Here is a 144,179-nt window from a genome sequence, read left to right on the forward strand (position 1 = left end):
AGACACGGAGGCAGAGCTGAAAAGACATGGTACCAGCTGGGGAGAGACGGAGAAGATAGCCCAAAGCCGTGCTGGATGGAGAAGAGTCGTCAATGGCCTATGCTCCACTGGGAGTTAAGGGCCTAAGAAGAAGAAGACTTGGGACAGGACTCAGCATGAAGATAAATGTGAGCCAGTGGCCTTATCTGTCTAGGATCAGGAAATAGGTAGAGTCATTCAGCACCACAGTGTGTTGCAGGCCACAGGCCAGTTAGCCCCTGTCACCCCAGAGACAAACTGGGTGTGCCTACCTGCCTGCCACACAACCCCTCGCTTGACACTGCTTAACCCTGTACACATGGGACCCATTATTCCAGACTTCCCAAACTTTCCACCGCCCGGTAACTGCCTGACAATACTGGTGGCCTACATGAACAAGAAAGGCTTGAATGGAGGATGTAGATGTAATCCTGGTTTAGGCTTAATCCAGGCATAGTAAATCCAGGCTTAAACTAGGTTTAAACTTAATCAGAGACGCGTTGCACATCATCATTTAAACCTAGTTTAAACCAGGATTAAAGTTGGATTAATTGATTTTCAGTGTTCGCCTTCCCGGCAGCAAAGGGAACTGCCCCTTGCTACATGCAAGCAATGATCAGCCTTCATACACCTGCTAGTTCACTCCTCTCCTCCACCTCCATATACCTGCCTGTTCCTCCACCTCTGCTGGCCGACTGGCACCACCGCTTCTGCGGGGCTGCAGTGGTCGTGCTGCCCGGTCACCATTGGCTTTTCACCGTCCACCGACGGTGCTAGCGGAGTTTTTAACGAGTGATTGCCGGGTGGTAGCTTGTGAGATGCGGTAGATGGAGTGGTATAGTATATTATACCTTTGACACTGCTGACAATTCTGCACACTGTGGACTTGTGAATTCCAAAAAGATACTTGTATAATGGGATGTAACAATAAACTTGATTGATTCTGTGACCATGGCTCAATGTCATGCATTGAGTCTAAAATAAAACAGGGGGCAGTGTTGTTACCACTCTACCCTGTACCATTAGCGCTATTCAACACAACTGACAATGTTCCATTTACAAGGGTACACAAAATATAACTGTACCCTTGTCTATGTTTATTTTTTTCTTTCTCTTTCCTCTTCCAAGAGGTGTAATATGAATATATAAAGGCCATTGCACACGGCGTGGGATTTTGTCGCACGACAATATTCGATTCTCAATTCACTCATTCATTCAATTGAGAATCGAATGTTGTCGTGCGACAATAATCGCATCACACGCCGTGTGCATTGTCTCATTCAAAACAATGGAATCAAATTTCTCGGTGTGACAAAATCGCACGCCGTGTGCATTAAGTCTCAGGTTCAGTGCAGTGTTACTTTTGAGAGAAACAAAATACTGAGAATGTGTAAAAGGACAGGACACCTGAAATAGACCCTGCTCTGTTCATTCTGGCTAGATTATTATTATTAGCCATCTATCCCTGATATCGAACCAAAGTAAACTACTACCAGATTATTATTATTTCTGTTTAACCACCACAAACTTGTCACTGTTCCCAAAAACTGATAACAAAGTCAAATGAGATAAGTCACAAAAGGCTTGTTTGATCTACCAAAACAATTCCAAGCACAGTGTACTATATAAGTATGCAAAGAAGATACTGGGCTTGCCGGTACCACACAATGAGACTTGTCATGTACAACGAGAGGTGACAGGGAGGTAGCCTTTTGTTATCGTCTGTGGTATCGTCTTTCCAATAGGGTTGGACGGTTTTGCGGTTTAACCGAAAAAACATGCTAAACATGGCCGCTGAGGGCAGGTGTGGTGGTTTGCTAAGCTCCACAACTATCCCTTTATTTATGTATTAAAGCGTTATTGTGATTTGTTGATATGTATTTGCACTCAATATGCAACATGGCCTGTATTTTTGGGCTATAGCTAGTACCATATTTTCTGATTCATTTGCTATTATTAGTACTAGGGTTATGTTTGCATGTAGATGTTTTATGTTTCCAGGTAATACATGTATGATAAATACATATAAAACAGAGGTATGATATATAATTAATTTAATTAATTTTGCCATTTAGCAGACGCTTTTAATCCAAAGCGATTTACAATTACGAATTACAGGGACATTCCCCCTGAGTAACTGAGGGCTAAGTGCCTTACGCTGCGTGCACACCGCGGACCGTGACCCACCGTTCTGGCGCAACCTGGTGGGATGGGCTTGACGTACTTCAACGTGCGATGCAGATGCAAAGCTCTACTCGTGTTGCTAGCGAAGTTTCCCACAGAAGTGGGGAAAAATCATCAGATAAGATATATAAACGCGTTATTTTGATAAACTGGACACATTTTGTGAATATATATGGTTACTTTCTCGCCTGAAAACATATAAAAACGTCATAAAATGACATATTAACACTTGTAGAGCCAAATTACAGATTGTAGCCAATGGCGGCCAAAATTGAGGATTTAAAATCTGAGGCGAGAGCTCTGGGCAAGAAACTACTTCCGGTTTACTTCCGGTTGTTTTGACGGATCCAACGCAACGCAAAAAGCTGAAATTTGTTGACTGATTGCCGCACCCTGCCGGTCAAGAAACGCAATGCAGAGCAACGCAACTGATCAACGCAACGGCCCCATTGAGATGAATGACTTCCGGTGCAACGCAATGGCCCTGTGTGCACGCAGCTTTACTCAAGGGCACACATGGCAGACATATGATAGCTCATATGCAGCGCGCTCTCACGCGCCTGTCACGTCTCCAGTACATTAGAACTTTGCATCCTTTGAAACATAAGGCGGGATGTAAGGATCTTGTAACTTCGCAAACAATAGGAGAATTGAAATAGTTTAGTTTATGTTCAACTGGAAAAGGTAGTGAGCTAGATGTTTGTGTTTTGATTTCGCTGGGACTGACCAGGCAATCTTCAGGCATCTATTCAAACTTACCGCGACACGGTACTTTCCATGGAATTATAGCCTACATGGTCTCGACCAGGGTAATTGCCCGGGCGGCCCGGGCGGACAATGCATTTGAGAACACTTTCCTTGGTATAATCTGATGCAAAAACAAATGTGCAAGTGAACTGCAGAAGCTAACCGCAGTAACTACACAAACAGTGAAATTGAGAAAAATGGCTAGTTCTTTAATGACTATCCAGCCAAATGCAATACTGCAATTCTTTATAACATACAAGATAAACTTGTCACAAGATAAAACTGATATTGAGATGTTCAATTATAACTTAATTACGAAACTCCACAAACAAGTTATGATTGAGAAAAGCTTGTATAGGCTTGTATATAAATCTATGTAAGTAAGCATGTAAGCACACTTGCATTATGTAGTCTGAGGTTTGCAAGCATGATCATGACATGTTATTGCCAATATTGTTTTGCTCATGTCTGACGACAGGGAGGATGGAGGCACCAAAGTCTGCCAGAGCAGAGGTTCGGGCACAAGAGACAAACACTTACCAACATGTATGATTCCTGACAAGAAAAAAAGAACTTTGTTGCAGTTGTAGATTCACCAAAGAGCCCTATCAACGATCTCCTCCCTTCTCAATAACGAGACAGACGTTACATGTGACATTTCTCATTTCTCATGTGACATGTTCAACATTTTGGACAGATAACATATTTATCCAACATTTTCTGCCTTTCAAGTTGACATGCACCAAGGCATGAATAAGTTAACCTAACACAAAACACCAGCTGAAACGGTAAATGAATGGAAAATGATAGTGCAATCATCATGAGGACACGATTGGAAGTAAACTTGCAACTTACCGCGGGAATGGAAGTTTTTAAAACGTCACTGAGAACTCCAGGTGAGGCACAGATGTGGCATTTACATTCGCAATTATTGTTAGACAACTGTCCAGTCCTTCGAAATGTTCCAAACTAGAAATCCGTCTAGTGTTTTCTTTTGACTGCGACTTCCCAAGTTGAGGTCGTGGTCGGGGACGTGTCCTATTTCGATGTAGGATTTCACCGACTGTAGCAGAACACCGCCCACTTTGAGCCTGCCTTCTTGCAAAGAATTGTGAAGTTTCTACAAACCATAACACCCAAAAAAACTCCGGCGCAAACAAGTGAATATGGTTTTACCTGCAGTGAAAAATCATTGTGTTATTGAGAAGTGTGTCTTTAATTACAATGCACTACTATAGGCTTATTTCCTCAGATGAAATGCAATACAGCAGTCAGCAGGAAGTCTCATGCGCGATGCGGCATTTTTCAAAACCTACATTTCATTATACATAGGGCCGCCTACTACTGTGTATCTCAGTCTACCAAAAAATAAAGAAAGAAATAAAGTGGCCCCATACCAATTTGTGTTCTTCAGTTATTAGGACAGTTCGTGAGCTTAGAATGATAAGGTTATATCTCCGTTTAGGGTAGTTCAGAGATATTGAGCGTCAAAGTTTTTACATTCCATTATGTTTTGTGAGATGGAATCTTTGTATTTTATGAATTACTAACTCAAAAATGTCAACATTTTAAAAATAACATCAGATTTTGTAAAAAACACAATTTTGACAAAAATTGAGATAGACCCTTATAATTCTAAGCTCACGAGTTGTCGAACTCACGTAGACTAATGTAGACTACGAACAAGTGAGGTGATATGCATAATGCATTGATTTATCACAACCACTACCAAACGGGTGTTTGCCCTAATATTGCTTGTCTTTCAAATGTGCAACAACAACAACACCTCGAAAAGACACTATCCCCTGCACCACCAATGTACATGAAATGCCTTGTAAGAAAATGTGCGTGGATGTGGGCAAAACTCGTCAATTGCACACAGGCTATTGGTAAACCAGCAGGTAGAAACAATTAATTTGTGAATACCGTTGACCTCATTTTAATAGGTGTGAATATTGCGTCTACGTACGGAGGGGCACGCCCTGTTTCGTAACAAAACACCAAGCAAGACACCATGCTTGTACAGACAGCACCTGCAGCCACCCAGACCTCACCACTATGCTTCCCAGGACTGGGAAGGAGAATGTGTTTCCCTTGACTGCTCTGCGAGAGTGATGCATAACATGATGAGATGAATAACACTGTCAAATGACCTTCTATTGACTTCTAGCAGTACCCTTGACAACACACAGGGAATAGGGACTCATCATGGGGACTCTGATCCAGTACCAAACCATGCACTCCATAGGCCTATGACCTAAAGTAATATATGTTTGACGCTTCCTGGAGGGAGGCTCTTGGTAGAGGTTGTCATTGGAAACAGATCTATGATCAGCCTAAATCTCTTCTCTCGTTATTTTGGGGAAAAGAGGAAATCTTACCTCAGATCAGTATCCAGGGGAAACGTTATCCCACTCTGACCTGAATGGAGTGAATATGGCTGAAACTACCTACTACTACCATACTATCTTATGAACTGGCAATGTTGAGCTATTCCCTTGGTTGTTACCCACTCCTTGCAGATGTTTAAAGTGGAATTAATATACATTGAATGATAATTCATAAAAACTATTAGTATGGGATTTATTTTAATGAGAATTGACTCCCCCTCCTGGTGAAGATAATAGAATCTCTGGTGAAGATAATAGAATCTTTGGTGAAGATAATAGAATCTCTCGTGAAGATAATAGAATCTCTCGTGAAGATAATAGAATCTCCTATGCTTCTTACTAGACAAGCAAATATATTTAGTTTAATAAAAAAGAGGAATCTCTTGTAATACATAGATAATGATAATGATAATAATAATAATAATAATAGTAATAATAATAATAATAATCGTTTAAACCTTCTTGCTGGTGAACAGGGAAAGCATATAGTGAAAAGGTACATGTGTGATTGCAGCAAAAGTCAAATCCAGTTATTCTCATGGTCTTCACCCTCCTTGGAGCAAATATAAACGCCTGCTGGCTGCAAATAAACCATCTGTCAACTACACATCTACTGATTGGTTGACTAAAGTATGGACAAATCTGAAAACCATTTTGATTAGGGCTGTCCATAGCAATACATTAATCAGATTAATCAACACATGCTTTAGTTAACAACTCTATAGAAAAAACTATATATCAGACTAAGGACAAGAAGACAAGTGTTGTACCAAGCATTACCAGCCATTTGTCATAATCTATGGGAGTGGGAATGGTAATTCACACCCTTCACATTTTCATTGGTCATTTGTAAAGTGCCATATTACTGGTTTTGACAACACTGTAACACAAAATAAATCAAAATAAACAATGTATTATTTTCTTCCTTGGTTAAACTGCAGAGCAACAACCAACTCTTTTGTGTAGGAACTCAAGTGGATTGCATGAAGCTGAGTTATGTAGAGTAGACTCTAGCTTTAACTTGTCTAATTGGTGAAACTTTATTGGAAGCTTAAGCTATACTGTAACCCAACACTTCCATTTCAAACCAAGCTGCTTGTGTAATGCATTGTTACCGCTGACACAGCCCCAGTTGCATTGCCAAGCATGGAAGCATTGCATTACAAAATGGTAACATCAAGAGATTGCCCAATTCCTGTTCATGTAAACAATGTGACCTTAGTTAGTACCTATCAAGGAGCTTCACCTTGCTCATAAACAGTATTTAGTTGTGTGGAGGAGGTCATTGAGGACACATTATTAATCTTCCTATAACTATGAAATATGTCAAGGATGCCTAAACCTGTATGTAGAGGTTGTGAATATTATTATTATTATTATTCACATTATTATTATTAATAATAAATTATTATTATAATTATTTTAATGCAAATTCTTATTTTTAAACCATGATAATAGAGAGCATGTAATCAATGCATGTGTGAGGCCCACTGAAAATGTGTACAATATCACCATCTAGAGGAGAACTGTGAGAATCATAACAATGGTGTGTCCCTTGTCACTCCCTAACCAACCTTGGTAAGCCTAGAGAGCTGCCCCTAGCTAGCCTAACCCTGGCCCTAGCCAGGCTAACCCATTCACAGATCCAATAATGCCACACCAGCATAATTAAACTAAGTGTTTATTGAGGCTTGAACAAGCATAAAACAAAGATATTTAGCAACAAATTAAAATGACATTTGTTTATGACTTGAATATTTCAGGGACATTAAAAGAAATAAAGTAAAAGTGTAAAAAGCAAGAACAGTTTATATTTACAGTCACACAGTTTAAATATTAGAAACAGAATAGTTACTTTAAAAAAAAAAGTTAAGTAAAATATAAAACGTATACATTATGAAATAGATAGTTTCAGTGCATACAGTACCTTTACATTGGTTTTCCCCTACCAATTTTTGTGAAAAACATCAACATCTCAATGCAAATCTTGACACAGCCCTACCCACAAACCAATCACATTTCATTAACACATAAATTATTAAAATACAAAATGCAACATTTAACAGTGATTAGCTTTCCACAAGAACAAAAAAACACACATTTCTGGTATTTGGTTTTGTGCCTACATACTATACATGTCAAGCATTCTAACGAAAATGTTCCAACTTGTTAATGTAACATCAGCCAAAGCAAAAACCTGTTTGTCAAGGGAAGAACCCAAGCAAGAGACACAGCACTGTCTCATCACTAAAATGACACTAAAACTGCTTGCTTATGGATCTCTGTGTCTGTGTGTGTGTGTGTGTGTGTGTACTGTACACATGTACATACTGTAGAGTAAAGGTCTTCAGCAGCCAGACTGGCGCTTATTGGTTTAGACAGGCTTGGTGGTGCTGTTGTAGACCAGAGTGTCTCCGTCCTCGAAGGGGACGTGGGGAACGTTGGTGGCCACCGGCTGGTGCGTTGACCTGTCCTTCCTGTTCTTCAGGAAGCAGTAGCCCAGGACAGCTAGCGCGGCCAAAATGGCTACTGCCAACACTATTGCTACAGCGATGGAACCTAGAGGAATAGACACACAAGGACCATACTTAAAGTGATGCTATAGTTCACTCTAAACTGAGGTCTGAATGTCTGATTACGTTGTGTTCAGATTAGATTAGTGTTCAGATTCTTCTACAGGAACGAATGCTGTGAGTGCAAAAATAAAATAAAGGACACACAATCCATCAGCATGCTTTTCCCCTCAAACCACCCCTCAAACCAAAAGATGACAGTGAAGAGTAGGGAGGCATCGGTTCTTACCTGATTCACTCTCCTCTTCCTCAAAGCGTTCAAACATCCCCCTGGCGAACACATGCTTGTCTGTACAGAGAAACACACAGACATATAGAACATGGTCTAATAGTGTTCTGAAGGTAATAGAAAGAGGAGTACTTTCACTCTTGTTATTGACATATTATTATTATTAGTAGTAGTAGTAGTAGTAGTACTCTCTGTCCACTTTCAAATCCAGTCTTAAAACACACCTTTTCACAATGGCTTATTTGGTTTGATCTGCTGTATTTTGTTTGTTGTTATATCTGACTTTGCTGTTTTTATCTCACTTTGCTTTGTTGATTTTATAATGTTTTGATATGTGATTTTAACTATGTCTTATAAGGTGTCCTTGAGAGCCTTGAAAGGCGCCCATAAATAAAATGTATTAGTAGCAGCAGTAGTAGTGGTAGTAGTAGTAGTAGTAGTAGTAGTAGTAGTAGTAGTAGTAGTAGTAGTAGTAGTAGTAGTAGTAGTAGTAGTAGTAGTAGTAGTAGTAGTAGTAGTAGTAGTAGTAGTAGTAGTAGTAGTAGTAGTAGTAGTAGTAGTAGTAGTAGTAGTAGTAGTAGTAGTAGTAGTAGTAGTAGTAGTAGTAGTAGTAGTAGTAGTAGTAGTAGTAGTAGTAGTAGTAGTAGTAGTAGTAGTAGTAGTAGTAGTAGTAGTAGTAGTAGTAGTAGTAGTAGTAGTAGTAGTAGTAGTAGTAGTAGTAGTAGTAGTAGTAGTAGTAGTAGTAGTAGTAGTAGTAGTAGTAGTAGTAGTAGTAGTAGTAGTAGTAGTAGTAGTAGTAGTAGTAGTAGTAGTAGTAGTAGTAGTAGTAGTAGTAGTAGTAGTAGTAGTAGTAGTAGTAGTAGTAGTAGTAGTAGTAGTAGTAGTAGTAGTAGTAGTAGTAGTAGTAGTAGTAGTAGTAGTAGTAGTAGTAGTAGTAGTAGTAGTAGTAGTAGTAGTAGTAGTAGTAGTAGTAGTAGTAGTAGTAGTAGTAGTAGTAGTAGTAGTAGTAGTAGTAGTAGTAGTAGTAGTAGTAGTAGTAGTAGTAGTAGTAGTAGTAGTAGTAGTAGTAGTAGTAGTAGTAGTAGTAGTAGTAGTAGTAGTAGTAGTAGTAGTAGTAGTAGTAGTAGTAGTAGTAGTAGTAGTAGTAGTAGTAGTAGTAGTAGTAGTAGTAGTAGTAGTAGTAGTAGTAGTAGTAGTAGTAGTAGTAGTAGTAGTAGTAGTAGTAGTAGTAGTAGTAGTAGTAGTAGTAGTAGTAGTAGTAGTAGTAGTAGTAGTAGTAGTAGTAGTAGTAGTAGTAGTAGTAGTAGTACCGGTAGTAGTAGTACCGGTAGTAGTAGTAGTAGTAGTACCGGTAGTAGTAGTAGTAGTAGTAGTAGTAGTAGCAGTACCGGTAGTAGTAGTACCGGTAGTAGTAGTAGTACCGATAGTACCGGTAGTAGTAGTAGTAGTAGTAGTAGTAGTAGTAGTAGTAGTAGTAGTAGTAGTAGTAGTAGTAGTAGTAGTAGTAGTATTATTAACATATGCTTTCCATACCAGTCACTCCTTGGCAGGTCGTAGTGCAGGTATCCTCGCGCTCAAAGTTGTTGTCGTTGCCGTCGCAGCCCCCATAGGTGAATCGCTGGCATTTCCTGTCTAGCGGGTCGTAGTACCAGCGGGTGTGGCTGGCGCGGCACGGACCCGTCCTAGGGGTCTCTGTGCAGCGAGCTGAGAGGGAAGAGGAAGTGAGGTCTTGGGCTATAATAAGGGTATAGACAGTTATGCTGCGTCTTCTCCACCCTTCTACTGAAGTATACACTTGTGCACTTCCCCTGCATGGAACCAAAAGCATAGGATTGGTCTAGGCTCTTACATCAGTCCATTTCCATCTGAATCCATTGGAGAAATGGGACGCAGCAAAAGGCACTAGGGCTATGATAAGGACACTAGGGCTGAAACCACAATATAGGAGTAGTAGGAGTGTACAAGAGTATGCTAAGGGCCCCACAGTGTGGGTTGCATCATTATGAAAAAGGAAATCAGCTCACCCCTCTTTTCATTGACATCAATGCTGAGAAGACGGGTGAAGGTCCGATTCACTGTCAAAACAGACACCATGTCATGTACACCTTTGATGCACACAAACAGCAAGATGAAATTGTTCATGTGTTTTGTTGAACACTAGCTGGGAATCTAGCTGGGAAGTTTTTTCAATTAATGAGAGTTTGGAAAATCTAGCATTAGCAGACACACTACTCTGTGTGTGTGTGTGTGTGTGTGTGTGTGTGTGTGTGTGTGTGTGTGTGTGTGTGTGTGTGTGCGCTCGTGTTGTTGTCTCACGCTTGCTGCAGCCCGCCTCATCAGAGCCGTCGCTGCATTGTGTGATTGTGTCACACTCCAGGCCTTTGTCCAGACAGCAGCCGTTGGCACAGGTAAAGTGACCTCGCCTACAGGGGGCGCCACACTCCTCTCCTGCTCAACACACACAGAGGCAAATACATACAGACAGACGAACAGACGGACAGACAAAGATAAACACAGAGACAAAAATAAACATTCATACGTGAATTAGTAATGTGCGAAAACATGTTGTCTGACAACTAGACACAAGCCAGACAGTGTGAGACAATCACGTCCAAATTGTTTGGTTGTGATTCCTTGATACTCATGCAGTTTAAGAGGTGCTAGTAATAGATGAAATAGTGAACTGGAAGAATGGTAATCCAGGATGTTTTTGGCCAGCCCCATTCCTGCCGTTGTCCTGGCAATGAACAAACATTGATGGTTAGGGTGAGAGGGGGCTTGGTCACATCGCCTAGTGTGAGAGCTACCATCGGGTCTGCTTGTGCAGAGTACATTGCATCCAAGACAGTGTGACCTGGAGAATTTACCGTGCAGTATGAAACACTCATTAGTTGGCATCGTTATACTTGATTTAGTCTGGAGTTTTTACTTTTGGGACTATTCTATGGATTATTTCAAATTATACATGATGAGTTCTACGCCATTGAAAAAAAAAAAAAAATCTTGAAAAACCTTCACTTGCTTTAGATATGTTAGGGTTAGGGTTGTTTTTTAAATTGAAATGTAATGTCCTGTATGTTGGTAATATTTGGATTTTCAACTGCTGCCATCTTGAATAACTCTCTCTCACAATATGATTTTATCTGACAGCCTAACCTGCATAAAACAAATTGAAATTGAAATCTTCATCACGCCCCAACATGTTCCTAAACCATCTCTAAATAAGAGGGACAGTTAAACTTACCTTTATCAGGCGTATCAACACTTCTTGCCGAAGAAACTGTGAGAGAAAATAAGAACCAATTGTTAAAGAGTACTGAACCATTTAGCAGGTCAAAAGACAAGTCAGTGTTATGATACACAAGTCCATACCTGACACACCGTCACAGGCATTGGAGCACTCCTGCAGGGAGAGGTAGTTGTTGTGGTTCCCCTTACAGCCTCCGAAGGTGAAGTTCTCACACCTCTCTGATGCAGCGTTGTAGTGCCAGCGGAGGAAGGCGCCCCGGCAAGGACCAACCTTTTTGGGGATCAGGCAGTGTCCTGGGTACAGGCAGATCGTGACGTTAGAATTATAAGGTTCTATCTCCATTTTGTCCAAATGTTTGTGTTTTTTACATAATCTGATCCATTAGGTGTTTATTAATGCCTGTGTGGTGTTATTTTTTTAAATGTTGACATTTTTGAGTTAGTAATTCATAAAATACAATGGTTCCATCTCACAAAACATAATGGAATGTAAAAACGTTGACGCTCAACTACCCTAAACGGAGATAGAACCTTATAATTCTAAGCTCACGAGATGGAGATACAGGGTTCAAATTACGGGGGGGGGGGGGTCTGATCTATCCTCGCTGTACCCCAAAGAGTCAATGTGTAATTTCAACCATGGGGCGATGCAGATAATAAGAGGTGATAGACATTTCGGGGAAAAAGGGTGTATTTCTTGCTTAATAACAAGATAATGCAGTTTTTCCCCCTTGAGAAATGAGAATAGGGAGATGAGATAAGTATGTCATCTGTACCTCATCAAACATGACTATAAATCAAGGATGGGGAATCGGTCAGACTAGAAACTACTCAATTAATGGGTTGTCTTCATTTTAGATCACTGTCAGTTGAATGGGGTAAGTTAGTACTAGGCAACATTGCAGACCTCCAGTATTGACTTAAGCCCACCCAGTGATCCAATTAAATGCAGTCAACTGTAGTCAAATGTCCCCTATTCACATGAGTGAGGTGTGTCCCTTTATGTAAATCAACTTGCCAACAATGTCGTTTGCCAATAGGGCCATAAACTTGGGCAGCTGGATAGACAGCATGCATTCGCACACCTTTGGGCAAAACCCTGAACCCGCAACCATAAAGAATAATAAAATAAAATAAACTCAGAACCATAAAATGTTCTTATATCATGTTTTTATATCACTATTTGCACTTCTGGTTAGATGCTAAACTGCATTTCGTTTTCTGGTACTTGTACTCTGCAATGACAATAAAGTTGAATCTAATCTAAAATGTGATAGGACATCAGTCCCACCGTCTGAGGAAGTACACATATCCATACAGTTTTAGCCCATGCCTTTGAGGCTCATGGTAAGATATTAACGGGAGGAGGAGTGAGGTAACAACAATGCGCTGGAGGGAAGTGTGTGTGTCAGTCTGAGACAGCATAATCATGTGAGGTTATAGAAGTCAGGTACAACCTTAGATAAACTACTCAAGGGTTGCATTCATGTACTGTACACAACTCAAAGCTGATACAGAACACGAGCATAGAGATAAGGCAATATGGCCCGTTGATCTGTGTGCACAAAGATAACACGCTGCTTCCCTAAACTGAAACTGAAAATAACTACTGCAGATCCCAGACCACTTTTGTAAGGTTTTTCTGCCACCATTGCCACCTTTGGGATGTGTACAGTACCAATACACAGAGAACCCATTTGGCCATCACCTCAACTTCCGTGTTTGGATTTACTTGCGGGTCCTGCATGCTCGCAAACACAAACCAATATAAAAGGCTGGTAGAGGTAGGATTGTTTGTGGCATGAACCTCTTTTCCTTTATCTATTGGGTTTTGAAGACATCCACAGAACATCCTTTCAATGCAATGGTCTCTTCTTTCTGCAGCGTCAAAGCATCTTGAGAGTGCAGTCTTGCAGACTATTACCTTGTTAGCCCCCTATTAACCAACATAAACCACTGGTTGAAGTTACTGTACATCCCAGAGGTCTCACAGAGCCTACTACCAGATCTGTACTCGGTATCGGACGATTCTCAAAGTTAAGTACTCAGAAACGGCAATGAAAAAGTGGTATCGGTACATCCAGTTTACATTAGGGATGCAACCTCAGCAAATATGTTCAAGTCAAGACTAAAAACTAATCTTTTTAATATTGCCTTTAAATTACTAAATAATACAATTGAGCACTTTGAGCTGCAACGTTTGCAGGAAAAGCGCTATAAAAATAAAAGTTATTATTATTTTTATTATCCATATTTAATTCCCTTTATTCCCTTTAATTCCATCTGCGTCCCAGGGCCACTTCCACCAGGGCAAGCCGTTACTCTCTATTTAAATAGAGTGTCTGACTTAGTGAGATGAAACTCCATTTAAATTCTTGTTAAGCATGTCTTTGCTTTTTCAACAGAGCCGTTTGGGCCAGCTTTACTGTCGGTGTCACAACGAATGCACCACCTCTGCTGAACAATCCTTTACTGGACAGCTTGATTTCCTTCCCACCTTTCCTAACCCAGGGTTCTCCCCAGGATTTTTGATTTTTAGCAGCTGCTGGATGGCATTATCAAAACCCGACTCACGTTTATTCACTAATAAAATACTATTTACTAAATACCATGATGTCTTTGGTGATCACATATTATTTATGTTATTGTATCATTTCTAAATATAGTGTAATTTGCCTTGAAATGTTTGCATAGTGGCGCTGCCATGCTTACATTCTTTGGAGAGAACCCTGCTAACTTTTATACCATTCTATCCAACCATAACACAAAAGGGTGCATCATCGTTCATTACCTAATGTTAGAAAATGTCACAATTTGATGTTGGAAAATGACCCTGAACATCTCTCCTTCTCTCACTCTCTACGTCTGTGACATTCACTTAATTTGCAATCACAATACCTGACCGAAACATTCCTTGGAGGGCCCTCCTGTTCCCCACTCCTTTCCTATTGGTAGTACAGCATTGTGTAAAGTCCAGTTCATACTTCATCTGGGGACTGCGTAGGTTCGCGAAGGTCGCGCAACTGTTGCAGAGGAGGTTGCACAGGGGGTCGCGCACCTCTCTCGATTTCTCATTAAACGACCAGACGAGTAGATTGAGTGGTTCCACAGTCAGACATATCTTGATTGGTCACCATTGATTGGTTGGTTTGGTTAGTGAATCGAGGCGGATAATCAATGCGGCTGAGAATCAAACGAAGCCCACCTTCTTCATTATGCTCTCCTAGGCTGGGAGTATTCATATAGCACCAGGAGCACAAACTATCCTGAGGTTAATACAGGCAGCCTTTGTTTACTAGCTAGCTAGTTAGCTTTGTTTTTAACTAGCCACTAGCCACTAGTACAGTCTGACTTCTGCTACCATATTTTAACCGCAGCTGTTCTCAACCATTAATTACAGTGTTGCACAGGTAGAGGCCTTTAGGCCATCATAGCCAACCTGCGGGTGTTTAGTCTCACGCCTGTGAAACTAAGTGACTCAACTCTGAATCACGTCAGACCTGTTCTTATAGTTCAGCAGGGGAGTGGTCACGGTTACTTCCTGACGTCAGACCTGTTCTTATAGTTCAGCAGGGGAGTGGTCACGGTTACTTCCTGTTGTTTGAGTAAGCAGCACTCACATGGTGGCCTAACAAACCCCAGCACACATTTTAAAACGTGTCATCTAGATTTGGTTTTAATGAACTGTTGAAAAGTCAGTCTGTTTTGTTGAGACCATCTCCTGGTGCTGCTCACTACAATTGCTGTATGTAGTCTCTCAGGGCACTCTGAACTAAATCCTGACCCTACTTCAGCAGTAAAACAAATAAGGCCATGCCTTCTGAAGCCTTAGTTTACAATTTGACCAATTCTAAACGTTGTGTGTGTGCATGCAGCTATGAAGCAGTGAGGCTTTCATTTGCATGTTAGGGCAGGGCAAATACTTTGTTAAACTGACTGATTAAATGAAAAAAAGATGGAGTTGTTTCCTACAATTTCCTACATGAAGGAGCCACTGTCTGAAAAGTGGCATTGAAACTTCTGGTTATCTTCTTCATTAAAACTACATACACCTTGTGAAAATGTATACCTTTAAAACACATACTTTAGGGCCGCCCATAAGGGGTTGACTATGCTCAACTTCCCCTAACTCAGTACTCACTCTCTGACTGGTCTGGGCTGAGGACGAGGACTGTGACCTGAGATGTGTCCGATTGGTCACTGGAGTCTGTGACCTTCAGCTGGAAAACATAGACACCTGGCTGCAGGTTGGACAATATCACCTGATCAACCAGTTCAGTTTTCTGTAAAAAGAAAACACACAAAACCCCTCACACAATTATTTATTTATTTCATTCAATAAAATGGGAACATCTGCAAAAACAACTGTCAGCTGTCCATATTTTGAGGCATACAAGATGGTAGGTAAACATGTCTTAATCATGTACTCAATGCACAATTAACGCATGGGTAGTGGATGATGATGATGATGATTGCAATAAGTGATGACGGTAGGTAAAGATACAAGTGATGATTGTATATGTGTTACGGTACATGTGGGAAAACTAGGGTTGGGGTTAGGTGCTAGGGTGCTAGGGTTAGGGTTAGGGTTAGGGTTAGGGTTAGGGTTAGACATGCCAGCATGTACCAAGTCGACGTAGCACCTAACCCTAACCCTAGTTTTCCCACATGTACCGTAACATATGTACTGATGGTAGATAAGTATATCAGTGATGATCATGATGGTAGATAATGATGGTTGGTCCATGCTCTTACCTCCAAGACCACTGTGGCGTCCCCCTTCAGAAGGCTCCACTCAAAACTGATGATTTCCTTGTCACCTTTGACCTCGCTCTCAATGCCGTTCAGGGTCACCATTTCATTGGGCTGGACCACAGTGTCCCTGCCCGCGTTGGCAGTGGGGGGGTCTGCATCGCCTAGGATACAATAATATCAGTCTTCAGTCAAGACTTAACAAAATCACTGAGAAACAAAGCAGGAGTGGATATTGTTCAACGTGGGGATTTCATGTCATTAGACTACATTACCTATATAGCCTATATATATATATATATATTTTTTTTTTTATAACAAATAATAAACGAATATCTGCACAGCGCAGGCTCGTCTAGGTCCATCCAAAGTAAAAACAGTGAGTAGCCTACATATACATTTTCAGATATGAAAGTGGATGTGTGTTGTTGCCTACATAACACTATTGACATGGATGTGAATGTGTTTGAGTCTAGAACCTACCCGCGATTGCTCCAGGTCCTCCCAGGTAATGCTCATACACAGAGTCCAAAATGTAATTCTTGAATCCCACTTTATTCACAAATCTGCAGACGTACCTTTTCTTGTACAGACAGTTGAACAGAAAGCAAGTCCTAACTGACCCTTCTTCTGCCCCGTTTTCAATTAAAGCCAAATTACAGTTGGGGTCTTGGCAGCATGAGCTGATACAGTCCTCGTCTTTGCTCCCAGTTGGGGATGAGATAAAACTGGCCCCCTCTTTGACAGCGTCTTCAGTGTCTAGTACAAAGTTTTCTTTGCCCATCTTGAAGTTGCCAGTGCAATCTGCTCCATTTGTGATGGCTTGCGCGTTGACTTGGCAGACTGCTTGAAGCAACAGTGCGGAAATCAAGCCAACACACATGACAGTCATCGTAAACGCTAAACCGCCCCAGCACGGCAAAATAAGTCACCGTCAATCTAATTTCTTAGCGGTTTCCGTGCGCAATTAATCTATTAAAAGACGACCAATCTACAACGAATACAATATACAATACAATACACACGAACGAATACAATTTGACCTCACATGACGTGTTACTGGAAATATGTTCATAAATCGGTTGACACCTGTGATAGACGGCTCATGAATTTATGAAAGTTGTTTGATGATTTGTATCACTCAATCATAACAAAAAATATATCCTCACTGTTGCTTTAGTTTAGTTTAAAATCCAAGTGGGAAAAATCCAGCTGTGTTCCTACGGCCACCGACTCTCTCAGCTGTGTTGGGTGTTTCCATTCCTGGGAGGTAAGCCCTTAACCTCTTGTGCAACACTCAGGTGTGTCACCTGGCAGACCCAGGAAATGAGACGGCATCAGCCTACCCGAGCGCGAATTTGCGGAACCTAGGATGGTAGGGGAATGTATGAGGGGGCTCTTCATGAGTGCTTCGCCAACCAATCAGGTAGCGGTATTGCCCTACCTTCCCCTACCATCCTAGGTTCCGCAAATTCGCTACCCGAGCAGAGTACTGACGTCGTATCGTTTGACGGTAGTTTCGGTTATTGCTCTGTATGTCAATGGCTTGTTGTGGCTTGTCTCAATTATTAATGGACTCTTTGTTTAACAATTCGTGACGTTAGAATTATAAGGTTCTATCTCCATTTTTGTCAAAATTGAGTTTTTCTTTACATAATCTGATCCATTAGGTGTTTATTAATGCCTGTGTGGTGTTATTTTTAAAATGTTGACATTTGAGTTAGTAATTCATAAAATACAAAGGTTCCATCTCACAAAACATAATGGAATGTAAAAACTTTGACGCTCAATATCTCTGAACTACCCTAAACGGAGATGGAACCTTATCATTCTAAGCTCACGAATTTCAGACTCATAAACCAAAACACAGAAGATAATCAACTCCGCTTCTGGAAGAACATCAGTTGAAGATAAATTGCATCCACCCGTAGCATAGGGCTATCAATTATACTGTTTGTTTATAGTCATTATAGTAATATATTATGTCTTCTTAATGATATAATGATCTTTTACCCATAATGTATGGGTAGAAGAGGGCAAGACATTATACCCCTCTCTACTTATTCTCCTGTTTCTCATTGTCATACTGTGTGTAAAATATGCCAGATCCTTCCACCTGATTGCCACACATGACAACTCAATTCTTTGTTAATTGTTCTTTTTACATATTTTCGTCTGGAAATTGTTTCATTGTGGATTGTGTGGTTATAGTTGGTGGTATCCAGTGTCTGTCAGAGCTGTACCAGTTCTGTAATGAAAGGCTTCCTCAGACCATCCAGGTCTTTGATTCCATAGTCAGACATGTACGTCTTGTAAGACAGACAATGACATAGTGTGTGGTGTTTCTTTTGCACCTTATTTGTATGGGCTTTTAAAGCAAAGTCTTGAAGCATAATAAAACAAATGGAATGTCCCATAAAAATTAGATGAGAGCCTTTTATTTATTAAAATGTGTGAGGAGGTAAAGTATGCAGGTAAATCTTACAGGTGTTACATATTCCAAAGGTTCTGCTGTACATTTACACCTGATCAAATGCTGTGTGTGCTTGATCTATCTTCAAATGTTTTTCTGAAATCTTTGATTTTGATTTTGAACCATGCCCTATTACGGCTATCTTTGGGATTCTACCAGTGGGTTGTCCATTATCACGTGCCCAATCTGATACAGTAGCATATGCCACTCTTTTGGCCAGACGGGTCATTCTGCTCAATTGGAAACTTACCTTTTTGCCCTCTTACAATCATTGGGTTAGAGACTTATTATGCTGCCTTAGACTAGAGAAGCTTAAATTCAGCTCCTGAGGGAAACCTGAATGTTTCTATACAACCTGGCTTCCATTTTTTACTTATTTTGAACGTCCCACCCTGTAAAGCCTTTTTTATTTTTATTTTTTCCCATCCTGCAACTTCCCATTTCTGCCACCCTGTGCCTATAGTCATATGTCTCTAGAGGTGATGTGAGATTATTCTGATGTGATGTGAGATTTTTATTTGATTCTTTTTATTTTTTATTATTTTATGTTTGTGATTTGCAATTCAAATGTTGTATAATACGTGTGTCTTGCTGATCGGTGTGCTTTTGTTGATTGTTCTAAAATAAGAAAATGCCAACAAATATAATTTAAAAAAAATATATATATGCTGTGTGTGTGTGTCTATATCTCACCCGTGTGGGATAGAAATGTGTCCCTGTCTATCCACTCATAGTACTGCCTGTCCCTCAATTTAATCTCCTAGGGCTTCTCAAAAGGTGGCCACTGAGGCAGAACAGAATGATGTGTGTGTGTGTGTGTGTGTGTGTGTGTGTGTGTGTGTGTGTGTGTGTGTGTGTCCGTGTGTGTGTGTGTGTGTGTGTGTGTGTGTGTGTGTGTGTGTGTGTGTGTGTGTGTGTTGGGGAACCAAATTAGTTTGTTCACCAAGAAAGGGGAGCCACAAACAACATGAATTATTAATTGTATCTAACAGACAGCACATCACTGGCGAGGGTATGCACTTAAACACCAACTGTCAAAATTGTAAAAAGCACTGGCATCTTGGAAATGTGTCTTTGGGTGCTTTCCTCCTAAAAGAGATGTGTCATTTTCCACCTCTGTGAACACATCTCACCCATATTTAAGTGTTTATTTCAATTGTATTTAAGTGTGTAACTGAGCATGCCTATTAGGCCTCAACGTATCAAAACAGCTCCAGATAGCTGCTACTGAAAAGGACCAGGCAAAGACCTGTGGAGAAAGATGAGGCTGCTATTGTCCTTTATTAACCAAACCCCTACTATGTGGCTCAAAATAATATTTTCATTTCCATACTATGATTTCTACTAATGCTTATTTTTGAAGGTTTTACTGGTGATTATGTTTTCACCTAACTTTTCTGAATGTTCTTAAGCGTTTGCTAAATGACTAACATGTCAAGCTTTCCTGTCCTGGCTGCCTTATCTCTGTAAAACTCTAATATAAGCTCAAACTATATGAATAAGCGAATATCTGTCAACTCAAGGACTGGTTGTTGTTTCCACTGTCGTCATGAATAACTTGTCACAGCTTGTAATGCCTTGACCTTTGTTGTCAACCACTGTGGAGTGTCATGTTTGCATCAGGATGGTTATACCATACCAGACTGTATGTATGTACAGGCATCGTCTTACCTCTGTAACTAAGGTCACAAACAAACAAACAAAGACAGTAAAAACAAAGCAAGAGTGATGTATGAGGGGGTTTATTGCATGTGTAGATTCATTAGGTTGGATGTAGGAAAACTAGAGACTGAAGAACATCACGATTTGCAGTATGGCTGAAAATTCGACATTTCCACCAGAAGACAGAGGACATACAGGATGAAACCGTACACAGTAAAAAGTATGAAACCATATACAGTTCAAAGCCACAAGTCATATACAGTACACTGTCCAATGTCAGACCAGGAGCTACACATACACTTGGCTCAGTTTTTGTCAGAGGTTCATGGGTGAAATGTTATACGGCTCTTTTTTGCTCTCCGGCAAAATAAAGTCTGTGCTGAGCAAAGTCTTACAACGGAAGTAATTTGGCCAAGGGACTACCATACTAACATTTTAGAATGCAGGCAACATGTTTCTGAAAGTGCTCCTGAAAGTGTTCCTGGAAGTGCTTTTAATGACCACAGACCACAGTGCATTCATATTCACATTAGTGGATAAATGAAACTTTACGAAGGATGCTGGATGTAGTCAACTGGCAACCATAACAGCTTTCGCTGCAGATGGTCTCTCCCTATCCCTTTCATTCATTTCACTGTGGGGGTGTGGTGGGTTTCATCTCAGTTAGGCGACTGTTAATATTCACAGGCATGAGTTCATGGGTCCCGAGTAACACTATTCCCTATAGGTGCCTGAGCTCTTCCACCATTTTTGATTGAGATCTTGACTACAATTTTATCTCTTTGTATTTTTCTTTCCTTTTTTTGTGTCTGTTGCTTTTGCACCTGGAGTCTGAGAAAGGCACTTTTAAATTGAATCTATTATGATTATTATTATCTATTATTATTATTATTATTATTAATAATATTAATAATACATATTAATGTAATAATAATATTACATATTATTATTATTTTGTTATTATTATTCACTACAATGGACTCCTCTCTCAAGCAACAGTCTATAAATGTATGAGAGTTCACAGAAAAACAAATATATTTCACTTTTGTTTTCCAAATGTATTTTCCATCTAGAGCCATAAGAGACACTTATGCTGAAGCTCACCATGTTGTGGATTTTGCTAGCGAGTATTTCCAGAGGGAGCTGAAGTCACAGTCTGTGACACAGACTCTCACTCATTGATGACTAACCAGTGGCATTTCTTAATAATAATAATAATAATAATAATAATAATAATAATAATAATAATAATACATTAATACATTAGACTTATATAGCGCTTTTCTAGACACTCAAAGACGCTTTACAAACTGAAAAGATCGGGTAGTAATAATAAATACAAACAAAAAATAAATAAAAGAAAGTATAGGGGTCTAATTAATGAACAAGCTGTCACTATGGCACTATGGTTCTTGTTGTTGTATGCGACTTATTGCCCATGAATTAGGCAGATACCATTGTCAATAAAATTCTGAAAACAAGCAGACAACATTCCCAGGAATGTTTTGTTGGCTACTATAGAGCCTTTATTCTCTTTGCAAATTGAATTGCTATCTCTCTGCTATCTCTTTGATACACGTCACAAGTGACACTGACTCGTTGCTATTAGAGAATATCTGCCTTATAAATTAGTTGCCGTAATTATTATCTGCACATCTGTTATATTAACATATCAGCAGGTTTGATTATTTACTATCATACTACGCTTATTTATAAGTGCCTTCAAATCTTGTATGCTGCTAGAATGATAACCATTAATTTTACAATTACATTCTTACATGTGAAATTGAATTGCATGAACTATTGGTTTTGCTTGGGATGTTATGTTGTGATTCTGCAGTTGGCGTGGACTTAATTGACTGAGCTGTTGCCAATCTCTATCACCTTCTCCCTCCTCAAACTAATTGCCAAATACTACGGAGCCCCCCTGGGGTCACATGGTAGAAACAAATATTTGATGTGTGAATCCGTTCCCTCGATTTAGTAAATCTGTTCCCTCGGTTTAGTAATTCGTTCCCTCGGTTTAGTAATTCGTTAGGGTTCTGTAAAATACACCTCAGAATTGGAGATAAAAAGGAAAGGGGGGCGATCCGACTCGGGGAAATTTCGACCGAACAACATCTGCCTTGTTGCTGAAAGCGACAGATGTTGCTGCATCTACCTCATTCTGGACGTCATTTCGACTATGAATCTCTCAACCGAAGGAGGTCCATTCCTCGTTGCTGCTCTTCGACTGCTGCCAGACTACAGCCTCGAGGGACCTGCTACCCTGAGGTCTACAGCCAGCCTACCTGACCCAACAGAGAACCTACCCTGAGGTCTACAGCCAGCCTACCAGACCCAACAGAGAACCTACCCTGAGGTCTACTGGCAGCCTACCTGAGCCAGCAGAGAAGCTACCGGGAGGTCTACAGCCAGCCTACCAGACCCAGCAGAGAAGCTACCCTGAGGTCTATAGCAGCAGAAGTCTCAGTGATAACGTGACCGGAGAGTTTGCATTTTATATTTTGGAATGTACTCTGCTATTTAATAAATAACCTTTTCTTGCTTGTACTACCTGTTTCTGTGGTTGTTTGTCGTAGAACCTGTAGAGTCAAGTTGTGTTAGCATACTCTACTTACCTGATTACCTACCTCTCAACACACACACACACACACACACACACACACACACACACACACACACACACACACACACACACACACACACACACACACACACACACACACAAGCACACACACGCACACACACGCACACACACACACACACACACACACACACACACACACACACACACACACACACACACACACACACACACACACACACACACACACACAGTGCAAAGTGATAGACAAAATAACAGCAATAACAACAGAGGAGAGAAAGCAAAAGGTAGGGCATGCGAGGGAAAGAGGGGGAGGAGACCGAGGGGGGAGGGGGGCAAGAGAACGGAGGAGGAGAGAGGCAGAGAGACAGAGAGGGAGCCCAGGAGAGAAGAGGAGGCAGTAAAGGGAGGGAGAGGAGAAAACACTAGGCTCGCAGAGAGAGATTGAGTGAAACAGGGAGAGAGTGAGTGAAACAGGGGAAACGAGAGAGTGCAAAAGAGGAGAGCAGTGCAGACAGATCAAGCTAGACATCGAAATACGGGAAGAGAGAGGGAGTTTCTCTGAAAGGGACACCAGCTCTGAGCTGTTTCCCCCGGTGGCCAGCAGCCAGCCAGCCAGGCAAGCAGGCATGGCGACACAGCCAGGTCCTCAGACTAGGGTCCTGTTCCAAACCCCGGAGGAGAGAGAGGAGGAAGAGCCACCCCAGCAGCGCAGACTGGGCAAACTCACCGTCAAGTACAACCGCAAAGACCTGCAGCGAAGGCTGGACATCGAGGAGTGGATCGACGGGCAGCTGCATCACCTGTTTGACTGCGAGGTGAGCTCCAGTTACTTTCTGATCTCAGGATCAAGGTCCTTTGGCTCCGGTCCTGATCTTAACCATTGTGATCTCAGTAACAATAAAACGATCTCTGGAGCAGTAGCTAAATGCACAATGCACTATAATGAATGAATGAATGAATGAATGAATGAATGAATGAATGAATGAATGAATGAATGAATGAATGGACTTTATTGTCATTAATATAGTACAGGTACCATACAACGACATTTGTGAGGGGGGGCTCCCCTGGTGCTAGGAAAAGAAAATACTAAAAACAAGAGGGAAAGAGCTGGTTTACATAAATAAAGGCTATATACACTATCCACTATACATAAAGGTACAGTAAGCAAAGCTTAGTTTAGTGTAGGCAAGGGGAGCTCTCATAGCGACAGTGTCCAGGGAGAAGGGGGAGAGGCAGTGTTAGAGAGGCGAGTAGTGCTCACTTGCTTCTGTCGTGAATTATTCACACTGAGAGAAAGAATAGGTCATAAAGAAAGAGATAGCCAGAGACTAGAAAAAGAGGGGGAAAGAGATAGACTTGAGAGATGGGAGAAATGTCAAGAGAGTTGAGTCGGGTAGCAAATACAGAATGGGGTGCACTTTGTCAATGATGTTTACTCTGTGTTCACCCTGGTACTGCCCGCCTCCAGGGAAGTAAAATAGTGGACCGCCTCAAAGCAAAGAGCTCAGCACAGCTATCCTAATGTGATCTGTTGTTTAGTGAAACTTTCTGGGAAGGCTACCTCCTTAGCAGTTGATTTTCTCTTAATTCATTCAGCATGCTTGTATTCTTTTGCTATCAAAACTGATTGTAAATTTCAGATTGTGATGATCGAAATCCACCAAAACATACCCACATGAATACCCTTGCTTGAGATCTGAGAATTGGTGTGAGCTCCCTGGTTTTTAGCCACACAGATTACCTTGATTCATTTAAATTCACTACCTAGCCAATAACCTCAAACAACGACATACCGCAAATTAACATAATGTACTCTATCCCAATAATTGTGAAAATATGAATGAATGAATCTTTATTTCGAACATGATTTAAAAAATAATAATAATACTAAGAACTAAGAACAAAATAGATTAGTTTGATTGAGAAATTATTGTGAGCTTTTAAGCAATTCAGTTGAATTGGTATTGCCACATTACTATAGTTGGTCTTGTCTAACACTGGCTTTGAATGACCTTTATATGGTTATTATTCTCGTTTTATTATATACCACACACTCTCACATACTACCATACTACTCTTGTGGTTGTTTGAATCAAAGCCTCTGCATGTAGCCAGGGACATTTGCTCCATGCTTTACCTTAATCTCTGCTGGACGCATTCGCCCTATGGAAATTGTATTCTAATTCTATGCTTAGTGTCACCCATACGTCCACTGATTAGTTTTTTTTTATCGATTGCATGCTGTGGCAGGATCCACAGGAGCTATCTTAAGACTCTGTGGGTTGCCTGACAGAGAAAGTATTGCTGTGTGGGCTTTATTGATTCAAATTATTTGACTGAGCTCTGTCCAATTAGATCCTCAGCTGTGGCAATTTGATTACAATCCCTAGGAAACACCATGGCAACCAAATCTGGGTTCCACTTTGTTCTTTCTGCTCAGGGTAGACTGGCTCATCTGCACTGAGAGGCTCTGGGTATATGATGCCTGTAGGCAATGTTTCCAGATAAGCTTACCCTCATCCAATCCAAAATGTATCCATTAAGCAGAAAAATGTGAATCAGAATTTAGATCAATGTCTAGCAAAAAATGTAATCCATCTTCTAGGTTAGTGTAAAGTTCTCAATGGCTGCTTCCGGCACTGTAAATAATTGTCCATGACAGGTACAGTATCTTAATTAAGAATCTAGGGCTTTAGGTTCAGTAATTACTAAACTATTTAACATACTGTGAGCTTAGAATGATAAGGTTCTATCTCCATTTAGGGTAGTTCAGAGATATTGAGCGTCAAAGTTTTTACATTCCATTATGTTTTGTGAGATGAATCCTTTGTATTTTATGAATTACTAACTCAAAAATGTAAACATTTAAAAAAGAACACCACACAGGCATTAATAAACACCTAATGGATCAGATTATGTAAAAAACTCAATTTTGACAAAAATGGAGATAGAACCTTATAATTCTAATGTAATTGACTAGTTTCTTTACCCCTCTTCCATATTATAATTTTAATAATTTTAATTAATAATAATAATTTAATTTTAATAATAATTAAATAATATTGTCCTTGAAAAAACTAATATTGTCCTTGAAAAAACTAAATAATATTGTCCTTGAAAAAACCAGAACAGTGTTTATTGTCAGAAAAGCAAAAGTCTTTCTCCAGATGAACCTACAGACACAGTTGGCCTTTTGCCAATGCAGGTCCTAGGGAAGTGCATAACTATTGGCCAAAGACCCCAGTGTTTGAGGGAGAAAAGGGCACAGTCAGGGTTCAGGGCCTCATGTCACATGCCATAATGGCCTCATGCCACAAGCAGCGTGGGTGACAATGAACTTGGCCTGATTATGTTTATGACCCCTTTGTCCCTATTGTAAATGGTCCTTATGCAGTGCTACACCAATGCATAACCATGTACATAAGTGGCCAACCCAGAAAGATAAAAACGAATTAAAAGACCAAATATCCTGACATGGTGGAAGCAGTGAGGTATTAAGAGTAGCTATGAAGGAGATATAAAGTGCTATGCCTTGTGTGATTTAGTGCAGGGGCGAAGTGGTGGGGAACACAGTCACCTACGAAAAGTGTATCAGAAAGTAAGTAAGTATCACACAGTATGAGGCGTGAACATCTTCACGCTTCCACAAACACTAATACTTTGAGTTAGGTAAGGATTTAGGCATTATTAGGCATTCACTAAGGGTAATGGTTAGAGGAGGTGAAAATGCTCAAAGTACTTTGGTCAAACTGCTCCAAAGTCGACTTGAACTGTGATGTTTGTGTTCCAAGTCTCTGTTTTACACCCTCCTCCACCCCCAACTTACCTCCTAGAAAAGCTTATCTTTTGTAGCTTTCTGGCCTTGGATATTGCTTGACACATGAACACACGAAACGAGTAACAACTACTACTATCGTGTGCAGAAGTGACAGACTGAGGGTACTGTAGTACCAGTAGCCGTGGTTGGAAGTGGAATATTAATCATTGCTCATGACTCACTCACTATAAAGATGCAGCTGAGCATGCTTGAGGTGAATGTAGTCCTGACAATACTGTACTTTTCTTCACACTACTTCACAATACTGTACTGTACTTCACACCTCACGTTCATATTTGTGAAGAAAGAGAGTGAATTTGCCTGAGAATTGGCCTCTCCCCCGAGAGAATATAGTTCATTTCTAGTGCCTGGTAGGCACTTATTGTTGTCTGTGAATAGTTCTTTGTTTGTTTCTGTATGAACGGAAATACCAGGGTAGTGTACAACTGACTGTGTGTGGGTTAAGATCAGGACAAAGCTCTAAAACACCCCCAATGACATGGACCCTCATGGAAGAATCAGTTTTGAGATTGTGAATTCTGACTTTCTTGGAGGAACTGGCAAGTAGCTGTAAGGGCATGCACACTGGTGTTTCATTTGGATTTAACTATACTCACAACTTAAATTGCCTGAGATCAGTGCTTCAAGTATTAGCAAGCTAAAGAGATCTTAACATGGATTAACAATGGCGATGGGGGGTGGGATTGGACTGGGCTGGCTGGTCTGGGCTGTGGGTGGCTGCCCCTTGCCCGGCCCTTGGGCGGGACGGCTGGGGCTCTGGTGGGGGCGGGTGAGGGCCGGGGGTGGAATCCCTCCTAAAACAGGCTTGGGGGTTGCCAAGGCAGGAGAGGGCACAGAATGTGCAGTGGGCCAGCCCAGCAGCCTAAATCATTGAGAGCTCTGCGCCTGGTCGCGGCTTGGGACGAGATCTCCCTGGAATGCATGTGCCCATGTCACTGCACCAGCACCTCCTCTGGTCGTTTCGGGCGTGAGAGGAGCTAGGGGGAATAGCGTGGTCGTCTCCACGCTACGTTTCCCTGGTGATGCTCCTCAACGGCAGGTGGCGCAGGAGGTAGAGCAGGCGTCTAATGATCGGAAGGTTGGCAGAACGGTGGTTCGAGCCCCAGGTGGCCACATGTCGAAGTGTCCTTGGGCAAGACACTGAACCCCAAAATTGCTCCCAGTGAGCGGGCCGGCGCCTTGCATGGTAGCTTGCCGACATTGGTGTGTGAATGTGTGTGTGAATGGGTGAATGAGAGGCCGTTGTAAAGCGCTTTGGATAAAGGCGCTATATAAGTTAGTCCATTTACCATTAGGTGGCTAGTGACCGTTCATGCTTCCTGGTTCGGCTGAGGGGGTGGAACAACGAGCAGGGCAGCTCTCCATGGCAGACTCAGCCCCAAAAAATAAAATAAAAAATAAATAAAAAAGGAACAAGGATGGCTCGCTCTGCCTGTCTCCTGCTGGGGCTCTGGTTTTGTTGCTGTGGGGCCGGGTGGGGGGGGCTTCTCACTCGTCTCTCTGGTGCCCCGGTCTTGCCTCACTCATTCCATGCAATTTCCAGGGTCGAAGTAAGTGTGAATGGGACTGACCAGGGAAATCCGCTCGGGCAATTACCCTGGTCAAGACCATGTATGTCACTATTTGTCTTTTATAATGCATTTTCACTAATACCGGTAATACAAAAAATACATGTAGAATTCAAGAGCATATGGGCCTCTTCCCATAGCACAGTAGAGGTTCTAATAGGCTAATTTGGCATCCTTTGCTAACGGTTACAGAGTGGGGTATTCTAATGCGGACAGCCACGTGGATTCATTTCAAGTGAATCCCTAGGGTTGTGTGGTGAATTATTGAGAGTTATTCCTAATATATAAGTATGGTTTCCTGGTGGTAGACCCCCATTGTATATCTTCTGGGATACTTAATAATGACACTTGTCTCATGACTTCTCCAAGTAAAACAAAGTACTAGTTGTTGAGGCTAGTGCAGTGAGTTATGGGAGTGTCTGTATAGCTTTTGGAAAGAAGCTGGCTTTCTTAAAGTCTGCTTCAAATGTTTCTCGTTTGAGTGTGGTGTTTCAGACATCATGGTTGCCTTGTTAGGTTGGGTTGAAATGTGGGTTTCACACACTTCTGCCCAATATTTCAAAAGGGTTCATAACACAAAATTAGACACATTATAATCAGAGTACAGCAAAAATATTATTATTTTGATACAATTTCAGAATTGGTATTGGAATTGGAATGTTATACATTAATGTTATTATTATTAACATAACAGTTGACTGTTGACCGCCCCAATATGGCGACCAGCAGACACATGCCGTATCCCGAACGAGGTATCTACTGTATATAATATCTATGCCATAGACCCTCACAGAGTGACGTTCCATAGTGGCCACACCCCTCTACTGGTGCACGGACGTCCAGTTTCCAATGCATTTTCCAGTAGAGTACTTGTCTTTTAACAATAATGCAGGTGATTGATGGTGATGACAGCTTACTATAATGACATCCCGGTGTATAGTTGCAGCCATAACATTCTAGTCCCCATGGGAAACAGAACTTCCCACTTCCTGATTTGCATGCTTGGAGCATGGGTTACTGGGGATTAAGAGCTGATTTGAACACAAATAGTTTAGAAATTAAGTTGATCCCCAGTATATTAATCATTAAACATTTTTGAAAGGGAAACATTCTGCATGTTTACCTAAGCTGCTATTATGTTGGTGTTCACATTGGTAGAGGTAATTGCGATTTTCTCTGCAGGGATTAAGTCAATAAATCAGAAATGTTTTTTCTTGAAATGAGCCCCACAGTAAAAAGAATGTGATCTTCGACCTATGTGTTATTGGACATTTAAACCACTGTTGTGGCATGAAAGAGGCTTTTTAAAATTTCACATCAACTATTGCAAACCACTTTAAACTTTCCCAACCGAAGGTCATATCATACAATCAGTAGTCAGTAGGTTATGGCTGTTTTTTGGTTTTCTAGCAGAACTGCACAGTAGGGGAGACATTTCAAAAGCGCCTTCTACATTTAAATTAATTGTTAATTTATTCATACACCCGTTGATGACATTACCACTTTGTTGACATGAAAACACTAATACAGTAGGGGTAAAAATGATGTGGGTTATGTGGTTTACCTGGTAATCTGAACCTTTCAGGTTAGAACTCCAATGAATATGCAACACAGTGGGCGGCAACGACCCCCGGCAACGACCCCCCATCTGTGGTTAGTCAGTGGAACAATAGCCAACAGTGACAGAGCAGCTCCGACACTAACAGCAATGATGTAGACTTGAATTAACAAAACTTCCCCCCTCTGTATATATATCCCTTTACTTACATTATTTACATAATGTCCTAAAAATATATATTGCGCCAAACAAGGCAGAAAAGTAAAGTGGGAAGGTTTGTTTTATGCCTGCCTAGTTTGGAAGTGTCTTACTAATAGGCTACTATTTAGGTGGACATGATAAGGCCACCATCCCCTTTATATCCATTCTCCATTATATCCATTATCAATAGAGATACGATATCCTGAGGGCTAACAAGGCAATGCAAAAGATCCCACAAAAGTCATTCTTACCGATTAATAGTTTGTCAAGCACTTTGCCATGATATGAGCAGGAAATGCATCTGTGTCTACAGAGTATGTAGCTACAGCGTGCACGACTCATTTGCATAACATAGAAGGTAAACTATTAAAGCTGTAGCTCCCAGAACTCCCAAATAATAAGGATTACACATTATCATGATTGCTGTGGGTTAGGATATGCCTATAGGCCTTTTGTCAAATAAATGTTACATTTTTACTACTGTTACATTTATTTATTCATTTATCCAAACCACTTACTATTGTTTGGACGACTTAGATTTTTTTTTCTGATGAGACAGTAAGTCGTCCAAATGCCATAATAAGTGGTCCAAACAAAATAGTAAAACTTCAAGTATTTGTTTGCTTTACGCTTTAGGGAATCAGGACACTACGAACTCTAAGGTCATGTGATAACAACAAATAGGTAATGTACTGCTTTACCCACTAACTACCCATCCATCCTGCAAAGCCAGCCACATCACTTAAGCTGATAATAATAATAATGATAATAATAACTTGGATTTATATAGCGCCTTTCATAAAACCCAAGGACACTTTACAATTCTGATCAGTTCAGAAGAGCTGTTTCCCATGATATTTAAATAGGATGATTGGAATCTTCCTTGCCCTAGTTTTATGGTCATTATTTAAAAGTGTCCAACGCTGCTGTCAAGCTTATTCTAACATTAGACAGTTGTGGAGCTAAAGACTGCAGTGTTGGCTGTCTTGTAGAGTTAGAAGAGTGGGCCAGAGTCTGAGGGTGTACAGGAAGATCACTGAAGACATTCTCATTAAATAATAATTTAAGCATTCCTGCCTTCCTGTTGAGCAAGCCTGGGTTTCCCGAAAGCTTCATTGTTTATTAATTTCTCCGGACAATCCAGCCACAAAGCTGAGAGAGGGTAATCATAAATCACACGTTCTGTGCAGAAAATAAATTCTACCAAATATACTATATATTCAATCATTTATCTTTAATCTAGGAATAGAGAGTGTAACCCTACTTTATAAAACCTCAAGTCAAGTCAAGTCAGGTTTATTTATATAGCACATTTACAACGACAAACAGCCAACCAAAGTGCTTAACAGATAAACTAGTTAAAAGTGCTTAACAGATAAACTAGATAAACTAACACTAGTAAAAAGAAACAACAAATAAAAATACACTAAAACAAAAACAAGGTGCAATACAGAATACAATAGGTGCAGAAATAAAAGTGCAGAAAAGTGCAGTTGTCGGGATGCAGGCTCAACTCAGGTACCAGTAGAGTAGAGATGCCCGACAGCATACACAGAGACAGAGAGTGACAGCTAACAGTATGCAGAGCAGATGAGGCGGACGGCTTGCCAACACAGGTGCCATCTTGGTAACGAGAGTTACCTAACAAAGAGAGAGAGCTTTACAAACTCTGGAGTATTCTTGAGTGTCTTATCAATCTCATATCAAGGAAGTCAGAAAATGGCAAGAAGAAGTCACATACATACACTGTCACACCAGTTATTTATAAAGAAGGATGTTCTTTCTTTCAAAATAGTAGCAGAGAGCATATCATCGTAACTTTTCTCAGACAAGCTAAGTGCTATGAAGTGTTTTTGGCAGAGTATGATCAGTGAGAAAAATGTGGTTCACCAAAGCCTAGAGCATGCTGGGGGATGTTGGGCCTGATGGCTGTCAATACAAAAGGTTCAGTGTCTGAATAAATGTCTGTGCGTGACCATGTGGGTCACAAAAATGCTATCACTTCAAATTAACATGGACTGCTGTTGGCAAGAATATCAAAACCCTCCTGACTAATGAAGCCTTCTTTTTTATTTCAGATTTACATGGAAATGATTCAGCAATATTGCAATGATTATGTTTGAATACATATTCTGTATGAACATACAATATATTGATGTTGTTGGTGTTATTCATCATAGTGAATTGGGAATGAATTTTCCGATGCTTGTTGTTTTTGCTATTTTCAGGAGGAGGAGGACATTCCTGAGCTAGAAATTGACATTGATGAGCTTCTGGACCTATCAGACACAGAACAGAGATGCAAGCTACATGTGAGCACCAACTATTGTATACTACCAAATCACTGACAACTACAGCCAATATGTCTTTTAAACATAGTGTGATGTCCGGACTGGACTTGTAAGTAATAATAGTCGATAGAGAACGTGGTCCATCAAACGCAGCTTTATTCTTTTCAGCATGAGTATAGCAGCAAACTACTCAACATAACTTCTCAGCATGAATGAGTATGGCAGCCAACTACCCAGCATACACTTCAACTTCCTCCCTAGTCTAACACGTGATTCCGTCTTAAAGGGCAGGACACAACATTTCCCCCTTTCTGGAAAAGAGTTACTTGTACTAACAACAAGGCAAGCAAAAAAAATGAAATGGTAGATTCAGCATGTATAAACAAAACAATATCACATTACCCAATCAATATCACATAAGGAAACTTAAATATTATTAATCTAGGTAATGACAGTCTAATACAATAACAATAGACCAAAGTAGTGCAAACAGTATAAGTGCAACAATCCCCATACAACAGGAATACAATTCAACAACTGTCAGTGACCCATTATTAGGCTATTCAAGAGACATAGTCCTTTAGCCATCCAGACCTCTGGATATTACGTCTAGGCCTGGGTGAATGATCAACCACAGGCTCTACAGTGTCTCCGTCTGTGGTTGCGGCAGTGTCTGGGAAAGCAGTGAGATGAGAGGCATTCCAAGTCTTTCCATCACTCAGAATGTATGTGCTGTCCCCCACCTTCTTGCTTATGGTGAGAGGATCACTGTACCTTCTGTGACCTTTCATCACATGCAGAGGATTCTTAATCCGCACTTTGTCCCCTTTTTGAAAAGCAGGAGGACGTGCACCACGTTTGGCATCAGTGTAGGCCTTCATCTTGCGCTGTCGTTCACTGACTCTGTGGCGAATGTTCATCGTCGCCGGAGTACACTCAGGAGCAGGAGGTAACAGAGTCAGCTTGGTTCGCATGGGCCGACCGTGGAGCAGTTCAAAAGGAGATGAACCAGTAGTGGCATGAGGAGTGGCACGGTAGACCTGGAGAAAGTCTACCACAGCTGGTTTCCAAGGCTGATGTTGCTGAATGGCCAGCTGGATGGTTTGTTTCAGCACCCGATTGAACCTTTCTATGGCCCCATTAGCAGCAGGGTAGTAGAGAGAAGATCGGCTGTGTGAGATTTGTCTGTCTTTCAGGAAGGATGTGAATGATGCAGACGTAAACTGCACACCGTTGTCAGTGACAATGTTCAGCGGGTTCCCATGCCGGCTGAACACAGATGACATAAAGGCAAGCACAGTGTTAGTAGTGATGTCTCGGGTGAAGGCTACCTCAGGCCATTTACTAAAGTAGTCAGTCATTGTAACAGCGTATCTGCAGTCTGGAGCAGCTGTTTCGAATGGGCCGACTATATCCATGGCAACCTTTTGCCATGGCCCATCAGGAAGTGGTACAGGTTGCAGTGGACCTGGACGGTAGGTGACATCGTAGTTGTAGGACATGAGACGGGCAGACCATCTTGCAACACGTAGACCAGCGCGACCGACACCCTTTGTAGTCATCAGTGTCGTGAGCGCTTGGTGGTCCGTCTTCAGAGTGAAACGGCGTCCCCACAAGTAAGTGCGCCACCGCTCCACAGCCCAGACGCAGGCCAGGGCTTCCTTTTCCACAACAGCATATTTGCGCTCAGCAGCAGAGAGAGTTCGAGATGCAAACGCAACAGTTCTCTCAACGTTGTCAGGGCCCACTTGTGACATCACAGCACCCAACCCGTAGTCAGATGCATCTGTAGATATGATAGTGTGCAGTGCAGGATCAAACAATGCTAGGGCTTGGCTCTTTACCAGCAGTTGCTTGACCCTTTCATAACTGGCTTGTGCTTCGTCAGTCCACTGAAATGCACTGTCCGTCTGTCTCAGGCATGCTCGCATAGGTTCCACCACAGTGGCATGGTTGGGCAGGAACTTAGAGTACCAGGAGAGCAAGCCGAGGAAGGAACGCAGTGTAGTAGCGTCAGTGGGTGCTGGAGCCTCAGCGATGGCCTGTATGCGTACAGTGTCTGGAAGCAGACCATCAGCAGAGACAGTGTGACCCAGGAATGGTAGACTGGGCTCACGGAAACGGCATTTGTCGTTATTAAGCTGCAAGCCAGCAGATTTCAGACGTTGCAGGGTAACTTTAAGAGCCTCGTCATGTGTGTGCCTGTCACTGCCATGTATGATGACATCATCAATGTAGTACTCCACACCCGGCAGGTCAGCGAGAATGATGCTCATCATCTTCTGAAAGGCAGCTGGCGCTGATGCCAGTCCATATGGCACACGGCAGAACCGATACAGTCCATCATGGGTGATGAATGCCGTTAGGTCGCGTGACTCCTCAGCAAGAGGCACCTGGTAGTAGGCGTTAGCCAGGTCAATGGATGAGAAGATGGTGGAGCCTTTCAGGCTGGAAAGGAGCTCATCCATATGAGGCAGTGGAAAGGCGTCAATAATGACCGCCTTATTGGGCTCACGCAGGTCGACACACATCCTTATTTTTCCAGTCTTCTTTTGTATGACGACAATGGGGGACACCCAAGCAGAGGCGTCGACAGGTTCGATCACTCCAGCAGCGAGTAAGCGCTTCAGTTCATCAGAAACTGCGTCTCTGACAGACAGCGGTAGCCGGCGCAGCTTTTGGCGTACCGGTGTGACAGAGGAATCGACCTTCACGCGGTGCACAAAGTTTTCTGCACACCCTACAGCAGCGGGAGCAGATGCAGTAGTGCACTGGAGCACAGGAGTAGGCAGAGATGCAGAGTCATTAGGAGGCACCACTTTGTTGTTTGCAATATGCACACTTAACACAGTCATTAGGTCCCTCCCCATCAGTGAGGTCCCCCTCTCCACAATGAAGAAGGTACCTGGAGCAGTGCGGCCATGGAGAGAAACATCAGCAGACATGCACCCCAGCACTGGAATGCTGGTTTTAGAGTAAGACACCAGCCTGGCAGTCGGTTCAGTAAGTGGAATGTTTTTAAAGTACTGTGCGTAGATGCTCTGTGGCAGTATAGAGACAGATGAACCAGTGTCAACCAGCAATTCCACTTTACTGGACTGTGAGTGTTCTGAAATAATCTCCACAGTGCATGTGATCTTATCACTATTACGTGCAGAATGTTCAGTATATAACACTGTAAATTCAGGGAGATCAACCTCACGTACCTCCTTGGTGTGTGTCTGTGTACTGCGACACACCTTGGCAAAGTGACCCACTCTGTTGCATTGTCTGCATGTAACTGATGCAGCTGGGCAGTTAGTTGCATTAGCTAAATGTCCATCTGATCCACAGCGGTAACATGTTTTCCGCTGTGAAGCCTCCCTAGGCTTTGTACGCTTACCCCACTGTTGTGGAGTGTGCTGCACCGCCTGCACAGATGCAGCCCGCGGCTCACAGAAGGCCTTAGCTTGCTCCGTAGCAGCCTCAATCTGTGTAGCAGTTGTCATGGCCCTTTCCAGTGTAAGTTTATTGTCCATCAAAAGTCTTTCACGGATCCGCGGGTTGTGTAGATGTTCAACTAGCTGATCACGGATCGCCTCATCCGCACGATCGCCATAGTCGCACGTAGCTGCAAGTTCACGTAGTGCAATCACATACTGAAGGACCGTTTCATTCTGCATCTGTACTCTCTTACGGAAAGCATGGCGTTCAGCAACAGTGTTTGTCTTGGGCACAAAGTACTCCTCCAACGCAGTCATTGCAGTATCGTAGTCTGCACCTGTGTTCGGGAGCGAGTAGAAGAGACGCTGTCCCTCGGTGCCCAGGCAGTGTAGTAAGACGGCTCTACGCCGTGCAGCAGGCCAAGCATTACCGCTAGCATTGATGACCAGCAAATAGTTCTCAAAAATTTTCCGCCATGTCTTGAATGGAATGGTGGGCTCACCAGGCGCAGGCAGGAAAAAACAGGGAAACGGCACGTTTACAGCCATTGTAAAAACTAGTAACTCCGATTACTCGTCGCCAATTGTGATGTCCGGACTGGACTTGTAAGTAATAATAGTCGATAGAGAACGTGGTCCATCAAACGCAGCTTTATTCTTTTCAGCATGAGTATAGCAGCAAACTACTCAACATAACTTCTCAGCATGAATGAGTATGGCAGCCAACTACCCAGCATACACTTCAACTTCCTCCCTAGTCTAACACGTGATTCCGTCTTAAAGGGCAGGACACAACACATAGCTTAGGGTTAGTATTCACAAACCTATCAAGAACCCTTTTGGTGCCAGGCTGTAGAATACCCTGTGAAAAGCGTTCTTGAACCAAAAATGGTTATTTAAAATGTCCTTTCAACAGCCCTGTTTGGTGCAACAACATAAAACCCATGTAATACTCTGTCTTCTGGTCCTTATGGAACCAAAAGCCTTCTACATGGCACTAAAAGGGGTTATTCAAAGGATTCTCCTACTATGTCAGGGACACACTGAAGATTATAGTTTCTAAGAGTGTTGTTTGAATAACTCTCTTATAGAGAAACAAAGCCTTAATGCAAGAGGTAATGACTCCTCACTTGCTTTCTACAGGAACTTCTTCAAGGGTGTGGCAAGCCAAAAGAGGTAAGAGCACACACGCAAATGTCATTAACAGGCAAAGAAGATTTGGGGAATTTGGGTTATATAATTTCTGTCTTTGCCTCTGATTTCTGTACAATAATCAAGGTCCAGTGGAGGATGTGTTCTTTTATTAGCTATTTGCAGTCATTGTTCTCAAACAAAAAGTCAAAGATCTGCTAGAAATTCATAAATCATATGAATTTACTCACTAAAAACTTGACTGTGTTATATATAGGGGGTTTGTTGACAGTTTAACCTGCATACACATCATTTCAAGACATGACATTTTTTCTATTAAGACATCTTACTGTACTCTTATCTTCTTTCATGTTCCCTAATAGGACTTTATCAATGGCTTGCTTTACCGCATGAAGGGGCTACGCAAGATGTCAGCTCCCTTGAGAAAATGAATGAATCTGGGAGCCATGGCCAAGACAATGTGAACAAGTCATCATCGTCTCTCATCTGTAGTTGTGGATTCGGCTATGTCCAGTGACAGTCCTCGTGTATCTCGATGGTGTCTCTATAGACAGTCTGCACTATAGAGTCTCTAATGGTGGGTAGCCCTGGTCCAATGATGGTCCCTGTTGTGCAGGTTGCAGCCCCTCTAATCAATGGTGTTGCATCAGGGGTCTCATGTCATTATTTAATCATTTAGTTGTGTTACAATGACATGCAGCTGGAAGAGACACAGACCCAGACACAGACCCAGAACTGCTTGTCACATACCCATGTTTGTTTAACATAACTGATGATGATTCTGCACCACATAATAATACAGATGACAATTTGGCACCATAAATGGTATTTTGTATCCACTTATACAAGACTGGTGGGTCGGAGCATCCAATCAGGAACCTTGGTTGGAAAGTGTAAAACTAAGTCTTGATAGTTACTTCAGCATAGTGATGCTCTTCAAGAAAAAAATTATTTTGGTGAGATTGCCCCAGAAATAGCATGCAATAGACATAAATATGATTCAGTCTGTTGTTTCTGCATGTCTCTGTTTTGTGCTGTTGATGATGTTACTGTGTAGAGCACACCTGTGACAGTGAGGGTCACTATGGCCTGGTTGGTTTAACTATTGGGTGCCTTTAATGGACAGTTTGGGTATTTTGAGTCTTCAAAGCATCATATTCATAGCAACATATTTTTATCTAATTACTATTATTAGCAAATTAAACAAATATGTTGTCTGATGAAGCCCCTGTGATTAGCATAATAATGTACTGTAAAACATGATGGTTATTGTTTAGATTAAGGTGTTGTTTTATGTCTTTAAAAAATAAAGTATTGTTATTATTACCCAGACTGTTACAATATTTTGAAATTCTATCTTTTAAAAGAGCAATATGCAACATTCAATTACATTTCTAATTGTTATAATAACTGTTTAATTAGTAGTGATCAGGGAATGAGAACATTTAGTGCAAACAGGTTTGAGGGGTCAGGCGAAGGACTTGGTGGAGTCAGGCAAGGGTTAGGCGATCGGCGTTGTAAACCATGGTGCAGGGCTGGAACCGTTGTGCAAGGTGCTGGGCTGGATGTGTCCAAGGTGCTGGGCTGGATGTTAAAGGGGCTCACTAATGAGCTAAATAAAACATTCTATTTCTGATGAGTCAACAGCACTAGGGCTCCATCACAAAACCCTTACTGGAATCTTCATGCACTCTGTGAATTAGTCTTTACTTTCTGATGAGTCAACAGCACTAACCCCATCCAGTGAGGCATGTAGATATACATGTATTTAGAATATGTAAAATGTGTGCTCTAAAGTGAATGACAAAAAATGCCTTAGCCCACAAACACCAGAAATGCAAGAAAGTTTATGAGGTATACCAAATAAATTAATAAGTGTTACGACCCTTCTGTCTAGAGTAAAATAAGGGCCTAACAGGGTAGAGTGCAGAATGTTGATGTGTTGCAACACAAATCCCAAGAACCAGAACTAAAATGCAAGAATATTTATTTAAAACAAGTGTGTACAAAAGTATAAACAAAAGCACAAAACAACAAAAAAAGCAACAAGTCATTCCTGTTTACTTCTTTCCATGTTTTCTTTGTGGACCTTCAGCCTCTGTTTTGCTGCTTCACTCAAAGTATTGAGAGCGTAATGGTCATAGTTGCTTCTCACTGATAAGACAAAATTATATAATGAAGTGATTAATAAATAATTTAAGAAAATTAAAAAAATAAAAATAAGAAAAATGTATCAGGGGTTGTACACTTTTATGGAAATTGTATTAGCATTCATGTTTTCCGCTTACCTCAAGTCATAATCTGGTCTACATTTATATAATTCCTTGGCCTTGTCAACAGTAACATACCGGTAGTTTACAGATGCGAGGGCGTGGACTGTTGCCTGTGCCATGAAGTGATTAAAGCCACATGTTTAACAGCTATAGTAAAATGTAGACATTTAAGATGGTTGTGCCATGTTGCAGGTGACAACTAGGCAAGACCTGATATGAGCAAATGGCATTATAAGATCCTACTGGATATTGACCATGAGTTAAAGTGTGACATATGTTATAATATAAAATATGTAGTCTATAAATAAAAACGGTGTCAATGAAATGTCACCTCTGGCAGAAGCACATCCATGACGAATGCCACCGGATCAGCGAATGGTCTCTGTGTTTTTTCGACCACTCAAAACACTTTGTCCATTTGCTCATCTTCAAAGAGGATGACGCCCGCTCCTTAGGCCAAAGACACTTGACTTCCTGCGATGATTGCAGTTTGTTGGGAGGATGCTCAACGTAAATGTACATTTACTACACAAACATAAAACGTTTCTCTTTCATTATTTATATTATGCATAACATGTGTCACTTCACTTAGACATTTCAGTTGCAAACTCACTTCAAGATGTGGCAGTAAGCCTAAAACTAATTTACACCAAGGATGTCCTGGGGCACAGAAATAATACGTTAACAACATTCAAATGATGAAATATATGATAATATAGATGGACTTACCTCCATATTTCACAATAGACCTCTGGTGGACCTGAATATGAGACCGAAGGACAGGGTACGTGTACGTCCCTGCCTTGTGACAAATTGCCTTGAGTCCAATCTTTCAAGCTCAGGGTATTGTCCATCTGGGAATGTCGTGTTGGTCAATGGGAGAATAACATATAATTAGGTGAATGTCTCAAATGTGACTCCAAATAATTTTCTATTCCTTTAAATGGAATATTTCATTCCTTCAATTCATCTTGCTTTAAAATATGTGACCTGAGCTCAAAATATTCAACGTGCAACCCCCATACAGCTTGTTGAATCCATTAACAAAGTTCGAAAATAGCATATAGTTCATCTTTACCTTAGCGTTACTTGTAATAACTCTAGACCATGTTTACACGAACATTGTGATACGAGTGAAAGCCATTCCCTTCCCGCAACTGAGAGACAATCTTAAAACACCTTTGTTCCTGAGATACTCCCGTCTCCCAACTGGGAGAATTTTACCATCACATTACTCTACACACAAATTACATTGATTAACTCTACATAGCTCATAACTGTATATAACTATCTCTATCACTGCCATGTTTTATGGCACTATTTGCACTTCTGGTTGGATGCTAAACTGCATTTTGTTGTTGGTACTTGTACTCAGCAATGACAATACAGTTGAATCTAATCTAATATCTCAACTGTTCTAGACTAATATGATCCCAAGGAACAACGTGGGATCCATGCGAAATTCTCTAAACCCCCAAAATGGCTACGCCCTTTTTATCCTACAGGTGAATAGGGAAACATTTTTAACTAATAGATATCACCATGAAACTTCACAAGTTGATTACTTACATTAATACAAATATATTTTTGTATTACAAGTTGTCATGAATTTATGTTTACATATGCAAATGAGGCATTATCTGATTAAACATGCACTAATTTGCACAACTTTCAGAACAGAAATTGGAGCAGTGGATAAAGCCAGGTTTTTGTTTGTTTGTTTTCTTTCAAAACCATAAGACTCAGCATTCATAATCAAGGTGGTGTCTCTAAATGGGGCTTGAACCCACAGCTGTAGTTGGTAATACAGTGGGGTGCAAAAATGTGGGCACCCCTTGTCAAAATGCATTTTACTATTAATATCTAAGTGAAAAGAAGCAAACCTAACCTCATGGTACAAAGTTAAACATGACACATTTCATCACATTTTAAAGCAAGATTCTTTTTTTTACTTTTTTTAAATTTATTTTTTTACTTTTTACAGTTCCAAAATAATAAAACAAGGAAAAAGGCCTTGTGCAAAAGTCTGGGAACCCTGTCAGCTAGTACTTTGTAACTCCTCCTCTGGCAACTATCACAGCTTGCAAACGCTTCCTGTAGCCAGCTAAGAGTCTTTCAATTCTTGTTCTTGGAATTTTCCCCCATTCTTCCTGACAGAACACCTCTAGCTCATAAATATTCTTCGGCCTTCTTGACTGCATTTTGACAGAGATTTTCAATAATATTCAAATCTGGGGACTGTGAATGGCCATTCCAAAACCTTCATCTGTCTTTCCTGGAGGTACTTCAAGGTGTACTTCTCTACAAATGCTTCACCCCTTTTTCTCCAAACATACCTTATATATGCCATTTAGCTGAAGCTTTTATCCAAAGCAGCTTACATTGCTGCTTTGGATAAAATTCACCTGTAGGATAAAAAGGGCATGGCCATTTTAAATACTTTTAGTTTAACGTGGGCACTTATTTTGAAGAAATCCTCATTTACATAGACCGGAAGTGGTTCCAGCGAGCGCCAACCCATGATCCAATCACATTCATCCTTTGCCGGCGGTTGTTTTTAAATGTGTAGGAAATCTGAACACAAGTTTCTAACAGAAGAAGAAGACGGAACACAAGCGTGACTAGCTGTCAATATATCCCGTTCAACATCAACTGGAGTGGTTATTGGTTAAGTATTAAGGTAAGTGAGTGCAAATGGTAGGCTATCATCTAGGCTAGATGATCTAGCTTGGAATCTCGCTAATTCTACAGTGTTGATCTGAATAACGTTAGCTCCCTGCTACTACCTCGACCAGTCTCATCATGACACGAGTCATGTCTCTCGTTTCCCGTTGTTTGTGTGATCTTAGCATCAGAAATAATTGACCATTAGCGAGATCATTCATTAGACTAAAGTAATTTTGTTCTTGTTAAGCAGAGCAACAATTCTCAAGAAAAGAGTTTCAGATACACGAAAAAGCCTGCTGCATCCGTCGACTTCGGTTACCTACATTATACCCAATGTAATTGTAGGGCGATGACCATGGCATGCTGAGTCAGTTAACTAGTCAACTATTAACTGTTGAAACTCCGACTGGTGTGTCATATGTTGCCTTCAAAACAAAACGTTTACTCAGTCACTGACCACAGGCACAGCTCTCATCTGTCATCATGTCTTTCTTGCCTTTCATGTCTTTTCATATTCTCTAGCTGTGAGAATGGCAGAGGGAGGACCAGAATGGGACAACTGTAAAGCAAATATTCAACCCTCAGGAGAAAGACGGACTGCCATCCTAAGCCACCAAGATGGTGCAGATGTTCATCAGAAGTATGTCAACCAACATTGTTCAACAACTACCAATGTGTTGACCTCCATACAGTATATGCCATGGGCTATTCTATTAGGGGCATAACTTTATGTTGCCCATGTCTCTGTCTGGAATAAAGCCCAATCCGTTTGCCCCTACAGGGCATTTGAATCAGAACTTCGCATGTACTCTGGAGACGACCCACTTGATGTTTGGGATAGGTGAGATTACACCCACCACCACATATATTTGTCGTCACCCTTAAACCAGAGTGACAATAACCAACTCAATAACTGTGGCTGCTGTGTTTTACAGGTACATAAAATGGACCCTCCAGACCTACCCCCAGGGTAGCAAAGAGAGCAATCTGGCAGCCCTTCTGAAGAGGGCAGTGGAGCCCTTTGTGGATGACAAGAAATACTATGCTGATGCTCGTTATGTAAACATCTGGATCAAATTGGTAAGTGGCAATATGACATGGGAAGGTTACCAAAATAATACACCAGTGACTTAGACGGCTTATTTTGAGTACAGTTTGATGTATTTCAGTATAATGTATGTGCATTGGACTACATTAAAGCACAAACATCAGCTAACATGCTCATTTTTCACTCAACCGTTTGCATTGATGCAGATGAGAAATTAATGATTTTACCATCCTGCTGTGTTGCAGGCCCAGAACAGCATGAAGCCTGAGAGTGTATATGGCTACATGCAGGCTCAGGGCATCGGGGTGACCCAGGCTGCCCTCTACATCGCCTGGGCTGAGGAGCATATCAAGCACGGCAACTTCCGGAAGGCAGATGCCATCTTTCAAGAGGGGCACAAGTCCGGAGCCCAGCCCATTGATAAACTCCTGCAGTACCACAAGTGCGTGATTCAACTCGCTCTTTCTTTGTGTGATCCTCTGTGCCATCTATGGCAATAGACTCTTAGCCTGCATGCCCTGTGGGTCCATTGGAAGGTGATTTTATTTCAGCCCAGGACTAGCCTACCTGATTCAACTAATCTTGGGCTAGTTGGCTTGTTGAATTAGTTATGGTAGTACTGGAATGTAATGTTGCTGTATGATGAATTTGTTATTTCTGCTATGCTGAATATTTGCAGTGCGCTCCAGGCCCAGGCTCAGGAGGAAGATGAGCCAGGCCTTCCTCCGAGAACCTGTCAGGTAGACCTGAGACCCAGGGGGAAGACAAAGGCAGTTGCACCAGTCAATCGGGGGGAAGTGGCAGTCAAAGGTGATCTACAATCACTGATCTGCGAGAGGACAAGTAGGTTGTTGATGTTGTCGTTTTGCCGTTAAGAGAACTGATATTGTCTTCCATATTCAATGCTGGCTCTGTGCAAAGATCTGTGAAGTGGCTAAAATCCTGACTGCTTAAAAATGTGCATTTATGCACCGAGCCATGTTTTGTCCCCTCTGTTGTTTTTGTGGGAAAAACAACAGATGGGATGCTGAACATTTTCTTAAATTCCTCCGTAGTGTCATATTTAATGTGAGGTTGAACTATTATTAGTCCTTTATTTAACCAGGGTAGTCATATTGAGACAGTAGCCTCTTTTTCAAATGAGCCCTGGTCAAGAAAAGCAACACTTAATTAAAAAGACACCACATACAGTATAAAAACATACAATATACAACAGAAAATAACAACAGAAACGGTGAGCAGATACAGCCTATAAAAGATAACCTAAGGACATTTGCATGTATCATTCAAAGTCTCTGTAACATACAGTTTGAAGTCAGAGAGTGGAATTATGAACATGTTAAGTTTCAACTTTTTCTGAAGTACATTCCACGTTGATGGAGCATTAAACAGAATGCAGTTTTACCAAATTCAGATCTAACATGAAAACGATGTTTTCCTCTCCTTGGTAGGTCACTCTCGAGGACTGAACTTCCAGTTGCCTCTACCTGCTTGCATCAGCCAGAACTCCTCGGTCACGGTGTTTGACGAGAATCAGGCCTGTTCGTCTGTAGCAGCAGAACCGAGTCTAGAACCCTGGATGGTTCCGGCCCAGCACAGGTCCAAAGACAACAAACTGCCTGGGAAGTGGACCGACACCAAGGTTAATTAGGCTGCATTTTACACCGCAGGTCTTAATGCCTAGTTCCGATTTAGTGCCTATATCAACATTTTTTGAACGCCTGCTTACACCTACTTTTTCAAATGACCCATATCTGACACCCGTGCTTACACTCGTAACACTTGCGATGCGACCTGCATGCGTACATTGAAAACCAAAGTAACATCCGGACATTTCCGGTCCCAAAATATTGTTACTTTGCTCACAAAAGCCTCATAGATATTGTGATAGAAAGCCTCAGTTTATTTCTGGAACAGATTCAGGATGATTAGAATAAATATTATAATAAAATATTTAGATGGGGATAGGTATGAGGCTCTTGTGTGCAAAGTAATGATGTTTTGAACCATATAAAGGGAACTGACTGGTATGGGAGTGAGGTATTTTCTGTGGAAACATTGAATTTGTTCAAATTGAAAGTTGTTGTTGTTGTTGCTGTTGTTGTGACCATGTCGGTCCTGTCACCCCCAGATGCCCCAGAAGTCCTGGTCTGACAGCAGTGTGATGGTCCCTCCCAGCAGGCCAAACTTCCAGCCCTTCTCAGATGAATGTGACCAGACCCCATCTGTGTGAGTATTGCAGTAGGATGATGTTTCCCCATAGACTGGGTCAGTTTTATGGTAATCTTGGTAACCATGGTTATGGTTAGGGTCTAAAGAGGGTAAGAGGGAGTGATGTCTTTCTTTTTTTTCTTTTTTTCTGAGTGGGCCAGTCCCACTCATATTTTTCTTTTTATTGTGATAGAGACAGTAGAGGTTTTGACAGGAAGGATGGGTGAGAGAGAGAGAGAGAGAGAGAGAGAGAGAGAGAGAAGGGATGACATGCAGGATATGTCCACAGCCGGAATCGAACCGGGAACCCTGCAGTTACGTGGTCAACACTTAGTCCGCTACGCCACCTAAGCGCCCCCGAGTGATGTGTTTCTAAAACCAACTTCTACCTGGACTGGAGTGTACTCGCACTGATTTAAGCCAGTCATTGCACCAGAGAAACATATCCAATTGCAGGCCTCAAAGTCAATCTCATCATATGTTTTTGTCAATTGACTCTTTTTATTTTAAGTGTCTGATTGACATGCAAAAATGAGTCTGACAAACTCCGTCCCCTCCCTTCTCCTGCAGGTCGCAGGAGGAGGGCAGCAGCGAGGCCAGAAGGAGCATGTACTGCAAGGACCTGCTGTGGCGTGGGGTCAACGAGTTCAGCTTTGAGGAGCTGCGCGCCGAGCGGTACCACAAATGCATACAGCAGGAACTCTGCGGTACAGATTTGATAAATGTTTAACTCCTTGATTTAAGAATACAGTTATAATGCACATTATACGATTTGTTATAAGCATCAGACGATATGTGTTGAACATATCGTACAGATCAATTACATGTTCCCAGGAGACTATTCATTATACACTATGAAAACCATGACAATTATTTATAGTCCCTGGTAAAAGAGAGTCATGTGTTGTTGCACGCCAAATAATCCTAGAATGACATTTTCCTAAAACATTTTCCTAAAAACGTTTCCATCCTAAAACAATAATAATAAAAAAAAGAATGATCAAAAGGATTGCCTTTCTTCATCATTCCAAAGGTAAACCATCGACCTTAATCGGTGTTCTCCTCCCATTCTTTCCAATAGACAAGGATGCCTACCTGAGTAAAATGACAGAGGACCTCAGGCAGCAGATCGAGGAGAAAAAGCAATTGCTTTTTTTACGCAAGTGCCAACAACAACAACAACAACAACAAAAACAACAACAACAACCACAGGCAAGTGTCAAAGGTTCCTGATGATTACCTACACAAGTTGAACGTTTGAAGGTACGCATTCTGTATTTGGCCAAATGTTTCCTTAAATTCGGCTTCGGCCAATAATAACATGAATTTTTAATTCGTTGCATCCCTATTTATCACCGTCGTCATTATCTGACCTACGTTTTGCGACTGAAAGTTTTATTATTGCAATAATAAAATGTATTATGCATTATACATTGATCCTGAGTGGGGAGATTTCCTGTTTTAGTATCCCTTTTGTCTAATAGTAAGGGAAACATATGAAAATCTGCGAAGTAAATCGTTACCAAAAATTTTCTTCACCAATGTGTTTCTAAAGGTGTGTAATAACATGTCCTAAAAGGTTGAAATTCAACTCCTGTGGGAAACCTCATAAAAAACTGCTCAAAGTTGGGGTACCGAAAACCGATTTTCGAAAATTCGAAAATGCTTAAATTGGACTTGAGTAACTTTTGAGGGGTCAAACTAGGCATTGTTCATGATTCTGAGTTGATGGCAAGCATTTAATTGTCACCAAGACCACTTCCTGGTAGAGAAACTGCCACGCCCCTTTCTATTTACATATACATTTATTTAAATTAGCTGCATAATACTCAGAGCAAATACTGATCCACCATAGGTCAAATGCTTCAGGAGTCAATGTCTGAGTCTTCTTCAACAACATCATGAATACCATTCTTGCATGTAATGCCTTTACAAACTCCACATGCTGAGATGCACTTGACAGCATTTTTCTTGCAGCTGCATCGCCGGTTGCTGCAATCTCCATTACAATTGCAGCTTGTGAACTGGAGTAGCTCGTCGGGAGCCATGGGGTCTAAGGTTGGAACTGGCTCATAACCATGAACACCTAATGTCCATCCATAGTCACTGGGGTCCAGAGACATGCTCTGTAGAAGGATCCAGTCCCGGGTCTGTAGGTAGGCACGGAGAGAATGCTGTGCAGCTGCACCCTCTGTTGGAGGTAGAGTTTCTGGTTTGATCAGCCCAGCCGCTGCCTTTCCCGAGAACATGTTGCATCGAATTGCACCCAGAGTAGTACCTGGCCCATGGTGAATGTACTGGAAGATCCTAGTACCAGCCTGAATCACTGCATCCTTGGTAGCGTGTATGTCAAGGAAGATGTCCATATGTTCGTCGATGTCCCCTGCACAAAACCTGTAAAAGAATGCACTTCAAGGTTTGTTTCAGATATTTCAATATACAAATATTTCATTATGATATAATATTATTATTATTACCTGTCAAACAGAGTTGTTTTCCCATGGCCAGCGATAGCAGAAACCGTATCACACCCAGTGAAGGCGTGACAAAAGAGCAGGTAGCGTCTCTTTCTATCTGAGAGAGCTTCTCGGATCCTCTTGACATCATAAGAGCCCTTCGATGTGGTTAAGAAGAGTGGGTGGTTGGTGCTTGAGCTATGGTGCACCAGCATTGCCAGCACGTCTGCGTCTTCTGCCTGCAACTGAAAATAGAAGAAGATATGCAATGCATGTTCAACTATGTGAAAATATATAAAAATAGTCAAAACTCTTCTTTTAAAGTAGTCATAGCTAATGCAAGTAAAATACCTACACAAATGTTACTGACCTCAACAAAGCCATCTGTAGCAGCAGCCAATGCCTCTCTCACAATCGAAGTGTCAGCATCATTGTCACTCTGCTCCACGGTGATGTGAATTTTTCTGAATGTTGAAGAGAGGAGGTGAATGAGCTCACTCTTGTTATGAGTGTTGTCCAAGAACTTCGCTCTTGGTGTCCAGTGTATCATATCCGGTCGAATCTGGAGGTCACAGCATGACTTCTTGGTACGTCGGATGTGGTCATGATCTTTTGGCGATCTGTTATAGCCATCAAAGACCACAATGATCCTTTGAGAGTTACGGCCAAGACACTGCACGTAGCTTAGGTAACTGTTGCCAATCTCCTGCCGAGTCTGACCTTGTTCCCACGTCACCATGTAGAGAAGCCATCCGCCATCAACCACCAAAGTGGAGCAGGGTTGGTTAGTGAGTTCAAGTGGATCAGTTAACTCCTTCAGGCTAGTCTTGGAAAAGCCTGCCTTGTTCGCCTTGTTCATTTTCTGATCTTTGTTACTGAAAAGGGACAATGGGACGGGAGTCAGCTCATACTCCAAGCTTGTCTCAACTGTCATATCCCGTTGGGCAAAAATGATCAGTCAGTTGAACAACTTGAGTGAGTCAAGGTGAATCTTCTTCTCGTTGATCTTGGGAATCTTTCTGAGTGATGACAGGGCTTGTACCTTTGACTTCACCTCCATGTCACTGACTGTCCATCCAGCTTAATCTGCATCTCTCTCCCTACTTCAGCTGCTCTCTCAGCATTGACTGGGTCATCTCCTGTGCTTGTGAATCCTGTAGAGAAAGATACAAGCATCTCCTTGTCTCGATCATGGTCGAATGGGTTGTTCTCCTCAAACCATTGGAGGGCAAGTTCAACTGCTTCAGCATCTCGCTTCATCTGTGTTTTGGCAAGGTCTCTGTGGGGTGGAGCATGTTCCTTGACATCTTCCTCCATGCACTGGTTGACATTGGAGAAGTGACTGAGGGTGAGCACCCAGCACTTGTGGCCAGAATCACTGTTTCTCATCCTCCCTCTGCTCAGTCCACCTTCTGATTTGGCTGCCTTCATTAATGTCTGCTCAATACAGATGTCACACCAGGTGCCAGACCAATCATGGCTGGAGTAACGGACAACATGGTTTCCATGGGCAGTGAAACTTTCTATGGTCTCTTTGTAAGCAGGCAACGTTTCAAGTTCCTTCATGGGTTGACAGTACAGCCGTGCACCTTTGGCATATTGATGATGGCCCGCAGCTGCAAAGATGTCCAGCATCCTGGTAGCAATGCAGGACAGGTGCCCCTTGTGGTCTGCAAGCCGCTCACTTCGGATGAAGGTCTTGATCACATCTACCATGTGGTGGTACTGCACCCAGAGTGTAGGCGTTCTTCCTCCTTCAGCGAGTCTTTTGAAGTTTTCTTCAAACCTATGTTCAAACAGTGCCACTACTGGATCTGTGTGTCGGGCTCCCATCTTACTATCAGCCACCTTCTCCATTAAGGTCCTCATTTCACCAAGCTCCTCCTCAGTGAAGGCATGTTTCATGATGTGCTGATAGATGGCTGCATCAATGAGGAGGTGGGCGCGGATAGCCTTGTCAAAACACCCCCCATCCAGGATGTGCTCTTGGTGACAAATACATGCTTGCAATCAACTCAGAATCATGAAAAATGCCTAGTTTGACCCCTCAAAAGTTACTCAAGTCCAATTTAAGCATTTTCAAATTTTCGAAAATCGGTTATCGGTACCCAACTTTGAGCAGTTTTTTAATGAGGTTTCCCACAGGAGTTGAATTTCAACCTTTTAGGACATGTTATTACACACCTTTAGAAACACATTGGTGAAGAAATTTCTTGGTAACGATTTACTTCGCAGATTGGTCAAATATCTGGTAAAATGCCCTTACTATAAAGCATCGTCAGAGAATACAGTTTTTTTTAATGCTTTTTGCTTCTAGGTTGATCAGGAGAACAACTCTGGTGTGCAAATGACAGAGTCTGGATCTGAAATGCAGATCCAACAACAGTCCCCGATGCCATTCCAGATCTATGATGAATCTCAGTCTGGCTCAATGCGTGCATCTGGGTAAGCTGTTTACAGTCCCATCACAGTGCTTTCTGCATAATTCTACATATTGCACATCTTTACTGAAACAGAGAAATGATAGAAAGATGGGGGGGGGCAAACATTTATTAAAAAACATCACTTCTAAAAGATATTTTGAATATGTAATTTTGAAGATATAACATACACAATATATATACCGTATACACAGATATAACAATATATTTCATGTATGACAACCATTTCATATTTTCTCTAGGACTATTGCCATAGAACACTTTACTTTCACACTTTTAACATTATTATTGTGGAATTTATGATAGGATAATTAAATGTTGTCTTTCCGGATTTTACAGAAACTCCATTCCGCATCCAAATGACATCTCAGGTTTGTGCTTTACTGTGTGTTGTATGTATCCATACTGGTACACTGAAGTAATACACTTTCAAATGTCATCATGGAAGTTAGACTTGTGTCTTTGCTAAAGATGTTATTATTATTTTAGATGACGTTTTCCAACCTCCTACACAGAGGGCTTTTGGCGTGAGGATTCCAACCTTGTTTCCAGGTAGGTTTGAATGTACAGTACACAACACTTTTTAACTCCAAACAGTCAAACCTGCCTCAAAGGTGTTGAAAACAGAATTCTTAATTGTCATCATCGGGCAGCTTTATCTGTGTACTCAAACTTAATCTGACATTCCCTTGTATAGTATCCAACCATGCACTATTACATGTATTTAGTTGCTTTTTACCACTTTCCCCCTCAGCAGGTAGCAAAGTACGTCTCTCTGAACAGGCCCTTGTGTCCAAGGTTAGTGTATACATATTTAAAACTGTATTTATACTCATTTCTTTTCAAGTTACTTGAGAATTAATACATCTTCGTCTTTATGGAACAATATTTTTCTAGGTCTATATTCTAGGTCTATCTATCTATATGTCACGGTACATGTGGGAATACGGTACATGTGGGAAAACTAGGGTTAGGTGCTAGGGTTAGGGTTAGGGGTAGGGTTAGGATTAGGGTTAGGATTAGGGTTGGGGTTAGACATGCCAGCATGTACCAAGTCGACGTAGCACCTAACCCTAACCCTAGTTTTCCCACATGTACCGTATTGCCACATGTACCGTAACATATATAAGGACACAGAATACTGTACACCTAAGTCTTTGACCCTCTCATTCGTTGCATCCCTATTTATCACCGTAGTCATTATCTGACCTACGTTTTGCGACTGAAAGTTTTATTATTGCAATAATAAAATGTATTATGCATTATACATTGATCCTGAGTGGGGAGATTTCCTATTTTAGTATCCCTTTTGTCTAAAGCATCGTCAGAGAATACAGTTTTTTTTACTGCTTTTTGCTTCTAGGTTGATCAGGAGAACAACTCTGATGTGCAAATGACAGAGTCTGGATCTGAAATGCAGATCCAACAACAGTCCCCGATGCCATTCCAGATCTATGATGAATCTCAGTCTGGCTCAATGCGTGCACCTGGGTAAGCTGTTTACAGTCCCATCACAGTGCTTTCTGCATAATTCTACATATTTCACATCTTTACTGAAACAGAGAAATGTTAGAAAGATGGTGGGGGCAAACATTTATTAAAAAACATCACTTCTAAAAGATATTTTGAATATGTAATTTTGAAGATATAACATACACAATATATATATATATACACAGATATAACAATATATTTCATGTATGACAACCATTTCATATTTTCTCTAGGACTATTGCCATATAACACTTTACTTTCACACTTTTAACATTATTATTGTGGAATTTGGAATATGATAGGATAATTAAATGTTGTCTTTCCGGATTTTACAGAAACTCCATTCCGCATCCAAATGACATCTCAGGTTTGTGCTTTACTGTGTGTTGTATGTATCCATACTGGTACACTGAAGTAATACACTTTCAAATGTCATCATGGAAGTTAGACTTGTGTCTTTGCTAAAGATGTTATTATTATTTTAGATGACGTTTTCCAACCTCCTACACAGAGGGCTTTTGGCGTGAGGATTCCAACCTTGTTTCCAGGTAGGTTTGAATGTACAGTACACAACACTTTTTAACTCCAAACAGTCAAACCTGCCTCAAAGGTGTTGAAAACAGAATTCTTAATTGTCATCATCGGGCAGCTTTATCTGTGTACTCAAACTTAATCTGACATTCCCTTGTATAGTATCCAACCATGCACTATTAAATGTATTTAGTTGCTTTTTACCACTTTCCCCCTCAGCAGGTAGCAAAGTACGTCTCTCTGAACAGGCCCTTGTGTCCAAGGTTAGTGTATACATATTTAAAACTGTATGTATACTCATTTCTTTTCAAGTTACTTGAGAATTAATACATCTTCGTCTTTATGGAACAATATTTTTCTAGGTCTATATTCTAGGTCTATCTATCTATATGTCACGGTACATGTGGGAATACGGTACATGTGGGAAAACTAGGGTTAGGTGCTAGGGTTAGGGTTAGGGGTAGGGTTAGGATTAGGGTTAGGATTAGGGTTTGGGTTAGACATGCCAGCATGTACCAAGTCGACGTAGCACCTAACCCTAACCCTAGTTTTCCCACATGTACCGTATTGCCACATGTACCGTAACATATATAAGGACACAGAATACTGTACACCTAAGTCTTTGACCCTCTCATTCGTTGCATCCCTATTTATCACCGTAGTCATTATCTGACCTACGTTTTGCGACTGAAAGTTTTATTATTGCAATAATAAAATGTATTATGCATTATACATTGATCCTGAGTGGGGAGATTTCCTATTTTAGTATCCCTTTTGTCTAAAGCATCGTCAGAGAATACAGTTTTTTTTAATGCTTTTTGCTTCTAGGTTGATCAGGAGAACAACTCTGATGTGCAAATGACAGAGTCTGGATCTGAAATGCAGATCCAACAACAGTCCCCGATGCCATTCCAGATCTATGATGAATCTCAGTCTGGCTCAATGCGTGCACCTGGGTAAGCTGTTTACAGTCCCATCACAGTGCTTTCTGCATAATTCTACATATTTCACATCTTTACTGAAACAGAGAAATGTTAGAAAGATGGTGGGGGCAAACATTTATTAAAAAACATCACTTCTAAAAGATATTTTGAATATGTAATTTTGAAGATATAACATACACAATATATATATATATACACAGATATAACAATATATTTCATGTATGACAACCATTTCATATTTTCTCTAGGACTATTGCCATATAACACTTTACTTTCACACTTTTAACATTATTATTGTGGAATTTGGAATATGATAGGATAATTAAATGTTGTCTTTCCGGATTTTACAGAAACTCCATTCCGCATCCAAATGACATCTCAGGTTTGTGCTTTACTGTGTGTTGTATGTATCCATACTGGTACACTGAAGTAATACACTTTCAAATGTCATCATGGAAGTTAGACTTGTGTCTTTGCTAAAGATGTTATTATTATTTTAGATGACGTTTTCCAACCTCCTACACAGAGGGCTTTTGGCGTGAGGATTCCAACCTTGTTTCCAGGTAGGTTTGAATGTACAGTACACAACACTTTTTAACTCCAAACAGTCAAACCTGCCTCAAAGGTGTTGAAAACAGAATTCTTAATTGTCATCATCGGGCAGCTTTATCTGTGTACTCAAACTTAATCTGACATTCCCTTGTATAGTATCCAACCATGCACTATTAAATGTATTTAGTTGCTTTTTACCACTTTCCCCCTCAGCAGGTAGCAAAGTACGTCTCTCTGAACAGGCCCTTGTGTCCAAGGTTAGTGTATACATATTTAAAACTGTATGTATACTCATTTCTTTTCAAGTTACTTGAGAATTAATACATCTTCGTCTTTATGGAACAATATTTTTCTAGGTCTATATTCTAGGTCTATCTCTCTATATGTCACAGTACATGTGGGAATACGGTACATGTGGGAAAACTAGGGTTAGGTACTAGGGTGCTACGGTTAGGGTTAGGGGTAGGGTTAGGATTAGGGTTGGGGTTGGACATGCCAGCATGTACCAAGTCGACGTAGCACCTAACCCTAGTTTTCCCACATGTACCGTATTGCCACATGTACCGTAACATATATAAGGACACAGAATACTGTACACCTAAGTCTTTGACCCTCTCAGAGGTTCCACCACCTTTTCAACAATGCATGCCTGGTTATCTTTCTCCAAAACACAGAACTTGCCAGAGACAACGCAGTCCCTGAACGAGGAGGCCATAGTCTCTGGCCACCTGTACAAGACCCTGTGCGCCAGCCCTGACGACACCAATGACTTTGCACAAGCTGCCAAAATGGTGTCTTCCCCCTACATCGGCACCCTGGGACACAGGAGGAGCTCACCCAACATGGGTGGTCTTACAGAGGACCTCGGTGCCCTGAAACACCTCAGGTATACTTATGCCAGCTAAAGTTGATTTGACTCAAGCCGGACAGACACTGTGCCATTTCAGCCACAAACTTGCCACGAGCCAAGTTCTCACAACCAACTTTACGTATCGCATATAAAAGCGGGTTATCTGCAGTGACTTGACTTGCATAGTGTGAATTGGTCAATGACATGGAGAGAAGCCACGATCACGCTGATTTGAATTGACCAAATTTCCTGGTTGCGGTCCTCTCTAGAGGTGCTCCGAGGTGATGTAGTAGCCTCAACCAATGATGTTGTAAACAGTGGCAATGCGCAAGTTGCATTTGGGACCATACTATAGAATACTTAAAAGAATAGCTACATAAATACAATTTGTCTAGATTTTGTCTCGTTATGAGACTCAATGGTTGGAGTCATTTAAATGTTGTCTGTGATGCCCAGATACATGATGCTTATTCCCACATCCGGTGTTCATTATGTGGAAGGTCCATGCCGTGCATAAGCATAAGTGCTTGTTGACCGAAATCAGACTTTTCTATCACGCTTTCTAACAGAACGGAGGGCTCCGCAAGCTCTGCATTAGATACACAGATGATGATGATGATAATTGGTTGACAGCCGGTGGGGGAGGTACATTCTACGTCATCACCTCACTCCGCCCGGTGTTTGCAAGTGACCTGACGTTCACAGAGATCGCGCTTGGACCCTAAACGCTAAAAAAAACTTAAGTCTCCAAACACTCAAAGACTCAGATTCCACCATCAATGACAAACCTAGCTTTAGATCTGCCATAGATCTGGGGTGACCTTATTCCCAATTGACTCATGACCTGTTTCTCTGCAGCCCCATCGAAGAGGCCAGCCTTGAGGTGTGGAACTCCATGGCCTCCGGCCCCACCTCCACATCCTCCCAGGGCACCTCGTCTGGGGGCAGAGCCATCAGCCATCTCAGCAGGCTGGAGGAGGGACACACTGATCTTGAAGTCATGGACCAGTTGTCACTATCTAGTGAGTCTGTGGCCCTTTTATGTTAGATTCTTCACATGCTCTTCTCCATCCTCCACTAGCTTCCTTCTCAAAAAGCGATGGCAAGGCAAGTTTATTTGTATAGCACATTTCATACAACAGGGGCAATTCAAAGTGCTTTAAACAAATTTTGGGATTTGAATATAATTCGAATATTTAAAAAAATTATACTATTTGAATGCTGAAATGGCCATTCAAACGTGTATTTTATTTTTAAACACATCTTGGTGGGTTGCAAGACCAGTCTAACTCAAGGAAGATACACCTGGCGCCACAACCAAGTGCTAAAGTGCTTGGCTGCCGAACTTGAGCACAAGAGGGTAACCACCAACGCCATGCCTCTAAATGCCCAGACTACCTTTCCACGGAAAACAATCTTCATCCGGGAAGGGGAGAAACAGCGGACCAAGCCATCACCTCCAGACTCAGGCCCACTGAACGCAGCCCGGGATTGGGAAATGCGGGTAGACCTCAGCCAGAGGCTCACCTTCCCACCCGAAATTGCAGCGACCAACCTGCGCCCAGACCTAGTCCTCTGGTCCAAGTCCTGCCGGCGTGTCTTCATCGTAGAACTGACGGTCCCATGGGAGGAGGCCATCGATGAGGCATTCGAACGGAAGAGGCTGCGGTATGCCAACTTAGCAGTCGAAGCAGAGGGGCGGGGCTGGAACGTGAAGGTGTGGCCAGTGGAGGTGGGCTGCAGAGGCTTTGTAGCCAGCTCCACCACAAGGCTCCTGAGGGCAGTAGGGATCAAAGGACAGGCCCAACGGAAGGCAATTAAAGAACTGTCCACTGCAGCAGAACGGAGCAGTCACTGGTTGTGGCTGAAACGTAGGGACCCAGCATGGGCTCCCAAATGACCACGTGGTGCCACCGTGCGACGCACACCCAGGCCTGATCAGCCTGTGGTGGGCCAACCTCGGCAGAGGGTGTCTTGTGATAAATGGCCGAAACACCCAATGAGGTCGGGGACCACAACTGAAGATGTGTCGTACTGGTGGCACCACGTGATCATTGCCAAATTCCACTCCACCCAAGAGGACATCTCCAGCTCCACTCAGTCAATTGTTGTGCTAATTATTTAGGGATTTTAACATCTAGTCCTATTAAGAATCCTTAAAAATAAATAAAATGTGTTGGCTAACGTTGGTGAATCTCGCCCATGTCGCTTGGCCTACCCGCAAGTGAAAAACGAAATTCTTGTGTGAAGAACAATAACGTTTCTGAGTCTAAATCACAATCTCGCGAAATGGAAAACTTCTGTGTGCACTGCTGTGCACTAACGTTACTTTACAATGGCTGAGATCTCCACTCCGAATTCTAATGCGATTATAGAGAAAACTGACAGCCCTAACATATAGCATTTAAAAGAAATGCAGAAAAAGAAGGATAGTAATAAAAATGGAAATAAACATGGCAAGAATAGATACATACAGCCTATATTTGCAGCAAATTGGATTATGCATCATAAAACTCATAACTGCTGCAGGTATAAGAAGTATAAAATGATAAAACGATAAAGTATATTGATAAAACGATAAGAAAATATGTATTCAAAAAGTTAAATAGTTAATGGATAAACGGCATAGATAGAGTATTAGTGTTTAACCATAACTGCTGCAGAACACAGGTTTTTAGCTTAGCTTTAAATATTTGTAGGGTTTGGGCCCGTTTGATTTCTTCAGGGAGTTTGTTCCAGGAGCATGCAGCAGAGTGACTGAATGCTGCTTTACCGTGTTTTGTCATTGGAGGAGAATATCTAATTGGAGGAACCTAGATCTACTCCAATGTGTTTTGAGTTGGAAGTGAGTGGAAGATGAAGCAGAGGACACAAGGAGACATGTTTCAAGAGAAAGAGCCCAGAGAAAGGGCCTATGAACAAAGAGTTATGGAGGGGAAGGTTGCACATGATTCTACTCTCAAACTAATACTTGTAAAGATTCAACCTTTCTTTTTTCCACCCCCCCCCCCCACTTTCTGAAATCTTAGGCAGAAACCCAATGGAAGACCCTTGCAGTTTGAGTGTTAGACGGCGGTTGCTGGATGGAGTCGACTTGAGTACCTTTGTGAACCTCCATTCTGAACCTGGACCCGTCCCCACAGTGGAGGAAGGTGCTGGGGTTGTTCTAGGTAATTCAAACAATAATCAATTCAGATGTATGGATTAATAAATGGATCGATGGATTTATTGAATGCCAATGAAACTGTTCATTCATTGAAATGTATACAGGACCTCCTCGGAAAAAATAAGAGCATCTCCAGGGGTTTAATACTGTTTTAAATCAAATAAATGGATCGACTGAAGGATAGATTACTATAGGACCTTTCATTTCAAAGTCTTTTAAACAATCTCTCTCATTGTCTTGAAGGAGACCAGACCATCTCTGTCTGCTCCAAGATTGTGGACTGTGAAATGTTCTCCATCTATTCGGGTTGGGATGGCAGCGGGGATGACGTTGCCCTGAAGGTAAGGCCGAGTGAAGAACCGGTGGCGTTCAGTAACCTACAAAGGAATAGCCTATATTCTAGGTTTTAGAGAAAAATGGAAACATGCATCAGTCCTTCAATAAATCATCATGTAACATGGAAACCCTTCCTTATTTGTTCAGGTGGAGCACTGCACAGTGCCCTGGGATTTCTACATCCGCTCAAGACTGAGTGAGCGACTAGCCAAGGACCAGCAGGCATCATCACCCACTCACAAGGCTAGCCACTGCTTCCTATTCCAGGACGGCTCTGTCACGGTCCACAAGGTCCTCCAACAAAGCACACTGAGGGTGAGTCGATTGTTCAAGATTCAAGATAGCTTTATTGTCTCTCCCGCATAAATTAAATAAATGTTGCTTTTGATTCATGCTTTTCAGAGAAAAGAAATTGTGAAAACTTTTATTGATCACTTTTATTGACATTCCAGCAGACATTAGGCTGCTATACCAATACAGAAATACAAACAATAACTGAAAACTAGAGAGGGACAATTCCTGTGGAAATTGTGAAGTGTGCTTGCCCCTCACAGCCAGTAGGGGGCAGGTCAGTGGCCAAAACCTATTGTTGACTGTCTGACCAATAGAACTTTTCAGCGGTTGAAAACCCTGATAGACTTCAAAACTGATCATTTTGCAAATAATACATTAAAAGTAGCACTGACTAACGCTAGTATAAGCTCAACTTGTCATTCTGGAAAATGAAACGGCAAAAAAAAGTTCGGTGCATCCAGGAGCACTTTGAGCTGCAACATTTGCAGGAAAAGCGCTATACAAATAAAAGTTATTATTAATATTATTATCCCTACTTTTAAACTGTCTTTGAGAACATAGCAATCGATAAAAAAGTGTTAAGTCATGACAGTCCATGATGGATGAGGAGTTCATTATGAGGAAATAATGACAGACAATCACAAAGGTACAAATTCTCAAACATAACGCTTGAAAAAAAAGCACCTTGTACGTAAATCAAATTCAAATCAAATCAAATTTTATTTGTATAGCGCATTTCTTACAAGATGCAACTCAATGCGCTTCACACAATGAAAATGTTCAGTCAATCAGTCAATCAATCAATACTGACAGAGCCGCGAGCAGGCAAAAGTAAAAACCTGTATACTATGTAGCCAGGAAAAAATTCCCTTGCAGCCCTCTACCAATAGAGCGACTACTAGCCAGTTTGCCTACCAGTACCCAGCGGTCCCCAAGGGGAGGCCAAGGACCACCGGTACAAAGCAAGCAAGCAAGGGCAAAAACCTGTACACCATGTATCCAGGAAAAATTCCTTGCATATTATCGGCGTACACTCTGTCCATAAATTTAGTGTTATATTTGCATCGTTCTGCATCCGGATGGTCACAGGTCCTGCCAAAAGAGAATCTTAGGCATAGTTATGATGCAACAACACAATAAAGACAATAAAGATGACAGCAATACAACCTGATGGTGGTCCTGGTACACCCTTGTACCGGTTCCAGTACTGCTCTAGGTGCTATTTGGAGCTGAGAGTGCCTCATCAGCACCCGGGTCCATTTTCCTGTCAACACAAATCTCAAAACACGAGTATGGTGTAATGGCCTAGTGATCCTAGTTCTATAATGTCCAATGTCTCCCGTAGTATCAAAAGGCGACATTGAATAAGTAGGTTTTGAGGTCACGCTTAAAAATGTCCTGAGTTTTAGACAACCTCAGGCCCTCAGGTAGGGTGTTCCACAATCTAGGAGCATATATGCTAAAAGCTGATCCTCCAAATCTCTTTGTCCTAGCCTCTGGCACTATTAAAAGTTCCGTGCCACTAGACCGTAGGGGTCTAGCTGGTGTGTATCTTATGAGCATGTCCACCATGTAATTGGGTGCATCACAGTGAAGTGATTTATAAACTAGTAAAAGGATCTTAAAGTCTATTCTATGACTGACAGGGAGCCAGTGTAGTGATCTCAAGACAGGTGTGATGTGCGCTCTTCGTTTGGTCCTAGTAAGGACACGAGCAGCAGCATTTTGAACCATTTGTAGTCTATTTATCATTTTTTTGGGGAGACCTGTCAGGAGAGCATTACAGTAATCTAGCCTACTAGTAACAAACGCATGCATTAATTTTTCAGTGTCTGCCTGGGAGAGAAATGATTGTACCTTAGTAATGTTTCTTAGATGGTAAAAGGATGTTTTAATAGTATTATTAATATGAGTTTCAAAATTTAGATCTGAGTCAATTATGACACCAAGATTCCTGGCCTGACACTTAGTGTTAAGAGCTAGTGTTTTCAAGTGTGCAGATAATTTCTCTCTCCCAGTTTTCTCGCCAATGATCAATACCTCTGTTTTTTCTTGATTGAGTTGGAGAAAGTTTTGTGTCATCCAAATATTAATATCGGCAATACAATCTATCAGGTGGTCAATCATCTTGTAGTCGTTGGGAGTTACTGAGATATAAAGCTGAGTGTCGTCAGCATAGCTGTGGTAGTTAACGCTATGCTTCTTGATAACAGAACTGAGGGGTAGCATGTATAGGCTAAAGAGCAACGGTCCTAAAATGGACCCCTGGGGAACTCCACAGGTTGTGCTATAATTTTTTGACTTATGGTCACCAAGGGCTACAAAGTAGTCTCGGTCAGCCAGGTAAGTCCTGAACCAGTTCAAGACCGGACCTGAGAGGCCAACCCAGTTTTCAAGTCTCTCAATAAGTATGGAATGGTCTACCGTATCAAAGGCTGCACTTAAGTCTAAGAGTACAAGAATCGAGAGTTTTTTCGAGTCTGCATTTATCCTAAGGTCATTTGTTACCTTAAGCAAAGCGGTTTCTGTGCTGTGGTATGATCGGAAACCTGACTGAAGTGGGTCATACCTATTATTTAAGACTAGGAATTCATGAAGCTGTCTATACGCTGCCTTTTCTAAAATTTTGCTTAGAAAAGTGAGATTTGATATTGGTCTACAGTTTTTGGGATCAGAAGGATCTAGGTTACTTTTTTTCAGGGTGGGTCTAACCAGGGCAGTTTTAAGCGCCGCTGGAAATATCCCTTTAAGTAGGGAGTGATTTACAATGCCTAGTATGTCATCAGACACAGATTCAAAAATTTCCTTAAAAAAGGTGGTAGGAATAGGGTCAAGAGGACACGTAGACGGTTTAAGCTGTGACACAATTTTACCTAATGTTTCCGTACTAATCATGGTGAACATGCTCATAGTCATGTTCTGTGGCGGCGGATCTGTGGTGCTACACAAACCTAGTCTTTCCTGAGTAATACACATTCTAATATTTGTTATCTTATCCCTGAAGTGGGCTGCAAATTCCTCGCATTTGGTGACAGAGGCTGCGCCGTCTAGAGTTTTAGGAGCAGGGTTTACAAGGCAATCAATTGTCGAGAACAAGACCCTAGGGTTATTCTTGTTTGTAGATATTATCTTTGAGAAGTGATTTTTTCTAGCATTTCGCATTGCCAAGTTAAAGGCAGATAGATGTTCTTTAAAAATATTCTGATCAATCTGTAATTTGCTCTTTCTCCATCTGCGCTCAGCTTTCCTACATGTTCTCTTTAGGAGATTTATTTCACTGTTTCGCCATGGTGCTCTCCTCTTGGCTCCAACCTTTTTTAATTTGGTAGGTGCCAGGGAGTCTAGGGCCATTTTTACTTTATTGTTAAAGGTAATTACTAAGTCGTTTTCACACAACGTGGGAGTTGTGTGATTACTGTTCATTAAAGCTTTGAAATTCTCAGCCACTGCAGGGGTAAGATAACGTTTTTTAACAACACGTTCAGCATTGCTTTCAGCTTTACGTGTTACAATGGTAAAGAAAATACAGAAATGGTCAGAGAGGGCCAGGTCGCTGATACCTGATATTGAGACCTCAAGACCCCTTGTAATCACAAGATCAAGGGTATGGCCATGATTGTGAGTGGGTTCATTGACATGTTGGACAAAATCCATAGATTCCAAGAGGTCAATAAACTCCCTAGCCCTCAAGTCAGCCCCATTATCAACATGAAAGTTAAAATCACCAGTGATAATAATCCTATCATAGTTGGGATGGATAATGGATAGGAACTCAGAGAAGTCAGGTAGGAAAGTAGGGGCTGGTTTCGGCGGCCTGTATACAGTTACCGTAAGAGTAGGTGGTTGGCATGCCATAACTGTGGCATGATATTCAAAGGAGGAGAATATATCAAAGGATATGCTCCTGTATGATTGTTTACATTAATCATCAAACGATTGATTAATGTACGATTGCGGATGCTTCTTTCTTTCCCTCTGCCCCCACCCAGGAGCTGGCAGAGTTGTGCTCCCATGGTCGGGTTGTGGCCTCTATGAGCGTGAAGCTTGTGGAGCTGGTTAGACGGATGCACTCCTGCCACCTAGTCCACGGAGCCCTTAGTCCAGACACACTGTTCTGGAATCACAGGTACCGGCTCACATGTAGTAAACATTATAGCTCCTAACATTACCGTATTTTCCGGACTATAAGTCGCGCTTTTTTTCATAGTTTGGCTGGTCCTGCGACTTATAGTCAGGTGCGACTTATATGTCAATATATATATATAATTTCATACTGACTGACATGAACCAAGGAGTAAACATTACCGTCTACAGCCGACAGAGGGCGCTCTGGGCCGCTCTGGGCTTGTGACAACTATATGCTGCTAGTATACCCCTGAAGAAGTTATCTAAAACATTAGCTTGTTGAAGCTAAGCAAACGGTAGCTTGGTGAACTTGCTTACTGGTAACTTGCTTGTTGGACTCGCTGGCTTGTTATGTTCATTTAGCCTATTCAGCCTCCCAGGTATGTTCTTTATGCTATTGTGTTGCTGAATAACTGTTAATGTGTTATGTTAACATACCAGACTTCTATTCAGCCTGTTGTTCTGTGTGCTATTGTGTAGTTGAATAAACTTGCCTTTCCAGATTAAATGTCTGTTCTTGGTCTTGGATTTTGTGAAATATATTTCTAAATAAATGCGACTTATAGTCCAGTGCGACTTATATATGGTTTTTCCTCTTAATGCCGCATTTTTTGCCTTATACTCAGGAGCGACTTATAGTCAGGAAAATACGGTATTTATAGAGCACATTTGTATGCATACAAGCAATATAGTACATTCATAAAACTAATCGCACACTCACAAACTCCTCACCTTGGACTCCAAGTCCAAGTGTTAATGTTTTTCCCTTCTCTTTGTACATGACTGGTTTTGTATATAGTGCATTTACCATAATTATCACTGTTCCCTGTAGTTCGAAGGAAAGCGACGTTGCGGCGATAGACTTCTCCTGCTCTGTGGACCTGGATCTGCAGCCGGACGTAGCGTCAGCCCAGCGCCTCCCAGCAGCCCAGGCCTTCATCACACAAGGGCTGCTAGTCTCCTCAGCCAGCCCCTACCAGGTACAGTATTCGGTTGTTAAGTCGTGACGTGTTTCTGGGTCCAATGCTGGCTCCAAAAGAGGCGCTCTCTTCGAAATGCCGCAGTAATAATAATAATTCGTTATATTTGTATTAGGGCTGGGCAAACGATAAAAATTTCTTTTTCGATAATCGCAAGAATTAACGATCAATTATCGATTACTCGATAAGCTTTTATTTCATTTAAAAAAAGTTTTTATTTTTTTTCCTTGAGGAAAAAACTTTTTGGGTGTTGCTATTGCACACATTCATTCATTCACATTCAAACTAGACACTACAGTCAGATAACAATCCTCTTAAACAAGGCAGTGAGTAGCCTAAATTGTTTAACATAAAAACACATTTTACATTATAAATAAAAATATAGAAAATAAGTAACTCACCATAGGAGCAGTAAAATCTGGTGACACGTGGACAAACTAATTTCCATTATTATTATTATGAAAAAATATATATATATATATATATATATAATATTAATGATTATCGAGCAAAATATGTTGTGATCGACCAAGATCCTTATCGATCAATTATCGATCGTCGATCATTGATGCCCACCCCTAATTTGTATAGCCCTTTTCCGAGGCTCAAAGACGCTGACAATATGGGAAAAACAGGAAAGTGCTGTGTCCCTTGTTGTATGAATAGATCCGAGTCTAAAAAACGATTGAACTGTCATTCTACCGCTTTAGTACACTAGTACTCTGGTGCGGGGGATTTTTGGTTTGGACCCGGAAATTGCTAAACGTCACGTGTGACGTCAGATTTAACAACCGAATAGCCCCCTTTCTCTAAACACTATCTGGAACCAGTCACTGAAATGTCTAAAGGATCCCTCTGTAGCTTAGTTTGTAGAGCATGGCGCTAACAACGCTTAGGTTGTGGGTTTCATTCCCGCTAGGACCATATATACTGAAGAAATGTATGCACTCACTGCAAATTAAGTCGCTTTGGATAAAAGTAAATCAATTAAAATATTATGTTATTATATTATCAAAGAGTCAATTTAGATTAAGATGTTTTGACACGCAAATTCAGTGGAACAGCTGTTGGGCATTGTAAGGCTTTAGCTGTTGTTAAACCGTATAACTCAATAACTACAGTGTGGCATTGTGCATATTTTTAATTGTTTAATTTACGTAATGGGACGGCAATGTCTTTTCTTCTTTTGGCTCTATATTTAGAAATGACAACACTTTTTATACATAGTCCCCCTATTTCAGGCCTCCAAAAGTTATGGGACAGATTAATACAATGTCCAAATTAGGCACTTGTTTATTTTGGTCACAATCCTTTGCATGCTATATGATGCTCTGTCAGGTCCGTACTGCAGCCATCTTCACTTGTTTGTTTTGAGGTCTTTTTGCCTGAAATCCTACCAGGAAATTAAATGCATGTTCAATCGGGTATACATCACTGTATTCACGACTTGAGACGATCTTGAGACGAAGACGGAGTCTTGGACTCAAGTACCAGAACACTGTCTATTGTATGCTTGACATTTAGTGCTGCTGTGTTCATTGTTTAATTAGCTATTATTCCGTCTTTTGTTACAGGTGGACCTCTTGGGCATTGCAGAGACAGTGCACACACTACTGAAGAATACAAGCATGCGTCTGGTCAAAGATAGTTCTGGGTGGACAGTAGAGGACTATTGTGACACAAACCCAAGGTTTGCTTATAGTGTATTTGCTCCAGAGTAATGTAGTGAATGGTGGAGTGGAGTATCTTGCCCTAAGTGGCTATTGAACTCACAACCTTCCACTTACCAACCGCTAACCACAACACCAAGAGAGTTAACTCTCTTATAAGGGTCCAGCTGCGGCCGTTGCACTGTAAACTAACTTACACAGCGCGCAGTTGAATGATGTCTCAGACTCTCAGTTCCACACTCAATCGTCATAATAAGATAATAATTACTGAACTATATTAATATTATGGTTGTGTATGTGTGTGTTGTTTGTCTGTGCATGATTAATACAAAAACAACAACTAGTGCTACGGAACCGACATTAGTTCTATTGGTTACTTTGCGTTTATTTGAATGGGGATTTTTTTTTAACTGTCAACATTTTTAAAATCGACTTTTAATCGACGATTAATCGATTATTCTGTCCCATCCCTACTCGCTACCTTCCGTTTACCAACCGGCCACGCTAACCACAACACCAAGATAATGAACTCCCTTGGCAGAGCTGTTAACAGGCCTTATACAGGGTTAAAATACTGTATACTTGTCTGTTGTGAGCCTACAGGTGTATTGAGGACTGTTTTAGAACTGCACTTAGACTTTGGCACTTCCATGTAACATGGAAATACATTAAATCCATCCAAATAAACTGAAATATCTTTGTCATTGATTGTTGTATAGAGGACATTGCCTAATTGTAATTTCTGTCTTGTTACTCAAGTTCGCTCTTTCTGCTTTGCAGTGAACAGATGGATGTGTTTTGGAGCAAGTTCTTCCGGACCACTCTCAACTCTGGAGATAAGACTTCCCTATCTGTTCTGACAGAGTTGCAGGACCACTTAAAGAAGTACGGCTCTGCAGCCTGACATGTTTTACATGGTTCAGTCCTCACTATTTGACAAGGCTATGTCTCTATCACAGCCAATAGTTTATTATCCTTTTGTGTTGTATGTCTTCATATGTGTTTGTCGATATGTTTGTTGTATTAATTATCTTTGTTTGTCCCTAATAATGAACCAATATTGTTTCTTATCTATTTTTGGGGCGGCTGTGGCGCAGGAGGTAGAGTCGCTGTCTAATGAACACAAGGTTGGCAGATCAGCCTTGCATGGCAGCTTGCCGCCATTGGTGTGTGAATGTGAATGTGTGTGTGAATGGGTGAATGAGAGGCTGTTGTAAAGCACTTTGGAGCAGCAAAAAAGGCGCTATATAAGTGCAGTCCATTTACCATTTACCATTTAATTCAGATTGTTCATAACTGAAAATTAAACGTTTGCAATAATGTCTGGCTGATATGTTTTGAATTTGAGGGTATTATTCATGTGTATTGTACATGTATTGTATAGATATGGCCAGCAGAGGGTACTTGACATGTGGCTGACTGAATCTCTACATGGCCAGCGTTACCTAGCAACTAACCTTGTTGATATCAGGCTTTCGTAGTTTAGAAAGCCTGGGGAAATCCTATGCAGAAAGTAGCTACAAAGAGGTGGAAACCTGTTTGGGCATGTGGGAGGTTTTTTATTTTTTTTAAACAATTTTTTAAGATTGGGGCAGTCCCACTCATATTTTTCATTTCATTGACAGATACAGTAGAGATTTAGACAGGAAGGATGGGTGAGAGAGAGAGAAGGGATGACATGCAGCATATGTCCCCGGACAGAATCGAACCGGGGACCCTGCGGTTACATGGTCAACGCTTAATCCACTACGCCACCTAAGCGCCCCGAGAGGAGTTTTTTTTTTGTTTTATGTTAAATCCAATGAAATTTAGAGGACATTCTCCCATCCAGTTTAATCCAAGCCAGATTGACTCATCTACAATTCATGAGAACAACCTAGGAACATACAGTATATGGCTCATTTTGTGTAGTTTGTTTACCTTTTGATTTAGTGGTGGAATGATACTTTGATGGCAGTAAAGATCATTCAGAGCAAAGTAGGGTGTTCTCATTAAAGAATCGCTAACAAATTGCTGGTCACTAATAAAAAGATAAAAATGTGCAACAGACTAGGACCAACATCTGAACTGAGATTAGATTAGAGTCAACCTTTTTGTCATTGCTTTTTTTTTAATCATTTGAGTACAACACAATTTATTTTTTGCTCTAGCACAGAGCAAGTGCTTTGCTCAAGGGCACAACGGCAGTGGTATGCAGCTTAGGCATGGCAGCAACCCTCCAGTCACCAGCTCACATGCAGCTCCCTCCAGAGGTGGGGATCGAGCCAGTGACCTTCCTATTGCTAGCCAGCGTCTCTAACCTCTAGGCTACCGCCGACCCTGTGAAATCGGGTACTTGCTGCCAACACAGACCTCCACAGCAGTTTCTCTTCACACTGTTGCAGCCTCCTATTTACCTTGGATTCATTCATTTGGCTGCTGCGGATAGAAAAACTATAGAATAGACACAACATACTGGAAGTTAGCATAATGACCCTGAGCTCTCATAAGACATTTCCATCAGTATTAAGTAGACAGAAAATATATATAATAAGACATAATATGGCATCAAACCTATAATGTGGTACATGTGTGTGCTTCAGAGAACGAGTTACCCCAAAGCTAGCTAACCAAAAGGCCATGATTTATTATTATAATGTTTGTTGGTCTGTGTTTACTGTAATATAGGTTAAGAAAGTCTTGTGGGTCTCCCTGTCTGTTGACAGGTGGCTGGGCATGTGAGCGTTAGAAGAGCGTGAGGAGCGCGTGAGAAGTTAATATTTGATGGGAGCTATGGGGCAGGCATCTTGTTTGCAAGTCAAATAGTCATAATACAGAGAGAAGGAGAGGGGCTACCTTCCAGTCAAGGCCTGCCCATCTTAACAACCTTTCACCTCCCTTCCAGCCATGAGAGAATCTTATCTGTTGGCCATAGTTCAACAGCCTGAATGGAAATGCAGAAAAAACCTTCCACTGATAGGCAGTTTGTTATGGAGTAGGTGTGAGCAGCCCAGTAATTGAACTAGTTGGTAAGTTGATCATTTTGTTGAACACGTGTATAAACAAATGACAAAGGAAGGAAGAGATAAGGTGCCTGGGGGCTCTGTAGTTATCATCCTTCTTTCACTTTCCTATTGTTAATCTGCAATGGCTCCTCTTTGACTGAGCTGTGCTACAGGTTGTCACTGTCAATTCGTCAAGCTAGTCACATCTCTCCTTCAAACATACGCTGTAAGTACTTCATGAGTTGATACTCGGTGGAAGCACATTTTGAAGCAATTGCAGCTGTGAGTCTGTTGGGATAGGTCTCTGCCAATTGCACATCTAGATTGGGCAATATTTGCAGTCTTCTTTTGTTGTTTTGTAAAACTGTTGTTTTCACTTGAACGCTGTGGGTTACGATGTGTCAATAAAGGAGGGGGGGGGGAATCTAATTGAACACATTTTTATTATGTGACAGCGAGGCCACAAAAGGTGAAACATTTGAAAGAAGGTGTAGACTTTAGCCACTGAAGCTCATGGGCAGTGTCTGACTCGATGTCTGACTCTGTTCCTTCTGGTGAGTCAGCCAACGACTCTACTCCACACTTGTCTGGACTTATCCTTATTTCGCCCTCTAACAGCTAGTTTGATGGTCGACCCAAGAGACTGTAGTGATATGAGAGTACAGGAGTTTGTTTGACAATAGCTTTGAATTGAAGTGTCATCGTGCTTTTTGTCTTTGTTACCATAAAATATACCTTTCAAGATAAATATGTGGTTGTTTGTCTGCAAGATTTACTACTACAGCCTTGCCTTCTTTTACCAGACAAAAAGACATAGTGGAATGAAAAGGCAAAGTAAAGATTTAAAGAGGGAACAAGACATTAAAGACAGATTCATGTTTCTGTACCAGTTTGACTCTGCTCCTTCTGGTGATTCAGCCAACGACTCTACCCAACACTTGTCTGGACTTATCCTTATTTTGCCCTCCAACAGCTAGACTTTCCTTTTGCAATACATCCTTCTATTTCCTTTTGCAATACATCCTTCTATTTTATAGTAGCATACTAGTAACATGCTTTTTTTTCCTTCTTTGTTTTTTACTACAGTAACTACAGTTTAGCACTAACTTTATTGAGTAGTAAGAGTGAATGATTGCTGTCCCAAGGTCCCATGGCACTCACAGTGTCATGCTTTGCTGCAGTGGCAAAAATGTTTGTTCTTGGCAACAGGGAAACTCCAGTGTTATCACTACTGAAGTGAATTATTGCTTAGTTGCTGAGGTGCTTTGAAAAATCAAGGGGCCTCATTTATAAAAAAAAAAGTACTTGAACGTCACCTTTGACTTTCACGTAAGCACATTTTTCTAAACGGACGTAAGCATTATTTTTAAAACGGGCTGAGATGGTTTAAAGTTGCGTACGTGCTTCCTTCTATAAATACCAACGCAGGTGAATGAGGTTTGTATTAACGCCCTGTGATAGCGGCTGAATTATAGCGGCTGAATTAAGACAAGTGCTATAATATAGGGTAGGCGTTCGTCTGGAAGTGGGAGAGGGCAGAGAAGGGTGGCTTCTCGGTAAGTTGCATTTGTAACGTTGATCATGACAACTAACCAGGCAAATGCTTATACTCAGTACTCAAGTTGTAAAAGAAAATCAGGGGAGGTGGTGGATTTTATCATATGAGGACAATTTTAGCATCCCCTCAGCCATAGACGGATCATGAAAAAATGGGCCCCTGGGCCTGGATGTGTAGAAAGGCCCCCCCCCACCTCCCCAGCGCAAACACAACTTTTTTTTTAGAGCGCAAGTAAACACAATGCCAACAGCATATAAGACAGCCTACGTTCACCTGCATCTCAACAGGTTTTACAGCGGAGGAACACTCAAAGCCAACAGCACAATAACTAGAAAAAATTCACCTGTATTTCAACGACACAGGATTTACAACACAGGCATGCCACACTCAATTGAAGCCAACAACAGTACATGTACAGTAACAAAATACACCGCTTTCAACCAAAAACAATTGGCAACACTATGGTGTCATATATAGCAACCACAGGATGGCTTTATAAGACTAAATTAATCATAAAATAGTCTTACCTTATGCAATGCATTTTTTCCTGGTTCTGCTTCGTGCAAAATCATCCACGATATCATTAAAGTCCAGTGATTTGGTCAGTTCGCTCTCAATTGCCATGAGAGAAAGAGCCTTGAGACGGTGTTGCGTCATTTTAGTCCGCAATTCGTTTTTAATCCTGGACAGCACAGAGAATGACCGCTCCCCTTCGCAATTGGTTACAGGCAGAGTCAAAAATAGCCGCAGCGCAGCATAGACATTTGGAAACATAGATTGCAGGCCACAATCGATAATTACGCGGAGTAGTCCTTGTGGGCTTTTATCATCTTCAGCCTTAATAAAAGATCTGTAAAAGACCTGCACCAGTGTGACCTCGTCGTGACCTGTCCCCAGTACACAAACTTTAATGGCGCCCTCTAGTGTCTAGTTTCTATAGCCTACTCATTAATCTAATGGGAATGTAGCCTGTATTCGCATTAGAATCTGAGTAGGCTATAGAAACTATGTAGCCCACACAAGCTTCTCTTTTTTTTGCAAGACGTGGGCCCCTATAAAATTGTTCAAAATAGTATATTCAAAAGTATATTAAAAATAGATTTTTTACGTTCATATAAGGAATCTCATTTGTCCCAGTTACAGTAGGACATTTTCTACCGCCATCCCTGCGACAAGAAATGCAAAGGGCCCCCTGATCTCTGGGCCCCCTGGGCCTGGGCCCGGTAGGCCCGTTCAGTAATATGTCTTTGCCCTCAGCGTCAGTGACTTCAGTGTCAGTAACTTGGTAAAAATGTCATTGCATGTGTGCGTGCCCCCTCTCACCTTGAAATAGAAGTAATACCACGTTCATTGATAAAATGACATAAAGTATGGAAAGAGGGGGACGAAAGAGGGGGACGATTTTGACTGTTTTTATTTCTGGGGGGATGCCATCCCCCCAGTGCTGCTTATACTGTAATAATATAATGGTCTTATTCTTATCAGGTGGTCTTATTCTTATATGGCTGCAAACTCCCTTTGCGAACTCCCAGACACCGGAGAAAATCCAGTATAATTTAGCGCATGGCCGGGCAAGGTCCGTTGTGGAACGCACTAGGCATGTTGAAGGGGAGATAGACAGCTCCGGACTCCGGAGGGATATAAAGGAAGACTGAAATACAATCATAAACATCAGTTCCTTTTAAATCTTGAATTAAACTAATTTTCTCGGCTGATAACAACATCGTTAATTTTATTACGAGCGCACTTTCACTTTCGCATGAATTACAGTAGGCAGTGCGGCTCACATGGCTGTAATAACTCCGCATAACCAGTAGGTAATGTGCGTACGCAAGGTCAATACTTGACGTAGAGCTACGATCGTTTCCACTGTCAAATTGACTCACGTTGAAATTGTATAAATCACTACGTTGACGTGGTTTTCTACGTATGACACGGGTAAGATCAACATTTTATCTGAGTACTTTCTATAAATGAGGCCCAAGGACTGAAATGACAGAGTTAACTGTAATTTGTAGAGAAGAAGCGCTTTACCTCTCTGTGGCATGAGGTGAGTCATGGGAAGGTGGGTGGGTAGCCAACCAGATGTGAGAGATCTCCTTCAGTCACAGGTGAGTGGACAACAGTGGGGGATGGAATGGGGGTGGGGCAGGGAGTTAGTCCTTGTCTTTTCCTTTAGCCTCAGGGGCCAATTGCATAAACATAGAACTAGACTTTGACTTAAGTATGTTAGTCAGACTTAGGATAGATGTCTGAATTCACCTGTTGCATAAAACAGACTTACACTTGACTAAGCTAAGTTCTACTGAAGTACTTACCTAGGAAAAGTCAAACCCCTTTCACACATACGAGCCTTCCCAGTAGATTCCATGCAATTTCCTGTTTTGGCTTACCAGGGAAATTCGACCAGGCATTTTCCCTGGTCAGGACCATGTATAATTCCATGTAATTTACAGGGAAGCCTTAGGTGTGAACAGAAGCCTGAACATTCCCTGGTCCGTCTTCTTTCACAGCTGTCCTGCATCGCGCAGTCAACAGGGCAGAGCGCATAAGAACTGCCCCAGACTCAGAATATCGCTACTACTAAATATAATTCCACAATTGGACACTACTTCATTTCCAATCATAGTGGAGGTATGATATATGGCAGATACATGTATATGGTATATGGCAGTCTCACACGCCTGTCTCGTTCGAATCACGTCTACTTCGTTTCAGTTCTGGATCCAGTTGAATGCAGATTGCGCAACCCGGCAATGTTGACATGTGTGAAAGGGAGCAACACGGCAATTGTCGCACAATCAGCTAATGTGTGAACGGTGAAAATGCCTGTGTGAAACGGGTTGGTATTCCATGGAATTTACAGGGAACGATGTGTGAAAGGGACTTAAGACACTGAACCGAAAAAAACATGGCCGCCGATAAGTGAATTAGTAGCAATAATTAGCAATTTAACACATTTAACATTTTGTAACTATTCTGCAACCAAATAGAGCACAGAAGCTGGCAAATCTTTTCATAAATGTGCAAGATATGACATATTATAACTAGCTATTGTTTTTTCCAATAATTAAACAATTCAATCTTAAGCAAATATAAGAGTTATTTTTGAGTGGCCCGTCAGCTGTTGCCATTGCAACATAGGTCTTAGATCAAATGTAGCCTGGGGGAAGGCAGTCTAACTTTTTGGGTTTAAGTCAGTCTTAATATTTATGCAACTGGCTAACAGAAATTACAACTAAAATAAGACTGGTCTATGCCTAAACTACATTTATGCAACTAGCCCCAGGTGTTGAGGCCATATACTCAAAATAGTTACACACACACGCACACACACACACACACACACACACACACACACACACACACACACACACACATTTACTCCCCTCCACAAACACAACAGCTCCTTCTTTCTCTCATACACACACAACAAAACACAGATAACAGTTATTTCAACCTAAGAAACAAAGATCTCCTTCCCACCATCAAGGTTCTGTTACTGTGGCCGTATAGTATTGTCAGGGGTAACTGTCCTAACCTGCCATTCTGGGGGAACGCCACGTGAACGATAAGTCAGCAATGGCGTACTGATGACTCACTGCCCATAGAGGAGTTTAAGGCAGCTATGTGCTTCAGCGCCTCAGGGGAGGAACATGCTCAGCTCTTCCCAAGACAAGCGGGAGCCTGCAATGTGTAGACATGTGAAACAAGCAGGCTCTGAGCGAATGTGTGTGTGTGAGAGAGAAGGAGAGAGAGAGAAGGAGAGAGAGAGCTTTTCAAATGAAAGCTGTATCTAATTCAATCAAATTTAAGATTGATGTCTCTTTTTCCAATACACCACTACTCTATCTCACTGTCTCGTTCAGGTAAGGGTGAGACAAGGGCGGGGGAGGGAAGAAGGCAGGGTGGGGTAAGAAGGGAGTGAGAGAAAGAAAAAAGAAGCTACGCTCCACTTACAAAAGGCTAGGTGAAGAGGGGGAGGAGGGAGAGAGAGAGAGAGAGAGAGGAGCCAGAACAGACTATGTGGCAAACAGTGATTGATAGAGGAGAGGTAACGTAGACCAAAACACACCTGGGATAGGTGATTGCCATGCCTTTACACCCTAATGCTGTCCAGTCCTTCTCCACCTCTCCCCTTATCTCCCCTGGGACAAAAGATAAGTTGAGGCCAGGTGAGTGTGTGGGTAAACCGTGTTTTCATCCGCTCTGTCTTCATACCTGTTTTAGCAAACACTTCAGCTAATTTCTAAGACAATTTTGGATATGAAGTGCATTATGGAATCCTGGATAATCCCTGGCTGTTTTCCAATGACATTCCCAGGCGGAGGAAGAACAACTCCTATCCAACTGCCTGCCAACACTGAAGGGATTATCCCTAAATTGTGCAGAAGGACTTCTCTGATTCTAACTGCCATGTTTTCCATGGTCCACTGCATGTAGATTCCACAATGATTTTGTCATTCATTGTACAGAGGTTTGAGTGCTTGTAGCTTTAAGTTCGACAAAAAAGGAATAGATATGCTCAATGAATTCACACCAATCAAACTAAATGGATCAACACTTGATTGTCGGGGACAAAGATTGTACTGTCTCTGATGATGTCTGGTATACTTAGTCTCTGGAGAAGGAAGTGTACTGTATGTCTCTGTTGGGAGTGTGCTGTGAATCCCAGCATACAAAGGTAAAGTGATACATACAATACAGTATCAATAGGCTGTATCTATTTTCAGTTGAGAACTAACAAAAGGAGGCAACAGGTGAAGAGTGGGCCATGGGCATTACACCTTTGTATTGTATGCACCAAGACGCTGCTGTTTTCATCATGCTTTAACAGACAGACAGTGTCAGTAAACCCATTTAAGATCAACTGATATTTCGCCATCTATTGTTACCACGATCCTCATCATTTATATATCAATATTGTTATTGCAACTGCAAACAGTTCTCCAGTACCAATTGTATAACTGTATAATCAAGACTAAAAAAGTATACAAGGCGCAGATTGTCTTCTTAGTGAAAAAGGAATCTTTACTTCGTGAGTTTAGAATTATTAGTTTAGTTTATTAGTTTATTATATCGAGGACAATCCTAATACATGAACCATATAAAATATAGTAAAAAAGGCAGCGTTAGCCTAGTCGGCTAATTTTTTTATAAGGTTCTATCTCCGTTTAGGGTAGTTCAGAGATATTGAGCGTCAAGTCTTTACATTCCATTATGTTTTGTGAGATGGAACCGTATTTTATGAATTACTAAATAAAACATTTCAACATTTTAAAAATAACACCACACAGGCATTAATAAACACCTAATGGATCAGATTATGTAAAAAACTCAATTTTGACAAAAATTGAGATAGAACCTTATAATTCTAACGTCACGAATTAGTGAAAAAGGAATAATTACTTGCTGCCATGACAACAATAGGTGACTCCTCTGTATTAAAAAGGACACATAAATGACTGACTGTGACGTAAACACAATGACTGAGGCTGAGGGATGTCCCAGATAATCTGCTATTAAACCTGTTTGGTTAGTGGGACATCCAGTATCCTTTGCAAAGAAAAACAAACCCTCCCCAGTAAGTGGGTTATATTCCTCCAATTCCCTTGAGGTTTTTCCTAAAGCGTTTACACCCATCTCAGAAGCAAAGGCCTTATTCACAGTATACAGTACGTGAAAAATAAAATAAAAAGGAAATCTATGTCTCTTGCAAACTGCTAATTTAGTGAGGGACTTGAAATTGTGGAAAAACATTATTATATCTTAAAAATGTAATGAGTTATCTTGATATGTTAGTTTTGACCTCCTGCCGTGTGTCTGACAGTACAAGGGTACAAGCCTGGCATGAAAGGATATGTGACATGTTCTAGTGTTTTGGTCCGCATGTCGGCAACCAATAAAAATGTTCAGACTTTTATTTTGAAACACGGAAATACATTTCAATGTTGTTGAGAATCACAACACAAACTCACTAGTCAAGCCAAAATACTGCAATGCAATGGATTCGGTGAGTAATCCCCACTGCTACCTAGTTAAACTAGAACACTACTTTACATTGTTAGCAGGCTCACAAAACAAGCTGTGTTAGTTGACTGGCGATGTGTCAATGATTTCCAACAACGTGGAAATGTATTTACATTTTTCAAAAGACAAGTTTGAACATTAAATCGGATGCTGACATGCGGACCAAAACAGTATAATGTGTCACATATGTCACAGGGTCTGGTGAAAAGTCCTCAAGTAGGGCATGGTCATTTTTCAGTTTTCTTCCATATTATGAAAGCGCAGATTGTAAGCTTTCAAATGATGTGTCATACACTGAAATATAGTTAAAGAAGATATGCTTATTTGAATGTTGTTCAAATCAAATATCTAAGAAACTCGCTCTGAATCAGAACACATGCAAAACAGCTGCTAGTAGCTAGCAGATAAGAAGGAACGTAAGAAGGAACGTCTATGAACATCTAACTGCACGTTTAGCACATCACAACATGCTGATAGAACATCAACATGCTAAAAACGCATAACTACACATACGTAGATGACACAGTCCTTGCTTTTGAACACGTCCTAAAAAGTATGTTTGTTTACAATCCATGTATCACTTACCCAGTAGCCTACGTCAGACGGGATACTAAATCCAATTTACAAATTATAAGTATTTAGTGATTCTAAAACTGTTGTTTGTTATATTAAGTGGGCTCTTCAACACTTCAACTTTCGTAATATGCAAAATCCTTTTTTTCTTTTTGAAAAATAAGCTTTTTGGTCATTTACACGACTTGTGCGGACCTTTTCACCAGACCGTGTCACATACATGAATGTTCTGTTACTCTGTATGAGCCATCAACCCTGTCAACAATCTTTAAGAAAACTGTGAATCTTGCATCATAATTACATGTGATGAAACTCATTCTCCAGAGCATTCAACTCACTTGCAATCTGTCTGATCATAAAAGTGATTCATATCCTGGTTGTAGTTAATTGCCCTCTCTGTTGAGATCATAAGATCTACACAGTAGTCTTACTAATTGCCTTTTCTGTTGTGTTCTTGGTTTCAATATCTGTGTTTGCCGACACGATGAGTCTTCATCGCCACACTGTACATGACTTATGAAGAGCATAATAACAACCCACTTTGGATGGATCTATCTAAAGATAAGAAATTCTCATAACACTTCAACAGTTTATAGCTCCAATTACAATGATGTAATGATCCTTATGATTTATAATTCAACAAATGACAAGGAAACTCAAGAAGACTAGGATATAATCATATAATCATCCAATGTTCTGATCTGACTGTATTAATCAATTAATTCTTGCTTCCATCAACCTTCTTAGAGCAAGAGAAGAAATGGCCTCTGCCGGAGATGAGTGACATTATCATAGATCCCTTTCTTTATCGCTCTATATCCTCCACCCTAACCCTAACTCTATATCCTCCACCACTCCCACAAGTTAAACAGTTGGAGAAAAAGAGGGGTAGAGAGTGAATAGGAAATCAGTAGGAGATGAACATAAATTTTTCTCAACTTCAACATATCTCTTGAACCCCCATCCAGGTTGAGGACACTGAGACACAACTGGTGGGGTATTGGTGAACAAACTGACGGACCATCGACAGACAGCCCTCTTCTGGGGGCTGGTCCGGGACTGGAAAGAAAAGGACAGGAAACTAAGATAGAGACAGAGGCGGAGAGACAAAGATAAAGAGGTAATACTGACTCTCTCCTGTCTCCAGGCCTACAATGTAGTGGGTACGCCGGTGATTTTAAATTTTATGCATTGGAATTTCTGTTTACTTTTGGAATAAACCGAATCTAAATAGAATTGGCTACACCATTGACTTGTCCGGGAATTGTTTCAATTTCATGACAGACAGCTTGTTTGGGCATGCCGAGATGTTCTGAGATGGCATCTCTAACAAGGCTAGTCTGTTGAGTAGCTAACTACTGTATGAGCTAACACCTGAGCTAACACCTGACTGAACTAAACTATTCATGCAAATAAGGTCACAGAGCCTGATGGTACATGATACAGTATGTTGTGCTGAACATGATATATTGATATGTTCAGACTGAGTTGTGGGCAGGAGTGGTTGAGACCGTCTCCTTGATAATCTAAGATGAGAAGCAGCTATCGAATGAACATGGAAATGTTTTGTTATGTAATTGTGTCGGCTTTCACTACATAGTTAGGTCATTTGGTTGCTGATGATTTGGCATTACATTTCTCCCTTATGGAGAAATGGAATATGCATTATGTAAGAATGAATGCATGACAGGGTGTGAATCAATTAAATAATAACACATGAGAGGGTGTGCTATATTGTGGATATCGGAACATTTGTGAGGTGGTCATAGGCATGAGGCGCAGTTAAGTTGATAGTTCTGTGGTCTCAGGCAGGCTGGTCATAGTTCTGTGGTCTCACACAGGCAGGTTATAGTTCTGTGGAGTCACACAGGCAGGTTATAGTTCTGTGGTGTCACACAGGCAGGTTATAGTTCTGTGGTGTCACACAGGCAGGTTATAGTTCTGTGGTCTCGCGTAGCCATACCTCAAAATCATGTTGTTCCTCTGTTCCCTGTTGTTGACCTCTTTTGGAGGTCTGGAGAATTTTAGATTAGCCTATCTGGCTGGGATTGAATCTGGACAGAGTGATGGGAGAATGTGCTTGCAATTTCATTGGATGTTTCATTACAAGAACCATCCGCCACATGCCCTTACATAGATGATTAGTTAACATTTAGTCCAAATTGTTATGGCCAGGCTGGGTCAGAGCATCTATTAAACGGCAAGGCTTATGGGGTGCTCCCGGTCAGTAATGGTGAGTACCTACCGACAGTGGTCTGAGGAGGTACAAACCACAAACCGGTGACAGTGTTGGGTGCCCAAGGGTCATTGATGTGCAAGCATAGGCATAATACCAACAGCAAATTAGGCAGGTGCCAGTGGTGGTAATGTTTTGGATCATCAGTGTATAATGGACTGTACACAAATAATATTCTAAATCTAAACATGACATTTTTTCCCCAAACATTTTTACTACCACCGTACTCAGCAACACTAATATACATATCAAGTGAGTTTCAACCATGAGGGATGTCATACAGAGCGTTCTTGGCCCTTTGCTGGGGCCCAACAGTTAAAAGTGCCACCTCAAGATTACAAAGGAAACACATAATGGACTGTACACACACACACAGCAGACCATTTACACACACATACAGGTTGTAGAGAACATTCAACGCTTCCTGAAAATGACAAAAAAGCATATCTGTGTCTGTGTGTGTGTGTGTACATATTGGTTATTTGGATGGAGGGTATATCAGTGGGAAAGAAGAACCTAGTTCATCATTTTATAACAGCTGTAAATATAGGACAATTCCCACGAGTCCTGCTCCATACCCCTACGATACTGAGACAGAGGTCACCTCTCCACAGTCAATAGAACCAGGAAGTCTTTCATAGTTCAGATTCAGATTCAGACAACTTTATTGTCCACACGTGGGGCAGTTGGTTTCACATAAAATACACTTTACAAAAATAAACTATTATTGGAAGGTTTTGGCAGATGATAAATTAATTATTTTATTCACATGTTTACTAAAGATAAGAATGTACCAGAAAACAACAGCACTGTTACAATAACTAGCGTACCCTGACCAGTGACCACACAGCTGAGAGCGTCATAATGTTGACACTAAACACTTTAAAGCATTACCTAACACTGAAAGTAGAACACACACTCACAGGTGAATCAACAGTGCTTATTTAAGGCAGAAAAACTGAAAATAGCATACACTGTAATCCTAGACTAGTGAGTAGTAGTAGTAGTAGTAGTTGTTGTTGCTGTAGTTACTGGCTTAAAAGGAGGTTCTTATCTTTTTGCTGACTGGACAAGAGGGAGTGGGGTAAAGTTGCTCCTACCGACTGATCTAAGGTCAGTTTTGCATAATACATCCCAGGTTAGGAGGAAGGAGGAAGGGAGGATGAGCTGATCCTAGAACTGTGCCTAAGAGCAACTAATTCCCTGGAAAGGAGGAGACTCAGCTGAGGAGAGGTGTGGCCACACATGTGACCTGATGGAGCGAGGGAAGGAGAAAATTAGCAAGTAGAGGAGTGTCAGCCAGCTCATCTGGGTGGTTGGGTTTGTTTTTGTTTGAGGAAGGAGGAGTGGAGGAGGTGGGATGTCTGTAGGTTTTCCATTTATTCAAAACAGCTTCTTAAGGAAGTTACGCGGCAGTTACTGGTTAGTCCCCACTTACCTGTCCATTGTTGGTCTCGGTGGTGCAGTGCTGTAGTGTTTCTGTGTGTGTACCTGTGTGTGTGTGTTTCAGTGTGTTTTGTCTTTATTATTATACAGGAGAAGATAAAAAAGTAACATTACAGATGTAAAACATGTTTACATTTACACTGGCATGACTCAGTTAGAACTGGTTCACAGCAGGCTCCTGTTCTGCAGCACAAAAAGACAGAATCCCATAACAATACAAAAAGTAAAAGCGGGAACAATCACAGAAGGAAGACAACAGGAAAATATAAACAGCTACACAGCACTACAAAGGAGAGGACTTAAGGGAGTGAGTAAGATGGTATAATGTGAGTTGGATCAGTGGTTGAAGGTGTGTCCTTCCATCAGATGGTGTTTACATGTTTGAAATATGAGATAGAGATTGAGATCTAATGTTATAGGGGATCTCATTCCAGATGTGTGAAAAAAGCATCTCTGACCGTAGTTGTTTTTGTAAGGAACTGGGTTAGGTGCAAGTGAAAATGATCTAGTGATGTGTTCCTGTCTTGTATTTTGTCTTGGAAAGTAGAGCAGTGAATGTTGGAGGCGAGTTATTATTTTCGATCTGAAAGAAAGATGTAGTGGCTAGATTATCTGTGTAATTCTGAAAAGTCAGGGCATTGGAATGTGAAAGTCCAGTGCAGTGGTGAGTCCAAGGGGGAAGGTTGCCATGGATCTTATAGGCTCTATTGATCCAGATTGATCAGATGGTGGAGAAGAGGCATAAAACTGTCAGCACGAGTCTTAAGAAAATGCGTATTTAAGTATCACAAGCCTGAGATTTTTTTTTAACAAGTTCAAAACATCAGTCAGCTCATTCTGTGTAATCCCAGAGAAAGAATGAGGTGGGATGTAAAAGAAAGACTGTGTGTTTGTTTGCGTGTGTGTGTGTGTGTGTGTCTGCCCTATGGCTTTGGCGGAGAAACTCCGAGCATCTTGTCATAACGGGGATCCGTCTTGCTTCCCCCAGACCCTTGTCTCCCTTGTCTCCGTCCTCAGCAGCTGTCTCAGGATGTTCCGCAGCAAGAAGAAGAGGAGGCCGGAGATCTCGGCGCCGCAGGACTTCCAGCACCGCGTTCACACGTCGTTTGATGCAGCGAAAGGCTGCTTCGTGGGCCTGCCAACGCAGTGGCAGAGTGTTATTGACACCCTGAGGAGACCCAAGCCCATGGTGGACCCCTCCAGGATCACCAATGTGGAGCTGAGGCCAAAGAAGGTAGAGTAGCCCCCTCCCACTCCACAACAACATATTCGGTTGTTAAGTCAGCAATTTCCGGGTCCAAACCAAAACTTCCCCGCACCAGAGTACCAGTGTACTAAAGCGGTAGAATGACAATTCAAATATAATGAATTATTATTATTACCGCGGCATTTCGAAGACAGCGCCTCAGCCAACGTTGGACCCGGAAACACGTCACGACTTAACAACCGAATTGGCTTCTATTTACAGCGCCTTCGGAAAGTATTCAGACCCCTTCACAGGATCCACATTTTGTTGTGTTATAGACTCAATTTAAAATTGATTAAATGAAAATAATTTGCCATCAATCCACACACAATACTCCAGAATGTCAAAGTGAAAACATGTTTTTAATACATTTCGTAAAATTGAAAACACCTCATGCACATAAGTATTCAGACCGATTGCTATGACACTTAAAATTAGCTAAAATGCAAAAATGTCATCAACAAGTCACTCAATAAGTTTAATTTAGTCCATCCATAATGCAAGGATAATAGTTCATGTAATTTTGGAATTATATATTTGTTTTTATAGCATCTCTGATTTACATAGGAATCAATTACACACTGTGTGAATCAGGTTATCATTGCAAACTGAGCAACTCGAGAGGAACAAAACAGGAATGCGACCCGGAGGCCTGGGGAGACTTGAATGTACAAAGTTGAATGGTGGAGAGGAAAAAGCACAGTCAATGGGGTAACATCATCTCAGTCACTCTCCAACATTGTTCTATAACTTCACAGACTGTGGGGGGATAACATTGGTACCACAAAGTCAAGTCTTAAACATTTAAACAAACTGGGATTTTTGCACTGCTGTGTCTAGACAGATGACAGTTAGGCTACAGATCCAGTTGACTGGGACTTTGCGCTGCTGTGTCTAGAGACAGACGACAGTTAGGCTACAGATCCAGTTGACTGGGACTTTGTGCTGCTGTGTCTAGAGACAGACGACAGTTAGGCTACAGATCCAGTTGACTGGGATTTTGTGCTGCTGTGTAGAGACACACGACAGTTAGGCTACAAATCCAGTTGGTTCAAATACTGTGATCTGACGCTGGCGGATCGATGAGAAAGAGGTGATTGTACATTGTCAGAAGGTTTGAGTAAGTGCAAAAGAAAGAAACTGTAATGTTGATACATTTTTTTTGCCAGTGAGAAGTACAGAAAGACTGTGTAAGGTAGGGAGATGAAATGGATAGAGAAAGGTATTCTGCTGATTATAAGATGGATAGCGGTTACTAAGTGTTAAGGCAAAGGTTGTACATTGTTTCCCTTTTTTAAATTTATTTTTATTGTATTATATCTTTACCTTTTCTTTTTACTGTTTTCCCCAGCTTTTATATTCATTCTATGCTTGTATGTCTTTATAAGTGTTTTTATATTCACTTTATGTTCTTAATCCTGTTGTAAAGCACTTTGAGCTGCATTTCTTGTATGAAAGGTGCTATATAAATAAAACGTTACTTACTTACTTACTTACTATAACCAAGTGGCCAAAAATAATCCCTTAATGGAAAATAATCTATCTCATATCCATTGTGTTTGCAACAATGAATTCAAGTGATACAGCAAAGAAAGTGGCTTGAAATGTGTTTATTTGTTTTTACTACAAAGCTTACCATCAAGTTATGGGTATGTTTGTTACTGGCAGGGACTGGGGAGTTTGTCAAGATCACAAGAAAATTATGAAATTTGCTGAGTTGGTATTGACATCCTAATCTACACAGTGTGTAATTGATTCCTATGTAAATTAGAGACCCTATAAAAACAAAGATATTAATTCCAAAATTACATAAACTATTATCCTTGCATTAAGATGGTGTGTGGATTGTTGGCAAATTCTTCTAATTTAATCTATGTTAAATTGGAGTCTATAAGTGAAAAAGTGAAGGGGTTTGAGCACTTTCTGAAGGCACTGTATACACAGTTGACTTTTGATAAGTGTACATTGGAGAAGTGAACATTCTGTTTAATTGGAGTTTACCCGTCACAATTCAAGTGCTTTATATTTGATTGTGGATATCAGCATGCTTCGTTTAACTGCTCGCATCGTTCAACCAGGAATTCACTTTGATGTGTCAGTGTTTTTTCCACATCAAGTCAAGTGTAAGCTCCTTATCATCTCCAGCCTGTCATCTGTACATCTTAAAACCAAGTACTGTGGGTTGTGGTTTGACCTAGTCAAAAGGGTGTATTTGTATAGCAACAGCATATAAACTGTACTCTACTGTATTGCTAGTTGCTTGTTTAACTGCATTTCCCCCATTCTTTACGTTACACTGGTGACCCTGCATGCAGAAATCACTGAAGCATGTGAGAATATACAGTATACCACTGTACATTTGACAGTGAGATACACATAGCATACATGTGTGATAGACTAAATCCTGTACTAATGGTTTATCTCTGTACAATAGTGTCAAACCACAATACATAGGAAGTGTTGGCTGAAAGACACTCAAAGGTCTTCTTTGAAGGCACATTCTCTTTGTCGATAAGTTGCTAAGCAAGAACATATTTTGGTGCACGTTATCCTGTGTGAAAAAGAGGAGCTTCAGTTTACATCTTGCCTGACAGACTGTCATGTCCTCTTGTTATTGACGTACCAGGAAGATGGATAAGCAAAGCCTGTTACATCATAGGGTAAACCCCTGGGGATAGTGACCTTAATGCTCTCAATTACATTATTTCATGTTATTCATACAAACCCGTTAATTTAAGGACTTCTAATTCCACTGCTCTATTCGAAATGCCTTTATCCCTGAGAAGGAACCAGCCGCTGAGTAGCAATGTTAGGTTGATATGTTATTACAATGAATGTTGACCGTCTCAGTGATATGTGCATGCATTGTAAACAAATAGGTAACTTGACTGGCCAGTTTTTAGTCCAAACACATGTTGAGGGGGTTTCAGCTTTGAACAGGTTAAGCATAGAAAAAGGTAGAATGAGATGAGGTGTTGCTATCAGATTAATATAATGATATACGCATCCACACACTAAAATAATCACACATTCACTGATGCCTCTTTTGCATCATAGTCTCTCTTTAATCATTCAAACATGTACAGGTACAATTAAGATTGAGGAGCCTTCTCAATCAACCAACAAACTGATGTTTCAAGTGGTGCAGCGCTGTACATTTAGCATATGGCATGTATTGCCAAACAACAAGCCCTTACAAAAGCTATGTATTAGATATAAAATAAAATGACTTGCCAAAACCTACCAATATGCTGTTAAAATTCCAGAACATATTATTGTATAATACAGAAATGTTATACATTCCTATTTTCATTTCTCATTCTACTCTTTATTGACCAGTAGCACACTACCCGTACCCTCCGATCCTCATCCACTGTTCCCCTCACTGTCCCACCCTCAAAACTCAAAGGCTTCGGAGACCATGCCTTCTCATGAGCTGCACCCCGCCTCTGGAACTCTCTCCCTCAACCACTCAGAGACTCACCCTCACTCTCCACTTTTAAATCCCACCTCAAAACCTACCTGTTCTCCCATGCATACAACCTCCCCTACCCCTAACCATCTCCCCTAACCCTGCCACCCCCCTCCCCCCCTGGACATTGCTGCGTTAATTGTTCCCCATTCGTTAACTCTGTGTTATATGTGCTCATGTTATCTGTTGATTGTTGTTTCTGTGTTTTCAGTTTTTCCCATATTGTCAGCCTCTTTGAGCCCCGGAAAAGCGCTATATAAAAACAATGAATTATTATTATTAACACACAGGCTACCACAGTACCAACACACAACCTACCACAGTACCAACACACAACCTACCACAGTACCAACACACAGCCTACCACAGTACCAACACACAACACACAACCTACCACAGTACCAACACACAACACACAACCTACCACAGTACCAACACACAACACACAACCTACCACAGTACCAACCCACAACCTACCACAGTACCAACACACAACCTACCACAGTACCAACACACAACCTACCACAGTACCAACACACAGCCTACCACAGTACCAACACACAACACACAACCTACCACAGTACCAACACACAACCTACCACAGTACCAACACACAACACACAGTCTACCACAGTACCAACACACAACACACAGCCTACCACAGTACCAACACACAACCTACCACAGTACCAACACACAACCTACCACAGCACCAACACACAACACACAACCTACCACAGTACCAACACACAACCTACCACAGTACCAACACACAACCTACCACAGTACCAACACACAACACACAACCTACCACAGTACCAACACACAACCTACCACAGTACCAACACACAACACACAGTCTACCACAGTACCAACACACAACACACAGCCTACCACAGTACCAACACACAACCTACCACAGTACCAACACACAACACACAACCTACCACAGTACCAACACACAGCCTACCACAGTACCAACACACAACCTACCACAGTACCAACACACAACCTACCACAGTACCAACACACAACCTACCACAGTACCAACACACAACCTACCACAGCACCAACACACAACCTACCACAGTACCAACACACAACCTACCACAGTACCAACACACAACCTACCACAGCACCAACACACAACACACAGCCTACCACAGTACCAACACACAGCCTACCACAGTACCAACACACAACCTACCACAGTACCAACACACAACCTACCACAGTACCAACACACAACCTACCACAGTACCAACACACAACCTACCACAGTACCAACACACAACCTACCACAGTACCAACACACAACCTACCACAGTACCAACACACAACACACAACCTACCACAGTACCAACACACAGCCTACCACAGTACCAACACACAACCTACCACAGTACCAACACACAACCTACCACAGTACCAACACACAACCTACCACAGTACCAACACACAACCTACCACAGTACCAACACACAACACACAACCTACCACAGTACCAACACACAGCCTACCACAGTACCAACACACAACCTACCACAGTACCAACACACAACCTACCACAGTACCAACACACAACCTACCACAGTACCAACACACAGCCTACCACAGTACCAACACACAACACACAACCTACCACAGTACCAACACACAGCCTACCACAGTACCAACACACAACACACAACCTACCACAGTACCAACACACAACCTACCACAGTACCAACCTTTTTTTTAAATTGCTGTGTATTTACTGAACACTTGTCTTTGTGGAAAGATTCCCAGACAATTTTATGGAGATTAGTATTGGGTGTAGCTGTTTACATGGGCGCTGTTCCACATGAGTCTATCTGGCATGACCTGGTTTCAAGTTGCACAATAGAAGTACATGCTAGGTGTCAAATAGACGTTCAACCATGAACAGTGTCAATACCACTGTTCACTGAGTCACTGTTCACAACCAAGCAACGTAGCTAATATACTTCCTCATCAATTTCAATGAGATAAACCATTTTCACATAGCATGGCCATATAGTGAGGGCCAAGATATAACCAGTTTGCACCACTCCATATGCAAAGCTCCTTATTGGGTGTATATAATACCCTGGGGACCACACAAATAATTGTGTTGCTTTGTTGTTGAGCTGTCTATTGGATCACACGAATTGCATTAATCAATATAGTGATCTACTTTGATTGTTGGGGTGGATCAGTGCACAACCTTGAAAGACAGGATAAAGTAAAGAAGGTTTTCAAGAACGTTATGACGTCCATTTAATTGAGTTATGCCAATGTAGCAGATTCACGCACAGAGGGAGGTCGATACAGAGGTTTGGGGTTTGGGCACTGCCCGTTTATTCACCAGTCCCTGACACCGGGACAAATAATAATGATAATAATAATAATAATGATAATGGTGCAGTGCTCCGGGTATCACTGATCCCACACTAGTGATGTTACGTTCGATGCAGTAGTCACGACAAGGCGTCGATCTTCCGACGCAATGTGCGTCGATACAAATGTATCGATGCTTGTGTCAATTTGGCAAAAACCACGTGATTACTCGAACGAAGCTTCGTACGTCACACAAGCACCTCTGACCGATGTGTCAATCATTCTGTTGTGTTTTTTGTGTGGTTTGGCAATTGTGTGGTTTGGCAACTTAACTGTACAACAAAAAAACAGACTAGTCAGCATTCACAAAACAGCTATGAAAATTGTAGGTGAAAGAGACTATGTGATCCTAAATAAACTATATGAAAAAGCTGTCCTGGACAAGGCTAACAAGATAATCGCAGACCCCCAACATCCGCTCTCCACAGAATACGAAGTTCTCCCCCTAGGTAGAAGGCTTCGCATGCCAAGATGTAATTATAAGCTCTTAAAACTATCATTTGTCCCATTCTCCATTAAACTAATCAATTCGCTCAAGCAGAAACGATGATTAGGACATGATCACCAGCACCTGCACTTTATCTTAGACACCACTTGAAGGGCCATGTGCAATATTCGAAAACACCACTTGAAGGGTTATGTGCAATTAGTCAGGTTCACTATGTTTCAATTTAAACTTTCGTGGGAATTTTTTGGGGATTTGCTAATCTATACATTTTTGGAAAGGGCATTGTATGAGGAATCAGAAAATATATGTTTCCATTTGCACAGATGTCTGAAAGGCGGCCATCTTGGCATTTACAAAATGGCCGCCATAATACACACGTTTTGTAATATCTTGGCTTCTAAATAAGCTAGAACATTGATTTTAACTGCTAAACCTACATTTTCAGGGTCAATGAATCCAATGGTTGGAGTTACAAAGCAATTTTTTGTATTCTTCTTCTTAAAAAAAAAAAGTATATGGGCACAGGCAGCCATTGCTCTGCAGGATCCATAGGCTAATTGGATCCCCTGCAAAATTGGTACTCCAAACATGAGGATGGCATGCTTAAACCAACAACCACAGACGTCCTCCCAGCCCCAAAGTCCATCATTGAGATGGTACAATGCAAATGCAAAACTGACTGTTCTTCTGGCAGATGTTCATGCAGAGCTAAGAACTTAGCCTGTACCGACATGTGCAGCAGCCAGTGCCAGAACGATGACGATTCCCAAGCTGTGACGCACGAAAGTGATGATGATGAACTAATCTAACAGCCCAGCTCACATTGGCACGCATTGGACTCGCCATTCACATATCACATCACACATAGCATAAACGCTTATACATAGTCAAGAGACACAACCCGCCTGTCATTACACATAGAGTAAATACACATCCCACAAACAGAACAACCAGCACACCATACACTCCCCACATTCCTCCCATTCATTTATTTTGTTTCATTCCCTATTTGTATCATTAAATATGATATACGGAGCTTATTCTCCATGCCGCACCCGCCTTGAAGTCCTGCCTGAGAGCGTTCCTCACTTCCTGTTTGCGCCAACTCAAGATCCCCAAAATCTGGCGAAGAGCCCTAGTTGTTGCGATCCCTAAACCGAATAAGCCTGAAGGGGACCCTAAGAGTTACCGTCCTATCTCTCTGTTATGCATCCCCTTCAAGATCCTCGAGACGGGGCCGTCTTTATAGACCTGACGGCTGCCTACGATACCGTATGGCATCGCGGCCTCACCTGCAAGCTGCTCCGCCTGCTGCCGGACAGGCACATGGTCAGAATGATGATGGAGCTCATCCGTAACCGCAGCTTTACCCTTACCACCGGTTGCGGACAGCTAAGCAGGCTTCGACGCCTTAAGAACGGCGTCCCTCAGGGACCTGGCCCCCCTCCTCTATAATATCTACACCTATGACCTGCCCAACACACTCTCGCGGAAGTACGCCTACGCAGACGACCTCGCAGTGGTGTACTCTGCTGGAAATTGGCAGTCTGTGGAGGGGATTCTGAGCCAGGACATGCAGACACTAGTGGCATACTTCCGGAAATGGAGATTGAAGCTTAGCGAGGCAAAGACGGTGTCGGCTGCCTTCCACCTTAACAACAGGGAGGCTAAATGTGAGCTTAGAGTATACCTAGATGGAACTCCCCTGCCATGTTCCGCTGAGCCAATCTATCTCGGCGTGACATTGGACAGGACGCTCACGTTTCGCCGGCACCTCGAGTCACTGCGCAAGAAGTTAACAGCTCGTGTGGCGTTGATGAGGCGAGTGGTTGGCTCAGGCTGGGGCGCCGGCGCAAAGACCTTGCACACGGCAGCCCTAGCCCTCCTTTATTCAACTAGTGAATACTGCGCCCCAGTATGGTGTCGCAGTGCCCACACCCGCCTCATCGACTTGCCTATAAACGAAGCCTTGCGGTTTGTGACAAGATGCCTGCGTCCTACCCCCGTGGACAACCTTCCCACCCTAGCAGGCATCCAGCCCGCAGGCCTCCGCCGCATGGGAGCCACAGCACGTCTCGCCTGTCGGGCCGTGGAGCTTAATAACCATCTGCTCCACGATAGGCTCACTATAACAGCGGAGCCCTCCCGGCGTCTCAAGTCGAGACACCCATTTGTGCCTGCCGCACAGGATCTCAGGCAGCAATGCAGAGATCTTAACATCAGTGCGGCAGGATGGGCGGATTATATGTGGCGCGCGGAGTGGGAGGCAAACACCTCCAAACTCCGCGACCATATCCCAGTCGCCGGCCCTGAGCCCCTCGGGATGGACTTGCCAAGGCTATCCTGGGTGAGGCTCAATCGTCTCCGGACCGGCATCGGGCGTTTCCGCTCATCAATGCACAGATGGGGCTTGGCCCCAAATGCGTCGTGCGAGTGTGGCGCAGAGGACCAAACCGCAGACCATGTTATCCTGGATTGCCTGGTGTACCACCCACCCAATGGGATGCATGTTCTGTCGGTACTAGATGACGAGACGATGACGTGGCTTCTGGAGGGGTGTCCAGAAATATAGCCCGGGTGAGCCCCTCAACCAGGTCTCGGGGTGGTAAAAGGGTAGCCCCTCGGCCCCGAGCATGGTGGAGTGGAGAGGAAAACAACTACTAATACGCCGAAAGAAGATAATTAAATATGCCATTAGGCTAAAGATTTACCTGCCTCTGTATTGCCTTACTGGTTGCTGGCTGTTGCCATAACATCCAAAAATGTATAGATTAGCAAATCCCCCCAAAAAGCCAACAAAAGTTTAAATCATAACATCGAGACTATCTAATGCAGGTTGTCGTGATCATACTGTGGTCTGTGGACTCACGTATGGAAGTAATAGAAAAACGACAATTTCTTAAAGTATAAGTTACACATTTTTATGTGATGATATAAAAAATATATATATACAAAAAATAGCTTTGTAACTACAACCATTGGATTCCTTGACCCTGAAAATGTAGGTTTAGCAGTTAAAATGTTCTAGCTTATTTAGAAGCCAAGATATTACAAAACGTGTGTATTATGGCGGCCATTTCTTAAATGCCAAGATGGCCACCTTTCAGACATCTGTGCAAATGGAAACATATATTTTCTGATTCCTCATACAATGCCCTTTCCAAAAATGTATAGATTAGCAAATCCCCAAAAAATTCCCACGAAATTATATAACAAACCTGACTAAATATATATTTATACCAAATGATGCCATGTCCAGGTGGAAACTGCTGCCAATGTCACTCAATGTTTGTTGCTGTCCTGTTGTTTACTTTGTCTACTGTATGTTGTATGTATCGTCTCTGTTGCACTTGAAGCATGAAAGTACCATGCCCAAGACAAATTTCTCCTCGGGGACAATAAAGTATAATCAATCAATCAATCAATCAATCAATTCCGCAAACGAGGCAGTGTTCCAAGTTTCGTACTGCATAAAATGACGTGGAACTCGCTCATATTCGAGGGTTGTAGTCCGAGTGGAGACATACGGATGCTAGACAGAATCAATTTATTGACAGAGGCAGAGATAGAAATAGACAGGAGATCGGTAGATATTGATAGATAGATATAGAACATACAAAGACAGTCATAGATTCATAATTGCAACACATAGACTAGCCAGAAACTTTGCCTTTTCATGTACACAAGCAATACATATTTTATTGTTCACATAAGCACATCTCTGTCCAGTTCCTACAATATAGCCTTGTTTTGCACTCTTTCCCTGTTCCACGAGCACGTCCCAACACTGTTGGCCCTGTTATGACATGTTGACCATTTACAGTATATCTGCTCCAATTGTCAAACAGCCATGTCCCACACATGCCAAAATGTCATTCAGATTTGTATCCTTACATGTCAAGGGGATAGTGGTGGTCTAGTGAATAGGACTGGTGATCGGAAGGTTGTGAGTTTAAATCCTGCCTGAAACACCACCACTAGTGTGCCCTTGAGTAAAGCCCTAAAATACTCCAGGGGAGTAATTCCACAGTTTGTCACAGCACCTTTATTGAACAAGACATCACAGATGACGGTGGGCTTATTGTATTTTGACTTATGAATCAGTCGATACAGCCGCCATACCATGACCTGACCAGCAGATAGCATTATGGAGCTGCTGTATCGACTGCATCGATAGATCGACACTTTTTCCAACACAATTGTGTTGAATGTGTCAATGCTTCGAAAGCTTCGTTTGTCTTGGACAAATAATAATGAGGACAATAATAATAATGATGATAATGGTGCAGTGCTCCGGGGATCACTGATCCCACACTGCTCGGCGTTTGCGGTGTCTCTGCTTATCGCTTTTCAGCCGACCGTCTGCCCGCCTCTCACTCGCCAGTCACTGCCCCTAGGGAACAAACCCACACAGGTTAAAAAGACCATTTGGGATGATGAGTCTGATTGAGGACACCTGTGTCAATCAGCTCCACCATCCCCACTGCACCACAGTCTGGCTCCACCTGCAGGCCAGAATGCGCCATGCTCCCCACAGCCAAATTTTGCCAGTTTGTTCATTCCATTTTTTGAGCCAATATGGTGCCCTATAGTCAGCTTCACGCGTGGAACAGATTCAGTTCAACAGATAGAGGACGTTGAAGCTTATTGTATGAATACAGTATATTGAATAGATAGAGGATTGAATAGCAGATACATTAAGTGTATGTCCAATAAACGATTGGCCTAATGCTGATTCATTTCATCCAAAGCTGTGGCCAAGCATTGTTCAGTCTCACCTAGAATTCCGTTAACTGCTTGACAAGGAAGTTAAAAACTCTGCCCTCAGAGCAACAAGATACAACACCCCTGACACCAATGCCTCACTCCATATATCCCACTCTCTTCCTTTCTCCCCATCTCTCCATCACTGCTGTTCATTTCTGTGAAATAATTCAGCTGCTCCTGTCATTGACTAAGTAGTGTGTTGTTGTACATTTGTCTTTTGATAACCGTTGCCCTTAAGGAATGTAGAGGGCAGTCACTTATATCGAACAGACGTTTAATATGTAATTGTAGAGCCTCTATCCTCAGTTATTCCATATTGTAGGGCCTTGACATCAATGTACTAAAAACTAAAGGTAAACATCTGTATTCATATAGATCCCTCTCTTTGTGTAGACAATCGTGCGGGGGAGTTTCATCGGACATGGAGACTACATCTCCCACGTCATCGCTGAGATGACCCGTCTCTCTGTCACCAGCTCCAATTCCCTCCGGAGGAGCAGTCCTTCAGCACGGAAACGAGCCCAGTCCATGGGCCGCCTGGGCGAACTCGTGGAGGGGGACACATATCAGTACGAAGAGCTGGGGCAGGAGAACCATAAAAACGGGGGAAATTCAACCTTGTGGCAAGATAGGGTACGACAGGTACGAAGCGAGAGTGGCAGCCCTCAACTGGTCCCTAAGAAGAGCGCCACCTTGCCACCCAATGGGGCACTCCCCCGAGCGAAGTCAACGCACGAAATGAGCACGCCGCCAGTTGTTGGTAAGCCTGCACCCCTGCCACGGGGTCCACCCTCAACGCCACCTGGAAGAGGAGGTACAGGGCATTATGCACGTAGCGAGGTTGCTGGATTCAATAGTGTGCCACAACAGCACAGAATATGCATTCAGAGGCCTGCTTCCTGCCTTTATAGCCCACAAACTCATGGACAACAGTCTGGGGTTAACCTCAGGGTCAAGCCAGCTGTCATTCACCTGCCAGACCTGCTTGCCTCCTCCAAGGATACCCCCAGGAGACCTCACTCATCCTATGACCTGAAGGTGAGCCTCTGTCTTTGCTGTTAAAGTGTTGAAACAACTTTCTCTGTTAGACTTCATGGTCTAGAATATGTGACACCTGAAAAGGAATGTGGTTAAGCAATCCATAAAACACTTTACTAGACAGGTACAAAATATGGCAATAACTGCTTCAGGGCACCAAAAGTATTGGAAAATTGGCTAGACAGGTGTTTCTGGTTAATCATAAGAGAGCTCATAAGAAAGTACATCTGCTATTGGTGTCTGTCAACATGAGGACCAAAGAGACATCAGTGAAAGTCAAGGAAGGCATTATGTGACTGAAATACCAGAAAAATCTGAAACAGCTAAAACCTTAGACTTACAGTTTGTAACATCATTGAAAAAGAAAGACAGCACTGGTGAGCTCAGCAATCACAAGTAGGCTGGTAGGCCAAGGAAGACTTCTGCAGTGAAAACAACCAACGACTGTGTCACAGATCAGGAACCCTCTCAAGGAGGTAGGTGTGAATACGCCACCAACCAAACTACAGAGGCTTCACTTCAAGGTTCAAACCACTAGTTATCCTAAAAAAGAATGGTCAGGTTACAGTTTGCTATTACACACGTATAAATCCTGCAGAGCTCTGGAAAACGATCTTGTGGACAGGTAAGATGAATATTATCATCTACCAGAAGGATTGCAAGTTTTGAGAAAACTTCCCAAGATTTATAGCATACTGCCCAAGATTTACAGCATACAGTACCACCTCATCTGTGAAACATTTTGGGCATGTAGGCTATAGCTGCCACAACAACTGTCTAACTGTCAGCAAATACCTCCACATTAATTGGATGGCATTTCATCATACAGTCAAGACAATGATCCCAAACATAACAACTACCGAGTTTACAAAAAAGATGAGTTTTGATTGGCCAAGTCAATCAGATTTCAATCGAATTGCATTTCATTTCTTGACTATAATATTTCAGGCAAAGACCTCAAAACAAACAACAGCTGAAAATAGCTGCAGTACAAGCCTGGCGGAGCTTCACCAGAGCATGTGTTGGGGTCAATAGGTTACAGACTTCAGGCAGTTATTGCATACAAAAGATTGTAGACCAAACACTAAACATGAACACTTTATTTGGACATTATTTATTTTATATATATATATAATTTTATTTTTAAAACTATTTTTTCCAATACTTTTGGAGCCCTGAACTAAGAGTATGTTTAGAAAATGTTGTGCTCTCTAAATGGTGAACCCAATCTGAAAAAACCCCATTGAATTAAAGATAATAATCTCTACTTTGACCCCATAGTAGTTTAAATCAAAACTGTTGGAGAATAGAGCTAAAAGAAGACAAAATGCTTCCTCTTTCCTATACTTATGGAGGGCACTGTATTTCCTGTTTCCAATAATCCCCAGGTGAACTCATTGGGCCCCTCACCCATGTCCCTACCCAACGGCACCAGCAGCCCAATAGCGGGTCGAGGAAGAACACACCGAACATTACGACCCTCCTCTAGCTACACCATTGGCCTATCGCCCATAAGTAATAAAATACAGGGTACCTCCAAACTCCCAATCCCCAAACAGGACAGCCCATCGCAGCCTAGACCTTCTCCAACAGGCCGTCCAACGTCCAACTCCCCAGGGGCCTGCTCCCCCTCCCTCAGACCGGCACAGCAGCAGCAGCAGCTCAACTCCAGGACTGTCCCAGAGCCCGAGCCAGTCAAAGTGACCCACGATCAGTTCAAAGCTGCTCTACAGATGGTGGTGGACAAGGGCGATCCCCGCACCTCCCTGGAGAACTTTGTGAAGATTGGGGAGGGCTCCACAGGGGTGGTGTGCATTGCCCGCGAGAGGCACAGTGGGCGGCAGGTGGCGGTGAAAATGATGGACCTCCGGAAACAGCAGCGCAGGGAGCTGCTCTTTAACGAGGTACACAGAATGACCCTTGACCTTGAAAGACGGTGGTGTGAAAGACTGCTGAAAGATGATGTTACTAAAACCTTAGATCACTGTAATGTCTCTGGACCAGGATATTATGTATGATCCATGTGGTTATAGATGGTATGGAACAGAACAATCCTGACTGAATGCTGCTTTACCGTGTTTTGTTTTCACTCTTTGAATGATTAGCTGATTAGTCTCTGCTGACCTTAGGGGCCTTGCTGGAATATAGATATGAACTGGCTAAATCATTTTTCCTGTGTGTTCTGTGTTTTGTAACCCTAAGGTGGTCATCATGAGGGACTACAGACACCAGAATGTAGTGGAGATGTACAGGAGTGCCCTGGTGGAAGAAGAGCTTTGGGTGATCATGGAGTACCTGCAGGGCGGCGCTCTTACCAACGTTGTCTCTGAAACTAGGTGAGGAACTATCATCACGATGCAGAGCTGAGCCATAAAAAAATTTTTTTTGCACATTGCACATACCTCCTTTGCAACCACTTGCATCTGTACATACAATACTGTACTGTACCTAACTGTACATAGCTCATATATATATATATATACCTCTAACTACCGTACTTGGCATACTGTACCTATCTCTATGTTTTTTTTTCATATCATGTGTTTTGTATCACTATTTGCACTTCTGGGGGTCATTCCACTAAAGGTGGATCAGTATACCGGCGCTATAAATAAATGCGGCGCTCAGGGAACTCGAGATTGGATTTCAAGCCTCAGGTGATTCCTCGAATGAGGATCAGCCTTGTGTCATCAGTGTTCACAGAAGACAGGCTTACAAATCTTCGATATGGGCGCGTGCACGCAGACATACGCAGCCCAGAAGAGTCGATCTGTCGAAATGAAGATACTCCACTCTGCAGGGGTACTACATTTGCGCAGCATTCCGAATTATAGATTTTTTATGAAGACGGAAAAATAAGATGTAAAATAGTGCAATACTGCCGCAATTAACAAGGCGAGGGAAATGGTTTGGCAAGAAATTGCTGACCGATTAAATATGTAGGTCATACTAGCCCCAGTTATTGTTATATGTTCATATTTTAATAAATTAATATTTACTACTGTGGTGATATCAGCAGCAGGCTACAAACCGTCATATCGCCACAATGGCCTAGTGGTATCGACCGCTGCCATAGGATTTATTCGTCATTTTATATCGGTGGTTCAAATCCCTCTTCAGGCGCACTTTTTACTGCATTTCGTTGTCTGAATCTAATCTAAAATCTCATCTAAAAAAGTATGTAGGCTATAAAATTATGGTGCAGGCTAATTTACAAGAACTGACACGATTACAATGGTGTTTGAAACCTTTGCATGAAATCTTCGGTTAAATGTAAAAAAAAAAAAAAAATGAATGACTTAGTCAAGTCTCAAACTCGCAACCTTTGGAACTCGAGTCCGCAGCCTTAACCACTACGCCAGCCAGACCGCTGTGATGACGGCAATGCAAGTTGAGAGAATTACTTTTTTTTTTACACTCTTTTCTTTATTGATATATCGATTTATCTATCACACTTTCAAAATATCAAGTTATCTATCGATCGATCACACTTTCAAAATATCAAATTATCTATCTATCACACAGTCAAACTATCTAATCTATCTATCTCGTGTGAAGTGGGAACTAATATTTCCTAGGGAGGAACTGTCGTTCGGGATGTAGTTTCCGCCTGTGAGCCTTTTTCGACGCGCGTCTCACTATAGCCTGTGTTTTAGCCTGGTCGCGACCAGGCTAGTTATATCTGACTCAGAAGGAGCTCAACCAAGCAGCGAATTATTTGAGCCACATTGATGGCACCGAACGCAAGCTAACATTTTCGAGGCTTAGAACTTTATCGAGCTTCGTGGAATAGGGCCCTGGTTAGATGCTAAACTGCATTTCGTTGTCTCTTATTCTGCAATGACAAGAAATTTGAATCTAATCTAATCTAATCTAATCTAATCATATCATTCTAATTACACTAATTGTCATCTCATAATATCATTTACTCAAACCAAACCCAAAGGGCAGTATGAGAGAGTAATACATTTAGATGACAGTTAATAAGTTAGTTTAAGGAAACTCACTGCGATGATGAAAAGTGATGTTAAACAGTTATATACTACCACCCACATCTACATAACTAATTTTAGTTTAAGACATTTGTTGTAAATCCCAAAGGAAGGGTAGATTCTTTATCATGCCTTGTTAGGTCAAAACAGGATCTACTTAATCTGACAATACAAAGGAGAAGAACAATTACATGTTACTACTCTCCTGTCCTGTGCACATTACTAACATATGTAGCTTACCTGCTTATGGTACATTGGTACATTTGGGGCGGCTGTGGCGCAGGAGGTAGAGTCGCCGTCTAATGATCACAAGGTTGGCAGATCAGCGGTTCGAGCCCCGGCTGGCCACATGTCGAAGTGTCCTTGGGCAAGACACTGAACCCCAAAATTGCTCCCAGTGAGCGGGCCAGTGCCTTGCATGGCAGCTTGCCGCCATTGGTGTGTGAATGGGTGAATGAGAGGCCGTTGTAAAGCGCTTTGGAGCAGCTTTGGAGCAGCAAAAAAGGCGCTATATAAGTGCAGTCCATTTACCATTCCATGTGACATTTCCTCAGGCTAAATGAGGAGCAGATTGCCACGGTGTGTGAGGCGGTGCTACAGGCCCTGGCCTACCTTCACTCTCAAGGAGTTATCCACCGCGACATCAAGAGCGACTCCATACTCCTCACACTGGATGGGAGGGTAAGGACATAACACTTACTATGGATGCACTCAATGAACTATATAAAATAAATAAATGTATCTTATTATTACTATTCTTATAATATGATAATAATCTTTTTTATTGAGTGTACTTAATACTTCTTGTTAATCTTCCTTTTCTTTACCTAGATAAAGCTATCAGACTTTGGCTTTTGTGCCCAGATCAGCAAAGACATCTCCAAGAGAAAGTCCTTGGTTGGAACCCCATACTGGATGGCCCCAGAGGTAGTCTCCAAGACACCATATGGAACTGAGGTAACAGAGAAAAATATAATAAAATATAACTTTATTTACAGTGCCCTTCGTAAGTAATGGGACAGTGAAGCCTTTTTTCTTCTTTTGCCTCTATACTCCAAAAGTTGGGATTTCAAATCAAACAATTGAAGATTCAATTATAATAAGCTTAACACTAGAACAGCTGTGCCGGGGGTCAAATGACCATAGTCTTTACAATGCTAAGCTGCTATTTACACACAACGACCACTAGTTGGCCGCTTGTAAATTAGCCTGCCTCCTACACAGAAAAACGCCAAAATAGCTTCATACTAGCTTATCCTGATGTGATTTTGAAAATGTAAGGATAAGGTTCCATCACATCATTCCAAAGAATAAAGTAGAAGCCGCACACTCTCGTTCCAGATGCAAAAAGTGTATATTTATTAACAACGGTTTCGACCGTAGCCTTTGTCAAGTCTTAAAAAACAAACTGGTGCATGTCAGCCATTAAATAGACAGGTATAGGCTAGATTGAATGGACAACACCTGTGAGGACACACCTATGTGAGATTACACATACGTCATAAATACATGAACCAAACAGTCGATGTTACATATAAGCTATCCAAAGGCTCAAAGTTCTGTGTAGCCTACATTTTCTTTTAGGACTCAGCGCTCTGCTAATACCTACATGTTATTTATATCCAGCCCTTACTTATGGGTCTATTCATGTAGGCTATGAATATAAATACTGTCAACAGCCCTCTGTCTCTCCTGTGGTCATATAATCTCTCTTTGTATAACGAACACTGAGACTCACTAGGTGAATATTGTTTTTGCACTGGGACCTTATACTGTATTTACAAGCGTTTGGTATGTCACAACACAAGTTACACTCAAAGTAAAAATGTTCTGTGTAATGAGTTTCTTCTTCAATAATTGATAACATTTATAAATTAACCGTAACCATGGTATCAAGGAGGCACGGACGACAAGCCACAACCAGTTCCGGAGTGGGGCATGGGGAGCAGCAACTCATTTGCATTTAAAGCTACAGACACAGAAGCAGCCAATTGAGAACAGGACTGAAAGAGTGCGGTATGCTAGAATACCGTTAGATTCAAATCTGAGTGGTATTTTCAGCAGAAAACCTCAAAGACGTTTCAGTGTTTTGGGGACTCCAGAGACATATATTAACGCGTTGATATTATAGATAGACTATAATATGGGACCTATATATATTATATTATATGGGAAAGAAAGCACTTGTGAGCTGTGAAATCAAGGACCCCAATTGAAATAAGCCAGTGGCTTTCTTGGGTTTTTATCCTTTTAGTTGACCTTGTATGTAATATGTACTTTCATGTACCTACTTCTGCAAATCTTCTAATAAAGTTTTCAATCAATCAATCAGCTCAGAAATCGCAAACAGCCTGGTAGGCCAAGGAAGACTTCTACAGTGTGTGTGTGTGTGTGTGTGTGTGTGTGTGTGTGTGTGTGTGTGTGTGTGTGTGACTATCATTCACAGAATATTTCACCAGCAGAGCTACAGAAGCTACACTGCAAGGTGCAAACCACTAGCCACAAAAACAGGATGGCCAGGAAGGTCTTGGTTTCCAAAAAAGTACCTAAAAGAACCTGCAAAATTCTGGAAAAAGGTCTTGCGGACAGATGAGACAAAGATTAACATGTACCAGAGTGAAGGAAAGAGTAACGTGTGGAGAAAAAAGGAACTACTCAATAATCACAGCATACAACCTCATCTGTGAAATATGGTGTGTAGCAGATTCAGGCACAGAGGGAGGTCGACACGGAGGTACAGGTCTGGGCACTGCTGGTTTATTTAACTGTCCCCACACAGGACAGAAATACTAGTCTGATTCAGCACTCGGCGTTGCAGTGTCTCTGTTCTGGCTCTTTCAGCCCTCCAGTCTACTCACGCCTCGCTCGCCGTCACTGTCTCGAGGGAAACAAACACACACAGGTTAAAAAGACCATTTGGGATGATGAGTCTGATTGAGGACACCTGCTTCAATCAGCTCCACCATCCCCACTCCACCACAGTCTGACTCTACCTGCAGGCCAGAATGCGTCATGCTCCCCACATGGTGGAAGAAGTGTTTGGCCAACAGAATGAATTCTGAAGTGTGTAGAAACATCTTGCCTGCTCACGCATGAGGTGCTTCATCATACAGTAAGACAATGACCCAAAACATACTGCCATAGCAACTAGGGAGTTTTCCCCCAAAAAGTTCAAAGTATTTGACTGGCCAAGTTGATCTTCAGATTTAATTCAATTTAACATGCATTTCATTTCCTGATGATATATGTAGGCAAAAAGACCGTAAAACCAACAAGAACTAAAGATGGCTGCAGAACAGGCTTGGCAGAGCATCACTAGAGAAGATACCTAGCATCTGGTGGGGTTAATGCGTCACAGTTATTGCATGTTATTGCATGCGACGCATTGTCAACCAAATACTGAAAATGAGTGGTTCATTTGGACATTTGATAAATCTGTCCCATCACTTTTGGGTGCCCTGAATTGGGGGACTGTGCATAAAACGTGTTGTAATTTCTGAACAATACCATTAAAAAAAAAGAGAATCTATACTCTAACCTCATAGTAATTTGATTTAAAATCCAAACTTTTGGAGTGTAGAAGAAAGAAGAAAGCGGTATGGTCAGGATACATAAGGATAAATGCATCATAACTGTTACTTTATCAGGGAATAAAGCACGGCTTTGAACACCTCTAAACAACTTCATACCACGGCTTTGTACAGAATACTCAATTGTATTGTATTGTACAAGGTGTTTTTTTTATACATTTGTTTGAGCACTATTGTTAATTCCAGGATGTGTCTGTAACATGCTTTTATTGACCTATTTTGCTTGTCGTATTCCTATTGTAATGTACCACTACCCACACCCTGATACTGTACCCCACACCTATCCCTATGACAACGCTACTCAAGCTCAGCCAATCCTTTTGCTCTGAAAAAAGAATCCCTAATACACAGTAGTATCTGTATCCACTTAAGTATTTTGTTATCTGGGTTCAAGACAAAGGAAAGCATGTTGTCTATTCTTGTATGTGGGTGTTTGTGATGAGAGAAGTGTGAAGAAGAGTGTTTTTACTTGTGTGTTGTGACGTGTGTTGACGTGTGTTGTGTTGTTTATCATAGTATTTCCTGCAATGTCCAATTATTATATGTACAGTATGGGTATAACATAAGAGGACTCATGTGTTCATGTTTCTTACAGTGTTATGGAAGGATGTTCTCTAGATACAGTTTGGTGGTAGAGATGGTGGTGTGTGTGTGTGTGTGTGTGTGTGTGTGTGTGTGTAAAAGATAGTGTTTGTCAGTACAAAATATTTCAGAGCTGACGGGATATGTGTGTTGACTAGCGAGTTTGTGTTGTGCTTCTCAACAACGTTGAAACGTAGTTCCGTGTTTCAAAAGAAAAGTCTGATCATTTTGATTGGTTGCCGATATGCGGACCAAAGCATTAGAACGTGTCACATCTTCACTGCATATGTTTTTGTGACAGGTAGATGTGTGGTCTCTGGGCATCATGGTGGTGGAGATGGTGGATGGAGAGCCTCCATACTTTAGTGATACACCTGTGGCAGCCATGAAGAAACTACGGGATGAGCCGCCACCCACAGTCAAAAACATACAGAAGGTTAGTCATACACAAACACATGCAAGCACTCACATACACAGCTTAACTCCTACATTGGTACTACAGTACAACCCATACCGATACTGAATCAGATCAGATCATTATTATGCAGCTCTGTTTTAGCCCTCAGTATTAACCCCAGCTTCTCTCTGTGTAGATCTCCCCTGTACTGAAGGACTTCCTGGGCCGTATGCTAACGCAGGACCCAGAGAAGAGGGCAAGCGCCAGCGACCTGCTGGAGCACCCTTTCCTCCTGCAGAGTGGTTCACCTCAGTGTCTGGTGCCCCTAGTGGAGCTGTACCGCAAGCGCATGTCCCGCTGCTGACCCATTGGGCCTTGGACTGGGCTGAAACCATGGCCGTGTTCAAAATGGCACACTAGCATACTGCATACTACATACTCAATGAGTATATACTGCATACTGCCTACTAAATTCATAATAAGTATGCCAATAAGTATGCCATTACCAGCCGACTGTTCACACTGAAGTATGCACCTCAGTATCCCGGAATGCATTTCGGCAGCGGGGATTTTAAATCAGGTTTAACCTCCATGGGCTAAAATCTGTTGTAATTTTGCCTCTACAAGTGTTAACATGTCATTTTATTACGTTTTAATATGTTTTCATGCGAGAAAGTAACCATGTATATTTCCCAAAATGTGGCCAGTTTATCAAAATAACTATAAAATTATATATCTGATCTGACGTTTGTTTTCCACTTCTGTAGGCTAACATTAGCTAGCTATGTTGCGTTAGTTATATATCTTTACTGCAGGGTTCGACAGAAAGGTCAGAACATAATAACTAAACAAGTTGTAAAATGATTGAAAATTGTTGTCCTAGCAGTTGGTAAAAGAACAGGATTAAAATAAATATATATGAGCAATAACATATAGTGCTGCTTGCTACAAGCACAATAAAAAACAACTTGTTCGTCTGAAGCTACATCTGAAGCTACAATACTGGGACCATTCGTGACTGGGCTACAGGCAGTCAAATACTAGGCGAGTGTGTGTGTGCGTGTGTGTGTGTGTGTGTGTGTGTGTGTGTGCGTGTGTAAGACACGAATAAACTTTTATGCATTTCAAGTGGCATCTTTGTAATCATGACGACGTAGACAGGTCTAAGAATGCATTTCACCATGTATAGTGAATTCCCAAAATAGTGAAAATACCACCGCTCATCCATGAACAGACTTAGCTGAGGTACTGCAGCTGAAGAGAATCAAATAGAGTGCAAAAAAGCAGCATCCGCACACTCAAATCTGTGCAAAAAAAGTTGTTTATTGCGAGCTTTCGGTCACTTCAAGCTCATCAGACCATGTAAACAACAGCTGTATGACGAGTTTGTATGACGCAGTTTGGCGAGACTGAAAAGACGCGCTATGCATTTTTGGGAAGTTGAGTATGAAAAGTATCCTCATGCCGCATACTCAGAAATGTTGCCGAATCTAGTATACATCTGGGCATTTCTTGCATACACAAATTTCACATACTGTACTATGTAGTGTGAACGCACTACATACTCAAATCTACGTCATACATAGTACACCGCCCATTACTTTGGACCTAAGACGTTACGGTCCTTACTATACAGCTCTTGCCACAGTGCCTATTGTCAATATATATATGTTACGGTACATGTGGGAATACGGTACATGTGGGAAAACTAGGGTTAGGGTTAGGTGCTAGGGTGACTTGGTACATGCTGGCATGTCTAACCTTAACCCTAACCCTACCCCTACCCCTAACTCTAACCTTAACCCTAGCACCCTAGCACCTAACCCTAGTTTTCCCACATGTACCGTATTCCCACATGTACCGTAACATATATATATATATATATATATATATATATTGACACTAAAGGAGGATTTATTGTAATAAGAGGAAATATAAATCGACTTAAAAGCCTCCATGTCTGTATTTGTTCTCTCTTGTCTAGTATTTATTTTCTTTTTTCTCTTCTTCCACTCAAAACATGTTTCTAAATGTAGCCTCAAAGTACCTCCTATCCTCTTCTCTCCCTTTCTCATGCTTCCTGAAGCCTTTATCTCGTTCTTCTTTTTTTCCCTGTCACTATCTCTCTTTCCTTGTCTCACTTTATCGCTCTCCGAAGAGTGCTTTTCTGATGTACACCAGCTGGTTCATAGGGAGTTTCACTGCCACACCCAAGAGAGGTGCCATCCAAATCCATAAACGATGGCTTATTACATGGCAGAGTTGCAGGCTGGCTCTCTTCATTTACTGTGCGAGGCCCCATTCTCTCGTAATGAATTTTGGGACTATGGAGGACACAATGGAGATAGATTCCTTGATGTACAAACGTGGTTTATTCTATCTAAAACATGCAGTGAGCTCCAGGCAGAAGTACATTGGAATACTGACTTTCAACAGTATATGCTGAACTTTCTTAGCACTGCTGTCCAATTTCTTAATACTGACTGTGAAATTCCACAGTTACCACTGAGATACCTGTTTGGTGATTCATATTGTAAATTGAATGATTTACAAGACCCTTTTTACCAGATCACATTGTCAGAGGCACCTTTGGCATGAACTTTATGGACTGTGCATGACCATGTGGTGACACTGTATGTGAGTAGACAAAGACAGCAAAACAGACTCATCCGACTGACATGTTGAAGAGACCAAAATACATTTTCAATAAATGTAAATGTTTGATATAATTAAGAAATGTTACAAAGTATTTTGATATATCAAAGAGATTTTAATAAGTTGCACATAAAAAATCTCACGTTGAAAATAGACATTTTAAACTTATTTGGACCATCTGCATACTTAAAACTCACTGCACATTTTGGCTTGTATAGTTCTTTGTAAAAAATGCATAAAATGATACAGACATGAGGTATGTTAATACAGACATGAGGTAGCTATGTTAATAAACAGATTGTTTGATGATATTGGATATTTCTGTACTGTTATAAGAATTTCAACAACAACAACAACAACAACAACACAGTCAATAATATATGTATGATGTGCATTGTGAAATGTCTGTTCTTCTCAGGATGTGTACAGGTATGTATGTAAATTACAGATATATTATTATATATTATTCATACTTGTGTACTTCATTAAGATGATGTGACTTTGCACAATACAACATTGTAGTTCGACTAAATGACATGAGACAATGAAAGTTATTTAAATTGTTAAACTGTACAGCATTTTACTCTCACTTACAGTAGTTTGATATACTTTATTTTTTATTTTTTTAAGTGAATTGAAATACAAGAGTCATATTTAACACTAGAAGTACTGGGCCGTCATTACTAACAAAAGAGACGGCCATTTATTGACATTCGTGTAAGAGTGTAATAATTAAATCAGATTACCATGCATGCAATTACCCTGCACAAAATAATGCACTGGTTGTGTTTAGTCAGGACTTGTGTAAATAATTGTGTATTTTAAAGAGCGTACATATTGAATATAACATATGGACGGACATATATTAGCCCCCCCTCCCAAATTTCGTTGTATGGTACCTGTACTATATCAATGACAATAAAGACCATTCATTCATTCATTCATTCATATTTGTGTAACTGTACAAACTGTAAAAAAATAAAAAATAAAAGAACTGCGTCAAATGTGAGGTGCCAATGCTTGATAACAAGTAAAACAGAACACAAATCTGAATAATAATGACATGAATTGAAACATGTTTGCCTCTGGCCCTTCCTATAAGCGGACTACACGTTGTGCATACGCCCCCCCGGCCGCTAGGGGCCCCGAGTGAACAATGAGTGAATTGAGTCCAATGGGGGCCCCGAAATATTTTGCTAAGGGTCCCTAAATACGTTTATCCGGCTCTGGATATACTAATCTAGGGGAGTTGTTTATAGGGGACCTGTATAAACCTGCCTGTTGTTCCTGATCATCAGGAAATATGGTAATCACAAATACAGCATGTGAATTTCAGCATGGCCCAGTTCTCACCTATGAATTATGCAACGCGAAATGGATAGGATGATGGATAGTATCATGACTTTTGTGTCAGACTTAACCCAATGGCGAAAGGAACTATGGATGTTCAGTATATAAAGATCTATTTTCCATCCCAAGTACCAGTTATTGTAGCCATGTATATTGTAATAATGCAATATTAGGGTTGGAGGTTATTTAAATTAGTCTTTATTACACAGCAACATATTTACCTCATTCTCAGAACTCTGTCCTTGAAGACTGAGAGAAGAAGAAGAATTCAAACTCTCATAGGAAAAGAGAAACAACCACTGAACAACCACAGTCTCAGAAAAATGCTCTTCCTGTCAACTGAGTAAATCTCACTGGCACGTCTCAGTAGTGATTCCCTCCCATTATTACATCAGACTGCCATTATTAAGGATCATATACTGTATGCTATGTCCTAACAAAGCTGCCTCAATAGCCCTATGTATGTCACTCTGTAAAACTTATCAGAGAATTAGCTAGGGACTGCCAGTACTTGCAAGTGTGCTTGAGAGACACATGGCAGGCTACAGAGGCACTTAGTGATAACAGACCCTGTTATCAACTTGCTATTGAAGAGCCATTTATAATATAAGCTAGTGCATCAAAATAACTCCTTGTGATGGTAGCAGATTTAATAAATAAATAAATAAATACATAGGTACATAAGTAGAAGTTTACTCATCAATGTTCAATATTTTGGCCGATCAATATCCTTTCCAATCCCCTTTTCAAGACACATAAATTAGAACTGTAATGCTAGAAATAGATTGTGGTATTGATGTTAATGTTAGTTGATACAAATAATATTAACTGATTGCTAATTGAATGAGTTCATAACATCCAGTAGCCTACACAATACTGTCTGGCACATGGTCCACTGTAACGGCATGTTTCACACAATGACAATGGTTGGCAAGGAAATGGGGCATGCACACATGCAGCTGTGGCGATTTTCCACAAGAGCCTGCATCCCAAATTTGGTCAGTGGTGTAGACACTCCAGTTAGGATCCCCTAAGGGCACTGAGTGTCTACATCACTGACCAAATGTGGATCATGAACAGTGATCAGAGTGAACAGTTTGGGACTGCAAATAAATAGCTGACGGAAATACTTTGGTTTAGTTTCAATGCACACCCAGGAAATCACCTAGATCTCACAGGCACATTGTTTACCTAATAACTACAGGGAAGTAGAGATATCTCTACTAGAGATAACAGCAAAGGATTATTCCCTCAAATGCATAACACAAAACTACCAGTTGGTGCAAGAGCAAATTATAGTTTCTATATAACTGCCTCCACAAATAAAATAAATAATGAATAATATTACCGTCCTGTTTCAGCTCTAATTGTTGTAGCAATTGTTCTATACAAGTGGTGATAACCTAGCTCCAAATGGCATGTAATGTAACTTCTTTTAATTAATCACTTATAAAGAAGAGGATAATTATTATGGAATTATCTTGTACTGTGTAATTGCCCCAAAACAATAGTCCATAAATGACTTATGACTAATAGAAAACCCGGAGGGATGAGTTGGTGAAATTCCCTGTAGAGAAAAAAAACCTGTGTGCCGTTGTGTGTTGTGCTATTTGGAGGGCATTGTTGAGTGGAGATGAGCCAAGACAGGCCAGCTTTGTGAGAGCTGTGAGACGTGTTAGTGTCGTCTCTTTGATAGCCACCGTGGCATGCAGCCGGCCAGAGATAAAGAACCTTTTCAGCCATACAACAGTGTCACTGTTATTCACCATATTCCTGATTACGATAATTACAAAACATTTTATACATCTATTAAAGTATAGCATTATATGTTTGCATAAATGGTTCATGATGAATGTATAAATATCTATACCAAGGAGCTATACAAAATGTTGATTGTAGGTCTATGTTGTTAAGCAGAGGTGTATGGAATGCCTATCAAGGACAGTGAACGGAGGGAGATAAGCAGAGACATGTACGTTTTCCCTTAAATGGATTCTAACAGCTAAAGGTCCTGAAACTGCCCCCCCCTTGGCACTTTTTCAGTATTGGGACAAAATTGGAGTTGTCATGCTACCCCTCCTGCCTCCTAATTTGGCTTCCCGTCCACCTTTATAAAGCTCAGACAGCAGTCAGCCAGTCAGCCAGTCACCAGGAACAAGCTCTCCACTCTGTGTCTTCTGTCTCAGCTGATTCTCTTTCTGTCAGTGAACCTCCACCCGCAACCATGGGTGACCTTATGATGGCAGAGTTTGGGAAGGCTGCTGCCTTTCTAAGGAAGTCAGACAAGGAGCGCCTTGAAGCACAGACCAGGGCTTTTGACATCAAGACTCAGTGCTTTGTTGTTGATGAGAAAGTGGAGTATGTCAAGGGGCAGATACAAAGCAAGGATGGGGGTAAAGTGACAGTGAAGAAGGAAGACGGGACTATTGTGACTGTCAAGGATGCAGACGTCCACCCCCAGAACCCGCCTAAATACGACAAAATCGAAGACATGGCCATGTTCACCTTCCTACATGAGCCAGCTGTGCTGTTTAACCTCAAAGAGCGTTATGCTGCGTGGATGATCTATACCTACTCTGGGCTCTTCTGTGTGACAGTGAACCCCTACAAGTGGCTCCCTGTCTATGACTCAGAGGTGGTGGCTGCCTACAGGGGCAAGAAGAGGACGGAGGCCCCCCCTCATATCTTTTCCATCTCTGATAATGCCTACCAGTACATGCTTACTGATAGGGAGAATCAGTCTGTTCTTATCACCGGAGAATCCGGTGCTGGAAAGACTGTCAACACCAAGAGAGTTATCCAATATTTAGCCAGCATTGCGGCAGTTCCTGGGGCTAAGAGGGATCCAAGCAAGGGTACCCTAGAGGATCAAATCATCCAGGCTAACCCTGCACTGGAGGCTTTCGGTAATGCCAAAACATTGAGAAATGATAATTCTTCACGTTTCGGCAAATTCATTCGTATTCATTTCGGACAAAGTGGCAAATTGTCCTCTGCTGACATAGAGACTTATCTGCTTGAGAAGTCACGTTGCACCTTTCAGCTGAAATCGGAGCGAAACTACCATATCTTCTTCCAGATCTTGTCCAACCAAAAGCCAGAGCTGTTGGACATGCTGTTGATCACCAACAATCCATATGACTATGCCTACATCTCCCAAGGAGAGGTGACAGTAGCATCCATCAATGATTCTGAGGAATTGATTGCCACTGACAGTGCTTTTGATGTGCTGGGCTTTACTGCAGAGGAGAAAATGGCGGTCTACAAATTGACAGGTGCCATAATGCACTATGGCAACATGAAGTTCAAGAACAAGCAACGGGAGGAGCAGGCAGAGCCTGACGGTACAGAGGCTGCTGACAAGTCAGCTTATCTAATGGGACTGAACTCTGCAGATCTTATTAAAGGATTGTGCCATCCGAGAGTCAAGGTTGGCAATGAGTATGTCACCAAAGGTCAGAGTGTCGATCAAGTCTACTACTCTCTTGGTGCACTGGCTAAGTCAGTGTATGAAAAGATGTTCAACTGGATGGTGGTGAGAATCAACCACTCCCTTGACACAAAGCAGCATCGCCAGCATTTTATAGGAGTGCTAGACATTGCTGGATTTGAGATCTTTGATTTTAACACCTTTGAGCAGCTCTGCATCAACTTCACGAATGAGAGACTGCAACAGTTTTTCAATCATCACATGTTTGTGCTTGAACAAGAAGAGTACAAAAAAGAGGGCATTGACTGGGAATTCATCGACTTTGGGATGGACTTGCAAGCTTGTATTGACCTAATTGAGAAGCCACTTGGGATCATGTCTATTCTCGAGGAAGAGTGTATGTTTCCCAAGGCCAGTGACCAGACCTTCAAGGCCAAGCTCTACGATAATCATTTGGGCAAGAACAGAATGTTTGAGAAGCCCCGTGCCACAAAGGGCAAGGCAGAAGCACATTTTGCTCTGGTCCACTATGCTGGAACTGTTGATTATAATATTACTAACTGGCTGGTGAAGAACAAAGACCCACTGAATGAAACAGTGGTTGGGCTTTACTCTAAAGCCTCCCTCAAGCTCCTGAGCCTGCTGTTCGCCAGCTCTGCAACAGAAGGGGCTGACAAAGGGGGTGGAAAAGGAGCCAAGAAGAAGGGGTCCTCTTTCCAGACGGTGTCTGCGCTTCACAGGGAAAACCTTAACAAGCTTATGAACACCCTGAAGACCACTCACCCCCATTTTGTCCGCTGTTTGATCCCAAATGAGACCAAGATTCCAGGGACCATGGACAACTGCCTTGTGATGCACCAGCTTCGCTGTAACGGTGTGCTGGAGGGTATTCGAATCTGCAGAAAGGGCTTTCCAAACAGAGTCCTTTATGGTGACTTCAAACAGAGATATAGAATCTTGAATGCATCTGCCATTCCTGAGGGCCAGTTTATTGATTGCAAGAAGAGTGCTGAAAAGTTACTGGGATCACTAGACATTGACCACACCCAGTACAGGTTTGGCACAACTAAGGTCTTCTTCAAAGCAGGCCTGTTAGGGACATTAGAGGAGATGCGAGATGAGCAACTCTCCCGCATCATTACCAGGATTCAGGCTAACTCCAGAGCCTTGCTCATGAGGGCGGAATACCAGAAGCTTGTGGAGCGCAGGGATGCTCTAATGGTCATACAGTGGAACCTTCGCTCCTTCTTGGGTGTTAAAAACTGGCCCTGGATGAAGATGTTCTTCAAGATCAAGCCACTGCTGAAGAGTGCTGAGTCTGAGAAGGAAATGGCAAACATGAAGGATGAGTTCGGCAAGCTCAAAGAAGCCTTGGAAAAATCTGAAGGGAGACGGAAAGAGCTTGAGGAGAAAATGGTGACTATTCTGCAAGAGAAGAATGACCTGCTTCTACGAGTACAGTCTGAGCAGGACACACTAACAGATTCTGAAGAGCGCTGTGAACAACTCATAAAGAGTAAGATTCAAATGGAAGCTAATGTGAAGGAGATGACAGAACGAATGGAGGATGAAGAAGAGATGAATGCTGACCTCACAGCCAAGAAACGCAAGCTTGAGGATGAATGCTCAGAGTTGAAGAAAGACATAGATGACCTAGAGCTGACATTAGCCAAGGTTGAGAAGGAAAAACATGCCACAGAGAACAAGGTGAAGAACCTCACTGAGGAGATGGCTTCCCAGGATGAAAACATCATGAAGTTGACCAAAGAGAAAAAGGCACTGCAGGAGGCTCAACAGCAGACTCTTGATGACCTTCAGAGTGAGGAAGACAAGGCCAACACATTGACCAAAGCTAAAGCTAAGCTTGAGCAACAGGTGGATGATCTTGAGGGCTCCCTGGAACAGGAAAAGAAAGCCAGAATGGAACTTGAACGCTCAAAGAGGAAGCTTGAGGGAGACGTGAAACTCACCCAAGAGAATGTGATGGATTTGGAGAATGACAGACAGCAGCTAGAAGAGAAACTCAAGAAGAAAGACTTTGAGATGAGCCAGATGAGTGGAAAGATTGAGGATGAGCAGGTGGTTGGTGTTCAGCTCCAGAAGAAGCTGAAGGAAAACCAAGCACGTATTGAGGAGCTGGAGGAGGAGCTGGACGCTGAGCGAGCAGCTAGAGCCAAAGTGGAGAAGCAGCGATCAGATCTCTCCCGAGAGCTAGAGGACATAAGTGAGCGTCTGGAGGAGGCAGGTGGAGCCACATCTTCCCAGGTGGAACTCAACAAGAAGCGGGAGGCTGAATTCCAGAAACTTCGTAGGGACCTGGAGGAATCGACACTCCAACATGAATCCACTGCTGCCTCCTTGCGGAAGAAGCATGCAGATAGTGTGGCTGAATTGGGCGAGCAGATTGACAACCTCCAGCGTGTCAAACAGAAGATGGAGAAAGAAAAGAGTGAGCTGAAACTGGAGTTGGATGACTTGTCCTCAAACATGGAGAGTGTGGTGAAGGCCAAGGCTAACATGGAAAAGATGTGCCGCTCAATGGAGGACAACATGAATGAGTATAAGATTAAATACGAGGAGGCCTCAAGGTCCCTAAATGACTTCTCCACACAGAGGGCTAAGCTGCTCACAGAAAATGGAGAGCTTGGACGTCAGATGGAAGAGAAGGAATGCCTGATTTCCCAACTCACCAGGGGGAAGAGTTCTTACACTCAACAGCTAGAGGACCTGCGCAGGCAGCTTGAGGAAGAGGTCAAGGCAAAGAATGCTCTTGCCCATGCTGTACAGTCTGCTCGCCATGACTGTGACTTGCTCAGAGAGCAGTTTGAGGAAGAGCAGGAGGCCAAGGTAGAGCTACAAAGGGCTCTTTCTAAGGCCAACACTGAAGTCTCTACATGGAGGACAAAGTATGAGACTGATGGAATCCAGAGAACGGAGGAGCTAGAGGAGGCTAAAAAGAAGTTGGTCCAAAGGCTGCAAGAAGCAGAGGAGGCAGTAGAGGCTGTGAATGCAAAGTGCTCCTCCCTTGAGAAGACCAAGCATCGCCTCCAAAATGAAATAGAGGACCTAATGTTGGATTTAGAGCGATCCAATGCAGCATCTGCAGTCTTGGACAAGAAGCAGAGAGCCTTTGACAAAGTCATGGCTGAGTGGAAGCAAAAGTATGAAGAGTCACAGTGTGAGCTCGAGGGCTCCCAGAAAGAAGCGCGGTCTCTGAGCACGGAGCTCTTCAAACTGAAGAATGCCTATGAGGAGGCCTTGGATCACCTGGAGACCACCAAGAGAGAGAACAAGAATCTACAAGAGGAGATCTCTGACCTCACCGACCAACTTGGTGAGGGGGGAAAGAGTGCCCATGAGCTGGAGAAGCTTCGGAAGCAACTGGAGCAAGAGAAGGCAGAGCTTCAGTCAGCACTGGAGGAGGCAGAGGGTTCACTGGAACACGAAGAGAGCAAGATCCTTCGCTCCCAGCTTGAATTTAACCAGGTAAAGGCGGACATTGAGCGCAAACTCGCTGAGAAGGATGAGGAAATGGAGCAGGCAAAGAGAAACTACCAGCGAATGGTGGAGTCATTGCAGACATCCCTCGAGTCTGAGACCAGGAGCCGCAATGAGGCCCTGAGAGTCAAGAAGAAGATGGAGGCTGACCTCAATGAGATGGAGATCCAGCTAAGCCAAGCCAACAGGCAGGCAGCTGATGCCCAAAAGCAGCTCAAGAGCATTCAGTCATATCTGAAGGACACCCAGCTGCAGCTGGATGATGCCACACATGGGAACGAGGACCTGAAGGAGAACACTGCTCTTATGGAACGCAGGAACAATCTGATCCAGGCTGAGCTGGAGGAATTGCGGGCTGTCCTCGAGCAGACGGAGCGTGGCCGCAAGCTGGCTGAACAGGAGCTTACTGACGCCTCAGAGCGCATGCAGCTTCTGCACTCCCAGAACACCAGCCTTATCAACCAGAAGAAGAAGCAGGATGCAGATCTTCTCCATCTGCAGACTGAAGTTGAGGAGGCCATACAGGAGAACCGCAATGCTGAAGAGAAGGCCAAAAAGGCCATCACTGATGCAGCTATGATGGCTGAGGAGCTGAAGAAGGAGCAGGACACCAGTGCTCACCTGGAGCGCATGAAGAAGAACATGGAACAGACCATCAAAGACCTGCAGCACCGACTGGATGAGGCTGAACAGATTGCCATGAAGGGTGGGAAGAAGCAGGTCCAGAAGATGGAGGGACGTATTAAGGAGCTAGAAAATGAGCTGGAGGCAGAGCAAAGGCAGAGCACTGAGTCCATTAAGGGGGTGCGTAAGTACGAGCGCCGCATCAAAGAGCTCACCTTTCAGACAGAGGAGGACCGTAAGAACATGGGCCGACTGCAGGACCTGGTGGACAAGCTGCAGCTGAAGGTCAAGTCCTACAAGCACTCTACCGAAGAGGCAGAAGAACAGGCAAACGTGAACATGGCTAAGTTACGTAAGCTGCAGCATGAGCTTGAGGAGGCTGAAGAGCGAGCAGACATCGCTGAGTCTCAGGTGAACAAGCTCCGGGCAAAGACCAGGGACGGGTCTGGCAAGAAGTGCCTGGATGATTGATAAGGCCACGCAAAACTGCAATATCACAGGTGTGTTGTCAGGAACATACATACTTTTTTTCTTCGCAATCGCATCATGTAGTATGACCCACACCCTAGACAATGATTTGTGTAATATGGGATACCTAATTTCAAATGTCCTCCTTAACAACCCTTTTGGATAATAGGAACTTATAGGCTGACATTTCCTTGCACAATATTTCAAATAGACTGAATGGGATAATCCAATGTGAGTTTCAAATACTGCAGCTACTGATAGCATGGTGTCCAATACATTTTCACATAATCACTGGTTTCTCAAAAACATTATTAAAGACAATGTACTAGTAAGTAATCGCTTTAATGCATCGCATTACTGACAACAGCCGATTAAGTGTGGATGCCATGTCTTTGTCAATAATTATTGTGTTCACTACAAAGCAGGAAAATGTATTAGTGGCTTAATGTTCCTAAAATATAAATGGGTCTAGGAAGTGCGTATGTGAAAAGTATGAGCGAAACTGCAGGGTATTTGTGATGTGATGATGATCTAAAGCCGAGAATAGGTTGGGAATTGTTCTGTGTTCAGAAAACTAAGGGTGTTCCCCTTAGTAGCTTTATACAGGTACAGGTCTGTGTTTAACTCCCTTGTTGTATGATCCTTTAGCTCAAAACATAAGCCTTTAATTTGAAATTATATTTTATTGACTTCTATTGAAATGTATCCATTGTCAATTTAATAAAACCAACTCATTTACATACAGTGCCCTGTGTAAGTAATGGGACAGTGAAACATTTGTTTTCTTCTGTTAGTTCCATACTCAATTGTTTGGATTAGAAATCAAACAATTACTATGAGGTTAAAGTATATATTCTCAGTTTTCATTTGATGGTATTTGTTGGTATTTGTTGATATTTGTATATTGTGAAAACAATACACAAATGACAACACTTTTATATATCACACTATTTCAGGGCACCAAAAGGTACAGATTCATATAATATCCAAATGTACCACTCATTTAGTATTTGGTCAACAATCCTCTGCATGCAATAACTGCCAGAAGTCTCTGACCCATTGGACCCATTAGACTCTGGGTATCTTCTCTGGTAATACTCTGCCAGGTCTGTACGGCAGCCATCTCCAGTTGTTTGTTTTTAGGTCTTTTTGCCTAAAATATTATCATCAGGAAATTAAATGCATGTTCAATTGGATTTAACTTGGCTAGTCAATAAAGCTCACCAGTGCATTTTATATTTAGTTTTAATGATGTTCCAGCCTAATAATGGCTTCCTTAATTTTCATTGACACTTTGGTCCTCATGTTGGCAGACTCCAAGCTGAGAATCAATTAAGCAATATCACACGAGAGGGAGTGCTGTTATACTGAATATCAGCACGGCTGTGATTCGGTCATAGGTACGAGGCCGCAGGCCGTGCTGATATTCAGTATAACAGCACGATCTTGAGTGTGATATTACTTTTATACAACAGTTCTACAGCGCAGTTTATTAGTTAACAGTAATAAGTGACAACAGATTATGATTTGTTTGTTTATTTAATCATTTATTTTGGCTCCGTCAACAAAAAATAGTCCCGCAACTGGACTGTTGCCTAGTAACCTGAACACAAACATCTGCAGGCTAGCTACTTTGTATTAACGGTCATTTCGGAGTGATACATAGAGTTAAAAATCCCAGTGCTGTTATACTGTATATCGGCACTCATGGAATGCCTCTTGTCCAATCAAATTACTTGGTCGGAACTAACTGTTGTATAATAGTAGACATGAGCGCTCTCTTATGCCTGCACAAATGATGTGACAGAACACACCTGACTTACCTGATACACCTGTCAAGCCACATTTCCCATTACTTTTGGTGTCCTGAAATAAGGGGGCTATGTACAGTATACAATATGTTGTAATTTCTAAATGGTGAAATTTAGATTTGGTCTTTTTTAGTAATTGTTTGATTTCAAATCCAAACCTTTGGAGTGCTGAGTGCAAAACATATACAATCCTTTACTGTCCCATTACTTAAGCAGGGCACTGTATGTGTTAAGAGCATTACAAATTATTGTTGTCAACTTCATAATATTTAATCCAAGGTTTTAATAGAACCATTAAGATTGTGGGCCTAATACAATGTGGCAAATAAAAGCACTGCTCTGCACTTACAAATACCTCCAGCTCATTACTTAATGTGTCCTCTTGTCTTTTTGCAACTTCATGAATACTCTACAGGTATGGGTGTTGAATATGGCAGGTGATTCATAAGTCAGTGTATAAGAAAACAGGCCAGTACTCGAAGCCTCCCACTACCGTAGCTTACTTTAAATAGAGAAGATGCTTTCCTTGATTCCTGATGTTCATATGTTTGGTGATCATCATAGTACTAAGCGCCATTCTCTTCATGGGGTTACTGAGCATCCCAGAGAAGAGGCCGTTGTTCTTTATAGTCACATACATCTATTGATGTACTGCTTTCAACAACAACAATCACACTACACTACATACAATAACATTCAAAGCACAGTCACTTAAATCGTTTACATAAGTGAAATTGAATGACATTGTTTGCAGTCTTGCATCACATATTTTGGCCCAAACTGCCCTCTAGTGGGCCTTATCGGAAATACATCTTTGTGCTTTGTAAAAAAAACACAAAGATGACGTCCAGATAAACAATTAAAAAAAAACGTTTTTTTATCACTATATAGAACACTTTGAAAGTTGATATTATTTGATATACATCTTAGACATGTTAAGACATTCATAGCATCTTTATAGAGATAAGATTTATCAGCGTCACCACAACAATATAATAAAACAAACAGGTATTTTTACATTGTGTTATTGTTTTTCATCTTAAAATTACTATCAATCCATGATTTTATTTTGTGTTGATGATTAAAGCAAATAATGTTGTGGCATTTCACAAAAAATAAATAATTGCCATTAGTGGCAAATCTTGTGCTTCACTTCCTTCCCATATTAAATTAAATGACTTTCTGATCAAAAATAAATTAGTTTAGCCTTTAATGAACATTTTGTTAGTGCCGGCCTAATTATGTGTTTATTGTGTTGCAATGTATTTGTATATCCTGTACACTCGGCCCCACCGAAAATAAGGGTCTCCCTCAGTGGTCCCCGAGTTGATATAAAGGCTTGAAATGAAATGAAATGAAATGAAATTAAATTAAATAATTGCCAATTAAAGCACTTGGATGATAAACTCTTACTTGAAACTACCCTAACCCAGTTTGGCCTCATAAGGACCAGAGGAGTAGGCCTCGAGGAGGCTAAAAGACACTGTTTCAAGCACCAAATAGGCTCAGAGTAAGCACCGATGAAGCCTGGGAGTGACTATGGAATGGCAATTGGTCTTGGCGCCCACCCACTGGCAAGCTTTGGTGTAAGATGCGCTGTGGAAATCCGGGATTGTAAGACAACATGGTCTGTTGAAAGCCCCCTTTAACCAAGGGCTTGTGTCACCAGACCTAAAGGTGACAGCAGTGACATGTTACACAAAGCAGAACCTGCTCCCTTTCAAGGCTGTCTTGGTCTCTGTCTCATAATCCTCCTTGCCTATAGCACACTGTTATACTGCACGCACGCGCACACACACACACACACACACACACACACACACACACACACACACACACACACACACAATACACTACTTAAGTCAAACACACACATACACATGCGCACACAGTGTCAGGCCCCATTGCATTTCCTTTCCATTACGCTTCTCTCTCCTCTGATCCTGTCGCTGAGGCGGCTGGGGCAGAACAGGAGCCAGATGCCCGTTTGATGTGCAGGAGGTGGGCAATCTGAACCAGACACCATTCCCATTATCGACCATGTCTATTATGCATTACGCTCGGTGGAAGCTTTATTTAATTCTGTGTGGTGGTCATATTAGATTTGAGGAATCACAGTACTGCTTGGTAAACCCTGGAGGAGGTCTTTATCCAAGACACATTAGAGACAGACATCGTCTCTGGAGGTCAGACTAGACACTAGAGCATTTCAATAAATGTGAAAATAAACAACACACACACACACACACACACACACACACACACACACACTACTGGATAATAAACTTGGTGAATAAACTTTGAATAAAGAGGGCCTGTGGATTAGGTTTGGACGGTTTTACGGTTAAACTGAAACTTTTTATTCATTTATTATTTTTACATTTAATTACAACGTCATAAATTGTTATATTTAATAAATGCCATAAAAGTGTGTGGTTGAAGATGCTATGAAAGTGATGTTTGTAAATTGTAAACAATGTAATTTGTCAATATATTGTCACCTGACAGCTTCTCAGAAGGGAGAATAAGGGACCAAACTGGGCGGTTTTTAAGACTGTGGTTAGGCTGGAACACAATCCCATCTGGCAACACTGTTAGGGAAGCGAGATGCTCCCTTAAAAAAAAAGAGTGCGTATTACGAGCCCTTCTAAAGACTGAAAAGGTGAACAAGCTTGTTTTTCTGGCAAAAAAAACAACTAGAATAGCCTTACGGACTAAATAGACTAGTCTTGATGCAACTTTCATGCCCACTGTGATGCGGTACATTGTAGAAAGCTACAGTCTGTAGGATATAATACGAAGGTCTATGAAAGACGGAAAGTTTACGCAATAACATTGGATGAAGGATTATATGGAAGGAGATTAACTGAGGCTGTGTTCGGAATGGCATTCTAGCATACTACTCATACTACATATGACGTAGATTTGAGTATGCGAGAGCGTTCACACTGTACAGTATGCGAGTATGAGTATGAGTTTGAGTATGCGAGAAATCTAGTATGTATACTACATTTTGCTGAATATTTGAGTATGCCATGACTGGACACTACTGGGGTACTAAATCCCCAAAATGCATTGCGCGTCTCTTCAGTCTTGTCAAACTGCGTCATACAAACTCGTCATACAGCTGTTGTTTACATGGTCCAAGAGCCTGGAGACCGAAAGCTCGCAATAAAAATCGTTTTTTGCACAGATTTGAGTGTGCAGATGCTGCTTTTTTGATACTCTTCATACGGATGAGCGGTGGTATTTTCACTATATTGGGAATTTACATGGTGAAATGTATTCTTAGACATGACATAGATATTGGCCCCCAAAATCATTTTACAACTTGTTTAGCTATGTTCCAATGTTTCTGTTGAACCCCGCAGTGAAGGTATTTAAGCAACGTAATGTAGCTAGCAAACAGAAGAGGTAAAAAACGTCAGATCAGATATACTGTATTTAGGTTATTTTGATAAACTGGACACATTTTGGGAATATATATGTGTCTGTCTAGCGTATTTGGAGTTACCAGGCGCAAAACAGAAATACGTCAAATCAGTCTTCAAACTATTTCTGACCTAAAAGTCAGATTTTTGTTTTTTTTTGCTAAAATTCAACTTGAAGCTTTGAAGTACCCACTCGTTATTTTTCCGAACAGTTTTACGTTCATTAAATAAGTATAATCTATCAACAAAATGAGCTTGTTTGTCATGCTTTTTCCGATGTGCTTGAGGGGGTGGGCTGAATTAACATGTATGCTTTCATTTGGGTGTGATTGGCTGTTGCGCTTGCTCAAGAGGGAGTCAGACAAAGGGCGCATGATTCAATGTCTTCATTCTGTGAGTGAGATTGTATTTCGAGTTTGTACATCGATGAACACTGCTTAGCTCAATGAATTGTTCAGTAATGACTGAAGGCACAATGAAAGTCCCAAAGAAACGAACGTTTACTAGAACAACATACGGATTTCACGGGATCACCATACCGCAACACTTGATTGATTGATTGAAAACTTTATTAGAAGATTTGCAGAAGTAGGTACATGAAAGTACATATTACATACAAGGTCAACTAACAGGATAAAAACCCAAGAAAGCCACTGGCTTATTTCAATTGGGGTCCTTGATTCTCAATTCATCGTTACATGTAAGACAGACAAAAAAGCTAGTACTATCTACAAGATAATACAGACAAATAACTATTACTATCTACAAGATAAACACACATCCATCATGGGAAGAACAATACAACAAAACATAAGGTATGTACAGCGGGTAGGACAGGTGGGGACATACACCACAGGTGGGGGCGGGGGACAAAACACAAAGTATGTACAGTGGGTAGTTCGGGTCTTTTAATCTGATTTTTGATTTAGAGGGTCCAGTTACGGATTGCAGCCTCCTGTAAATGTTTTTTGAGAGTGGTTTTGAAGGTGGGCAGTGTTTTGCACTCCTTTAAGATTATAGGAAGGGCGTTCCACATTTTTACTGCATAGTTTGCAAACGAGTTTAACCCCTTGTTTGTGGTGCAACGCGGTTGAACGTGGTTCGTGGAGCTTCCTCTGGTGTTGTATGTGTGGACGTTGTTCACTTTTTGGAAGTATGTTGACAGGTACTTGGGTGTCTTTGTGGTGTAGCGTATCTTGAAGACCAGGCCCAGTGCAAGCTGCTGCACTCTGTCAACTACTCGTAGCCAATCAAGGCTCAAAAAATGAGCAGCGGTTAGATGTGTCCTAGGGTTGAGGCCTAGCAGAAGCCTAACCAGTTTATTTTGGGCTGTCTGGAGTCTTGTTTTATGGGCCTTTGTGGTTCTATAGTACCATGATGTTACGGCATAGTCGAAGTGACATTGAATGAGAGCTCCTGATAGGGTCCTCAGTGTGTTTTTACTGACAAGTGAGGATATCCTGTACAAGAATCTAGTTCTATGGTTAACTTTTTTGATTACTTTTGCTGCCATTTTATCTCCGGAAAGATTTGCCTCTAAGATGGAGCCCAGGTATGTAATATCCTCTTTTCTTGTGATATTAATGTTACCCACTTTTATTTTAAAATTTTCAGCCTTTCTGAGTTTAGATGGGGATCCGTATAGGATGGTTTCAGTTTTACCTAGGTGTATTGATAGTTTATTGTCAGCTAGCCAGATGCAGATTCTACTCAGTTCAGTGCTTAGCGCTTTTTCCACCTGCAATATGTCCCTGTCAGAGACCAGCAGAGCCGAGTCATCCGCGAACAGGAACAAATTGCAATCACATGCTGATGACATGTCATTCACATATATTAGGAACAGTAAAGGTCCCAAAATGCTTCCTTGTGGAACGCCGCAGGTCACTGGGAGGGGGGGGGACAGTGTTCCGTTCACACTAACCACCTGTTCCCTCCCCTCTAAGTAGGATTGCATCCAGCTCACCGATGTTCTATCGAACCCAATTGCTTTCAGTTTATCTAACAATATGTGGTGATCTACTGTGTCGAAGGCCTTCTGGAGGTCCAGCATGACCATGCCGCAGTACTTGCCCGAGTCCACCTCATGGTTGATGTGGTCGTTCAAATAGAGAAGGCATGTGTCAGTGGAATGGGATGTTCTGAATCCTGATTGAAATTCATACATCAGCTTTTTTTCGGTAAGGTACCTATCGACCTGTTCATAAACTATTTTTTCCATAAGTTTCGAGATGGAATTAAGAATAGAAACAGGTCGGTAGTTGCCTGGGTCTAATTTGCTTCCTTTTTTATACAGTGGGGTTACCCTTGCTATTTTAAAGTCAAGGGGGACGTGTCCCTGTTTGATGGAGAGGTTTATTATGTGGGTGATGATTGGGGTAATGGAGGCAGCTGAGTCTTTTAGAAATCTGGCTGGAATATTGTCATGGCCCGTGGCCTTTTCTGAGTGTAGAGCGCCTAGCTTTTTAAACACCTCATCGTTTGACACTTGTTTGACACTTTCTACTTTTGGGTGAGTAGCCTTTGTTTGTGTTGGGCTAGCCACGTTAGCTAGCTAACATTAGCTAGTATGTTCTATCGTCGTATTGCCTAAGACTTTCTAAAACAATCGCATAGCATTATGCTGTTCTTATAAGTTGTGTTGTTTATACTACTGTGTAACCCTGTGTACTGTTGTGTACTGTGTACAGTTAGCTAACTGTTTTTCTTTTGTTTTTCTTTTGTTTGTACTTGGGTTGGGCTAGCCGCGTTAGCTAGCTAGCATTAGCTAAGTAAGTAAGCAGGGCTGCCAAGTTTCACCAAAAGTTTGGAGTGAGTTTTTTTGGCGGTGGAGCGACCCAAAACTGCAGCGGCGGCCCCTCTCTCCCACCCAATTATTTGTGCTAGTTTCCTGCAATTTTACATGTTGTTCATAATAAACCAGCACAAGAAATGAAAATAATTTACATTTTATAAAACAAGGAAAAAAAATATCATATTTATGAAATCTTAATAAACAAATACAGTAGCCTACAGACAAAAATGGGCCCCATCAACAGGACTCAGCCCCTTGGTCAGCAGCAGAAAGACCCTTGGTCATCATCTTATATACAGTGCATTGCTCATAGATGGCTATCATGTTATACAGTACATACCAGGGTTTTTCCTGGGTCAGAATGAGGGCTTGGTGGTTGATCTTGTGCGCGCTGCCCACATTTTTTTTAGGGACCCCCAATTGTTGTATTTGTATTGTAAATTGTAATTATTATTAATTATTATTAATGTACCTGGTTATGTTACAGTAGAGAAACAAAAAACTGTTACCAAAACTGAGTATTTACTAGCTAAGATTGGCAAAAGATTGGCGTGGTGCAACCGAAATTAGTAAACAACTAGTTTGAAACTAGCTAGTAACAGCTAGGGGTTTAGTAACTACAAAAAGTAGCCCAATCTGGCAACACTACTTGCTACGTTCTTGCAGCTCGCGTGAACACAGGTTCTTCCATCAGTGCTCGCCTGCCACTTCGATTGCAGACTCAAGTTAATGCGCGTGCAGAAAGATGCCACGAAACTCATGTCCGGTAGCTTTCTTTCAAGGAATTTCAAAAATAAAAGTCCCGTAAAACAATTGTTATTTCTCGCCGTGAGAAATAGAGGTGCGGCGTGAGAGCGTGAGAATTGGTTGAAATGCGTGAGAGAACGGCGATTGCGTGAGACTTGGCAGCTCTGAAGTAAGTAAGTTATGTGTCATATTGTCTAAGACTCTAAAACAATCGCATACCATTATGCTGTTCTTATAAGTTGTGTTGTTGATGCTATGTACAGCTAGCTAACTGTGTTTGATTTGTTTTTACTATCAGAACAACTTCATGCTGTGGTGTCTGGAGGACCATGCATGGCCTTGCCTTGACATTTAGCCCTCCACCTCCTGATTGTCTGAGTTACCAGCACTTCAGGTAATTCATTATCATGTATTACCTCTTTCATCTTATGAACAGGGTATGGCGGTAATATTATTTCATTTACTGTGGGTAATAAGTATTATGTATTGTCTTCCGTCTGTTCCTTTGATGCTAAGGAACCTTGCGTGGTTATGGCTGAAAATCACTGATCAAGTGTCACTGTCAAGCCCCCCGGAGGTGATCTTCATGTTCAAGGCCCACTCGGACTTGACATGGCCAGACAGAAGTATCTTTTTGATCAGAGAATTCTGTTCAGATGAGGCAAAAGACACTACATGTCCACCAGACTCCACAGCACCTAAAAAAAAACTGTATTACTTACTTTACTTATTTACTTATTATTGTGATTATGTACCTTGCTGCAATGCTAATGTTGAAAAACCAAAGCCAAAGATTTTTGTTCTTGTGTACTGTAAAATAAATTCTGATTCTGATTGAAGACTTTTTTGTATCATTAAAAGAATAACAGTTACAACAACCATAAAGCCTCCATAATAATACGCTGGCTAATTAACTTTGGTAATACCTTGCTAGGTAATAATGTTAGTTATAGCTATCTGACCCAGTGACTAACACTGACAGATATTGATAGTTGACAGCTGTCAATCTAGAGGGGGAGTGGTTGGGGGTGGGGTTAACCAGGTGTTGTTACCACCCATTACCTGGCTGTGTGAAGGTGAGAAAGAACAAAATCTTTGAAGGGCATTTTCTCTGCTTAGTGATTTCAGGGTTAGCAACTTTCAAATACTCATGTCGTCTTGAATTTGTTTCCGATTTTAATGTATGACGCATAATTTGAAAGCTTACAATCTGTAGTTTAAGCACATGTAAAAAACAGAAACATTATTTTGCCTACAGGTAGCTCTTTTCACTGTCAGTTGTCACATATGGTTACTTTCTCGTCTGAAAACACATTAAAACTTCATAACACTTGTAGAGCCAAAATTACAACTTTTAGCCAATGGAGGTTTAAAATGGAGGATTTAAAATTCTGGGAGGCAGTATGCACACTGCAGTGTAAACGGTCGGCTGGTATTGGCATACTTATTATGAATTTAATAGGCAGCAGTGGCGGCTGGCCGATAGAGGGCGCTGGGGCGCCGCCCCCACCTTCACTTCCTAGTTGCGATTTGTAAAAGTTTTTTTTTTTAAATAAACATTGTTTATTCACAAAATGCGGCTGATATTCTGTCGGCGCCTATCAGCATTCATTAAAAATCCTACAATACAATAAACATTTTATCTGTGTGTGTGTAAAATTCACTGTTAAAATACATAGGGGGAGGAGTCGGGGCGCCGGCCGAATGCAAGTCTATGGCAGGCCAAATACTTTTGGCTTACACGTGAGCTGTAGCAGCGCTCCAATTGGCTGTCTCCTATTTCTCGGCCGGGGCGCAAAAATTGCGCCCTGAATATCCGGTTGTTAAGTCTGACGTCAAACGTGACATTTTGCAATTTCCGGCTCCAAACCAGAAATACAACATTGTGCGCGCGACGCGAGAGAGTTTTTGCCGGGTGAGATGTCTTCAGATAGAAAGTAAGCAAGTTGAAATGTTAGCAAATATAATTGCTGAGTGTTCTGACAGAGAAAGTTGGTTAAAATTGGTCGTTATTATTGTGACTAGAAAGTGTCTGACTGACACTTGACAATGACTATAATTCCATTGTAAATAGTGTCAAAGAACTATCAAGCTAGCTAGCTCAAAGGTGATGAGATGAGCTAGTCTGCTGCACACATGCCAGCTAAAGAGCTAACTGGATGCACTTTATTATTTTACTTAAGTTAAAGTAGATATACAATCTTTCTTATTCTGCTAGAATTGGGCTTCATTGGTAATACCATAATGGCATATTTACAGTACATGGACAGTGGATTGAAGCATTTGAAATGTCTGTTTTGTATAGTATGTTTTTTTTTCCAGGTGAGAGAGTAATGTCAAAATGACATTATCTGACTGCATTGCCCACAGCCATCCAAAATTCAATTATAATTATGTTATAAATTGATATGGATCAATTTATACCTCTTATTAGATTATAAATACTCTGGTTGTTATGTTTGCCTTTTGGTTGACAGCAAAAGAGGGAGAGAGGAGGATAGAGAGGGAGAGAAGGAGAGAGAGCAGGATGGTGTCGGCACACCAGAGAGAGAGAGCAAGAACCAGGTGAGAAAGTGGACAGGTAGTCAAGACCACATAAGTAAGTAGCCTTGAGAACCGATGGTTCTCGAGCCTAGTGGCCCATAGGGAAGGAGCCTATCTCCTGTTTCCGTAGCGTGAGGCGGCTTAATGTACAAGTTAGTACACCCCCTGGACATGACGCTGGTATGTCGCAGGGTCTTACCCCCTGGGGGGGGGGTCCATGCCACGGTCCATGCCAATTGGTATTGAATGTATTGAAATTCCATTCCAGCGACCACTTACAGTATATTTGCGAAACTATTAAGTAGTGCGACTGTGCTTCCAGTGTTTTCGACATTAATGTATTGTAGTAGTATAATAGGGCTCCATTATTTGAAATTGGCGTACAACAATGTCATTTTGAATCCCGGTTAACCGCGGTTATTTTCGTTAATGGTTTCTCGGTTTCAAAAATGTGAAACCGTCCATCCCTACTGAGAATAGATGGAATGGATTGAATGGATTTATTATTGATCAAGACTGAGTATGGCAAGGTATGCCTAAATCTCTGGTCGTAGCATAGATTTGTTTTTCTTATGAAGACTGATGTATCAGATTCACCTACTTTAGACAAATGTACTTGTTGTAAGTCACTTTGGATAAAGGGGTCTGCTAATGTCAAACATGTAAATGTAAAAATGTAGAACATAAAAACAGGTAGAGATTACAATACCTTTAGCCATTTTTCTCCACCTAAATACAGCATGTTAATAAAACAACTTCAACCAGCTCTTCAATGAACCGTTCGATGGCCTGCTACACAAAGTGTAAATGCAGTATATTGGTTATCTTTGTTTTATTGGCTGTAATTGAGTGTCCTGGCAACGCCCAAGCGAGTCTGCCCACACCCAACCATCACCACGGTGACCATCACCACGGTGCCCAGCTGCTCCTGCTGGCACCAGCTCAAGCCGTTTATCACACAGCCATTTGCTCAAGGGCAACAAACCCTGGGGGCAACAGGAAGCATTGGTGTCACAGAGGATGCCAAACACGTGGATAAAACAACGGTAAGGACAGTGGGGGGGGGGTTAAAAAAAGTATCTTGCTTTAAAATGTGATGAAATGTGTCATGTTTAACTTTGTACCATTTAGAGGTTAGGTTTGCTTCTTTTCACTTAGATATTAATTGTAAAAGGTATTTTGACTAGGGGTGCACACGTGTTTGCACCCCACTGTACAATTTCTTTAGCAGTGTAGTTTTATTGTGTAGGCTTATTGATTATGTTTGTGTGACTTGATTGGACTGCACTTACTTCAGTGATGATAGGATTTTATGATGGCCTGATATTCATATGTTTTAATGGCTTATGTTATGTACAGTGTTTCCCCTAGGTTTGCTGTTTGCTGCCTTGGGAGGGTGGCATGGATCCTCCACCCCCCCCCCCCCCCCCCCCGTTGTGAAATTTTAATTTCTCCCCCCCCCCCCCACAATTAGTGTAACAGATTAGTAACAGAACAAGTTATCTCTGTAATATCATAATATCAATTATGTGACTAGAACAAATATGATAATTTATAGACTTTATTGTTGAGCCACAAAGCCATCACTTATTTTTTATTAATTGTTTTACTGTTTTTACACTATAACAATCTTGACTTCACTATCTATCCACTTTCTCACCTGGTTCTTCCTGCTCTTGCTCTCTCACTCTCTCGACAATAACACACAAACATATGTGACAGGGTCTGGTTAAAAAGTCTGCAAGTCTGGCAACATCATTTTTCAGTTTTTTTACTACCTTTCATTATCTACCTGTCATCTGTCAGTGATGACATGCTGACATGTTTAAATAGCAACATTTTTTTGCTAATTCAAGATTCATGTTTTTTTATTGCCATGTGTGTCAAACGTTTATTACATCCTATTACAAGTAATGAAGGGGGGTGCTGAGGGTGCTGCACCAGAACCATAGGTTCTCAAGGCTACTTGTGGTCTTGACTACCTGTCCACTTTCTCACCTGGTTCTTGCTGTCTCTTTGGTGTGCTGACACCATCCTGCTCTCTCTCCTCCTCCTCTCCCTCTCTATCCTCCTCTCTCCCTCTTTTGCTGTCCACCGAAAGGCAAGGAAGTTAGCCTGCTTGTCAGAGGTTTGGGGTCTACGTCCGTCCATTACTAAAACTATTATTGTTGGCCTTTATTTGCACTTACAGTAGAGACGAATGGCTTGTTTGAGATTAGCACGTCAGAGCGTGTGTGTGGAGGGAGCTGAGCCCCGCCCTTCGTGAAACGAGGAGACAAGCGGACAAGCGTGGCAGCAAAACGCACAGAGGAGAAACATATTAAAAGAGGGTGCACATCAATTAGGCAAATGAGTCATGACACAGAATAAACATATTTCGGCCATATACAACTGGGAGAAAAATATTATTATTTAAAAAAAATAAAAAAAAAACCGTTGGGGGGCGGCCCGCCCCCCCAAGGCAATGGTAGGGGAAACACTGATGTATATATTTATATATGTGTGTGTGTGTGTATATATATATATATATATCAGTGGAGGCTCCTCCATAGAGGTGGAGGAGGCCTGGCCTCCCCAATAATTTGAGAGAAGAGAGAGAGATTTAAAAAAGCAATAATTATATTTTTTATTTATTTAACAAAAAACATATTTTAATATTTTTTATATTAATATTATTTATTAATATTATTTCCGTTTTGTTCATAAATCTTTTCCATGGCTAAAACCCAATATTGCAATTGTAAAGCACCTACAGGCCAGAATCCCTATCCGTTTCTATTACTCATACACGCGTGTGGCGGAAAAAGGTACTACACGGAGGCCAGGCCTCCTGTCGGAAAGTGGTTTCTCATAGAAGTCAATGTAATGCAATTTTTTTCATGGCAATATGTGATTGGCCAAATCACTGAAAATGGGTGGGCAGAGGAGGCCTGGCCTCCGTGTAGTACCTTTTTCCGCCACACGCGTGTATGAGTGCTGTTCTGCAGGATAAATATTAGAAATGGATGAAGTATTGTTCTGAATTGTATGTTGTGTGTCTGATTGACATAGTGTTTGAGTGCTTTTGACATGTCATTGATTGTATGTAGTATGTTGTGGTGAATGTTGTGAGCCTGAGCAGAAGGGACAATAGCTGCTGCAGGCGGACCAGAGATTCATGCCAATTGTTTTGTTTATTTGATGACCCATTGTGCAGGCAATAAAAGCTGCTTCATCCACCATCCTGAGAGTGTCCCAATCCCTTCAGCACCGCCAAACACAAATTAATAATGTTTAACAAAGACAGATAAGAAGAACAGGGAACATTCCATCGCGAGTGAAGCGAGCAAGCGGCAAAAAAATTGGCCTCCTCAATTCTGGAAGCCACCAGCCTCCACTGCCTACTAGTAACAAACGCATGCATTAATTTTTCAGTGTCTGCCTGGGAGAGAAATGATTGTACCTTAGTGATGTTTCTTAGATGGTAGAAGGATGTTTTAATAGTATTATTAATATGAGTTTCAAAATTTAGATCTGGGTCAATTATGACACCAAGATTCCTAGCCTGACACTTAGTGTTAAGAGCTAGTGTTTTCAAGTGTGCAGATAATTTCTCTCTCCCAGTTTTCTCGCCAATGATCAATACCTCTGTTTTTTCTTGATTGAGTTGGAGAAAGTTTTGTGTCATCCAAATATTAATATCGGCAATACAATCTATCAGGTGGTCGATCATCTTGTAGTCGTTGGGAGTTACTGAGGTATAAAGCTGAGTGTCGTCAGCATAGCTGTGGTAGTTAACGCTATGCCTCTTGATAACAGAACTGAGGGGTAGCATGTATAGGCTAAAAAGCAACGGTCCTAAAATGGACCCCTGGGGTACTCCACAGGTTGTGCTATAATTTTTTGACTTATGGTCACCAAGGGCTACAAAGTAGTCTCGGTCAGCCAGGTAAGTCCTGAACCAGTTTAAGACCGGACCTGAGAGGCCAACCCAGTTTTCAAGTCTCTCAATGAGTATGGAATGGTCTACCGTATCAAAGGCTGCACTTAAGTCTAAGAGTACAAGAATCGAGAGTTTTTTCGAGTCTGCATTTATCCTAAGGTCATTAGTTACCTTAAGCAAAGCGGTTTCTGTGCTGTGGTATGATCGGAAACCTGACTGAAGTGGGTCATACCTATTATTTAAGACTAAGAATTCATGAAGCTGTTTATACGCTGCCTTTTCTAAAATTTTGCTTAGAAAAGTGAGATTGGATATTGGTCTACAGTTTTTTGGATCAGAAGGATCTAGGTAACTTTTCTTCAGGGTGGGTCTAACCAGGGCAGTTTTAAGCGCCGTTGGAAATATCCCTTTAAGTAGGGACTGATTTACAATGCCTAGTATGTCATCAGACACAGATTCAAAAATGTCCTTAAAAAAGGTGGTAGGAATAGGGTCAAGAGGACACGTAGACGGTTTAAGCTGTGACACAATTTTACCTAATGTTTCCGTACTAATCATGGTGAACATGCTCATAGTCATGTTCTGTGGTGGCGGATCTATAGTGTTACACAAACCTAGTCTTTCCTGAGTAATACACATTCTTTTTGGGGGGGACGAGGCGGCGTACAGGGATGAGGTAGAGCAACTGAGCAAGCTGTGCAAGGTTAACAACCTGCTGCTAAACAAGTCAAAGACCCAGGAATTCATCGTAGACTTCAGGAGGAAAAAGTCAGAGATCCAGCCCCTGCTCATCGACGGAGAGAGCGTGGAGAGAGTCTCAACCCTCCGATTCCTGGGACATCACATGCGGGATGACCTGGCCTCGAAGGACAACACAAAAGGCACCATCAAGAGGGCACAACAGCGGCTATACACCCTGAGATGCCTCAGGAAAGAACACAACAAGCAGGAGATACTGGTGGCCTTCTACCACGGCGCAGTGGAGAGCATACTCACCTACGGCATCTGCAACTGGTTCTACAGCTGCAGAACAGCGGAGAGAAACGCGCTACAGAGAGTCGTGAGAACAGCACAGAAGATCACCGGCGCCCCCCTCCCCTCTCTGGAAGAGCTGTACAACACACGCTGTCTCAGGAAGGCCTCCAAGATCTCCAGGGACCCGACCCACCCTGGGCACGTACACTTTATCAGGCTGCCCTCGAAAAGGAGGTACAGGACCCCGGCCGCTAAGACAAACAGACTGAAGAACTGCTTCTACCACAGGGCCGTCAAGGCCCTGAACACAGCAAAGGCCTAAGTTCTGGGCCCAGGACAGTCTGGACGGATTATATGGCAGCTAGTGCTGAGGCACAAACATGTACATTTCAAGCCTGCAAACTGTGACACTTTAAATAACGTGAAAAAATACTTTTGTGCAATATGACAACCCTAGTTGACTATCTGTGCAGTATAGTACAGTGGATTGTGTACATAGCCTTTATTTATGTAAACCAGCTCCTTACCTTCTTGTGATTTTATTCTTTTTCTAAAAGTTATTTTTTTTCCCTTTCCTAACACCAGGGGAGCCACCCCTCCTAAATTTCGTTGTTTGGTACCTGTACTGTAGCAATGACAATAAAGTCCATTCATTCATTCATTCATTCATTCTAATATTTGTTATCTTATCCCTGAAGTGGGCTGCAAATTCCTCGCATTTGGTGACAGAGGCTGCGCCGTCTAGAGTTCTAGGAGCAGGGTTTACAAGGCAATCAATTGTCGAGAACAAGACCCTGGGGTTATTCTTGTTTGTAGATATTATATTTGAGAAGTGATTTTTCCTAGCATTTCGCATTGCCAAGTTAAAGGCAGATAGATGTTCTTTAAAAATATTCTGATCAATCTGTAATTTGCTCTTTCTCCATCTGCGCTCAGCTTTCCTACATGTTCTCTTTAGGAGATTTATTTCACTGTTACGCCATGGTGCTCTCCTCTTGGCTCCAACCTTTTTTAGTTTGGTAGGTGCCAGGGAGTCTAGGGCCATTTTTACTTTATTGTTAAAGGTAATTACTAAGTCGTTTTCATATAACGTGGGAGTTGTGTGATTACTGTTCATTATAGCTTTGAAATTCTCAGCCACTGCAGGGGTAAGATAACGTTTTTTAACAACACGTTCAGCATTGCTTTCAGCTTTACGTGTTACAATGGTAAAGAAAATACAGAAATGGTCAGAGAGGGCCAGGTCGCTGATACCTGATATTGAGACCTCAATATGTGATGTGTGGTCTGTTCTAGTCATCGTATGTCTATGTGGTGTGTTCTAGTCATCGTATGTCTATGTGGTGTGTTCTAGTCATCGTATGTCTATGTGGTGTGTTCTAGTCATTGTATGTCTATGTGGTGTGTTCTAGTCATTGTATGTCTATGTGGTGTGTTCTAGTCATTGTATGTCTATGTGGTCTGTTCTAGTCATTGTATGTCTATGTGGTGTGTTCTAGTCATTGTATGTCTATGTGGTGTGTTCTAGTCATTGTATGTCTATGTGGTGTGTTCTAGTCATTGTATGTCTATGTGGTCTGTTCTAGTCGTCGTATGTATATGTGGTGTGTTCTAGTCGTCGTATGTCTATGTGGTGTGTTCTAGTCATTGTATGTCTATGTGGTCTGTTCTAGTCATCGTATGTCTATGTGGTGTGTTCTAGTCATTGTATGTCTATGTGGTCTGTTCTAGTCATTGTATGTCTATGTGGTGTGTTCTAGTCGTCGTATGTCTATGTGGTGTGTTCTAGTCGTCGTGCGTCTATGTGGTGTGTTCTAGTCATTGTATGTCTATGTGGTCTGTTCTAGTCATTGTATGTCTATATGGTGTGTTCTAGTCATTGTATGTCTATGTGGTGTGTTCTAGTCATCATATGTCTATGTGGTGTGTCCGGTACCCAGCCAGGGCTATTTCAGGGGACTGGCAGCACTTATAATCATAGAAAAACAAGAAGTAGAACTAACATTTATATTCAATGTATTGTTTCGTTTATTGCTCCTTTACGAAATAAAAAAGTAAAAGAAGACTCTATGTAAAGACCGTTCGACCACGCCATGAAAATAGTTGGTTTGGTTGGATAATGAACGCACACTTCGCACTCCTTGTCTGTTGTGAACATTAAAACAGTTGTCTTGCTTGTCTGTCCATCCAAAGTAATCCAAATAGGAATAACTAAAAAATGTTGTAGCAGTTGTTGTTGTTGTACACCATATTGGGTGTCCGTACATGGCTACGAGGGACCCTGGTCCTCTGGTGAGCCTGTTCCGTCGTCAATTCGGTCATCCCGCTTCCCCAACGGTTGAACAGGTCGTCACTCTGGGCCGTGTGGGTGTCCACCTGGAGACCTGGAGACGTGTGGGTGTCCACCTGGAGACCTGGAGACGTGTGGGTGTCCACCTGGAGATGAGGAGCCCACTGCCGGAGCACGGGAATAAGTTGAGACGTGAGAAGTTGTGACACTTGTACTTTTTACAATGCTAAACTGCTATTTACACACAACGACCACTAGTTGGCCGCTTGTAAATTAGCCTGCTTCCTACACAGAAAAACGGCAAAATAGCTTTATATTAGCTTATCCTGATGTGATTTTGAAAATGTAAGAATACTTGAAATTTGAACGAGTGCAAAGATAGCTATATATAAAAAATGTTACTCAAATGACCCCTCATAGCTGTGTAAGATTTCCCTTCATCAACTGTAGTTATATAATTCCTTCTCTTCACTTTAATATTATTGACTCGGTAGTCAATGGTGACTTTTCAATGGTGTTGTTTTTTCTTTTCTTTTTTGTGAAGAGTGTTGTGGCACACACATATCGATGCACACTTAGATGCACTACAAATACTGTTCATCTACTATGTGAATTATAACAAACATGGTGTTCTCTCCTGGCCCTCCTCTACCCCTCTCAGACCCCCACTGCCTCATCACATCACTGTACCTGCAGAAGGATCTCTCCAAACTTCCTCATCCAGCAAGCCCCGTTGGCTTTCTCTCTCTCCCCACTGGTGAGGTCAGATACACGGCCACCACGTGCACCGATCGTGTCTGGATCCTTAGACACCCTGGTCCTCTGGTGAGCGTTAGCAATGTCCTCTGTGGTGGCCAGTTCGGTCCTCTCTGGCCCAACATTAACCTCTCCATCCTTCTTCCACACAGATAGCAGTTTCTGTTGTTGTTGTAGTTGTTCTTGGCTACGCGAGGCACTGATGGTGGGTCTCGTAGCCTTAGCCATCCTGGTCCTCTGGTGAGCCTGTACCGTAGTGAGTTCGGTCGTCCAGCTTGGCCGGCGGTTGACCAGGTCACTCTTGGCTGTGTGGGTGTCCGCCTGGAGATGAGGGGTGCTGGCCCAATGCCGGAGCACCATGGGGGGTGTAAGTGTGTCCAGAAGGACCTCACCATGCGGGAGCTCCAGAGTGTGGAGGGCCACCAAAACACCAATAACCAATAATAAACCTATAGTAGCACACTTCCTAGTCATATTTAAAAAGAGCTAAAATCATCCAGTAACTTGAAAAAGCAGCTGCACTCGAAGAGAGACAGTTGAGTTGTGTTCGTTTGGAGGGTTGTAATGAAGTTGTCACAGTGGGCATTATGACATCATTGCTGTATTGGGAAGTTGAATTCCGATGATTAGAGTGAGAAGAGCCAAACTACTTTATTTTGATACACACAATACTATGTAATTTGTAAACATTAATAATAATCATTTATATAAATAATTCCCATTATGTTTAACTGGGGTGATTTTGTTTGTGAATTGTTATTTTCAAATGATTTATTCTGAATTAATATAAAACGGAATTTAAATGGTAATTTCCATTTCAAACCCTATTTCTAACTTGTGACCGCGACAACAGTTTTTAAGGTACACAAAACATATTATAGACAGATGTGCATCTGGTTCCCAGGCTTCCTACGGTGTGAATATCTACGTTGTGACACGTATACTTTTTGAGATAGAGCTGTCTGAAGCTGGGCATGCTTTTCTCAGGCTTCTATTGTATTGCTGGGCATGTGATGCATAGGTGACTCCTGATTGGTTTAAATCTCATGCTAGGAACACACAGACACAAACACATGCTCAGGTATAGAAGCTAGATGACAGAGGAATAGTCCTGATCTGTTTACAAAGTGTTGCTATGACAACAAAAACACATCATAATAGGTCACGTAATAGTGAGAAGCCCCTGGTGTTGGGGTTATGATAAGGTAATACATACATGCAGGGGCGGCGCTAGGGGGTGGCTACTTGGGCTCAAGCCCCGGATGTTTTCTGAAAAGCCCCGAATGTTTTACTTTTCACACAAAAAAACAAAAAAACAAAACTCTCGTGAGTAACGTGCAGTACCGGAGTCCAACAGAGAGGCAGCAGCTGCGCGACATTAGCCTGCGTACTGCGTAGCCTGCCCTGCCCTGAAGAAGAAGTGATCTCAATCAGTGCCTGACTTGCAAAATTGTAAGAATGGATATCCCAAAGTTGTTTTCAACAAAACAAGCGCCAAGAACTGTTGCAGCAGCAGTTTCAGCAGCTGACAACAATGACATCACCAGCAGTGATGACATAGATGATGTTTCAGGTTTGTGAATCTTATTAGAAAGGTGACTGACTCACTGACACTACTTTTCCGGTTTGCTAATGCTACCTGGCTATCATAACATAACGTTATGTTATAATGAAAATGAAACATAGCAAGGTACTGTTACGGTACATGGTAAGAAATCAAACAAAGGATAATACTTGTACAAATAAAGTGAATAACAGGCTGATAGTCTTTGATATCTGCACTCTGGTTGACTGAGTAACAAGTGAAAAAGAATGATGTAACGTTAATGTTACAGCTAGTAAACATGGAGTTTTCGGCCCAAAAAATAAGCTAATTTTTTCCGACATTATATTCTCCCTCTGGGCTAAGCCCCGGATCTCCTACAATCCTAAATCCGCCTCTGCATACATGTATTGCAGTGGAGGCTCCTCCATAGAGGTGGAGGAGGCCTGGCCTCCCCAATAATTTGAGAGAAGAAAGAGAGATTTAAAAAAGCAATAATTATATTTATTTTATTTATGTATTTTATTTAACAAAAAACATATATTTTTTAAAATATTAATATTATTTCCGTTTTGTTCATAAATCTGAATTTTTCCATTGCTAAAACCCAATATTGCAATTGTAAAGCACCTACAGGCCAGAATCCCTATCTGTTTGTATTGAGGGAGGCCAGGCCTCCCCAGGAAAGTGGTTTCTCATAGAAGTCAATGTAATGCCATTTTTTTCATGGCAATATGTGATTGGCCAAATCACTGAAAATGGGTGGGCAATGGAGGCCTGGCCTCACCATGCATTGAGTCCAGGGCTGAAAGATTTACATTTTGTTCGTCCAATCACATGAAGCCATTTTGAGAATTCGCCAGTCACTTCAGTCAAAGAAACACTCGCCATAGTGGCTACGAGTGTCCTATCAACTTGGATTTATTGGATCAACATTTAGGATTTATTGAACAGTTTTATTTTTAATGTAGTCGATTTCGTTTTATTACAAGTCAATTTAATATTCTTCCATATCAAATTACTGCATTTTTTAACATTCTTTGAAAAAATTTGGCCTCCTCAATTCTGGAAGTCACCAGCCTCCACTGATGTTGCAACCTAGTATATGTAGTCTCACTGAAGGGCCATAAAAGCTGCCATGCAAAGCCAAAGCCATAGAAGCAGGCTCCAGCTTTTGCACACACCACACCCGCATATAGGCTGTATCTGTACACGTACACGTACACGTACACACACACACACACACACACACACACACACACACACACACACACACACACACACCTTCCTTTGGCAGGACGACCCTAATCTGAACAAATGAATGGCTTCATCTTTGAGACTCAATTGCCATGCGCAATTTATGTAATCCAGATGTTGTCCAGGGCGTTTCCAACATTGACATACATGTAAATGTGATGCTCCTACAGCTTAATTGTGAAATAAACTTATTCTATCCCCTATTCGAGTTTGGGCTTGGTAAAAAATCATTAGATATAGATTATTTACAATGACCTTGAAAACACAATAACATTTAAACTAGACAACCCTTTCTGATGAGCCTATTTAACTTCACATCCACCCAGTGAAGCTTTTATAAAGCCTGCCTATACAGTGCATGTTTCGGAGAAATTCTGACTTTGAACCCAACAGGAAGTGAAAATAAATCGCCCGTCCATTATGTGGAAGAGAAACATGTAATTGCATTCCTCGCTGTACTACGGACTGAGTCCCAATAGGGAGGAGGCGAGCAGCTCAGGTCCCCTCCCTAGACAGCCACAGTCGCTGTGCTTGGGAACACAGCTTGCGTCACGATGATGACGTGAGCCATCAGGACACACATCAGGAGCCCCTCTATGCATTCTCAGCATGACGTTTATTCGCAGTTTGACAGACATTGTATTTGGATAGACTGTGGCTAAATTGCAATTGCGCACGGTTGCGCACTGTACTACCGGTAGTCCACATGTTTAATTGATCTTAATAGTGAAGCATGTAAACGAATGCATTACGCAATCTAGTTTATGGTCGGTATGATTTAACCAGTACATTTGAATCTTGCCGAACATGATGACAGGCGTCGTGGCCAACTCTCTAAGTCTTTCGACATCAATGGGACTTCCTGGATAAATTAAGGTTAATTATTCATTTGTTTATCTGCTAAATACTGGCTGTGACATTGGTTTGAGTGGTTTAATCAATTTCCTTTGATTAATAACACATTTTTATTCCGTTGCTCCTGCGCCTTGAGATTAAAAAGTCAAACTACGTCTATGATGCATGTGTCTAAATTGATCCATTCCTGAACCATTGTGAGACGAGACTTTTCTACGATTTTGATGAGATTTTTAAATATTTTCTTTCATTAATGGCTTGGTGAACAATTTTCAAGTGATTTCAGAGATGAGCAATTAAAGAAAAAAACTGCGCAGCCTGTATTTGCAATAAAGGGGAAAAAACGTATTGACGTCCTTGAAAAACCATGGCATCTGAGGACAGTTAATTTAGAATTAATCAATGCAAGAGTATTGGCTCTGTATCTCGCTCATCCAAGACCCGCCTCCTGACCATGAGACCAAGCTATCTTCATTTGCAGGACAACAGAGAAGGCGTCTTTGTGCCCCTACATGATGTAATGTAATAACTGGGATAAATCACATCACTGACGGACCTTAGAGCCTATATATATAATACCCTACCAGTGTTCACCACAGTAAACGGTTGACTGCATGCGCGAAGCGCGGACCGTGGAGAGCGCATCAATTGTCTTAGGCTAATGCCTCGGAAATAAAGGAATGGTGCAACCCGGTTTATAAGGCAAGCTTATGTTCTATGAACGTCAAGGCGAGCGTGAGGAACATGTACTTGGTTATAGACTGATTCATCAATCGGTGTAGGACATTGTGCGGTTAAGCGTCAAACAGGGCTCATCATATTTTCTTGCACCGTGGATATCATCTAATATTCCAAGACGGACGGTGTGGTAGAAACCAGAGGGAGAATCCGGGCCAACATGAGGGACCGGGACTATATGCCTAACATTGAGCGGGGGAAACCCGCCACATACACAGGGGACAAAAAGGCGAAAATGGCTGCAAAGACCAACAAAAAGTGGGTGAGACTGGCTACCGTCATCGCATACGTGTTGGCTGTATCTTTGGCGGCTATCATGTTGGCCATATACTACAGCCTAATATGGAAGCCGACATCTGGCTCATCGTCCGTGAGACCTGGTGCTGTGGTGGTCACAGTCGCCACGAACACTTCCACGAAGATCACCACTGTGCCCAATAATAGTGCTGGTCCGACGGACGCTTTGACACAAGACACGGGATTAACGACATTACCGGTTACACTCCAAACTGCGAGCACAGGCGAGGCTGTTCGGCGGGAGGAGAGTCCTAGTAAAAGTGCCACAGTCCAACCAGACCATAATCTACCACAAACAACGGATGCTGTTGGACCTACGAGAGAATACACCATAGCACAAAGTGGATCCACAGAGACCGAAATGACCACCACGATAAAAGTGCGACATAAGTCCCCAAGTGTCACTTTTGAGGATCCAGAGAACCTGCCGACTCACGCAACCCTACGGGACCACACACGGGACGAGGAGACGACATGGTGGGATTTTGGCTCGGACTCTCCCGCTGGAGTACAACCAGAACTCATGGAAGGATCTGGGGTTCGTTCTTTTCCGGAGAGTCAGGCTATAACGGGACCTACTGGGACGAGCGGACTGGCCGTGGTGGCGAAAGCCTCGGCGACTCCAAGCGCGACCCAGCCGGGTTTGCGCATGAAGCAGGACACCTCTGACCAGACCGAGCGTCTGTATGGACCCGTAACCTTTACCGACGCGAACCGCGATTTGGATTTAACAGAGGGGTCTTCTCTGCCCGAGCAGCTAGTCACCAAGGACACTGGGGATGCTTCAGTGAGAACACAGTCCTCTTAGCGCACATGGGTTTTGGGAGCCAGAACACAAACTGCGCTGTGGTTCTCTATAGCCTACATTCTTCCATTCTCATTAAAGCTTTTGGGAAAATAATGTTCAACTTTTACGTTATGCCTTAAACACGACCTTTTATTTGGATTGTCGCCATCAAATATTCACAACACTGTAGCATAGGCTATCGATTGTAGCATCTTTAAATGAAATGTCAATTAAATTAACGGAACATCGCGTCTGCATTGCGCAATGCTGAAACTGTGTTGCTTACACTTGGCATACTCCAGGGTAAAGTGGTGGCCACACACTATACAAACGTTGGCTCATGTCTCATTGTATGACGTTATCAGGAATGCATTGGCAGAGGAACAGTATTTAGACCTGCTCAGGTATGTCTATATAATTATGTTGACGTTTTAGCCAAATTAGGTATAGTCTACTTTTTATGAGACCCTTGTGCAATACATTAAGAGAAAAATAAAATACCTTTTTTTGAGAATGGTGGTGTTGTTGTTTATGATTTGTAACAACATTTTGGATAAACTAACCAATATTCAGACAAAAGATTGAACATTATCAGGCAGCAAATACATTTCAAAACAATTAGAAAATGTACACTTCTGTATCCATGACCAGGATTTGACATTCTGTAGGACTACTCTCTTTGAAATGGACTTAGCCTATTTGTAGTTACTTTTATCTTGCTTTGGAGGGTAGCTACTTTTTATGTTTTTGAATTTGATAATATTGCTTGACATTTACATTTAAATTGTTGCCATTTAGCAGACGCCTTATTCCAAAGCGACTTACAATTGTGTGTATTAATTGTTAATTGTTATTTTGGAGGACAGGTGGAATACACAACCTTTAACACTTTTGATCACTGGCCTAAAATAGCCTATCATCAATGTTATAGACTAGTCATGGATATACACAATGACTGTATTCATCTCACTCTATTCCAGGGGTCAGAAGCCTATCGTGAATTTGATCACCAAATTCATGATTTGTATCATTTGTATCAAGTATTGTCATTTTCTTGACAATACTTGTCAAGAAAATGTTTTGTTGTGCTTATAACACTAGCAAGTATCTGTCAAACAGATTATAACACCTCTTGAAACATGACTTATGCTTCTGTGAGAATTACATGTTGACCTGAACTGAGTAATTTAGTTAGGTTTATAAAAAATAAATGAATGCATTTATTGAATTAAATTATTTGACTCAATGATATACATCATTGATATGATATGTGACACGGTTTGATGAAAAGGTCCTCATGTCGGGAATTGTGAAACCTCGCAATCGAGCCAAACAAGTCTTGTTGTGAAAAAATGTGCACAGCCTCATCCGAAGCTGGGCCTCCACTTCCTCATTGCAGGCCACATCAAGTTTGGCCCTGACTGGTGCTGGGTTGTGAGAGACAGCTCTCCTGTGAAGCAAGTGAACATACCCCAGTTTGTAGGAATGGAAGACGGCACAGTGGCCTCTTTCACACCGGCAGTTCCGAACGCCGGTTCGCGTTCGCGTCCCGAAACCTCCGAACGTTGGCGCTGTCTGACGAACGAGCCCGCGTTCATACCAGTGTATCGTTGGCCAGACAGCGCCAACGTTCGGAGGTTTCGGCACGCGAACGCGAACCGGCGTTCGGAACTGCCGGTGTGTAAGCCCTAAGTGTGTGTTGAAAGCTATGACTGGCCTAAGCATCTCCGTGGCTACTTCAGAGTGCTCCCACATATTAAGAGTTACCAGCACTTCAGGTATTTATCATTGTCACTGTATCAGCAATTACATTTTATGAACATAGTAGTATTTTGTAAGAAATTGTGTTTTGGTAACAGTGGACAATCATTTTAAATGTACTATCTTGCTTCGATTTTATTACAGCTTTGATGCCCAGAGACCTGGTGTGGTTTTGGCCACTGAACATTGTGATGCAGAAGCAGTCAGGTTTCAGCTGCTGCGCTACACTGATGTCCATATATGATATGGTCTTCCTGTGCAAGCCCCACCTGGACTGGACATGGCCAGGCAGGTGTCTTTTTGAGAAGATCAGAGAATTCTGTTCGGATGAGGCACGAAACATCACATGCCCTCCACCAGAGTCCCATTAGATGCATACACACGAACGCAACATTCTAATGTGTTACTATTCTATTATGCTAGGATACTGTTCATTGATTTCAGCTCAGCTTTCAACACCATCATCCCCTCCAAGCTGGTCAACAAACGCAGGGACCTTGGTTTCAGCACCTCCCTAGAGAGGATCCTAGAGGATTCTAGACTTCCTAACCAACAGACCCCAGCTTGTCAAGTTGGACAACCACTCCTCCTCCACCCTGACCCTGAACACCAGTGTGCCTCAAGGCTGCGTGCTGAGCCCCCTTCTCTACTCCCTCTTCACCTACAACTGCGTGCCGATGCATGGCTCTAACACCATCATCAAGTTTGCAGATGACACCACGGTGGTAGGCCTGATAAGTAACAACGACGAGACGGCATACAGGGAGGAGGTGAATATCTGGCGGTGTGGTGCGCTGACAAAAACCTGGCCCTCAACACCAGTAAGACCAAGGAGATCATTGTGGACTTCAGAAAAACTGGGCACTTTTGGTTAGATGCTAAACTGCATTTTGTTGTATAGTACTTGTACTCTGCGGTGACAATGAAGATGAATCTAATCTAATTATCATATTGCTCAATTGTATCTTGCCTTATTGTTTGCTTAAAATATATAAATATTGCCATTTACTTTACTCTTGCTGCTACAATGTCGACTGGAATTGAAGCCATAAGAATTTTACTCTCTTGTACTTGGCGATGTAACAATAATATGGGGGGGTGTAATGGATGTAATAAACTTTTGGCACACATGGCAATAAAAAAGTATTCATCTTGAATTATTATTATTATTATTATTTAGCAATTTAAACATGTCAGCCCTGCAAGTTTGTTTCATGAGGGTTAGCTGACAACCCCACTAATAGATGACAGGTAGATAATGACAGGTAGTGTAATGGGGGAGTGGTTGTCTTGAGGGAGTGGTTGGGGTGGAGTAAACCAGCTATCCGGTTGTTAAGTCTGACGTCAAAAGTGAGGTTTAGCCATTTCCGGGTCCAAACCAGAAATTCCCCGCACCAGAGTACCAGTGAACTACAGCGGTAGAATGACAGTTTAATAGTTTTTTAGACTCGGATCTATTCATACAACAAGGGACACAGCACTTTCCCGTTTTCTCCATATTGTCAGGGTATTTGAGCCTCGGAAAAGCGCTATATAAATATAATTAATTATTATTATTATTTTGGCATTTCGAAGACAGCGCCTCAGCCAACTTTGGACCCGGAAACACGTCACGACTTAACAACCGAATTGTTCCCACCCATTACCTACCTGTGAAATGTGGCTGTGAATACTTTGAGGCCGGATTGTCTCATCTCACACAGTGTTCAATCTAAATTTCCCACATCCATCGCCAAGACTCTTCATGAGTTACAGTGCTCCCACTCAACCGAGTAATAGCTCCCTGGCCCAATGGGACTGCCGTTAGTTCTTAACGGGAGCCATGTTTGTTCAGATACAACCGCTGCCACAAATGGCTGATCTAGGAATGAGATCACATGATGAAATAGATTCAGTGAAGAGTGCTGTTTAGGTTAGCGCTTAAGCAAATCTGGTATCCAGCACTGGCCTTTATGTACCTATTTTATGTTTTAATCCACTTATGCCACTATTGGCAAAGTTTTTATTATTTTTTATATATATACATACAGACACACACACATGCGCACACCCACACGCGCACACATACACACACAGTGGGGGAAATAAGTATTCAACACATCAACATTTTTTGTATTCAACATATTTCCATTACAGTTATTCACATGACATCTACACCAGACATTGGTATTAACGCAATAAAACTACACAGCTAAACAAATTGTAACAGTTCACATTTTGCTTTATTGCATATAGCTTTTTTTATGGATTGGAATGTTACAATTTCTTTAGCTATATGTCGTTTAATTGAGTAAATACCAATGTCTGGTCTAAATGTCATGCTCTTGACTCCTTGCATACTCTCTCCTCACCTTCTCAAAAAGCACTGGAGAAGTTTTGAGGTTCCTCCTCTTGACCATCTCTCCTCCTATGCGTTCTTGCCATGAGGCGAGGAGAGTGGGTGCAGAGAATCTAGGAAAGACCTTTGAGATTCACACAGAGGTCCATTATGCTTGAGCAAAACAGTGAGAACGTTTCGAGTACTTATAATCTGTTGAACATCCGTTAGGACACTGTTAGACAAGACAAGGCACCATAAAAAATTTATACCGTAGAGAATTATACGTTTTTAGGTCTTTGTTTGGCACAGATCAGTGCTATTAGTTGCTAGTTGCTCAAGCAAAATGGGCCCCACAGTCTTCCAATCACTTTAAGTTAAAGCCTGCAGTACTATCCAAACAGGAGAATTCCCAAGTCCTCAAGTGCAGCACAAACCTACTTGAAATCTGAATGAAATAATATCAGCAACAATGTCCAAAACAAGGAGCAATGCACATCAAATCATATCACTGAAAGATCAGATCCAGATGAAGCCAGCGTCACTATGACAACCTGGGCCTGGAATGACCTGTTTACACCAACTTCCCTTCCCCCGCTGGAGAATTCAATAAACGCAACCGTCATAGCGGCCATTATGGAGATTTACCGATATGGAAATGCAGAGAGGTGCAGAGGTTCTATGGCAATACACCTCAGAGAGGATGAAGACTATTCGTCCCGTTTTTTAAACCCTGAAATCCCCCATCAAGCTGTGATGACTCATAATTGTGTTGTGTATTCGATCTGTCCTGTCCTGTAGTGTTTGTTATGTACAATACCGGTAAAACGTTTTAGAACACCTACATTTTCCCAGTTTATATTGACATTTATGCAGTTTAATGTTGGGGGAGGGAGTGTTGTGCTTCACTGTACCATTCGACACTCCGCACTGATAGCACATGTTCACCATCCCTCTTCTGACGCCAGTGTAGCAAATGGCAGGGTAGGGTAGCTTGCCCTACGTGGGGTCTGAACCCACAACCTTCTGCGTGCCAACCAACCGTGTCTAACTACAGCCCTAAAGATTTCATTTGCTTTGCCGAGATGGGGGATCAGTATATATTTTTATTTGCTCTAACCCTACCCCTGCCAGTTCTCCCTGTTGCAGTGCCAGATATTATCCACTATAAATTAAACAACCAAACCAATCTCAAATCACATGCCGACGTCCTAAGAGTAGGGTTTTGTCTGCACAATAAGTGTCCCACACGGACAGGAAGTACAGAGGTAAACAGATTCAAATTGCTTCATCCATCTATGCTGAGGACCAACAAAGGCACTGGAAGGATCAGGCCCTCACAATTGCATTTGGATGGCAACAGAAAGTGATTTTTTCAATCAGTCAGTGGGTTTTACCTGAGACTTAATCTTGTGAGTGGATAGATGGGAGTGGATACATGCAGAGGTGTTGGACCTAATCTCTGTAGGTGTCCAGGTGGAAACAAAAGGTTTAGGCATCCAAATCCCAATCCCCATTCTCTCAAATATGCACTTCCAACCATACAGTACATTCACACACAACCCCACCCTGCCTAGGCAAGGTCACAGGGCCTGTCCCTGCATGTCCCATGGGAAT

The 144,179-nt window shown here is 41.8% G+C and overlaps 5 protein-coding genes across 5 annotated transcripts; 4 read left to right on the forward strand and 1 right to left on the reverse strand.

The window, feature by feature from the left end:
* Positions 1–7,713: 7,713 nt before the first annotated feature.
* Positions 7,714–17,034, reverse strand: spint1b (serine peptidase inhibitor, Kunitz type 1 b; the record flags this gene model as incomplete). The annotated part of the gene is made up of 9 exons (XM_080527410.1): positions 7,714–7,898; positions 8,142–8,201; positions 9,675–9,845; positions 10,166–10,216; positions 10,458–10,589; positions 11,514–11,684; positions 15,532–15,673; positions 16,146–16,306; positions 16,626–17,034. The coding sequence occupies 9 exons, from the start codon at positions 17,032–17,034 to the stop codon at positions 7,714–7,716; spliced, it is 1,482 nt and encodes a 493-aa protein (XP_080383536.1).
* A 6,480-nt stretch (positions 17,035–23,514) lies between these two features.
* LOC308152559 (protein phosphatase 1 regulatory subunit 14B-like) lies at positions 23,515–37,352 on the forward strand (the record flags this gene model as incomplete). The annotated part of the gene is made up of 4 exons (XM_080525560.1): positions 23,515–23,703; positions 32,288–32,368; positions 36,913–36,945; positions 37,284–37,352. 4 exons carry the CDS (start codon positions 23,515–23,517, stop codon positions 37,350–37,352), a joined length of 372 nt encoding a protein of 123 aa, XP_080381686.1.
* Positions 37,353–42,479: 5,127 nt separating this feature from the next.
* On the forward strand, positions 42,480–65,863 carry LOC308154243 (mitotic checkpoint serine/threonine-protein kinase BUB1 beta-like; the record flags this gene model as incomplete). The annotated part of the gene is made up of 16 exons (XM_080527411.1): positions 42,480–42,501; positions 42,621–42,702; positions 42,797–42,941; positions 43,155–43,351; positions 43,589–43,752; positions 44,361–44,551; positions 45,041–45,138; positions 45,691–45,795; positions 54,158–54,424; positions 55,247–55,410; positions 57,798–57,895; positions 58,038–58,205; positions 62,174–62,310; positions 63,142–63,289; positions 64,864–64,979; positions 65,740–65,863. 16 exons carry the CDS (start codon positions 42,480–42,482, stop codon positions 65,861–65,863), a joined length of 2,226 nt encoding a protein of 741 aa, XP_080383537.1.
* A 14,953-nt stretch (positions 65,864–80,816) lies between these two features.
* Positions 80,817–102,079, forward strand: LOC308152531 (serine/threonine-protein kinase PAK 6-like; the record flags this gene model as incomplete). The annotated part of the gene is made up of 8 exons (XM_080525530.1): positions 80,817–81,020; positions 92,510–93,154; positions 94,543–95,058; positions 95,357–95,490; positions 97,701–97,827; positions 97,978–98,103; positions 101,620–101,754; positions 101,912–102,079. The coding sequence occupies 8 exons, from the start codon at positions 80,817–80,819 to the stop codon at positions 102,077–102,079; spliced, it is 2,055 nt and encodes a 684-aa protein (XP_080381656.1).
* A 5,865-nt stretch (positions 102,080–107,944) lies between these two features.
* myh6 (myosin, heavy chain 6, cardiac muscle, alpha) lies at positions 107,945–113,743 on the forward strand (the record flags this gene model as incomplete). The annotated part of the gene is made up of 1 exon (XM_080526432.1): positions 107,945–113,743. The coding sequence occupies one exon, from the start codon at positions 107,945–107,947 to the stop codon at positions 113,741–113,743; it is 5,799 nt and encodes a 1,932-aa protein (XP_080382558.1).
* Positions 113,744–144,179: the final 30,436 nt, after the last annotated feature.

This window comes from Nansenia antarctica (assembly GCF_963989245.1).
Source record: "Nansenia antarctica genome assembly, chromosome: 3".
In the NCBI taxonomy this organism is placed as follows: Eukaryota; Metazoa; Chordata; class Actinopteri; order Argentiniformes; family Microstomatidae; genus Nansenia; species Nansenia antarctica.